The 144,179-nt window shown below is 37.1% G+C and overlaps 7 protein-coding genes and 1 long non-coding RNA gene across 9 annotated transcripts in view; 5 read left to right on the top strand and 3 right to left on the bottom strand.

Annotated features, from left to right (window-relative positions):
• Positions 1-1,749, bottom strand: part of LOC113356287 — a 2,958-nt gene extending 1,209 nt beyond the window's left edge. Inside the window, exon 1 of the long non-coding RNA XR_003362917.1 lies at positions 242-1,749. This is a non-coding gene — a long non-coding RNA (uncharacterized LOC113356287). The remainder of the gene's footprint in view (positions 1-241) is intronic.
• A 16,005-nt stretch (positions 1,750-17,754) lies between these two features.
• Positions 17,755-18,336, top strand: LOC113359497 (ribosomal L1 domain-containing protein CG13096-like). Its single transcript, XM_026603118.1, has one exon. The coding sequence runs from the start codon at positions 17,755-17,757 to the stop codon at positions 18,334-18,336; it is 582 nt and encodes a 193-aa protein (XP_026458903.1).
• Positions 18,337-37,993: 19,657 nt separating this feature from the next.
• Positions 37,994-38,692, top strand: LOC113359496 (ribonuclease H-like). The gene has a single exon (XM_026603117.1). The coding sequence runs from the start codon at positions 37,994-37,996 to the stop codon at positions 38,690-38,692; it is 699 nt and encodes a 232-aa protein (XP_026458902.1).
• Positions 38,693-80,563: 41,871 nt separating this feature from the next.
• On the top strand, positions 80,564-92,841 carry LOC113356286. 2 transcript variants are annotated; one of them, XM_026599384.1, is made up of 19 exons: positions 80,564-82,219; positions 83,011-83,096; positions 83,223-83,627; positions 83,742-83,825; positions 83,927-84,325; positions 85,951-86,017; positions 87,048-87,186; positions 87,286-87,374; positions 87,477-87,725; positions 87,810-88,057; positions 88,140-88,364; positions 88,447-88,668; positions 88,747-88,800; positions 88,909-88,974; positions 89,072-89,218; positions 89,303-89,356; positions 90,535-90,594; positions 91,731-92,141; positions 92,271-92,841. In XM_026599384.1, the coding sequence occupies exons 1-19, from the start codon at positions 80,905-80,907 to the stop codon at positions 92,436-92,438; spliced, it is 4,488 nt and encodes a 1,495-aa protein (XP_026455169.1). In that variant the 5' UTR covers positions 80,564-80,904; the 3' UTR covers positions 92,439-92,841. The 2 variants fall into 2 exon arrangements, with proteins under 2 accessions (XP_026455169.1, XP_026455170.1); XM_026599385.1 differs by having other exon boundaries at positions 82,082-82,219; positions 83,021-83,096.
• A 2,900-nt stretch (positions 92,842-95,741) lies between these two features.
• On the bottom strand, positions 95,742-96,473 carry LOC113359495 (GATA zinc finger domain-containing protein 18-like). Its single transcript, XM_026603116.1, has one exon. It carries the CDS (start codon positions 96,471-96,473, stop codon positions 95,742-95,744), a length of 732 nt encoding a protein of 243 aa, XP_026458901.1.
• Positions 96,474-101,988: 5,515 nt separating this feature from the next.
• Positions 101,989-104,089, top strand: LOC113356285. The gene is made up of 2 exons (XM_026599383.1): positions 101,989-102,109; positions 103,023-104,089. Exons 1-2 carry the CDS (start codon positions 102,081-102,083, stop codon positions 103,771-103,773), a joined length of 780 nt encoding a protein of 259 aa, XP_026455168.1. The 5' UTR covers positions 101,989-102,080; the 3' UTR covers positions 103,774-104,089.
• A 323-nt stretch (positions 104,090-104,412) lies between these two features.
• Positions 104,413-108,324, bottom strand: LOC113356284 (vacuolar protein sorting-associated protein 9A-like). Its single transcript, XM_026599382.1, has 5 exons — positions 107,915-108,324; positions 107,289-107,436; positions 106,795-106,965; positions 106,294-106,473; positions 104,413-105,635 (listed from the first exon to the last, which is right to left on the bottom strand). Exons 1-5 carry the CDS (start codon positions 108,022-108,024, stop codon positions 104,796-104,798), a joined length of 1,449 nt encoding a protein of 482 aa, XP_026455167.1. The 5' UTR covers positions 108,025-108,324; the 3' UTR covers positions 104,413-104,795.
• A 7,277-nt stretch (positions 108,325-115,601) lies between these two features.
• Positions 115,602-119,312, top strand: LOC113356283 (transmembrane protein 50A-like). The gene is made up of 4 exons (XM_026599381.1): positions 115,602-115,901; positions 116,000-116,087; positions 117,935-118,087; positions 118,900-119,312. Exons 1-4 carry the CDS (start codon positions 115,769-115,771, stop codon positions 118,931-118,933), a joined length of 408 nt encoding a protein of 135 aa, XP_026455166.1. The 5' UTR covers positions 115,602-115,768; the 3' UTR covers positions 118,934-119,312.
• The last annotated feature ends 24,867 nt before the right edge of the window (positions 119,313-144,179 follow it).

Below are 144,179 nucleotides of genomic sequence, written 5' to 3'. Positions count from 1 at the left end.
TATCAAGACTGGTCAACGGGTCAAGACTGGGTTAACTCAGTCACTAAGACTGATTCAGAAAAGTCATATTCACAATTGACTCAGTCAGATAGACTGATTCAGAAACACTAGGTCGAGTCAGCTAAGCTGAGAGAACTCAAGCTAAGATTCTTGCACAAAACATGACTCAAATACAACTTCAATTCATAAATTCTTAAACAACTTCACAATCAAATTATAAACAGAGTCACTGTTTAATTACCTGCAGTTGCAGCTCTAAGCTTTTACAAGAGAGATTCAACTCCATATTCACTCATCAACTCGTCATTCCTAAAACTCAGTCTCATAACATCATCTTCATAACAACTCAAAAGCAATTCAATTATTCTTTCGAAATATACTTCATAATTTAATCACTATCGAAAACTCAGCTTACCTGTAACAGCAAGCCTCCACGGATTCTACTCCTAACTGGAACCAAATATTTACCACTCTAACATTTCTTCATATTACCAACTCAAATACACAACCTAATCTCAGCATTACCAGTTCAATTAGACTTCAGCCTCTTTCATCACCATAACAGCTAATTCATTTTACAACTCCACAGACACCATAACCAACTCAACATCACCACATCTACTTCTGTATTACAGTTACAACTCTAGCAATACACATCATTCACCATATATAGAATTTTAATTCAATCCTCATACCACCTACAATTACAGCTCAAGTTAACATCCTTCTATAATTACATTTTCTTCAATCTCTGCTAGTCTGAGTAATAACAGTTCAACATCAAACTAATTCACATAACACAAGACCTCTTTGATTCCTGCGAATCTCATATTTAGTCACTTCTTACTTCAGTTTGCACAATTAATTTACACAACCACTATCAATTCAATTATACCACAGACATAGCTCCATCCGCAATTTCCATCAAACACAAATCATCTTAAACAATAGCTCAAACTCAACAATCCTTTCACTATCAAAACCACTTTTAACTACCTCCGCAGTTTCATTGTTTGGTCACCTCAACCTAAGTTAAAACACAAACATATAAACTCAAATGAATCTTAGCAATTCAACTCCAAATATCAAGGTTAAGAAAATAAAAGCTTACCCAAGCAATAACACCTTCTGAATTGTTGATTCATCGAACAATTCTTCTGAACCCCTAATTCATCTTCTGTTGATCAATCTGGGTTGACTCAACACTCCAGTTAACACTGTCGCCATAACCCATCAATATCTCAACTGATTCTTCAACCTTTTCTGGATATCTTCATTTCAATAACAAACCCTAATTCTCCAATTCTTCCTCAGAACATCCCCAACATCTAATTAACTTCACACCTTTTCTCAATCGACTAAACCCACTTTTAATCATCTATCTATAACATCATATTCACTTTATAAATCTTCTCAGAGCTCTCCTCATGAAATCCTAACGTACAATTCATCATCGAAACATATTCAAAACTTCAATTAAACACTACCCCTTTTGTTATTCATCACCAACTAATCAAATCTCCTTCAATTAATCAATTCTTCTATGGCTTGAACTATCTGGTTTCTCTACAGATCGTCATCTCTTCTTCTTATCATGATCAACCAACATGAACACCACCACCAAACCTTCTTTGATTATATACTAACAACATCATCGATCGATTCCCTCAAATCGATTCTCAGAATCGCCGGAGAAGAAAACAGAAGAAGAACGAGAGAGGAGAAGAAGAAAAATAAGAAAGAAGAATAATCTTCTTGGTTAGGTGTAGATAAGGCCGACCAAGGTTGTTAAAGGAACCCCAGAATCTGATAATGGAAAGCCACAACGTGTCCTTGTTGCATCAAAAGCGTTTTTCATAAATGACGATTTTACCCTTCGTATTGTCTTGATGTTTTCTTCTTCGTCCGATATCCGGTTTACACGTTCGAGTAGTCCATTTCGCATAACTTTTCGAGATCTAACTGATGGTACTAGTTTCGTATCTAGATCGTTGTTAGATTAATTCCTATTAATTATCGTTCGTGTTAAACTAATCGAGTTATTATCGGCTAATTCGACATTTGACCGGTCTAATAGCGTTGACGAGCTCGAGGGTCCTTACAAATTTGAATCCAAAATACTCAATTAAATTAACCACAAGAGAACCCATGATTAATTTAATCGGAAATGCTCAACATAAGTGAACTTATGGAGACTCAAAAATACTCAATTAGATTAATCACAAGAGAACCCATAATTAATCTAATCGGAATACACAACCAAATTAACCACAAAAAGTAATCAATTTAATTGGTCATGCTCGACATAAGAAAACTTACGGAGCAACAACTAAATAACCAAACGAGAATGATTAATTTAGTTGAACATGCTCGACATAAAATACCTCACGGAGCAACAACTAAGAATAACTCAGTCGATTGTCTCAACATAAGACACTTTATGGAACAACACAGTATATGCACAAATATTGTAGACCAGGGGTCGACCAAATATTGTGGAATAATCAAGGATTCATTCTATTTTCCATCACCATTTGCACAATGACATACAATAGACATAATCCTTGTAAACAAAAGATTTTAACCTATCTTCTATCAATAATTGACATAATAGGCTTAACTTTTGTATTTGTCAAAAGTTAATTGATAGACACATTTTTGTGTCTGAATTGTCCTCGGTGTCTCTATTGTTAGAACTCGATTTTTGTACTAATATTGTGTTTTTTTATGTATTTTTAGGTATTTTTGAAAACAAACATTTTCGGAAAAATTGGGCTCGAAAAGTTGTTAAAGGCACCCCCATAAGAATTACTAAAGGCACCCTCAGTTTGGATAAGGGCACCCCAGGACAACCCCAGTTGATAAAGGCACCTGACTTCTGTATCGGGGCACTCCATCTTCAACATTTCAAACTGATGATTTTGGCGGGAATTTTTCTTCTTTCCTGCGTGAATTTTGCAAACGATTCCGGACGAGTTTTTTATGAGATTTTGACTGGATATGATCAGGTAGTACCTTGTTACATCCAAACATGGTAGATAGCCGCGTTTAAATTGGAAAGTAAGAAGACTTTCACGCACTCTCTATAAAACAGAACACTGAGGAATACACGGGATTTTCTTGTGGAAGTTACGTGGGTGTATTAGGTGTACAAGAGTTTGACTCAATCTATGATGCGTACATAACGTGTTTGGAGGGTGTAAAGCACAAGAAAATGCATGAGGAGATAAAACAGGGAAATTATCCCGTGAAGAATAAAAATAATAATGGAGAAGATACGGGAATTATGCCGGAGTTATTACAGAGATTTGAGGCCATGTCGAGTATAAAAGAAGTGCTTGGAGGTCAGAGATGGAGGACGGAGAGTTTGGGAGATTTTAGAACACTACAGAGTCAAAAACAATCGAGTTGCAGAGCTGTCATTTCTGCTGCTGAAGAAGGAACGAAGAACATAAGACGCACAAGGAGCTGTCGTTTTGCTACAATGACAACGACAGTTAGCTTTTATCGTTCTCTGTAACAGTTCGGTTTGTAACAAATATAAGTGTTACAAATCCGGTTTTTAATTATTTTCTCCCATTTTCATCATTTATAAACACTTTGAGTAATGAACTCAACTTTTGAGCATGTTTCCAACATGATGATGTGATAATTCTCCCACAACCAAGGCAATGAGGAAGCTATTTACGCATAAATAATTAGTAATTATTTTATTTTCTCTAATTTATTATTTATAATTCACTCAATCACTGCTTTTGCAGAGTTTTAAATTATTTGCATAATTTTCTTAATTAGTTGTGATTCAATTTGATAGGTTATACTTTGTTTAGTCAATTGATAATTTATGCTTAGGGAATACAATTGATATTTGAGAATATGCCTGATTATTTGTGAATTAATAATTAAGGGACTTAAAAGATAATTAGAGTTTTGGATTATTTGCCATCATTTATTCATGTGTAGTAGTGGAAACAGTGTCTTGGTTATTACTAATATCTTGAAATCAAATTTTGAGTTAAGTTTTGTTTGTTTTTAAATTTCATTAAGTCTAAAATCTTTTGCTTTCACAAGTCTCAACGAACTTTTACTACAACAACTTTAAAATCCAATCATTTTTTGTCGCCGCTGCCGGAGACTTGTCTTTAGGCTAGAGTTTTTAGATTTTTTTTAGGTTTTTATTTATTTTTTTTTAGTTTTGTTTGTTCTACTTTACGTTTTTGGGTTTTTGTCTTTGCATTACAGATTTTGGAATTTGGAGCAAAAAAAAAAGTTTGCCAAAGCTTTTGGTGAATACTTAAAGATTTGGAGTCAAAGACAAAGCGAAAAGAGCGAAAGAAAAGGGGAAAACAAAAAGAGAGTTTATTTTTTTTTTAGATTGTATTAGGATATCTTATATTCTTGTAATTTTCTTTTTCTTTTTCTTTTGCCCTTTATTTTTTGACTTTGGACTTTAAACTTTGGGACATTATTTTTATTTTTTAAACCCTACGGAAGGGTAGTTTTAAATATAAATTGTTTGCAGAGAAGGACGGCGATTACGATATCGTCTCGGGCCCTCGGGTTCGTACATGACATAGGAGTCGTGGCCCGAGTCGACTTCAGCGGTTCATCCCCCGTCTGGAACGGGAGGTAAGTTTATTTAAACACCCGCGAATCCCCTGTCAGCGGGTTTACTATATTCCTTCGTTTGCATATATGTTGAGGAATTAAAAACGGCTGCTTTAATTTCCTAGTAAAGGGAAAGGACTGGCCATACAAGATAGGGGTTCAGATTTCATCATTGTTCTCTTCTTTCCCGCCTTAGGAAAACGATACTTAACGCGAACCTAAGCCTTAAAATTTGGAATATAACGAGACCGACAGAGTAACGAGCTTAATAGGAAAGTCGTTCGAAAAATATTGGTTACTCTTTTAAGTATACTTCGAAGTTCATGATGGTTTCTGTAAGTTGAATGCGCCGCCTTGTAATGTCGGTGAGGCCTTGGGTATCAAAGCTCCACGCAGCTTCCCTCGTCTTTATTCAACTTACTTTAACTCGGATTGATTCAAGAAGGGTTTGCTCAGATTGTAACGAATTTATTTTCGAAAGAATAAAAGCTAGTCTAGAAACAATCTAAGTGGAGCCATCATGCTTTTTGTTTGCTAGAAATCTTTAGGTTTGCTTTGGTGGAGTCAGCCTGTTGTGTGTTTGCTTAGAACCTCCCTTCCATAGGATTTTAATTTTTAATTTTTGTTAGTGTATGCCAAAATCGCTCGAGTCCATTAGGGAGCGTGCTTGGAAAAGAGATACTTTTGGTCGTTTGATTAGTGACGATCCTGGAAGTTCTTCTTGTGGAAGCGGGGAGCTCGAAGACTCTTCTTTTAAGAGCCCCGTTTTTTGAAACTTCAGTTTTGAGACTTTAAGTCTTAGTGAGGAAAGTACCCCTAGTACTTCAGATGTACCAGCAATGGCTACTTTGAAAGATTACATGTACCCAACTAGGACCAACCGAGCTTCGTGCATTAAATTTCCACCCTCTACGACTAATTATGAGTTGAAACCTAGTATTCTTCAGATGATCCCTATATTCCTAGGAAAAGATGACGAGAACCCTTACTTTCACATTAGGGACTTTGAAGAAATTTGTGGAACAATTAAGATTAAAGACCTTACTGATGAAGTCTTGAAACTTAGGATGTTTCCATTTTCCTTGAAAGATAAAGTCAAGACCTGGCTGAATAACCTACCATTTGAATCCATAGAAACATGGCAGGAACTTATTGTTGCTTTCTATTTGAAATTCTACCCTAAGCATAAAACTGCAGCTGTTAGGCAGAAAATTAGTTGCAGCAAGAGGGAGAATCTCTTTATAGGTTTTTAGAGAGATTCAATGATCTCCTATCCGAATGTCCTCACCATGGGTTTGAGAAAATAAAACTAGTATAGATTATTTATGATGGTTTAAACTATTCGACCAAAGTCATGGTCGAGTCTATGTGCGCTGGTGAATTCACTAGTAAAAATGTCGATGATGCTTTTACCTTCTTAGGAGTTGTTGCTGAAAAATCCCAACAGTGGGAGCCTTGTGTTGAACCCCCTAAAAGACTCTTGGTCAATAGAAGTAGCACCAATGTGGTAGATACAAGCTTTGGGTCAGATGCTAAGTTTGTTTCTTTGTCTAGAAGGTTAGAAGCTTTAGAATTGAATCAGTCTAAACATATGTCTCTTGTTGAACCTGATGATAGGATTAGAGCCTCTCAAGTCTCTAGTTGTGGAGTATAACCCAATAACTCTTTTTGGGAAGGTCAGGTTAGTGAAGAACAAGCCCACGCTGTCTATAACAACGCTAGGTTTGAGAACCGTCAGAAGTTTGATCCGTACTCAGAGACCTACAACCCTGGTTGGAGAAACCGTCCTAATTTTTCTTGGTCTAAGGGTCAGAATCAAGGACAGTCTAGTAATTCTCAGCCTCCCCCAGGTTTTGGTTATGCTAAGAACTCTTCAGGTCAACCCCAGTTTGAGAACCCTTCGGATAAAAAGATCACAAGTTTAGAAGAGACTCTCGCCTCGTTTATTAAAAGCTCTGAAAAGATCAACCAAATGGTTGTGCAATGGATAGAAGAAAGTAAGAGTATAGGTTATGCTAACTCTCAGGCTATTTCCGAGTTGAAAACCCATGTTAGTCAGATAAATGAGTCTTTGAGGGAAAAAGGTAAGTTTCCTAGTCAAACTCAACCCAATACTAGAGGAGTTCATCAAGTAGGTGAAAGATCATCAGATCATGTGAATGCTATTAAAACCCTTAGGAGTGGCAGAGTGATAGCCAACAAGGTTTCCATGCCTGGTAGTGAACATGTTGTAGTTCACCCTTCTGAGCCAGAAAATGAAGAGACTGATAAAGTCTCTAAAGAGACCAATGAGGGTCATATTGAGCCAGGCTTTGTTCCCAGAGCCCCATTCCCACAGCTTTTAGTTCCAACTAAGAGGGAATCCACTTTTAATGATATTTTGGAGGTTTTTAAGCAGGTTACTATCAACCTTCCATTATTAGATGCAATTAGGCAGATTCCTCCTTATGCCAAGTTCCTTAAGGACTTGTGTACACGAAAGCGTAAGCTTAGTGTCTAGAAGAAAGCCTTCCTAGATAGTCATGTGAGTTCTATTATTCAGAATACTACTACTCCTAAGTATTAAGACCCAGGGTCCCCTATTATTTCTTGCACAATAGGTAAATATCGTGTCGAGAAAGAATTACTTGATTTAGGAGCCAGTGTGAATTTACTTCCATACCATGTGTACCTTAAGCTAGGACTTGGTGAGATGAAACCTACCCAGATAACACTTCAGTTAACTGATAGGTCCGTTAAAATTCCTTGTGGTGTGATCGAGGATGTTCTTATTGAGGTCGACAAGTTTATATATCCGGTGGATTTTGTTATCCTAGATACCCAACCTGTCCCTGACCCAGAGAACCAGATACCGGTAATTTTAGGTCGCCCGTTTTTAGCCACATCCAATGCGATCATCAATTGTCGAAACGGTATTATGAATTTGTCTTTTGGTAACATGACTATTGAGCTGAACATTGTTAATATTAGTAAGCTACCCTCTGAACTAGATGATTCTAACATAGAAAAGGTGAACATGATAGGAACATTATTCGAGGAGTCATTACAAAACACTTTGTTAGAAGATCCATTAGAGAAACGCCCAGCTCACTTTGGGATTTATTTTGATGATGATGATGTGATTAATGAGGTAAATGCTTTGTTAGATTCAACCCCTTTGTTAGATACTAGTAATGGATGGAAACCTAAGTTCGAGCCGCTATCAGTTCCTAAGTTTACCCTAGTTCCTTCGTTAGAAGAGCCTCCTAAGTTGGACCTTAAACCATTACCAGATACCCTGAAGTATGTGTTTTTAGGCCCATCTAAAACTTTACCTGTGATTATAGCATTCGACTTGGATAGTGATCAGGAGAGTAGGCTAGTAACCGTCCTTCAAAATAACAAGGAAGCTTTAGGGTGGACCATAGCAGACATTAAGGGTATAAGTCCTACTGTTTGTATGCATCAGATTTATTTAGAGGAAGATACCAAACCTTCTAGGGAGATGCAACGTCGACTAAACCCTAATATGAAAGAAGTAGTTCGAACCGAGGTTCTTAAGTTGTTAGATGCAGGCATCATCTATCCTATTTCAGACAGTAAGTGGGTCAGCCCTGTTCAGGTTGTCCCTAAGAAATCCGGTATAATTATAGTTCAGAATGATAACAATGAGTTAATCCCAACCCGGGTGACCACGGGTTGGCGTGTCTGTATTGACTATAGGAAATTGAACAAGGTCACTAGGAAGGACCACTTCCCCCTTCCCTTCATCGATCAAATGCTAGAGAGATTAGATGGACGTAGTCATTATTGCTTTTTAGATGGATGCTCCGGTTATAATCACGTTGTTATTGCCCCAGAAGACCAAGAGAAACCCACTTTTACCTGTCCCTTTGGTACCTTTGCGTATATACGCATGCCTTTCGGGCTATGTAATGCCCCTGCGACTTTTCAGCGTTGTATGATGAGCATATTTTCTGACATGGTAGAACGGTTCTTATAGGTCTTTATGGATGATTTTTCGGTGTTTGGTTCGTCTTTTGATGAGTGATTGCATCATTTTTTATTAGTTTTGGCTAGGTGTAAGGAAAAGAATTTAGTGCTTAATTGGGAGAAATGTCACTTTATGGTTCGTTCAGGAATTGTTCTAGGACATATCGTATCTTCTAAGGGTATAGAGGAAGATAAAGCAAAAGTTGACCTTATTAAGACTTTACAGGTCCCAAAAACCGTAAGAGATATTAGGTCATTCTTAGGGCATGCTTGTTTTTATCGTCGATTCATTAAGGATTTTAGCTTGATTTCTAGACCTCTTTGCAATTTTCTTGCAAAAGATGTTAAGTTTGTCTTTGATGATGCTTGTTTAGAGGCTTTTGAGAAGCTTAATACTTTACTCACTACCGCCCCCAAAGTCCAGGCACCTAACTGGAACCTACACTTTGAGATCATGTGTGATGCTTCAGATTATGCTATTGGTGTTGTGCTAGGTCAACGAGAAAACAAGTTACTTCATGTGATTTACTATGCTATCAAAACTCTGAATGATGCCCAGTTGAACTATACCACTACAGAGAAGGAGCTATTAGCTATTGTGTTTGCCTTAGACAAGTTTAGATCCTACCTCTTAGGATCTAAGGTCATAATATTTACTGATCATGATGCTTTGAAGTATCTTCTTTCCAAGAAGGATACTAAACCTAGATTGATTAGATGGATCCTATTGTTGCATGAATTTTCCTTAGACATTAGAGACAAAAAAGGTGCAGAAAATGTAGTAGCAGACCACTTGTCTAGGCTTGTTGTGGATACCCCTGATGATTCTCTTCCTGTTAGGGATAGTTTTCTCGATGAACAATTGTTCTTTGTTACCCAATTACCTTGGTATGCGAATATAGTGAACTATCTTGTTACTGGTCGAATGCCCCAACATTGGGGTAAACAAAATCGTTCTAGGTTTTTTAGCCGAGGTTAATCACTTCTTTTGGGATGATCCTTATTTGTTTAAGTATTGTCCAGACCAGATTATTAGGAGATGTATACCTGAGAGTGACCAGTCCAGTATTATTTCCTTTTGTCATGATCATGCTTGTGGGGGTCACTTTAGTGCTAAGAAGACTGCTGCTAAGATATTGCAGTGTGGATTATATTGGCCTTCGTTGTTTAAAGACTCCCACAGTTACTGTGTTACTTGTGAACGTTGCCAGAAATTAGGAACCATTTCTCATAGGAACATGATGCCCTTGAACCCTATTTTAGTCATTGAGGTCTTTGATGTGTGGGGTATTGACTTTATGGGTCCGTTTCCTAATTATTTTGGTAACTTATACATCCTTGTCGTTGTAGACTATGTCTCTAAGTGGATTGGGGCGGTTGCGTGTAAGACCAATGACCATAGGGTTGTGATTGGTTTCTTAAAAGATAATATACTTACACGTTTTGGTACACCGCGTGTTATAATTAGTGATGGAGGGTCGCACTTTTGTAATGGACCTTTTAGGCTTTTGATGAAGAAATATGGTATTACACATAAGGTAGCCACCCCGTATCATCCACAGACTAGTGGTCAAGTAGAGGTTTCCATTAGGGAGATAAAACGTATATTAGAAAAAACAGTTAATCCTAATCGGAAAGACTGGTCGTCTAGGCTTACTGATGCCTTATGGGCTTACCGTACTGCGTTTAAGACCCCCATTGGAATGTCACCTTATCGACTTGTGTATGGCAAGTATGTCACTTACCTGTTGAGTTAGAACATAGAGCATATTGGGTTGTTAAGCAGCTAAATTTTTCACTTGACAAGGCAGGAGCCCATAGGAAACTCCAGCTCAATGAGTTGGAAGAGATTCGTAGAGATGCATACGATAGTGCTAAGGAGTATAAGAACAAAATGAAACTTGTGCATGATAAGAATATTTTGAGAAAGTCATTTTCTCCAGGTCAAAAAGTTCTTCTGTATGATACCCGCTTGCATCTTTTCCCTGGGAAGTTACGTTCTCGGTGGACGGGTCCTTTTATTGTTCGCATTGTCTTTCCTCATGGAGCTGTTGAGATCGAGACACCGAATGGTAGTAGTTCTTCGAAGGTTAACGATCAGAGATTGAAACCCTTTTTAGAGCCCTTTCCTATAGGTGATGTTGAGGAGGTCCATCTAGAGGACCCTGTTTACCCTTGATTGACCATTAAGGCGGTTGTATATTAGTTTTTGATTTCTCTCTTCACCCAGGTACTATCTTTCCGACTTCTCTCTTTATTGATTCCTCATGTTACTTTACTTTTTGGTATTGCTCTTTCATTAGAAACATTGAGGACAATGTTAGATTTAAGTTTGGGGGTGGGGAAGAAACTTTTTGTTAGATTTTAGTTGCAATAAATAAACTCCGGAGGCTAGAAATTTATGCTTATTAAGGTTGGCACTAACCTATCTAAGTGGATGGGAACATCTTGGTTGTAGGAGTTGAGGAACCAATATTAGTAGATGGAAACATCTATAGAGTCTATTCATAAAAGCACATAGCTCAGGTGTTAGAAAAAAAACATGGTAGTTTCGCCGTATCTCATTTAATACTTTTCACTTCTGTTTTTATTTTATTTTCTTTTAAATATGTTTCTAAGTGATTTGGTGGAGCACACGATGCAAGTTGTTACCATTGCTAGGGTGAAATAGAGTGATTGAGACCGGACTATTAGACCAACCGGAATAAATTCAATAAAGTCGACCACTGGTGCCCTTGTATATGCCAGTTATTTTGACCTAGAGTTAGGATTATCACCCGCTGGTCCCCTTGTATATGACAGCTGTGTTGATATTAGTCAGACCGGTATTTCAGTCCATTAGGATAGGTTCATCCTAGTAGTGGACTTCAGACAGATATGGGAAACACCGTTCACCTTAGTCAACATCAAAACCATCTACGTTTTTCTCTACATCCATCTTCTTAATCTTTCCATGTGATTGGTTGACTCCGGTTATGATGTCCAGAAACTATCTGAGTAGATCTCTGTCACTTATATATGAATTTTAGTATGCTTGAGTGCAAACTCGTGTACATCAATTGGAATTTCGCATCAGGGTACTTCCTCCTATAGTCAAAGATTGTATGCCAACCAAGGAGATTCTTTAGTGCCTTCCAAGGTTCTGCGCAGATAGCTAGGGTCTGGAGTAATGGTTTTGTGGGTACACCTCTGGTAAACCCTCTCGTGATTATAACCCGGTCACTAGGGCCACCTAGTGAGTTAGGATTAGGATTTTATTTTCTAGATTAGATTTGCTCGAGAACTAGCAAATAATAAGTTTGGGGGTATTTGATAAACACATTTTTGTGTCTGAATTGTCCTCAGTGTCTCTATTGTTAGAACTCGATTTTTGTACTAATATTGTGTTTTTTATGTATTTTTAGGTATTTTTGGAAACAAACATTTTCGGAAAAATTGGGCTCGAAAAGTTGTTAAAGGCACCCCCGGAAGAATTACTAAAGGCACCCTCAGTTTGGATAAGGGCACCCCATGGCAACCCCAGCAGATAAAGGCACCTGACTTCTGGATCGGGGAACTCCATCTTCAACATTTCAAACTGATGATTTTGGGGGGAATTTTTCTTCTTTCATGTGTGAATTTTGCGAGCGATTCCGGACGAGATTTTGATGAGATTTTGACTGGATATGATCAGGTAGTACCTTGTTACATCCAAACATGGTAGATAGCCGCGTTTAAATTGGAAAGTAAGAAGACTTTCACGCACTCTCTATAAAACAGAACACTGAGGAATACACGGGATTTTCTTGTGGAAGTTACGTGGGTGTATTAGGTGTACAAGAGTTTGACTCAATCTATGATGCGTACATAACGTGTTTGGAGGGTGTAAAGCACAAGAAAATGCATGAGGAGATAAAACAGGGAAATTATCCCGTGAAGAATAAAAATAATAATGGAGAAGATACGGGAATTATGTCGGAGTTATTACAGAGATTTGAGGCCCTGTCGAGTATAAAAGAATTTCTTGGAGGTCAGAGATGGAGGACGGAGAGTTTGGGAGATTTTAGAACACTACAGAGTCGAAAACAATCAAGTTGCAGAGCTTCCATTTCTGCTGTTGAAGAAGGAACAAAGAACATAAGACGCACAAGGAACTGTCGTTTTGCTACAGTGACAATGACAGTTAGCTTTTATCGTTCTTTGTAACAGTTTGGTTTGTAACAAATATAAGTGTTACAGTGGATGGGGAAAAACGGCTTGCTGGTTTTTTTAGGAAAGTGAAGAATCGAGCGTGTGGAAAAGACTCCTCAAACGAGCAAACTGCTGAACCTCATACAGATGCACTGCAAAAGGAGTGCTTAGATTTGAGAGATCAATCTGTAGGACTACGGCCTAAACCAAGTCGATGGCCGTTCCAGAGTCAACTCGGTCACAAATAGGGAGATGGGTCGATCTGTAGGAGGGAAGCTGAGAATTGTGTGGGATCAATGATGATCAAGGATTGTGGAATGTTGAAGGTTTCTGCAAATTGATGAACTGCTGAAGTTGAGATCTGTGAATAAGTTCTAATCGAGTTGTTGATGAATGATGATAATCCCTTGTTGTCCTCGATTTGGACTTATGTATATTGCAAGAATGATGAACACACTGATCCCTGTAAGTGTGACGGTTTCTTGAGTGAAAGAGTGAGAGAGTGGAAGATCGTGGTGAAACCAGTTCCAGGTCGTGCGGAGACTTGGTTAACCGTACACCCACTACTTTGCTAACTTCTTCAACCGTTGCACGACTTACTCAAATTCTCATCGTGGATGAATCCACGTGCCGTAAGCCGCCAGACCAAAACCCTAATTGATATCCCCCATGTGACGTGATTGATGTCTCATGAATCGTGGAGTCTGCATGACAGACGTGTATTTGATTAGTCACATTGACTGATTAGACAATGAGTCTAGGTTTTGTTGAGTTGAGCATGAATGACGAATTGCTCAGTAGAACATTCGAGTAACTGAGCAAGTATTGCTCGACGAATTATTGGATATCGATGATTGGATCAATATTCGAGCAATTGAGCAAGTATTGCGAATTACAGAATATTGATAGTTGGGCGATTGAGCAAGTATTGCTCAAGTCGACAAATTACTGAATATTGACAGTTGGATCAATATTCGAGCAATTGAGCAAGTATTGCTCAATTCGACAAATTACTGAATATTGATAGTTGGATCAATATTCAAGCAATTGAGCAAGTATTTCTCAATTCGACGAATTACTGATAAATTACTGAATATTGATAGTTTGATCAATATTCGAGCAATTGAGCAAGTATTACTCAATTCGAGGAATTGCTTATTTATTGGTGACGTGACCCAATAAAATATTAATTAAAATATTGGTAGATTACCGAATATTATATTATTAATCCGCATGTTATTTGCTGTATCAACATAAATTTATTTAGTGTTTGAACTTGCTCAGAATGATGATTTGTTAAGCATTTGTTCGAAACCCTAATTTTTGATCAATGGTCATTAATTGACGAATTGCTGAAAATAGGTCATGAGCGAAGGAGGGACCGACCACATGGGACTACGAACGTCCATGTGATGCCCAATTGCTCGAGTGAGCGTACACCAAGGTCTTCAGTTGGAGGGTGGGTGAAAGAATGATGATTAAATGTTGGTTTCATCATTTATTGAAATATTGCTGGATTCAACATTAAGTGATAAATCCTGAGTATGAAAAATGAGGGACCTACCAAGAGAGCATGAGACCGGCTCTTGGTGGTCAAGGGACCAGGTGTTGGTCGTTTGAGCAATCCCCAGGTTAGTTGTAGAGAATTTGGGCCCAATATGAGCAATTGAGCAAATTAGGTCAGAATTATGAAAACGTGTGGGACCGGCTTTGTGCAAGTCCTACTGATGACCCTGGTCGGTCAAGAAGTCATGCACGTGTTACCATGGTTTCCGTGTTTCCGTACTGAGAGTTTCAGTGTTTTCTGATGTGCGTTCGAGCAACATTGTGGATTTTCAGAAGAGTTTCATCTTGACTGAAATTCTTGATTTTTTGTTGGAATGAGCATGTATGCTCAATTGATTAATATTTTTTAAATATTAAAATAAGAGTATTTTAACATTTAAAATCGTCGTGAGAGGCTAGCCGGTCGTGTGACCATGTTGGCTTTTGGTTTTTCATGATTCGAGCAAAATTTGAGAAATTACGACGAAATCATGATTTTTGCTCAAACCAAGGAGTTTCATGAATTGACGAAAATAATAATTATAAAAAACTAAGGATTGCGAGGTGTGGGACCGTCCATGGATAGGCCATGGCCGGCCGGCTATGGTGCCCAGTCCCACAACACTTTCCTTAATTTTATATTATTATTTTTTATGAAACCATGATATTATGGAGAATCCATGAGTTTTGTTGAAATGGAGGAGTTTCATGAAATTGGGAAATAATAATTATAAAAGGCTAGGGATTATAAGGTGTGGGACCGGCCACGACTTGGGCATGGCTGGCCGGCTAGGTTGCCCTGTCCCGCACACCTTTCCCTATTTTTATGTTATTATTATTTTTCATCAATCCGTGAAAATATAGAGAAACCGTGAGTTTTGCTCAAACAAGGAAAGTTGCTGGGATGGAGGAGTTTTCATGAGTTCATGAAAATAAAAAAATAAGGAAAAATAATGGAGGAAGCATGGGACCGGCCATGGCTAAGGCACGGCCGGCCAGCCGGTGGGCTCGACCCATGGGCTTCTCCATTATTTTAATGTTATTATTTTCTCTCTCCTATTTTATGCGGGATTTCTCATTTGTCCATATTTTCGCATGCTCGTTCGAGCATTTGGGTGCTCGTTCATGCATCATTGCCGAGTACACTTGCATTATTTTACGGGGCTTACTCAGTGGTAGTCCAGATACCCGATTGTTGAGTATTTATTACTAATTTATGAAATTCAGTGGAGAATGATTCATGAAACTGACTAATAAAAGTGAGTAGTTGTTTATTATCAATCCATAGGATCATCCGTGGATTCGACCATGAATTCGGAATAATAAAACGAGCATTACCATTCCATGGAATCGTGGATTCGACCATAGAATCGGAGTAATAAGATTATTACCATTCCATGAGATCAGCCGTGGATTCGATCATGAAATCGGAGTAATAAGATTATCCATTACCATTCTATGAGATCAGACGTGGATTCGATCATGAAATCAGAGTAATGAGATAAAATAGATTTTCTAGGAATTCAGTGGTGAATGTCACGGTAGAATTAATCTATCAGAAGGGATATTATCCAGTTAAAGCGTCATACCCGTTCTGAAAGGTGCATAGTCAGAAAAAAACGAGTGTTGTTGAAGTCCTGAAGGCGTTATTGCTCTCAATCTTACGGAGAACCGCCTGGATCTATACACGATCTCTCTACATTGTCAGGGAACAGTGAGTGTCACCGACATCCTGAAGGCGTTATTGCTCTCAATCTTGCGGAGAACCGCCCAATCGTTATTCTATGTAGAGGGGGGTCTCTCTCATGTAGTCAGGGAACAATGAGTATCACCGACGTCCTGAAGGCGTTAATGCTATCAATCTTACGGAGAACCGCCCAATTATGTTATTCTACATAGAGGGCATAGTGAAATGCGAGGTATCGAACGCTCAGCTAGTGGAGGCCTTTCGAAAACAAATTCACCATGGATCGTAAAATATGAAACATCACATGCCTGAAAGCTGTGTCAGAAACATGCAGTATCATGATTTTACGATTTTGTCCTTTGTTGAAAATCCATCATCTACATTAAGTCCCTTGCTTAGTGAGGGACAGTCATGTTCCGCAGTAAGCATTAAATGGTGATTTTCAATCGACGAGATCAGCGGTTGAACTCTGTCATACAAAGGTATTTTCAGAATCCTCGATTTGATCCAATGGCGTCATGTACGAGCAAATGTTCGGATGAGGACCCTGATAGTATGATAGAGTGTGATTTGGTGAGCACAGAGAGATGAAGCATCGCTGATTTGGCCGGTCAAAAGTCTAGTTTTGGTCGATTTAGGATTTATGGACCCAAGCCCCAAAAAGGAAACACATGTTTTATTAGGTTTTGGAAATAAAATTGATATAAAAGGGAAGTAAACCTAAAAAAACATTTTTTTAAGTGACCGACCATCTCTCATCACCTCACACCCGAGCAGCAGGAGGAGGAAGGAAAAAAAATCACACCGGAATTTCTAGTCGTCGCCGATCGACGACCGTTCGGCCAGTTTCCGGCCGGCACCGACCAGGTGCGTGAATTATTTACTTTTATTTTTTTTCTGTGAGTTTTGGTGTTGTTCGTAACACAAAAATTTCATGCAAGTATGTACACGCAGGTTTTACGAAACTTGTTGCTTTTGAGAATACGTATGCACGTCCGTTTAATACGAGCAAAAATTCCTAATATGAAAGAGATACATATATTATTGAATAAAGATGGTCTAGTTGCAGTAGAGAAAATTTTTTTTATGAGGTTTCATGAAAATCCAAGTTTGTTTTCAAAGCATGAACTTTCACACAAACACTTTTAGGAACATAGGTTCCTTTGTAGAAAATAATGATCCTTAGAGTTAAAGGAATTTTGAAAAGACCTGGAGTTCATGATAAAATTCATTGGTGAATATTCAAAACTTTTTTTGGAACATGTAGACTTTACAAAAATAGTAAAGATCCTTGTTTTATATACAAATGCTCGTATGAGCAAAAAGTTTTTTTTTTATCTAAAGTTCACGTGAGTTATTAACTCACAAAAAAAAATTAATTACGTGACATGTTCATGTTTTTGTTTTAAAAAGAAAAATCAAACTTTGATTTATGGAAATTTTTTGAAAGTAAACAATTCCATGAGTTGATGAATTCGTAACGTATGTATGAGTTTGGTGATTTTATAGTGTATGTACACGTAAACAATCAGCGGATGTTCATATGGAAGGTTATATGAATCATTCATGGTTTAGTAAAGAGTCAGGTGTTTGACTCTTGAATGATAGGTTTTTCTCATCTTTGCAAGTTCGAAGGAGTAAGCAAGTTTTCAGAGTTTTGCGTTGTTATCACTAAGTTCGTGAAACTGAAAATAGGTAAGAGTTGAGGATTACCATTTTGTTGCGAATTCGATATTAGCATATTTGTAATTTTGTGCTCCTGGTTCCATAGAATGGCGACTTCCAGCAACAGTGATTATGATTATGATTATTCCTCTAGCTCTTCTGACGAGTATTCCAAGGTTCCAGAGGTGAAGATTTCTGCAGCAGAATCCCGTGCCAAGATGGACCAATCATTGAAGAAGGCTAAGGAAGTCATAAACGGCATGTCTCTTGATCAGCTGAAGACTGCCTGTGATAGATTCTCGAAGAGGATAGCCGAGGATGAGATAGTAGCTGAGTATCGGGGGAAGAGGCTTCAAATTCAGCGCAGACGGTTAGCCGCCAAGGAGAAGCTTCTATCTCGTCCTGATGGTGTAGCTTCGGATTCAGATGCTGAAGAAGAAGAACCTGTATGGGAGCCAAGGGAACACAAAGTTAAGCCACACCCTCTTACCAGGGAGATTGAACAATTAGTTGAGGCCGATCTTAAAGCTGAACGCGAAAAAGAAGAATACTGGGACGCAATGTACAGCAATCCTGATGAGAAAGAGGACTTTGGTGAAGATTCTAACAGTGATTCTGAGGAAGAGCTTGAAGAGGATCCTATGGAGGACGATGATGGTGATGACGAGTCCGACGAATCTGACGATTAGTCACGAATTTTCTGAGATTATTTACTTTCTGTTGAAGTTGACATTATCTCCTTATTTGAGTAGTTTGACCGTAGAGATATTTGGAGATTATTATTTATTTATTTGTTGAACAATCCTTTATCACATCTCTATCCAGTTCTCTTCATGCCTTCAATTAAACGAATCTATATCCTCGTGTATGAAAATTAGTCATGATCTTCAGAAGTATGACTGTACGAGCAAACTGAGGAAACATGATTTTCACAAACTGTTCTTAGTCAAAGTATGACTAGTTGAACTGTTAGTCCCCAATATTGTTGCTCTTCTAGTTTATCACATAATCCCATTTGAGATCCTCTCAGTAGAAACCGCAACTGATTTGACCATTCGTAGAAGATAAATATCCATCGTCTTAAGTTTTGACTTCGAAAACTTATACAACACATTTCCTCCGGATGTACATTATCAGAAGAAATTTTGATCATAATCATACCTGTCATCATCATGTCTGGTAGCAGTGCTTCTTCTCGAAATGGATCTTTGACGAAGTATGAACCTGGGACGCCTATCCCGGTGAGTATAGCGTGTTTTTCGTCATTTTGATGTAATCAGAAATCCTGATCAAAAAAGGTGATCTGTTGCATGCCAATCAGGAGAATCAATCTTGTTTGAGACCTAAGCGGACTGTCAGGGCTCCCGCGCGTTATAGGTCTGTTCGAGAAGCTGGGACTGGGACATCTGTAAGTATTCGACCGAAGATTTCCCTTGATCGAGCATTGTCCAGATTTTCTGAATGTTTTGTCATTGCAGGTTGACGTTCATGTTGTTGTCGAAGCCATGAAGAAGAAGAATGGAAAATCCGTGGTTGCAGCTAATAGTGATGGCGCCATTCATGCTGAGAACTCGGAAGACTCTGTAGATGCTGATCCCAGGGTTTCTGCTCGTGAATACCCAATGGCTGGACACCCGTTCGATACTCCCATGATCAATGTATGCCCAGATAATCAACTAATTGGTGGTTTCATCGTCCCTAAATGTTATGCATCTCTCTACACCAAAATCCGGAGAAGGTATGGGCATATTGCTACTTCCGAAGTATGGAGAGGTTTTCCGCAGACTCTATTAACCACAGTCGCTGGATTATTGCCCGTCATTGACGAAATGAACAAGATAAAACTGTAGGATGTCAAGAATGAAGAGTTGCACAGATGGGACGATATGATCTCGAACTGTGAGGTTTTGCGATTCAACATAAGCTGGCTCCGTCGTCGACTCGAGATCATTAAGGTTGATAGGGCGATTGTTGCTGCAAAAATGATTTCTGATACGTCTGCCATCATAAAAGAGGAGAAAGCACTTGCTCTGGAGTCGGCAAGGGTTGAGAAAGCTGTCCAGGATTTGAGAGTGAAAAATGAAACTTTCAAAAGATGCTTGAAACAGCCTTCAGTAAGGATTATTTGTTGTTGGATGGTTTGCTCTAATTGAGCGTTTGAGAGAAATTTTTGATGTAGGTTTGAGATTTTTGAATAAAGTAGATGATTGAAAGATTCATTTGAAATTCATAGAATACTTTGAATTTTGAATGAATGAGAATACTGCATATTCTTTTGGACAAAACAGAAATTACATTTAGAAATTTAATATTTTGATGATCGTTCAAGCATAATACGCCTTGAGCCATTTGCCATTGATGATGTTTCCTTCGACTCCTTCATTAATAGCTACGATTTTGTAATATCCCCTAGATACCGCCTTGATGACTACATAAGGCCCTTCCCATTTAGGAGAGAACTTGGGAGCGTACATGTCTTGCTGGATATGTTTTGCTGTTTTCAAAACCAAATCTCCTACTTGAAATGTTCGAGGTCTTACAATTTTGTTGTATGCCTTGGAAATTCTTTGTTTGTAAGTTTCCACATATTTTTCTACCTTGGCCCTTCTCGATTCAAGCATGTCTAATTCAGCAATCCTTGAATTAGATACTTCGGCTTCATCCCACTGCACTCCACTGGCCGCCGCGATTCTTGCAGAGGGAATCTTGATCTCAGCTGGGAGAATAGCATCAGCTCCATAGACAAGAGAATAATGTGAAGTCCCAATTGAACTCCTTGGTGCAGTACGGTAGGCCCATAAAGCCATGGGAAATTCCTCATCCCACGTTTGTGGATTGTCATGAACTGTTCAACTGAGAATCCAGATCAAGGTTTTGTTGGTACTCTCGGCTTGTCCGTTTCCTTGGGGATAGTAGGGTGTGGAGAAAATCTGTTTGATTCCATATTCCTCGAGCAATTCTGCAACATGTTTGTTGACAAAAGGAGTTTCATTATCTGTAATGATATGTTTAGGAACACCGAATTTGCATATGATATATTCTTTGATGAAAGCCACAATTGTGACTCCAGTGGTGCTTCAAAGAGTAATAGCTTCAACCCACTTGGTGAAATACTCAGTTGTTGTAATAATGTATTCATGTTGCTTCGAAGATGTTGGATTGGTTTTCCCGACAATATCCAGTCCCCAGCTGTAGAAGGGTCATGGATTGCTCACAGAATTTAATTGGAGACAAGGGGTGTGCATGAGATTACCATGAATTTGGCATTGATGACATCTCTGAACATAATAAGCTGCATCATCTTCCGTGGTTGGCCAGTAATATTTCTCATGGATTTGGAAAAATAATTTCTTTTTTCCTTGGTGTTCACCTTCATGCATCTCTTTCAAGATCATTGGAATTTCATGTCCGGCTAAGTATCTCAGCAGGTTTCCACCAAAGCTTTTGCGATACAAAAGCTCTTCCAGGTAGACGAACCGTTTGGCCCTTTAGGTAAGTTTGATCGCTTCTTTCTTTTCTGATGGAAAAGCGTTATCATGAAAATATTTGATGTAAGGCTCCCTCTAGTCCCCAGTATGGTGAATTGTGAGGACTTCCAGATGATGAGGTGGTTTCTGAAAATTGGGACAGGATCCTTGTAACATTCTTGATTGAGCTTCCATTGAGGGCCAGTAGTAGCCGAGCCATTGAAGCCTCCTGTAGAGTGTGACTACTAGGGTTTGGCCACATATTTCTTCATGTACATGTTTGAGTTGTTCACTTGCTTCCTCGTCTCCAAGACATCGTGATAATGATCCATCAGGATTGCGATAGTATAATGCTCCATGTAGCAGAAAAAAGTTTTTCAACTCTTTGAGGCTGATTTTACCTTCCGTAGAGAACTGCTCAATTCATGAATGATGGGCGCTCACCAGTCGCTCGATTGAGCATCTTCAACTTGAGTAAGCCAGGTAGATGATACATAACGTCTTTGCACAGTGATGGATTTCTCTGACCCTTCAAATTGCAATTTGGATGCCAAAGTCGCCAGACAATCGGCATGTCTATTGTGGGTGCGTCCAGTATGGACAATTGTTGCATCATAAAAAGGAGCTAACAGTCGTTGTGCCTCGGCTCTGAATGGAGAAAGTGTTACTTATTTGAGGGAGTACACGTCATTCATTTGATTGACTAACAACTTTGAGTCTCCTCTGATTTCCAGGTGCATCGCTCTTGCCTTCTTGGCTAAAGATAGCCCTAGGAGAAAAGCTTCATATTCTTCTGAATTGTTGGTGCAGTGGAAATCTAACTTGAATGAACGTGAGAATACATAGCCGGATGGAGATACTAGCACAATGCCCGCTCCACCAGTATCATTGCTCAGAGTGGCAGATCCATCAAAATATAATAGCCATGTTTCTTCCTGAATGATTGAAATTTCTGAAACTCACCGGGCACTTCTTCATGCAACATCGTGATGTATTCTCCAGGGAAAGCAACAAGTAAGTCTGCAACTGCTTGTCCTTTGATTGCTTTTGGAGGGACACACGCTATATCAAATTCTGACATTTGAAGTAGCTATTTTGCTGGTCTCCTGATCAAAGCAGGTTTCGACAGTAAGAATTTTATGGGATCAGCTTTGGCCACCAGCACGACTCTGTTTGATAGTAGATAATGTCTGAACCTATGAATTGCGTGAACAAATGCTAGACACGCCCTTTCAGCCTTTGGGTATCGGAGTTAGGCATTCCTCATTGTGCGGTTGAAGTAATAAATTGGACGTTCGATACCTTCTTCATCCTCTTGAGCGAGGAGTGCTCCAATGGCGACATCACTGGAGGCTATGTAAAGTATCAGTGGTCGTCCTTGCACTGGAGATTTCATGACAGCGAGTGATAGTAATATTTGCTGTATTTTCTAAAATACTTCTTGTTGAACGGTTGTCCATGCAAAATCTGCTCATTTCTTCAATAGAGGAGTGAACGAAGCAATGAGTTGAGCGAGTCCAGGAATGAAAGGCCGGATATAGTTGACTTTCCCCATGAAACTCTGGAGCTCTTTCACAGTTCGTGGAGGAGGCATGGTAGTAATGGATTTTGTCTTATCTGGATCGACCTTGATTCCTTCTGCAGTGACCAGGAATCCAAGAAACTTTCCAGAAGAAACACCAAAAGCACATTTTAGAGGATTCATCTTTAGTTTGTATTCCCTGCATCTTTCGAAGACTTGTCTCAGGATGTCTAGGTGGGATGCCCGAGTCTTTGATTTTACCACCACATCGTCAACATAGTCCTCTACTTGGTTGTGCATCATGTCATGGAGTATTGCGATCATGGCTCGCTGATAAGTGGATCCTGCATTCTTCAAGCCGAAAGGCATCACTGTGCAGTGGAAGTTTCCAATGGGAGTTCGGAATGCGGTTTTGTTAGCATCATGTTCGTACATCTTGATTTGGTTGTATCCACTGTAACCGTCCATGAATGAGAACATGTCATGACCGCTGGTTGCATCGACGAGCATATCAATGTTTGGCAATGGAAAGTCATCCTTCGGGCAACACTTGTTCAGGTTCCTGAAATCCACACAACATTGGATCTGGCCATTTTTCTTCTTGACTGGGACAATGTTCGCCAGCCACGTTGGATGTTGAATGGGTTTGATGAATCCTGCTGTTAGTAGTTTCTGGATTTCCACCTTGATTTGTTCCTCCACCTCGTGTCTGAATTTCCTGGACGGTTATTTGACAAGTTTGGATCCGGGAGTAATGTGGATATGATGAGTGACCAGTTTTTCATCTAGACCGGGCATCTCTTTGTATGTTCAAGCGAAGATATCTTGATACTCTTTCAATAGACCTACCAATCTTTCTCGTTCCTCATGAGAGATAAGAACTGATTAAAATCGGCCTTGGGTTTTCGTCTGTTTCGATGTTGATAGTCTCAAGATCGTCAGTTGTGGAATCCGTGCCATCTTGCAGCTGTCGTGGTGCGTCTCGAATCTCTTTGTCGGGTGATTGCTCACTCTGGCATGATTCTTCGGGGCGGGGAGACTTTTCATCGACCTCCCCTGTTAATTGCTAATCTTTTTGACGGAGATAGATGACTCTCCCTTCTGCATCATAATCAGTAATAAAATTGGACTTCTTATGAGTTGTACCTTGACCCTGACGACGCTTGAGTGGTGTGGTAGACGGTTGGATGGATTTAGCATCTGTTGATGGTGGTTTGTCAGCTTTCTCAATAGATTTCCAATTTGGGAGTGGAGTACTGCGGGTCTTGCTTGGAGGTTCGGGGATGCTCTTTGGAGGTTCCAAGAACTCAGGATCATAAACCGGAGCATAAGGAGACACTAAGGCTGGGATGCGGACAATTTTGTTGTTGACCAAAGCTTTCATACATTGATGGTACGTCGAAGGAACAACTTTATTGTCATGAAGCCACGGTCTCCCGAGTATCATGTGATAATCAGGGTCTTTCTCGATCACATGAAACTTGACAGTGGATTGAATCGGCCCTACTTTCAGATCCACATAAACATACCCGTATGTGTGACTCTGACTTCCTTCAAAACCCGTCATCAATATGGGATGATGAACGATCTTACTCTGTGGAACTTTGGACTCCTTGAGAGTCTTCATAGTGATGAGATTTGTAGAAGCACCTGTATCTATTAGAACTCTCTTGAATTCGGAGTCCTTCATAGAAGCAGTTACGAACAACGCTCGGTTATGTCCTTCCTCTGCCATTCGGTCTTCCTCAGTGAAGGTGATATTGTTGACCGATGGTTCAGATACCATGGACACTTGTTCAACCATCAGAGATGATGGAACTATTCGCGCGTCAGATGATATTTTGTTTAGTGCAGCAAAAGTGTTCGTACGGTGATCTCTGGAGAAATGCAGGATCTCACACAGATTCTCAATTAAATGTGTGACCTCTTGTTCCACCGGCTTCTCATAAGTGGTGAAGTTTTTGGCTCGCGGATGATCATTGGTTGAAGGATTGGCCAGCGTCGAGATTTCCTGAGCAGGGGCGCCACCCAAATCCGATGTCAGTTTGACGAGGAAATTCAGTATGTTGTTCAGCGTTTCTTTCATCAGGTCCATGTTCCTTGTATGAATCCCTGTACTCGTGCCAACTCGATCAAGGTCTTGATTTCCGGGTCGACAGTTCCATTAGATGGAGTGTTAGAAGGAGGAACATTTCCATTCGAAAAATTCTGACTGGAATTCGAAGTAGTTGAGTTAGACCTAAGACAACCATTTTTTGAAAATGCGAGATTGAAACCGAGAGATTAATCTCCCACTGTGGTCGCCAATCTGTGGATGGGGAAAAACGGCTTGCTGGTTTTTTAGGAAAGTGAAGAATCGAGCGTGTGGACAAGACTCCTCAACCGAGAAAACTGCTGAACCTCATACAGATGCACTGCAAAAGGAGTGCTTAGATTCGAGAGATCAATCTGTAGGACTACGGCCTAAACCAAGTCAATGGCCGTTCCAGAGTCAATTCGGTCACAAAAAGGGAGATGGGTTGATCTGTAGGAGGGAAGCTGAGAATTGTGTGGGATCAATGATGATCAAGGATTGTGGATGTGTTGAAGGTTTCTGCAAATTGATGAACTGCTGAAGTTGAGTTCTGTGAATAAGTTCTAATCGAGTTGTTGACGAATAATGATAATACCTTGTTGTCCTCGATTTGGACTAATTTATATTGCAAGAATGATGAACACATTGATCCCTGTAAGTGTGAAGGTTTCTTGAGTGAAAGAGTGGGAAAGTGGAAGATCGTGGTGAAACCAGTTCCAGGTCGTGCGGAGACTTGGTTAACCGTCCACCCACTACTTTGCTAACTCCTTCAACCATTGCACGACTTACTCACATTCTCATCGTGGATGAATCCACGTGCCGTAAGCCGCCAGACCAAAACCCTATTGATATCCCCCATGTGACGTGATTGATGTCTCACGAATCGTGGAGTCTACATGACAGACGTGTATTTGATTAGTCACATTGACTGATTAGACAATGAGTCTAGGTTTTGTTGAGTTGAGCATGAATGACGAATTGCTCAATAGAACATTCGAGTAACTGAGAAAGTATTGCCCGACGAATTACTGGATATCGATGGTTGGATCAATATTCGAGCAATTGAGCAAGTATTGCGAATTACTGAATATTGATAGTTGGGCTATTGAGCAAGTTTGCTCAATTCAACAAATTATTGAATATTGATAGTTGGATCAATATTCGAGCAATTGAGCAAGTATTGCTCAATTCGACAAATTACTGAATATTGATAGTTGGATCAATATTCAAGCAATTGAGCAAGTATTGCTCAATTCGATGAATCACTGATAAATTACTGAATATTGATAGTTGGATCAATATTCGAGCAATTGAGTAAGTGTTGCTCAATTCGACGAATTACTGATAAATTACTGAATATTGATAGTTGGATCAATATTTGAGCAATTGAGCAAGTATTACTCAATTCGACGAATTACTTGTTTATTGGTGACGTGACCAAATAAAATATTAATTAAAATATTGGTAGATTACCGAATATTATGTAATTAATCCGCATGTTTTTTGTTGGATCAACATAAATTTATTTAGTGTTTGAACTTTCTCAAAATGATGATTTGTTAAGCATTTGTTCGAAACCCTAATTTTTGATCAATTGCTCATTAATTGACGAATTGCTGAAAATAGGTCATGAGCGAAGGAGGGACCGACCACATGGGACTACAGACGTCCATGTGATGTCCAACTGCTCGAGTGAGCGTACACCAGGGTCTTCAGTTGGAGGGTTGGTGAAAGAATGATGATTAAATGACGGTTTCATCATTTATTGAAATATTGCTGGATTCAACATTAAGTGATAAATCATGAGTATGAAAAACGAGGGACCTACCAAGAGAGCATGATACCGGCTCTTGGTGGTCACGGGACCAGCTGTTGGTCGTTCGAGCAATCCCCAGGTTAGTTGTAGAGAATTTGGGCCCAATATGAGCAATTGAGCAAATTAGGTCAGAATTATGAAAACGTGTGGTACCGGCTTTGTGCAAGCCCTAGGTATGATCCTGGTCGGTCAAGAAGGCATACACGTGTTACCATGGTATCCGTGTTTCCGTACTGAGAGTTTCAGTATTTTCTGATGTGCGTTCGAGCAACATTGTGAATTTTCATAAGAGTTTCATCTTGACTGAAATTCTTAATTTTTTGTTGGAATGAGCATGTATGCTCAATTGATTAATATTTTGTAAATATTAAAATAAGAGTATTTTAACATTTAAAATCGCCGTGAGAGGTTAGCCGGTCGTGTGACCCTGTTGGCTTTTGGTTTTTCATGATTCAAGCAAAATTTGAGAAATTACGACGAAATCATGATTTTTGCTCAAACCGAGGAGTTTCATGAATGAGGAAAATAATAATTATAAAAAACTAAGGATTGCAAGGTGTGGGACCGGCCACGGCTAGGGCATGGATGGCCGGCTACGTTGCCCAGTCCCACAACACTTTCCTTAATTTTATATTATTAGTTTTTATGAAACCGTGATATTATGGAGAATCCATGAGTTTTGTTGAAATGGAGGAGTTTCATGAAATTGGGAAATAATAATTATAAAAGGCCAGGGATTATAAGGTGCGGGACCGTCCACGACTTGGGCATGGCCGGCCGGCTAGGTTGCCCGGTCCCTCACACCTTTCTCTATTTTTATGTTATTATTATTTTTCATGAATCCGTGAAAATATGGAGAAACCGTGAGTTTTGCTCAAACAAGGAAAGTTGTTGGGATGGAGGAGTTTTCATGAGTTCATGAAAATAACAAAATAAAGAAAAATAATGGAGGAAGCATGGGACCGGCCATGGCTAAGGCACGACCAGCCGACCAGTGGGCCCGACCCATGGGCTTCTCCATTATTTTAAGGGAAAATTAGGCTCAGGCCCAACCCATGGGTAACCCATAATATGAGGCCCTTAATTAAAAGAAGTTTATATCTAGGCTCCGAAATATTAAAAGACCTTGATACCCTTATGCATCTTGTCAAGCCCATAATTAAATAAAATTTAAATTTAGGTCCAAAATTATTAAAATATTATGTGATGATGTTCCAACCACCTCCGACCACCACCGCCACCGCCAACCACCTCCGACCACCACCGCCACCAACCACCTCCGACCACCACCGCCAACCACCTCCGCCTCTCATCACCACCTCCAACCACCGACCGCCGCGGCCGCCCACCGCCTCCCACCACCACCACCTCCCACCAATATGGAATGTGTAAATTCTCGTGTGGCATGTGTAACTAGGAGTTACACATTTGTATGGCATGTGCACACAAAAGTTACACATTCATACGACATGAAACAGTTGACATGGGCATGTGTAATGAAAAGTTACACATGCATATGACATGTGTATTTTGAAGTTACACATCTATAATAAATGTGTATCTAGAAGTTACACACCTATATTCAGTGATTGAAACAATAATTTCATTTACAAAAATTTCTCTATTTATCAATTGTTGTTGAACACAATAAACGAGCTAAAACACGAAATACGTAAAACGAAATCCTAGAAATAAGCTACGAGATCTTCTAATAAAAATGTTATCTTCCCTTCTTATCTTCATCGATTCCAAAATGCTTACGCATCTGCAACAAAATAAACTTCCACGAGTTAGGTTGGATGAAAAAAATCTATAGAAGCAAAACTATAGAACAATTACAAGGTGAATAACAAAACCATAGAAAAGATACTTAATGACTTATCTAAGCAAGTGTAGTTAGGATTTACACATACTCTATATAGTGTAACTGGGAGTTACACATGCATCTTCTAATAAAATATGACGTGTACTTATCAGTTACACACCAGCTGACTTGTGTAACTAGGAGATACACATGCATATGGAATATGCCATTTATCATGAACTTGCAAGCCTAAGTTACCTAAAGCAAAGTATGTGTAAGTAAAAGTTACACATCTAATTAGCATGTGTAACTAGAAATTACACATCTATTTAGCTTGTGTAACTAGAAGTTACACATCTAATTAGCATGTCTAACTAAATATTACACATCTATTTAGCTTGTGTAACCAAAAATTACACATCCATACCAAAACACCACCACTAAGACAAGCAGAATGTAAAATAAATCCAACTTACAGTGTCTAACACAGCTCTAGCATCCATACCAAACCTCTTATCTTCATACCAAAACACCACCACTAACTCCAAATACAAATTATCCTCCAAATATGATCCAGTACCACCACCACCACCACCACTTCCTCCTCATCATCCTCCAAAACCTGCACCTCCACCATCAACACCACCACAAATTCTTTAATCAAACTGCATATTTGTAGGCCAAGACTCAATATAGGAAAACTAAAATCAAAGTTCATACTTGATTTCAAGTCATATTATCCCAAATTAAAAGTTAAATCTAGATTTGATACACCACCACCACTGCCTCCTCCTCCTCCTCTTCTTCTTCCACTGCAAAGAGTCGCAACAAAAGAAGAAAACATCTTAGTTCCTTTTCTTAAAGAACCAGTCATCCAAACTCAATTTACAATCAAAATAAAGCATAAAATTTACAGTGTGACATAAAACAATGTTTTGTAAATATATCATTAGGAAACAAACGTCTTCAGACACTCAATAAGCATGCATAGACAAGAAAATTACTTATTTGTATAAGCAATAAGCATGTATACAGAACAGGCATGATAATAGCAGTGTTAACAGATACACAGTTCAAATGAATACACAGTTCAGACATGTGACTTCAAAATACAAAAGCACATAAATTGTGAAGACTGTGCAACAGAAAATTGAATTGATCTTCAAGGAGAAGTGATGAAACAACCCCATTAAGTTCAAAGTGAAGAAATATTAAATTAACTTCATCATCTGCACATTTCACTTTGATTTGAATTGACCCGATTCAACTATATTTATAAACCATTAAGAAGACAAGATAAACCTTATCAATTTCGCATACTGCATAGAACAATGCTTACAAGCTAAAATACAAATTCAGATATCATTTAGTGCACCAAAACTAATTGAGAAAGCAAAACACAAGCCTATTAGAATATAGATCTGACTATCGTAATTTAAATGATTCTGTGAAAAAATACACATTCAATCAGTATGTGTAAGTAAAAGTTACACATCTAATTAGCATGTGTAACTAAAAGTTACACATATATTTAGCTTGTGTAACTAGAAGTTATACATCTAGAAGTTACATACCTTTGTGGTAGAAGAACTGAAAACAATAAGAATGTTTTTTTTCCTTATAAGAGTCTCTTTTGTATATTGCTTGAAGATAACGAAAAACTATGATTTCAAGTTTGAATAACCAAAAACCTAGCACAACATACATAGCATCCAACATTACAAGTGAATAGGGCTTCTTTATGACAACCTTTCGCTTCATATAATCAACCTGGAATAGATGTATTACCTTTATAAGGGCTATATATAATCGTTCAGTAACGTTCCATATAAACATAAGGGTCCCTAGTGCCTCCTGCACCATATCTCTTGACTGCTTTACCCTTCAACAACCTACAAACAAAATCATCAGATCATCCAACAAGTCAAAACACAATCACACGACACGTATCATTTCAAAGGTGTACTATATTCTAGTGAATCAAAGAAATTGGCAGTAAATATTCAAAGGTGTGATTGTATGCACATTCTTAGAGCCTTACTGGTGGTAGGGTTGTCACCAAGTACTTGACGAATCTCAGTCTCTGAAGCAGCAGTATTTTCAGAGAGAACCTTGAGTACGGCTTCAGCTCGGCGCACAATTTAAGCTGATGGGATAACTAATAATTCAGGACTAGGTCGGGGACTGGGAGTATAAGCATCAATAACATTACTATCAGGAGATTCACAAGGAGTTGTCATCATAATCCTCTAGAACAATTTCTTACCAAAGGATTGATCTTATTTGAATCACTGTCGAGTTTGTTCATGGCATCTCTCATGCAGGCTAGATCAACCACAGCAGGAACACCACTAAAATCCTAAAACCATTCATAACGCAACATTATTATTCTATTACGCTTTACAAACCAAAATTCATCAAACAAACAATTACATAATATTTTTTTGGAAAAAGTCAAATACACATAATAAATTGGTTACCTGGAGAAGCACACGAGTTGGTTTAAACGGAATATCAACCTGTTTGGGAGATGTATTCTCCCAATCAATAATCTTCTCCTCATCTTTTTGTGTCACTTGAAACTCATCACAGTTCCTAATCGCAGATTCAAGTAGAATCTTGATCGAGTATGGAAGTTTATCTGTAAAAAAATCAACAAACAAAAACCTCAAATATTCACGTCGATTGATCAAACAACTAAATTCCATTCCGATCACGAAATCAACAGAGTTGAAAAATCAAAAATAAAGAGAAGCGAAAGAGTTTTTCAGATCTAAAATTTCGAGTACTAAAATACTGAGAAAAAAAAATGAATTGAATTAAGCTAAAACGTTCATGAGGATATTATTCGTCATTCAGATCTAGTTTTAACAAAAACTCGGAAATTAAGCAAGATGAGATAATGAAACTTATCTACACGTCGATTTGATTCCGTAGATGAATCTTCAAATGCAGGATTAATCTTCTTTGGTTAAATATCGCATTAAACAAATCATCTTCATCTTCGATAAGATCTATCTTTTGATAAGATGCAATCGATCTTTGACATAACTGGAATTACAGAGGAATACAAGGATAATATGCAATCGATCTTTGACATAACTGGAATTACAGAGGAATAGAAGGAGAAGATTGTTGTTGCAGTCGACGAAAAACGAATCTGAAACCCTAGAAACTATTTTTCTACAACAGAGAGAGATAAGGATAAGAGAGAGAAAGAAAATAAAGAAATGAAAATATCTTCTGATATTCCTCTGGTATAAATACAAAAGGGTAGTGTCATCATTATTAAAATTCCTAATAATTAATTATGGGTCAGACCGAAGATAATTTGATTTTTTGGGCCTGGTAATATCATTTTCTTAAAGTATGGAGTTGACAGTGGATGATCCATTTAGTGGGGATTCTATATATTGAACCCATATAGTAGGGGGTTCTAGTGTTTTTCACTTATTTTAATGTTATTATTTATTTTATGCAAGATTCCTCATTTGTCCATATTTTTGCATGCTCGTTCGTGCATTTGGGTGCTCGTTCATGCATCATTGTCGAGTACACTTGCACTATTTTACGGGGCTTACTCGGTGGTAGACCAGATGCCCGATTGTTGAGTATTTATTACTAATTTATGAAATTCAGTGGAGAATGATTCATGAAACTGGGTAATAAAAGTGAGTAGTTGTTTATTATCAATCCATAAGATCAGCCGTGGATTCGACCATGAATTCGGAATAATAAAACGAGCATTACCATTCTGTGGAATCGTGGATTCGACCACAGAATCGGGGTAATAAGATTATTACCATTCCATGAGATCAGCCATGGATTCGATCATGAAATCGGAGTAATAAGATTATTCATTACCATTCCATGAGATCAGTCGTGGATTCGATCATGAAATCGGAGTAATGAGATAAAATAGATTATCTTCTAGGAATTCAGTGGTGAATGTCACGGTATAATTAATCTATCAGAAGGGATATTAGCTAGTTAAAGCGTCATACCCGTTCGGAAAGGTGCATAGTCAGAAAATAGTGAGTGTTACCGAAGTCCTGAAGGCGTTATTGCTCTCAATCTTACGGAGAACCGCCTGGATCTGTACACGATCTCTCTACATAGTCAAGGAACATTGAGTGTCACCGACGTCCTGAAGGCGTTATTGCTCTCAATCTTACGGAGAACCGCCCAATCGTTCTTCTATGTAGAGGGGGGTCTCTCTCATGTAGTCAGGGAACAGTGAGTATCACCGACGTCCTGAAGGCGTTAATGCTCTCAATCTTACGGAGAACCGCCCAATTATGTTATTCTACATAGAGGGCATGATGAAATGCGAGGTATCGTACGCTCAGCTAGTGGAGGCCTTTCGAAAACAAATTCACCATGGATCGTAAAATATGAATCATCACATGCCTGAAAGCCGTGTCAGAAACATGCAGTATCATTTTACGATTTTGTCCTTTGTTGAAAATGCACCATCTACATTTACAAATCCGGTTTTTAATTATTTTTTCCCATTTTCATCATTTGTAAACACTTTGAGCAATGAAATCAACTTTTGAGCGTGTTTCCAACATGATGATGAGCTAATTCTCCCACAACCAAGGCAATGAGGAAGCTATTTACGCATGAATAATTGGTAATTATTTTATTTTCTCTAATTTATTATTTATAATTCACTCAATCACTGCTTTTGCAGAGTTTTAAATTGTTTGCATAATTTTCTTAATTAATTGTGATTCAATTTGATAGGTTACACTTTGTTTAGTCAATTGATAATCTATGCTTAGGGAATACAATTGATATTTGAGAATATGCCTGATTATTTGTGAATTAAGAACTAAGGGACTTAAAAGATAATTAGAGTTTTAGATTATTTACCATCATTTATTCATTCATCTGTAATAGTGAAATCAGTGTCTTGGTTATTACTAATATCTTGAAATCAATTTTTTAGTTAAGTTTTGTTTGTTTTTAAATTTCATTAAGTCTAAAATCTTTTGCTTTCACAAGTCTCAACGAACTTTTACTACAACAACTTTAAAATCCAATCATTCATTCCTTATTTTATCAACACATGTATATCGACATATAAAGGACTTAACTTTTGACAAGGTATGGGACAAACACAGTTCACGGACGCAAAAATTCATATCCCATAACAAATTGCAATATATAAAACCATAAAGATTAATACTGCAAAAATCATCTTCCAAACAATTTCAGAATTTAAACCAATAAATCTAAAAACATGAAGATGAAAATGTTGGACATAGCTATGTGAAATCAAAATGATGGCTATTCCAAACTCTAGTTATTCTTCTAAACAAGAAAAATAGAAGATTTACTAGGCATAAAAAAGAAGAAAATCAGAGTTCATTGAGAACCTCATATCTTTTAATGAATCCATCAAAGAAGGTGTCATTGATTTCCTTTACCCTCTTGACCGTAGATACACCATGTTCATGAGTTAGAACACCAAATTTACGATCAACAACCCTAGCAAGTTGTCTAGCTTTGACATAATCCATGATGAGCTTCTTTTGATTTCGTATCAGAATATTTTGATTAGCAAGGATTCTGGCATGACCATCTAGGAGTTGGTTTATTTGCAATTGAAGATTTGCAAACTCGACCTTTGAATCGTTCTGAAAACGAGATAAATCCTTGACAGAATCATCAATCCAGGAGTTGTGATCCTTTCTTTGAAGCATCTTCTTAAGAACCAGCTCTTGAATTGATTCACGTCCTTGAGCGTCTTCCTCCATATCAAGATGCACAATCTCTTGAGATGTTGCAGAGTTCTCCATATAATTTTTTGTTAGGGATGGAAAGACACAATATAGGTATATATGTGTGCGTAAACATGAGAAGGAAACTCTTTTTTTGGAAACCTTATGAACTCACAAGAGGAGGACACGAACGTTTGAGGACCGGTTAGCACAAAAAAAAACATAGACAGAAAATAATATACAACATACTTGAGCATTTCTCAACCATTATCCTCGCACCTCTCAAGTTAGACAAAGGAGAAGAGTACCTGACATCAGGTGGTAGAGTGAGAGATAATATCACTATTGAGAAAGGAGTTGTACATATTATCTGACAGCTTGATCTTTGTGTTCTTTTCCTTTCTTCGGTTGACACTCATCCCAGAAGGGTACGACACAGCTTGTTCAACATATTCGTCAGAAGGCTTTCTCTGAGGACTAAGTCTAGGACCTCTTGCAATTGGTTCAAGAGGATCAGAATAGAGAGGAATCCATTTTCTAGACTTAGATTTACCAGAATCATCCTTATAGGCACAAGGAATGTGTTCATTGGTGGCACGAGAGTTTATACCATGAGGATGAACTTGTTCCCTGTGATGATTTCTAGAATAAAGATCATTTTTATAAGGTTTCTGGTTTTCTATGGGCACGAGATTCACTGCAGAAGTCGACAGACTATTTACTCCATTGATAGTGGAAATAATCAAATTATGAAGATTCGAAATTTATAACCTTCTGGCAAGGCAATGGATAGCAGAGTGATTCTTTTTCCCACAGAATGTACAGGTTCGTGGAGGAGAAGCAATAACTGGCACCTGTTTTAATTTCATAGCCAAATGAGAGGATTGTAAGTCACGTAAGTCCTTCTTGACACAACCTTCTTCTGGAGAACATTTATTCATACGCTGTAATTCATGGGAATTAGTTGGTACAGAATAATTTCTCCTTAAGACAAAGTTTTCCTTTTCCAAGGATCTACATTATTCATGGTCTAGAACAAGAGATGCACCTAATTTCTCTTTATCGACATGAAGTCTGTTTAAATCTGATGAATGCGTCTCGATCATCCGTTTTTCTCTAATTGAGTCTTCCTTGACAATATCCTCAAGAATACTAATCTTTTCATGTTGTAGAGTAGTTTCTTGGAGAAGTTTTTCAATATTGTTAGAGAAGGACTCAATGATGTTATAGAGTTCACGTTCTCGATTAAGAGACTTTTAAAATTCATCAAAAAGCTGAGAATGATCCTGAAAATCAATAGCCTCAGTGGAATTTTTTGAGATTCTGGTGAGCTCCATTTCATCTTTTGCTATAGTGACACATGCCTCATGGGAGGGAGAGATGTCAACATCTGATGGAACAACCTATCTACCTCGGGATTCGGAAGAATCAACTAAGGAGTAATCCTTTGAGGTATTTCCAAGACGCTTGGTATAATTAAAAGCTTTAGGTGACATCTTGGTATGCGTAAATGATAGAGAAGAGATTCTGTCCTCAGACTCAGATTGCCACAAACACAGACTTGTAAGGTCTTTAAACGTGTTTGCCTGCTCTGATACCAATTGAACAAGTGGGGGTACAACAACTACACCTAATATTTCTCTTAGCAATCTGTATGGACAAACTCCAATATACTTTCAAGAGAATCAACTAGACTCAATCTTAATAAAGTATATCAAAGAGTTATATCTCTCTTTCTTGATTCAATTCTTTCTCAAGAAAATAGAAATCTGCGAGTCTAATTGAATACAAGAGAAATCACTTGAATGGTACCAAAGACCAATGTTCAAGTATCAATTAATTTCAATCAACAAGCAAAGGTCGGATTTCCAATGGATTGATTCAAACGCACAACCTGTGATATTTCAATTATATAACAAAATATAATGCTGAATAGAAATAACACAGACACCAGAATTTTGTTAACGAGGAAACCGCAAATGCAGAAAAACCCCGGGACCTAGTCCAGATTGAACACACATTGTATTAAGCCGCTACAGACACTAGCTTACTACAAACTAACTTCGTTCTGTACTGTAGTTGAACCCCAATCAATCTTACGCTGATCCAAGGTACAGTTATGCTCCTATGTCTCTGATCCCAGCAGGATACTACGCACTTGATTCCCTTAGCTGATCTCACCCACAACTAAGAGTTGCTACGACCCAAAATCGAAGACTTTAATAAACAAATATGTATCTCACAGAAAAGTCTACAGGAATAGATAAATTTGTCTCCCACAGAAATACCTACAAGTTTTTGTTCCGTCTTTTGATAAATCAAGGTGAAAATGAACCAATTGATAAACCGGACTTATATTCCCGAAGAACAACTTAGTATTATCAATCACCTCACAATAATCTTAATCGACGCGGCGAAAGAAGATATTGTGGAATCACAAACGATGAGACGAAGATGTTTGTGATTACTTTTATATCTTTCCTATCGGAGATATAAATCTCAATCCAATCGTTACGATTGTACTCAAAACGATAGAAGATGCAAGATCAGATCACACAACTACGAGAAAGTAGCATCGTTCTGGCTTCACAATCCCAATGAAGTCTTTAAGTCGTTAAACTGGTTTACAAGAAGAAACCCAAGGTTAAAGGAGAGTCAACTCTAGCTAATACAACTAGTATCACACAGGAGGTGTGGGGATTAGGTTTCCCAGTTGCTAGAGTTCTCCCTTGTATAGTCTTTCAAATCAGGGTTTGCAATCAATGTTAGCTTGGTAACAAAGCATTCAATATTCATCGTTAGATGAAAACCTGATTAGATTCAAGCAAATATCTTTCAACCGTTGGATCAAAAACTTAGCTTGTTACACACAAATGAAATGTACGATTTTAGGTTTGTGTAACCGTACCCAAACATGTACATTTGTTGGTTCAACAATAGTTAACCAAATGGTTAGCCATATGAGCACTTTCTAACTTCATGAGGAGTGATAAAAGAATGTGAAAAAATAGTAAGGAACTTCCTATGGTCTGGAGATCCTGCTGTTAAGAAGCTTATTACAGTGAAGTTTGATGAAATCTGTGCTCCAATAACTAAAGGTGGATTAGGAATTAGAAGATTTGAAGTAATAAATAAAGCACTCCTCATGAAGTTACTTTGGAAGATACAAAAACATAGAATGTTGAGTGGACCAATTTCATGAATGCTGAATACAAAGATAGAAATGGTGAATGGGTGACAAGTTATAGAAAATCTTCAATATGAACAAGTTTAAAATGGGTTTTTAATGATGTACAGGAAGGGAGTAGGTGGCTGGTGGGAGATGGAAAAGATATTTCTGTGTGGAAGGACAAATGGATTAAAGAAGGTACTTTAAGTGAATTGTATCCTACTAATTCATTCATCAAACAATGCAATAATATGAAAGTCAGTGAGCTAATTAAAAATGGAGAATGGAAGATACCAGCAAATTTATCTACCTTCTTTCAGCTAGAGGATTTACCAAGTATAGGACATGGAAAAGATAAGCTCATATGGACTAATGATCTGGCTGGAAAGTTTTCAGTGAAGGGCGCAGTGCAGTTAATAAGAAAAAAAATTCCCTTGTATCACATGGGAAAAACAAGTATGGAACTCAACTTTAAATCCTAAGATTTCAACCAATATATGGAAAATTCTTATAGGATCATGTACAATAGAGGAGAACTACAGAAAAAGGGTTTTCATACAGTTTCAAAATGTTATTTATGTGGGAATGGTCAAGATACAATGGACCATATTTTGTGGTATTGTGATTTTAGTGAAAAAAATCTGGCACTGGCTTGGAGGGATGTTCAAATTTTTGGATCCTTGTAAATTTAAAGATGTTTTGGATTGTGCTCAAAAGAAAAGTTCAGCAGTAAGAGAGGTTTGGTTTATAAGTGCTTTCACAGTAATGGTGGAACTTTGGTTTGCCAGAAACAGAGCTTGTTTTGATGAGGAAGTTCCAAATTTGGTGCAATTCAAATTGAGAATGATGCAGTTTCCAAAGGAGAACAGTGTAAGAATGAAGGGTACAATAAATGGATCAATGTATGACATGAGCATTATGACATTGTTTGGCATCAAAGGATTGAAAGCTAAAACAGCAATGGTGAAAGAATGCAGTTTCCAGTTCCCTGAACCTAATCAAGTCCTCATTTGCTGTGATGGAGCATCAAAAGGAAATCCTGGAAAATCTGGTTATGGATTTGTTGGAAGAAGTAATACTGGGAGTTATCTTGGGGCAGAGGCTGGAGGTCTAGGAATAGCCACAAATTATATTGCAGAGGTGATGGCTTTAATCTATGCAGGTGAATGGGCTGTAAGAAGACAATTCTTAAATGTTTGTTTCAGCTTAGATTCAAAAGCAGTGTTGCAGGCATTTAGCTCAGGGAATGTACCTTGGATAGTAAAAAACAGATGGGAAAGAATTCAAAAGAAGCTACAAAGCATATCCTTTAGACATTCCTTTAGAGAAGTTAATTTTTCAGCAGACAAAATGGCAAAGAAAGGTGCATCTTTAAGAAGAGGAAAAGTAATTGTATATGAAGAGAAACCTGCAATTTTGGGAGAACTGGAATGTGAAAACCAGGCTTATTTTAGGTTTTTCTGATTGTTGGGCCTATTGTAAATTGGGCTAAATTTTTTATTTGTACTTCCTTTGGCACTTTTTAGTTAATTCTGTTATGGGCCTGTCTATACAGAATTTGTTTGTGAAAAACCTTCGGTTGTTTTAGCAATAATATACATATGATTTAGAAAAAAAAAAGCAATTTCATACCAACCATATTCTTCTTCACCATAACTAGTTCAAATGACTCAATTGAACTAGTTAGAGAGTTGTTCAATTGCAAGGAAATCTTATGTAACTACACAAGACACAATCGAAGCAAAAACGATTTGATTCACTCGAATCAGTTCATGAACTTTATAGCCACGGTTTGCATTTAACATTCCTTAGTTAATATGAATAAGTTCACAAACAATCGTCTTTAGATATAACCAGCTTAAGTTCGCAGACTTAGTTCGCGGACTTAAGTTCCCGGAAGGAGTTCTCAAACTCCAGCAGATATTCTCGGGTCGAGAACTTCCGCCAGTTCGCGGACTGAGTTCGCGGCTCTTGTTCCGGTTCTCTTGATCAACAAACTTCGCAAACTTCGGTTCAAGGAAAAAGGACTTATACATATATGTGTTGCCACACAATGCTTATATCCAACATTGGTTATATAATCTAAACTCTCATTTCAATCATTGAAACATTCTTAGAGGACGTTATATAGTTGTTATTCACAAACCATTTTTCGTCAAAGCAACTTTCAAAGTGATTGAAACATATCATGACTTTCGTCACTAGGTAAAGATGAACTTGGCCAAAGCAAAAGCTTATCAACACATATTTCGAGAAATAGATAGGCGAGATAAACTCGGCTCGAAATAGCAAATGTGTATAATCAAAGTCTATATAGCAAAACGACTTTTGTCTCAAGATAGGAGATATAGTAGATAGACTTTTGAGTGATAGATAAGTTCAAGTCTCCACATACCTTTTAGTCGATGAAGTTCCACCAGTTCCTTGAGTAGTCCTTCGTCTTGTATGATGATTTCCATGGAGTTCTTGAGCTCAACCACACTTTCTATCCTAGTCCGAGACTTAGCTATAGTAAACTAGAAATCAAGACTTATAGTTTTGATCACTAACATTGACAAGCATGCTTGAGATAGCAACGCATGCGAGTTCGACCGAGCAATGCTCTAACACTTTATATTTGAAATTCTTTATCTTCCATCTTCGCCATTCATTTTTTTGATGTTAAAATGATTTCGTCGTCGGTTTCACCCCTAAGTCGATACCGCCTTACAATACGAAATAAAGCCATAAATTCCACAACTATTTCTCTAATCTTTCCAAATCGAATGAACAAAGCTATATGATCACGGTTATGAGGGTTTGTTGTGTTGGAACAGAATTTCTCATAAATTTTCCCCCAATAACTTTGACTCATAATACCTTTCATTCTCCGTTCTTTACCCCTGTTTGGATATTATAGTATGTAGTTTCTGCAAAGAGAAAGATATTCATCTAGAGTAAATTTAGGACTAGTAGCTGCCATTTTTTTTGGAGATTTTGAAACAAAATGTTAACTATGAGACACACATATATATATATATACCACTGAGGTGTATAACGGCTATAAAAATAGTTTTTACTTGATATTTGTGTCAGATAAGTACATTCTAATTTCAAAATTAACAGTTCGGTTAGCAGATAAAAAGTTGCGAGCAAACCGAACTGCAAAGTTCGGTTACATGGAAAACAATGAGGTAACCGAACTTTTATTGGAAGGCTCATACACAAACTGAACATATATTTGATATACAAACCACTCTAAAACAAACCTAAGAATGGAGTTGTGTGATTTCTGCATCAAGAGAATGACTTTTCCAACTTGTGCAAAAGCAAAATTTTGAGTCTCCAGAGAAGAATTCGGCAACCTAACATATTATACTAAAGTTCGGTTACCAGGTAAAATAAAGATGAAACGAACTTTTATTTGAAGGCTCAAACACAACCTGAACATATAAATGTTACAAAATCCACTCTAAAACAAACTTCGGTGTGTAAATTTGTGATTTCTGCATCAAGAAAATGAGGTTTGCAACTTGTGGACAACTCAAAATTTGAGTCTACAAATATTAGTTCGGTAATGACTAAAAAGTTACGAGAAAACCGAACTTTGGAGTTCGGTTGTCTTGTTAATTTATGTGGGAACCGAACTTTTATTTGAAGGCTCAAACACAACCTGAACATATAAAAGGTACACAAAGAACTCTAAAACAAACTTCAATGTGCAAATTTGTGATTTCTGCATCAAGAACATGAGGTTTGAAACTTGTGGACAACTCAAAATTTGAGTCTACAGATAATAGTTCGGCAATGACTAAAAAGTTGCGAACAAACCGAACTTTGGAGTTCGGTTGTCTTGTTAATTTATGTGGGAACCGAACTTTATGATCGGTTACCTGCTGAACTTTCACAGGTTGCCGAACTAGATGTTCGGTTTTCTGCATAAAATTTCTGACTAACCGAACTTCTCCCTGTAGCCAAAACATTGGAGAGTTGTTGCACTCTACTTGTAAAACAAACATAAAATAAAAAGACAAACCCAATTAAAACAAATATAAAAGTGTTACACATACCAAACTACGAAATTCCTTTAAAACACACAAACATACGAAATTAAACCATACGAAATCCATAACTAAGATGTTTTTTGAATCTACTACCATACGAAATCACTTACGACCACTGCGACGAGGCCTTTTATTTCCTTTTTCACTACGAGTCTTAGATGGAACTTCCTCATCAGTTGGGGTTTCATCTCCTCCACCATTCTTTGAACCTTCTCCTTGTTGTCGACTTGAACCTTCTCCTTGTTGTCGACCCCTCTTCATTTTCTTAGACGGACTTGCCTCTACCATTCTTTGAGATATAAGCTGCTCCCACTGGCTCTGGTACAAGGTTTGTTCCTTTGGCGACATCGACTCTCCACTACGGATTCTAGTCATCCATTTCTTCAACAATTTTGTACCCTTCTTCACCTGATTCCAATTTTTACCACAAGTAAATATATTTTCAACAATTTGTAACAACTTTAAAGATAAAGAGAAGACATGTACTTACCAAATTATCCCATAACTTAATGGCTTCTTCACCACAAATTGGCATCTCCTTTTGAGCTCTCTTAGCCTCCCTCTCCTTTTCCTTCGCCTTCGCCTTATCAGCAATAGCTTGTTGCTGTCTATTTATCACAATAGGATGACTAATTTCTTGATAAAACTCCATATAATCTTCTTCATATGCATTTACATCTTCTCCACAAGGTACTAAATCACCTAAAGGTAAGTTGTATTTGTTTTGTTCATTCCAATGTCTTACCGTAGGAGTTGGTTCATGTTTTGGCACAAAGGAATTCTCGTTGTTCTTTGTTCCTTGAACCATCAAAGTGAAATTTTCATTCTCCTCGTCGGGATCCATTTGGACACAAGAAAGTTGTCTTAGTATTCTCCTTGGATTATAAATTGCATAGCCTTGAGGATGCCAAATTGGTCCATAGTAAGCCGTGACGGAAGAGTAACCATTCAAATCATCTTCATCTACAGGGACATCATCGGGTACGGCGTATGGGTGAAATACCACATCGTTCACCGTTAGATCATCCAATTGTTCCCTCAACGAAGCCAACTGCTCTTCTTTAGACTTCTTTTGTGCGTCCAAAAACACCCATTTTCCTGTTGTAGGTTCGTTATAGGGATAATTTGGAGTTTCCCTCGCCAATACCAATTTAGGGAAGGGGTTGTAGATCCAAACCTATGCGAATAAACAAAAACATTTACCACATATATGAAAATTGAATTGGAAGCAGAAAATTTTAGCGAATAATTTGCTAATTAACAATGTAGAAGCTCACCTGAACAAGAGTTAGGTAACCTCCAATTTGAGTTGTTTTAATTCTCGACCCTTTGCTCATATCTTCTAAAACAAATGCAATCACCCCAGTGGCCCAAGAGTAGTTGTTCATCTCATCGAGATTCTCCAAAACCTGTAGATAATGTGCATTTACCTTATTTCCAGAAGTGTTGAGGAAAATGACAGTTCCTAGCTGATATAACCAATAAGCGGTGACATGGTGCTTAAGCGTCCCTTGTCCATCACCAGCTTTCCCTTCTTCACCTTCTGAGCTGTCCCTTCAAATGATTTCTTCAACTTTACCAACTTAAATTTCTTGACAATCTTCTTCAAGGATCCATTTGCTTCTTTGGGATTATACTCATCGCCACGTTTAGGAGATTTTACAGCACGTCTAAACTCACACTGAGACTTTTTTGCATCCCATATTAGACACTTTGGAGCCAATGCTTCAAGAAATTCATAACGCATCGAGGGTTCGTAGCCTTCTCGAAGACATTTACCTTCCACGAGTAGGCTGGTGATGTTCATGCAATCATCGGGAGTAATTCCCATCTCGCCAAATGGAAGATGCATTGTATATGTCTCGGGATAATGTCTCTCGAGAAATGCGGATACGACAACAACGTCAAAATCCACATGTTGGAGCTCAATAGCTCTCCACAAGACACATTCTTTAACCTTCGCCTGAAACTCGGCACACTCCTTGGAAAGATCCCATTTGGCCGCCTTTTGACGACGAATACTACGAATTGTATCATTATGATCCTACGAAAAGAACATCACACTATTAATACTTGACGAAACATATCCAAAAAAATAAAAGAACTCATTTTGTTAGTTAAGAATACCTTTGTCGCATAGATCTTCGCAGCCCATGAGTGTTTGTAGCCAAACAATGTTGTCCCTCCATCATTCGGAGTACCATAAGTTGGGCTCTTCGGTGATAAACACAAGTTAGCAGGTGGAATGTGTGAGTATCTAGCACAAGGCGGTTTCGGCTTCGATTTCTCTTTAACAAGACAATTTCTTGCTCTTCTTCCCCATCCCCCTCTTCTTCCTCATCCTCCTCTTCGTCCTCTTCTTCCTCTTCCTCTTGTCCTTCTCCTTCTTTGCCCTGTACTTGGTCTTCTTCCTCTACATCTTCAACATGTTCTCTTTCTTCTTCAAACTCTTCATTTCCTTCATCTTCTTCATCATCATTCTTCTTCAACAACATTATCAATTATATTCTCCTTCATCACCTCTTGAATGACATTTTGGATTACGTTACGAACATTCTCTTGGTTCACTTCCTGTAACGATCCCCCTCCATGTTTATCATTTTTAGTACCACGGTTTCGGAGATCCAAATGTATCCTACCACGAGCGGTGGGGGTTCTCAAATCTTCATCTAGGTGGAGATTAGATCTTTTTCCTTTTTTTCCTAATGAATCAAAACCACGTTATTAGCTAAACAAATTTTTTTCTTATCAAATAAAATTGAACATGGGACTACATCAAACACAAAGGTGTTAACAGACTAAAGTTCGGTTATCTAGTATATGAGATTCCAAGTAACCTAACTAGGAGATCGGTTAACTGGTTTAAGTTGCGAGGTAACCGAACTACATAATTGGTGTTGACAGCATGAGTTCGGTTACCCCCTAGAAACTGCGAAGTAACCGAACTATATAATACCAAAGTTCGGTTACCTATATAAATTTATCGACTACACCGAACTCTAATTTCCCATACAAAGAATTATGCAAATTTTTCATGCGAGCTTACCGAACTACGGAGTTCGGTTACCTAAAAATTCATAAAACTTATGACATTGCCGAAGTGTTCTTCGTATTGAAAGTTCGGTTACAAAAAAACTAGGGTTTTTCAAAATTCTCCTAGCCGAAATGTTTATTGTAACTACCATTTCCAATGGGTTTTGATAATTTCTAATCGATTTCTTCAACAAAAAACGAATTAAAAGGAATCGGTATGAAGGAAATTACCCGCGGATTTGCATTTCACTCGAATCAGACTTCTTTTTTGCTGTTGGATGATTGATTTGGCCTCTCAACTTTGCTTCAAGTTGTTTATCAATTTGCAATTATTTTGGGAGATTCAAGATGGATTAATCGACAATGAATTTTTTTCGAATGGACGATTAACGTCGATGTCTACGAAGAAGAGGAAAAGAAAAGAAGAAGAAGAAGAAGAAGAATAAGAAGAAGAAGAAAAAGATGAAGAAGAAAAGGGAGAGTTTTGAAACTGATTAAAATCAGTTTTTTTTTAGGTTTTAATTTAATGGGTTAGATTAGTGGGTAGCGGTTAGATTAGTGGGTTATTAGGATTAGTTATAACCTTAATTAGAATAAGAACAGATTAGTCTTCACTAATCATTTAGGACACCCTTTAAAATATAGGGTGGAATCACAAAGAAGTCCCCCACCAAAATGGGCTAGTGCCCAAAAAATCGTTCTTTAACAAATCTCTTTTGGGTCCTTCAAATTTCCATAAAAAATATATTTAGCCCACCTATAAAATTAGATTAGGCTATTAGCATTAGTGATTAGAAAACCTGCCTAATTTGGGGCCTATCCCATTTATTTGGGCCCTATGGATACAAAACAAAAATTATTAAAAGATGAAACTACTGATTTACCCTCTATCAAATACTAATACTATCAATTTATCCTCAGTAAATCCTAATAACAAAACTAAAAGGTAAAATCAAAATCATATAACTAAAAGCTTAAATCAAAATCAAATTCAAGTTCATTTTCATCTCCTTCTCCACTTCTAACCGATTCTTCTTCTCTTCTTCTCCCCTAAAATGTCACGAATTAAGTACTTTTCTAGCAAACCCGATCCCCTAAATTAGGTTTTAGCAACATGCAATCACTAAAAATTCATTTTATTTTATTTTTAAATCAAAATTTCCTGGGTTTACCAGAATCGGTTTACGCTAGTGTATTTGTGAACCGATTGCATATACAAACGGTTTATGTTCATGCCTACAAAGACCGATTATCTTGGATGTGTTTTCTGTTTCGAGAAAATTGAACCAGAATCGGCTTACGTTAATGCCCACATAGTCCGATTCTGGTATGGAAGAGATAACCTTTGACCCGATTGTACAACCTTTGATTCCTTAACCGCTATGCCCATAATTGGATTATTTAAGGGTCCACATAAATCGATTGTTATTGATGTTCCCCATAATCGATAGATATGGTACACCTACATAAAATGATTCTGGGTTAATGTGAAGAACATCAAGCACAATTTGTTTATACTAATGCACACATCAACCGGTTCATTAACCATGTTTGAATTTTTTCACAAATTTTGAAATTTTTATCTTTATATTATAGAGCATGAAAATATGAATTGAACGCAAAAAGAATGAGATCATTCCGACATCGGACGAAGAAGTTATGAGCAAAACAATTTCATGAAATACCTAGATTTACAATCGGTTTATGTGGGCATTAACATAAACCGATTATGCGGAAACAAATCACAGAAAAACTTTTAAATATTACAATCGGTTTATGTTCTAATCCTTATAAACCGATTCTTAGAATCGGTCTAAGAGGGCATGAACATAAACCGATTCTGGTTTGATTTTAAATAAAATAAAATAATAATAATCATGTTTTGATGATGAATCTAGATTAGTTTATTTCTAGTTTAATTTGACTAAACATCAATAAATCACCCAATTAACACTAATTAATCAGGGGTAAATGAGCCATTATGTTTATGAAACATAGTTGGACAAGGGGTTATCATTTTTACTTTTTAATGGCCCTTTTTGTCCTGTAGTCATAGGCCCCAATTTTACATAATGGCTAATTAAAAAAAAAAACACATTTCAATCCATTTATACATATAAAACCCAATATTCGTGTTTCTTTCTTTTAATAGCTAAAATCATTTGATCAAGCTACCTTTCAAAAGCCAAAAGAAATATCAAGGTTTTGTTGGCCATGCCTCTAATCTTCCACGGTGATGGTGCACAATACTTTTTTTCTTTCTTTTTGTTTTACTTGTCAGTGCAACTATAATACAAGGATAATACAAGATATATTAGTCAAGCGTATTTTCAAGTGTGACAGTGTCATTTAGCTCTAAAAATGACGAAATTCCCAAAATATAGTTAGTGTGTATAATATAAAATTTTCATCATTGAAATTTGCGCCCATTAAGATAAATGTCTGGCTCCATACATGATTTCAGGTACCTTTGTGGATTTACAACACCTATCATTATTACACCTGAGTATTCGTGGAAACTTTTTTTAGCCCACCCATACATAAATCCCTGGCTCCATCGCTGACTTGCTGCATAGTTTTAATCAATTTTTTATCTGTGGTTTTGTTTTGCAGATGCGTACATTACCCTTTTTATGATCAGTCATAATTTTTTTTGATGTTTTCTTTATTATTTAAAGAGATTCATAGATTTTTTTTTCTTTTGAAAATCAGTTTCATTTTATAAAACTCTGTTTCTTTACATTATGAATAACTAATTTTATTTGATTCTAATGCGTTTGCAGTTTGCTTCTTCTCTGATGGCGTTTGTCTTTGTATGTGTTGTGATTCAAGCGTTTGTTGAGTATCTCGTAAAGCTTTTGCTTGCAGGATTTGTCTGTGATGTTATCTATGGTACCTATGATGTTTTGTGGAAGAACAGTCGGATCCGGTTCAACTCGCGGAGTCTATTACTTAAGTTATGACGTATTTAAGATAATTCTAAAAGATTCAAAATTCAAATTGTCAGCAATGCTTGTAAAGTTTGTTATTCAAGGAAAGGTTGTTACCTATTTTTACTCGTGTGTTCAACTATCAGTTGTTATTGTTTCTAAACATACCAATATTCTCATGCAATTTGTTTCCATGATTATAGTCAAAATATATCCAAGCATGCAAGTCCAATATTTTCTTAATACCCCAATCTCTAATCCAAGCAAAAAATATAAAGTTTTCATGACACACAAAACATACGAGCCTTCTCAGTATGTAAATTGAAAACCCTAGCAATCTTGGTGAGTTAGTCAACAAGTTCAAAAAAGCAACACTTGATCTGGGTGATACTAAGGAAGTAGTGTTGTTTCATAAGGATAATAACAATGGTGATGAAGACGATACCAACTGGGAAGCAATTGCCATTGAGAAAGCTATTATATAAGGGAGAATGAATTATCAGACTGTCGAGAAATTCACTAAGCTCACTTGGACTTTCATTGCATCATAAGAATTAAAAATAGTCGAGATTGAGACAAATATTATGATTTTTAAGTTTAGTAACTGGAATATCCTAAATAAAGTCATTGAACCAAGGTCATGGAGTGTTAACAAACATATTCTAGTTGTGCATGATTACATCAAAGATTGGTATATACTGGGAAGCATTGGGGTTTTCAACAGTTTCGGATTCAGTTGAAGTAACTCCTACCAGAACATATGAATGTTTATGTTGTAACCAAAATGAGTGAAGTTACATGAATAGAACCATAAGATGCAATTCCAGTGGGAAGTGATCATGTCAAAGTATATGTTAATATTATTGATCTTTCCATGCTCCAAGGAAAGATGTCAAAGCCATCACTAATGCAAGTGTTACTCGTCTGCAGAAGTTCTTTTATGAGAGACAACCTATCAGCATAAGCCCAAAATGTTATTATTAGAGCACTGCTTGGTCGAACTCGCATGCGTTGCTATCTCAAGCATGTTTTTCAATGTTAGTGATCAAAACTATAAGTCTTGATTTCTAGCCTATTTATAGATGTCTCGGATTAGGACATAGTTTGTGTAGTTGAGCTTAGACTTCAGGGAGCTTATCACTTGAAGACAAAGAACTACTAAGGAGAGCTTGTGGAACTTCATCGACAAAAGGTATGTGGAGACTTAAACTCATCTATCACTTGGAAAGTTTATTTCTACTCTATCTCCTATATTGAGACATAAGTCGTGTTACGATATAGTTTTCTCTATACACATTTGAGATTTCGAGATGAGTATATCTCGCTTACAGATTTCTCGAAATATGTGTTGGTAAGCTTTCGCTTCGACCAAGTTCATCTTATATCATGAGAAAATTGCCGAGTAACATCTTACATGGTTTGTGTGATACAATCATTTGGTGTAAGACTTGGAATGTTTAGATAATGATTATTTCAATATCTTGAAAATTGCTTTGACGCTAATAATGTGTGAAAATAACTATTATCATTATAGAAGGATGTTTCAATGATTGAAATGAAGAGTTGAGATTACATAACCATCTTTGGATATAAGCATATATAGTGTGTTCGCACATTAATGTATAAATCCATAAATCGGGATCCAAGAGTATGCATATGTGTGTATACGAAATTGGTGAAGGAGACGGGTTAAGTATGTGTACCCGTACGCATACTGGCGGAAGTTTTTTAACCGAAAAATTCTGCTGAGTTTGGGAATTAACAAGCTCTTAACTAGTCACCTTAATTATGCGTACTCGTACGCATACTGGCGGAAGTTTTCGAACCAAAAATTTCTACTGAGTTTGGAAACTAAACCAAATCAAATCCGGTTGCTTAAGTATGTATACCCGTACGCATACTTAAGCTGGTTACTTTATCAAATCGGTCAGTTCATGAACTAAAACATTTATCAATAAGGAGTGCAATCTTTGCAAACCGTGGCTATAATGTTCATGTATTGATTCGCGTGAATCAAACCGATTTTTCTTCAATTGTGTTCTTGTATAAATCCATGAGAATATAACAATTGAACAACTCTTTAACTAGTTTCATTTGAGTCATTTGAACTAGTTATAGTTAAGATGAATAAGGTCGATATGAGAGTAATCATATGGATAACCTAGGTTAACTATTTGTGAACCAACATGGTGTACACTTTTAGGTACGGTTACGTAAACCTAAATGAGGGTACATTTCATTTGTGTGTAACAAGCTAAGTTCGATCAAACGGTTGAAAGATATTAGCTTGTCTGAATCAGGTTTTTCATCTAACGGTGATTATTGAATGTTTTGTTACCAAGATAACTTGGATTTCAAACCCTGATTTGAAAACTATATAAAGGAGAACTCTAGCAACTGGGAAACCTAATACCCACACCTCTTGTTTGTTACTAGTTGCATAACTAGAGTCGATTATCCTTTAACCTTAGGTTTCCTCTCGAGACCCTGTAGGTTAACGACTTGAAGACTCATTGGGATTGTGAAGCCAGACCCAACTATTCTCTTTGTAGTTGTGTGATCTGATCTTGCTGTTTCTATCGTGATTGAGTGCAATTGTAAAATTGGCTTGAGATTTATATCTTCGATAGGCAAGATAGAAAGTAATCACAAACACCTTCGTCTCATTGTTTGTGATTCCACAATAACTTGTTTCGCTAGTCGATTAAGTTTATTGTGAGGCGATTAATAATACTAGGCTGTTCTTCGGGAATATAAGTCTGGTTTATCAATTGGTTCCTGTTCACCTTGATTTATCAAAAGACGGAACAAAAACTCTTGGGTATTTCTGTGTGAAACAGATTTATTCAATCCCATAGACTTTTCTGTATGAGAAAGATTTGTTTATCAAGTCTTCGACTTTGGTTCGTAGCAACTCTTAGTTGTGGGTGAGAACGGCTAAGAGAATGAAGTGTGTTATCCTACTGGGATCAGAGACGTAAGGAGCACAACTGTACCTTGAATCAGTGTGAGATTGATTAGGGTTCAACTACAGTCCAGTTCGAAGTTAATTGGTAGTAGGCTAGTGTCTGTAGCGGCTTAATACAGTGTGGTGTTCAATCTGGACTAGGTCCCGCGGTTTTTCTGCATTTGCGGTTTCCTCGTTAACAAAATTCTGGTGTCTGTGTTATTTCTTTTCCGCATTATATTTTGTTATATAATTGAAATATCACAGGTTGTGCGTTAAGATCAATCAATTAGAATATCCAACCTTTGGTTGTTGATTTACATTGATTGACACTTGAACATTGGTCTTTGGTACCGTTCCTCTTATATTCAATCGGGCTCGCAGATTTCTATTTGCGGATTGCGGATTTTAATTAAGAGTTAGAGATATTAAACTCTTTGATATATTTTATTCTAGATTGAGTCTGACTGTCTAGTTGATTCTCTAGAAAGTTTATTAGAGTAAGTCCTCTCAGATTGCCAAACGAATTGTTGAGTGTGGTTGTTAGACCCCCGCATTTTCATTTATGTTATTAAACATTGTAAAGGATATTGTAAGGATGCAGCTGACTATCTAGCTGAAGCCCATGAAAAACCATATTTTTTTGGAAAAGATAACAACATTAGGAAGAACATCTATAACATCACCTCTTGTGTTGCTCCTACTTCTAAAAAGAGTCAAAAAAAAATCTGTCAAGTCTACTACCTTTGTGCCATCAGAAGATGGGATTGTCATGGTTATGGCCTTCTTACTCAAGAAAGATGCTCATGTTGATTCTGAGGATTTGAGGCTTGGAAAAAGAGATAGAATTTCTGATGGAGTAGATAATAATCAGTCGAATGTTGAGTCTTTAATTCCCATTATAGCATCTTGGATAACAACACAAATATCCAAAATACTCACATGGTCACAACTGGAGAGAAGTAAATTTCAGGCGCAAATAAGGAAATTCAGATATCAAAAACTCATCTTAGTTCATTAAAGAAATTTATAATTATTGAATTTTCTTACTACTTGAAGTTTCCACAATTTTTTTGTATATGTGGACAAAATCTATCTCTATTTCTGCATATCATTCTCATCTAGTTGCTTCATTAGGTAAAAACACCTCTCTTCGCATAATTTTATTTTACTAGCTATAATTACTAGTTTTCATTGTTATTCTTCTATCCATATCACTAGTAAATTTTTTAACGGAAATATCTAAGGATCCCAAGTTTGATTCCTGTCTCTTTCATAAACCCATCATTAAGATGGTATATATGTGTAGCCCAAAAATTGAGATCTACGGTTAGTATCAATAGTTTTCTTTTACATTAATAGTTACATATTTTCAGATGGACCAATTTAACCTTGTTAGAGCATTGCTTGGTCGTACTCACAAGTGTTGCTATCTCAAGCTTGTTGTCAAATTTAGTTGTAAAAACTATATCTTAATTTCTAGTATACAAATAGTTAAGTCTCGGACTAGGATAAAAATGTAGTTGAGAAACATTGGATCACGACAGTTATCATTGCTTTCTACCTATTAAAGGCGAAGATCAACCGAAGCTTTTAGAGAACTTCATCAACAAAAGGTAAGTGAAGACTGAACCACCTATTTGTCAAGTTATATTCATCTTTCTATCCATAAGAGGATGTAGCATAATTAATTAGACTATTATGAATATTCAAGAATTTCGAGTCAAGTTTATCTTGGTAATTAGTTCTCGAAATATAATAACTAAGATTAATGAACATTTGTTCATACTTGATGAATTTCGGTTAATGACAATTTATTGTTCGCAATCCAAATTATAATTCAAGTTTTATCGTTTAAAAAAAACCTGGAACGGTGATATGTGTCATTGATGTTATTCGGGAATGTTTCGAATCGATTTTGAGAGAAATATAAAACTACTATTGATTCAGATATGAGACAGTATTATCGGTCTTACAAACTGGGAAAACTGTTATAGGTATGAGTCGTATTACATGTACTCGTACACGTAGCGGAAGTTATATATCGACTTGCATTTTTGGTATGCATATCCTTATGCATATCATGTAAAAATCTATTTGACTCGTGAACCGGATCGGTACGCATACCCGTATGCAAACAGAAAAGGAACCGTGGTCACAAAACCGGTTTGGTATCCATACTGGTACACATACCAAAATAGTTATGCGTTCTGGAACTCAGTTTGTGTGTCCATAGCGGTACGCATACCAAAATAGTTATGCGGACTCCGGAACCGGTTATAATCTTATAAGGTACACATACCGGTATGCATACCTAAATAGTTCTATGAACTCCGGAATTCGGTTTTGGTTAAAATTTCACAAACCGGTATACGTATTGTGACTAATTTGACTCATGAACGTCTATGGTATTTGTATCGTACATATACTAACCATGTCGATCATTCTCAAGTGGGATAAGAATATTTCTACGAGATAATTAGCATTTGATCAAATCTCTAAAAACACTAGACTTATTCAATCACATGATTGCAACTCAAGGTTAGTGTCTTATGTGTTCATGAAAATGGATATCAAGCTTATAAGTTCAAATCGGCTAGTTTCGGCTAACCACCTTGAACATAGTCTTTATACACGGTTCGGTTACGGTTTTACCTAACCAAAGTGTACATTTTGTTTATGTAAATCATAAAAGATTCATCTAATGGTGGATATTGATTGCTTGTTTCCAAAGCTATTTTAGCTTAAACCTAAAGCAACTTATGCGTTGAATGTCTATAAAAGGGGAACTTCAAGCAACTGGGATCTTTGAATCCTAACACTAATTTTTGGTGTGTCTTAGTTGTAACTAGAGTCGTCCTCTTTCTAAAATTTTAGGGTTTAGAGACTACAAAGACTTCATAGGGATTCGTGAAGCCAGGTCTAGTTATCTTTTATTTTGATAACTCGAGTATCCTGATCTTGATCGATAGTTGAGCTGCTCACTCGATCAAGATAGATAAAAATCATCAAAGTTCTCTTCGTCTTAAAAAACTTTGTTGATTCCACAAGTTTTATACTCGTGAGGTGAATAGTAATCTAGGTTGCACTTCGGGTTGCATAAGTCTGGATTTTGAGGTTAGATAGACTTTGTCTATTGCTATCGGTTTCCATCACCTTGATCAAACTTTTTGATCATAAAGGAAATCATATATAGGCTTAATCTTTGGGAGGCAGATTGGTTTAAAGTCTTCAATTGAGTTGAAGCAACTCTTAATTGGTGTGACGTCAGCTAAGGGAATCATTGCGCAGGATCCTGCTGGGACTCAAGAGGCGTAATGAGCGTGAATGTACCTGAATTGGTGTGAGACTGAGTTCGGGATCAACTACATTCTAGTCCGAAGTTAATTGGTAGTAGGCTAGTGTCTGTAGCGTCTTAATAAAGTTTGGTGTTCAATCTGGACTAGGTCCCGAGATTTTTCTACATTTGCGGTTTTCTCGTTAACAAAACTTCTGGTGTCTATGTTATTTCTTTTTCCGCATTATATTGTTTATCTTTATAATTGAAATATCACAGGTTGTGCATTAATCAATCATAGTACATACATCCGACCTTGTTTGTTGGATATGACTTGAATGATTCTTGGACATTGGTCTGTACTATCCAAGTAATCTCTTTGTAATTAGGTTCACGAATTTGATCCTCTAAACATTTTAATTACAAGAGAGACTGAGATATAACTCTATATATTATTCCTTGATTGGGTTGAACTCTCGGAGTTGTATTGAGTTTGTCCATACAGATTGCCTAAGAAAAAGTTGGTGATGTATTTTTGGTACCCCCGCGTTTTCAATTGGTATCAGAGTAGACAAACACGTTAATACCTAATAAAATTGTGTTTGAAGCAGTCTGACTATATGGACAAGAGTTCAATCTTAATAAACACACCGCCAGCATTTGATGGCACAAATTTCTTATGGTGGAAAATTGTTATGCGTTCCTTTTAACAAGCCCGTGATTTTGAGACATGAAAACTTGTAGTTATGGGATACGATGCACCGACAGCTGCTAGATACCGAGCTATTGTTGCGAATCCATTAGGAGAATATAGTGAAACCGAGATAAGTGCTGCAAAGCATAATTTTGATGGATTAAACGCTATTATCTGCCATAAGCCCAGATCTTCAGCACCATGTGACTTCGTACAATAAATCTAAAGATGCTTGGGATATCATAGAAATTGTATTCGAAGGAGATACCTCAGAGAAAGAATCTAGGCTTCAAAACCTAAATTATGACTAAGAAAATCTTCGTATGGATAATGAAGATTCGTTTGATGAGTTTACGCAAAAGGTATCTGGAATTGTTAATGCATATTTTGCGTTAGGGAAAACCATTCCCCAAAAGGACATTGTGATGATAATTCTCCAATTTTTACCAGCAAGATACGAATCTAAGAAACATGCCATCATGGAAGGAAATAGCCTTGGTACACTTTCCAGAAACACATTGGTTGGAAAGTTTAAGATCTTTGATCATGAACTGCAATCCAAAGCCGGAAAGGATATTGCGTTCAAGGCACACTAAAACTCTTAAAACTGAAAGTGTTGACAACTTTGAGAACGATCCTGTTGATCCTGATTTGTCAGATGAAGATCTTGATAAATCAGTTTCACTGATCACAAGTGAGTTTATATAACTTCTTAGCAAAAGAAATAAACGGTTCTCCGGAGAAAAAAGCTCCAAGGTCAGCTAAGCCACATAACCGTAATCCTGTCAAAAACATAGATTCTAATGATACCGACGATGAGGATATGCGACAGTGCTTCAGGTGTAAAGGATTTGATCACTTTGCTAATGAGTGCCCAAATCGTAAGAAATACACTGGCAACAAGAGTCTTGCTGCAAGACTTGATGAAACGTCTGATCATTATGATTCTGAAGAGGATGATGGTTCAAGTGTTGCACTTTTGGGTGAAATTATCAACTTTGAGAATTATATTAATACTCATGTCAATCTTGATAATTTAATTGATGAATCTTTATCAAAATCATTGGAGTATGTTATGGATTTTTCGTATACTAATGAAAATTTTGTTAATGTTTCAGGTACCCTGTGTTTAGCTGTCAACATCGTCCCTGAATCATTCTCCAAACAGACATGTCCTTATTGTACCAGTGAGGGTCACAGACTCACACAGTGTTTCAAACACAAACATAAACTAAGGTATGTCAACAAACTGCAACAAAGGGATGGTCGTTTGGCAAATATGCTTAAACTTGTTCAAAAGTCCAATCCTGAGGTACAAAAAGTTAACTTTTATTCTTCTAAAAGATCGATTGATTCTAAGGAAAAGGTAAAATCTCAAACAAAGAGAAGAGTCTGGACTAAACGCTCCGTATTGAAGGATATTATCATTTCCATGCAAGAATCTGGTGGTGAGCGATCTTTTTCTCACCTCAACACAATCTAATTATGTTGAAATGTGCATCTTGTCTCATGTGACCTTAAAAAAGATAAAAATTGTGCACATCAGGGCTTTGGATCGGAAAAAGTGGGGGTTTAACAACCACACCCAATATTTCGTTTGGCAATCTGAATAGACAAACTCCAATATACTTTCAAGAGATCAACTAGACAGTCAGACTCAATCTATAGAAAGGTATATCAAAGAGCTATATCTCAATTTCTCAATTCAATCTACAATCAAACAAATAGGAATTTGCGAGCTCGATTGAATAAGAGAAATAACTTGTACGGTATCACAAACCAATATGAAAGTATCAATCAATTCAATCAACAACCCAAAGGTCGGATTCAAGAACTAATTGAACTTAATGCACAACCTGAGATATTTCTATTATATAACAAAATATAATGCGGAAAAGAAATAACACAGACACCATAAATTTTGTTAGTAAGGAAACGGCAAATGCAGAAAAACCTCGGAACCTAGTCCAGCTTTGAACACCACATTGTATTAAGCCGATACAGACACTAGCCTACTACCAATGAACTTCAGACTGGAATATAGTTGAGACCTAATCAATCTCACACTGATCAAGGTACGGTTACGCTCCTTACGCCTCTGAACCACAACAAGATTCTACGCACTCGATTTCCTTAGATGATCTCACCCACAACCAAGAGTTGCTACGACCCAAAGTCGAAGACTTGATAAACAAATCTGTCTCACACAGAAAAGTCTATCGGAATAGATAAATTTGTCTCCAACAGAAATACCTATGAGTTTTGTTCCGTCTTTTGATAAATCAAGGTGCACAGGAACCAATTGATAAACCAGACTTATATTCCCGAAGAACAGCCTAGTATTATCAATCACCTCACTATAATCTTAATCGTATGGAAGCGAAACAAGATATTGTGGAATCACAAACAATGAGACGAAGATGTTTGTGACTACTTTTAATCTTACCTATCAGAGATAAATCTCAAGCAAATCTTAGCAAAGATAATACTCAATCACGATAGTAAAAGTAAGATCAAAACACGCAACTACAGAGAAAATAGTTGGGTCTGGCTTCACAATCCCAATGAAGTCTTCAAGTTGTTAACTTACAGGGTTTCGTGAAAAACCTAAGGTTACAGGAGAATCGACTCTAGTCGCAACTAGCATCACACATGAGGTGTGGGGATTAGGTTTCCCAGTTGCTAGATTTCTCCCTTATATAGTTTTCAAATCAGGGTTTGCAATCTAAGTTACCTTGGTAACAAAGCATTCAATATTCACCATTAGATAAAAACCTGATTAGATTCAAGCTAATATATTTCAACCGTTAGATCGAACTTAACTTGTTATACACAAATGAAATGTACCTTCATTTAGGTTTTAGTAACCGTACCTAAAGGTGTACACTAGGTTGGCTCAAAAGTAGTTAACCAAAGTTAGATATATGAACACCCTCATATCAACCTTATTCATCTTTCAAATGACTCAAATGGAACTAGTTATAGAGTTGTTCAATTGTTATATTCTCATAGAAGTATATAATAACACAATTGAAGCAAAATCGGTTTGATTCAGTCGAATCAATTCATGAACATTATAGCCATGATTTTTATAGAATGCGTTCCTTATTATGTAAATGTATTAGTTCATGAACAACCCGATTTTAGAACTTTAACCACTCAAGTATGCAAACGGGTACGCATACTTAAAATAACAGTCTGAGTTTGGGTTCGCCAGTATGCAAATGGGTACGCATACTTCCAAACACAGCAGAAATTCCCGGACCCAAAACCTTCGCCAGTACGCGTACGGGTATGTGTACTTAGGCTTCCAAAATTTCACAACTAACAGGTACGCATACGGGTATGCATACTATAGTTTCGGTCATAGATCACATATACATGCAAGAACACATACTATGTTTATAATCCAATGATGGTTAATTGTTCTAAACTTTATTTCAATTATTGAAACATTCTTAGAGGATGACAATAGCTGTTTTCACGAACTATTAGCATCAAAGTAATTTTCAAGTTATTGAAATAATCATAACGAAACATTCCAAGTCTACACCAAATGATTGTATCACACAAACCATGTAAGATGTTACTCGGAGATTTTCATATGATCATCTTTTGACTTTCGTCAAGAATATAAGATGAAGTTGGTTGAAGCAAAAGCTTACCAGCACATATTTCGAGAAATATGTAAGCGAGTTAAACTCAGCTCGAAATCTCAAATGTGCATAATCGAATACTATATAGTAATAATACTTTTGTCTCAATATAGGATATGGACTAGAAATAAACTTTCCAAGTGATATATGAGTTTTAGTCTCCACATACCTTTTGTTGATGAAGTTCCACAAGCTCTCCTTAGTAGTTACTCGTCTTCAAATGATGAACGTCATGAAGTCTAATGCTCAAATACACAATTTATCCTAGTCCGAGATATCACTATAAGTAAACTAGAAATCAAGACTTATAGTTTTGATCACTAACATTGACAAACAAACTTGAGATAACAACGCTTGTGAGTTTGACCGAGCAGTGCTCCAACAATCTCCCCCTTTGTCAATTTTAGTGACAAAACTATCAATACATATGGATTACAAAATAAATAAACTTTGTAGCTTCTCATCCAAATGCTTGATCTCCTTGGTTCTTCAACATTACTCGGAATCTCGTCACTTCCAAGTACTCCAATGATTCTAAATGTGTTCAACTCATCATCATAGTTGTTGAAGATCCTTATATATAACAATGAAAAAACAATTGCTCTCAATCATTGTTATACAGTGTCATAGTATTATTACACATCATGAATGTCCAATTGTATTACAACTTTGAAAACAATACTATGGTGATATGCATCACTCCCCCTTAGTCAATACTTCATCTCACAATGAAAAGCACTCCTCCTTACATAATGATCCGTAAACCATATGTATTTATAGTGTGAACAACACATTAATTCTCCCCCTTTTTGTCAATATAAATTGGAAAAGGTACGAAAACTAGTGGGATCCTCATGAAATTTTCATAGAGATACTTCATGACCAAAAGAGAACAACATACCAACTTGTTTCGTGATTTCACATAGTCGAAACTTAGTGTATTAATCAAAGAGTTTATAAAGATACAAGAAACTCCTACAATATTCCACAACCGCACTCCGGACAAAGATTTGGCAATTAAGCACAAGTTCAATTAAGAACTCTCCCCCATAAAATGTCATTCCCGAAAGAACAACAAGAGCGACCTTACTTTTACCAGAAAAGAAGGATTTCTTTGGACATTAACACATCACATGAAACATAATTTGTATCCAAAAATCTCAATTGAATTAACCACAAGGAAAATGATCAATTCAATTGGCCATGCTCAACATAAAAGAAACTACGGAGCCGCACAGTACATAGACAAAGATATGGATCATGGAAAGACTAATACTGCGGAATAATTAAAGATTCATTCTATTTTTCATCACTATTTGCACAATGACATATAATAGACTTAATCTTTGTAAACAAAAGTTCATCCTATCTTCCATCAATATTTGCAAAATGACATAATAGGCTTAACTTTTGTAGTCAAAAGTTCATTCTATCTTTTATCAATATTTTCATACCCACATATAATAGAGTTAACTTTTGAGCATATATGGGACAGTCAAGGTTCACAGACGTAAACAACATATCCCATAACAATTCGTAATATATAAAACCATAAAGATTAATACTGCAAAAATCATCTTCCAAATAACTTAGAGTTTAAATAAATAAATCTAAAAACATTGCAAGATGAAAACGTTGGCAATAGCTATGTGTAATCATAATAATGGATATTCCAAACCCTAGTTATCCTTCTTAAAAACACAAGAATAAATTCTCATAAGAAGTTTCCTAGACAAAACTCAAAAACAAAAAAAAAAACAAAAAAAAAACTATCAGAGTCCATGTTCGGAAACTTCATGGGATTCAAAACCTTCAAGCTTATGAATGACAACAATGACAGCTTCTCCGGAGAAGGTATCCTCTTTGAGAAGATCCTTAATGTGTGATTTCATGAGAACAAAGTTAGAATTAACCTTTTCAACTCAGTTCGTAACGTATTAAGATCCTTCATAAAGTTTCCAAGCTTCAGTTTTGCTTTCCCGAGATCATTGAGAAAACCATAAACCACTTCAGCAGAAATCATCTCGGCATTTTCTCGATCTTGATAAGAATATGCATAAAAGCATGATGCACCAGGATGAAGATTGTCAGCTTTAACAATGGTTCTTTTCTTCTTTACTTCGAACTCGAAGTAAATAGAGTTATCAACAAAAACTTCCGACAAATCCCAAGAACACGGAGGAGCAGCCATTCTAAATGGTTTTTCAAGGAAACGAAGTTTAGGGTTTCCAGAGTTGGTTCGTGATAATTAACATGGGTACCCGTACGAACACAAACTTGACCCACAACTGGAAAATACCCAAGTAGAGAAAAACAAAAACAGGAAAACTGTTTGCATACCAATGTTTTGCTATGTGACTAATTTCACAAGTTTTTATCTCAATAAATTTACATTCTCATCTGAGAAAAATTTAGAGCAAAATAGTAGCATAATTAAATAAAAAAGGTTAAACACTCAAGGTTTTGTTAAAACAAACAAATACTTATGCAAACATGTTTGTGAATGATAATCCTACTAGGAACGATAAGAAAATAGCTAGAGAATCAGAAAACACTTTGCCATCAAGTAAACCTGATTATATCTCACTCAACCAGGAATTTTTGTGAGTGAGATTTCAACCTTGTGATTAATTAGCATAAGTATGAGCCTTGAGCTCATCAAATGAAAGTTGTTTTCGGTTAAACCTCTTTTTCCTGATCTTTGGAGGAAAACCCTTTTGATGCGAAGTCGAAGACTTGATAAACAAATCTGTCTCACACAGAAAAGTCTATTGGAATAGATAAATCTGTCTCCCACATAAATACCTATGAGTTTTGTTCTGTCTTTTGATAAATCAAGGTGCATGGGAACATCGATTAAAAATATCTTTTGTCCATAACTGGCGTTGAGATTATTTTTCAGTCGATTTTTCGGATACAAATCTGTGTGATTTGTTAATGTCCGACAAAATCCTTCTTTTTCTTAAAGCAAGGTCACTCATTTTGTTCTCCTGGGAATGAAACTAATGAGGAAGAGTTCTTAAATGAACTTGTGCTTAATTGATATATCTTTGTGGGGTGTGTGGCTTGATAAACGCATTTATGTGTCTATTTTGATCTCAATTTTCTATATTGTTAGTACCCGTTTTGTATTTATTTTGGCATTTTATGTTTTTGTAGGTGTTTTTGGATAAATAAGATTTTGCGGCGAAATTGGCTCGAAAAGTGGTTTTTGCGCTCTTGGGAGAAAACTACTAAAGGAATCCCTCATTTGGATAAGGGGCACCTCACTGCTAAGGGGCACCTCACTGCTAAAGGGAGTCCAACGCTGGATAGGGGCCACCCTCATCTTTATCTTTCAAAAATGGAAAAAGGCAGGAAAAGAATTACAGAGGCCGAACTTCCCTGGTTTGGATTTGAACGAGATTTTCGTGTAGATTTTCACGGGATTTGATTGGGAACAACGTGTGGAGATAAAATAGGGGTGGTAGGACTTGGAGATTCGAAAACATAGGAGGTTCTCACCGGTTTATTAATTTGATTGACTAATGATTGTTGAAACTTTGATTGCACCTAGTTTGATTATTCTTGAGAGCATTCTCTTCTGACATAAGGGTCATTCAAACTATATCAAAGTATTAAAGGTATCTTTAGAACTGTTTTTAAATCTAAATACATCTTGTGATAATCCATTGTTAAGAAAATTCGTTTTGTGTATGATTGATCACAATAGGTTTTAAGTTTGTGGTGTGCATGTACATAAGAAGGCAATTGGAGATTTGAAGACAAAAAGATTTTTCTTATTTGTTTTTGTATCTCGTGATTTGTGCACACATCTTGGTCGGATGGGATCCGACTTGGATTCGACTTATCTTTGATAGATTTGATCATAAAGTCGTGTTGATCGACAACTATCATTTGATGTTTTTCCTCAATCTGATAGTTGTGACTCAAGATCTGATATTTGGATTTGGATTGATCTTACCCGACGAAGGAGTTTACCAGTTTAAACGAAAGATCCTTTGTCAAAACTCAAAATATCTTTTTCTTAAAGAATTATTGGAGTAGATACCAAACAACTTTGTTTCTTTACTGTTTGGAAGACGATTAAAAAAAGTTGGGTGCTTATGACTTTGCATCGGTAAAGTAACTCAAGATTGATTTTTTATCTTGGGATTCACGTGCGTGATTGGTAGGTCGTAGACGCAAGGATATTGAAGGAACTGAGTAACTAAGGGTATTTTACTTGATGTCTACTATACGAAGTTTGCATTGTACTTTGTGCAGTGGCTTAATTCTAAGAGTATTCAAAACTGGACTAGGTCTCGGGTTTTTTTCAGTATTTGTGGTTTCCTCGTTAACAAAATCTTGTTGTGTCACTTACTTTACTTTCACATTATAATTGTCTTATTATAATACGTAAATCCTAATCACTTGACCCTGATCCTATAGTCAATCAGTCTTGTACCGTAACTATTGTCAAGTGAACATCAAGTTGTCGTATTATCTCGACTTTGTCCATAGACGATTACACTTGGTATTAGACTCATAGGTTGAAATAAAAAGATTGCTGTGTATTTGGGTACCCTCGTCTTTTCAGTAATTATGAGACAAAACTCATTAATTTAATCAAACAAACATGTTTTATGAAATCAAAATAATTTTTAACCAATATAAGAAAACTAGCTACACATGTTAAGGGAGTTCAGGACAAGAAGAAAGAGAACAAACATGCATAAACCCTAAAATAAAAGTAGAAGAGATAATAAAATATGAGACCCCCTTTTATGTAGAGAAGGGTTTCTTTTTATAGCACTTCCTTCTTTCTCCAACTTACAAAACTAGGTCAAGTCTTCTTAAACTCCATCTCCAAGTGGTACATTAAGCTAATGTGTGAAAAACACCTATCTGAAATTTCTTTCCAAAATTGGTCGCAAGAAACTTGCCGAAAAATGCTTCTCACCGGAAATGTGACGTCGGTCACTTGAGTCAAAGTAACGGCCAACCGTTATCTTCATACGATCACTGACGTACCTTCATAATGTCACCCCATATGGATCGTTGAGTTAACTCTCCTGGATCAGATGTAGGCCGAATTCTGATTGGTGTATGGGTTACTTCCGGCTGATTCAGGTCATTAGTCCTTCCCTGAAACTTCAAACTCTAAGTCATTCGTTCAATCAGCAACAAAATTATCTCTTCCTTATAGACTCCCATCATCCTTCATTTCTCGGCTAAAAACCCTTGTTGTTTCTTCCATTGATTACCAAAACTCAAATCAAACCATCACCTCAAACAACAACAACAACCGAAATCATTCTTTGTTGTTCTAGACCTATAACAAAATCATTCGACCTCATACCACAACACCCATCTTCTCTTAGTCGTTCTTGACCTCTTAATCCTGTCCAAATCCAACCAAATTCTAAAACCCATTTCTTTCAACCATCAAATCATCACCATTAGCAAATAACCAATATCACAACATTTCAGTTCCTTTGAAGCATCAATTTCTCAATCAAGAACTTCATCTTCTAACGACAGTAGCAACATCATCTTCACTTGCTATATCTCGGTTGCAATGGGCCCAGACAGACCGCCCATAGCTTCAGTCTTCCAATCCATCTCAGTATCTCAAATCTGAAAATATCCCAAGTTAATTCCTTGTATGAACTTCAACAAATGTATACCCATGCTGCCGACTCAAGATAAAATCAAACCTTTAAGGTATGATCAATTTTTATATCGAATCTGATATTACTTTGCAGACTTGTTATTACCTTATTAGATCGAAAATAAAAATACAAATCATTGATATCAGGTTTTTTTTACGATCGTATAAGATTTTTTTTGGGGCATCAAATTTTTAAATAACCATTAATGTTTGGTTATAGTAGACTTCATAGTATATTTGTAATCTGTAGAAGTAGTATATCATTATTATATGTGTACTCTTTAAAGAAATTGGTAGTCGAATTGAATGTCAGTCTGTTTGAATCCTTGATACTTGTTAATTATTTAGAGATGGAAAATACAAGTATTTGGTGTAATCATGTGTATTGTACGATTGTTGGTAGTGGTTGACGTTTAGCGTGTGATTATTTCCATGAAAAGTATATTAAGTTTCAAGTGAAATTCTTATTAACACAACCAAATTGAACATGTATCAAAAGTATTTTGGCTTTTTGAAATTATACATAGACAAAGGTGCTAGTTAATTTAATTTCATAACCCAAATGAATGAAAAAATTTATATTTTTGAAAAATGTAAATAAAATAAATACCCAATGTACCGTGCTTTATTATCCTGTCATTTGCGTGTAACAACCATATCACCAACAAGTCCACCTATGTCAGTTTTTTTGTTTTTCCAGTAGTTATCGATGTTATGACATGTTACCTTGGCACATGACTAATTACGAGCATAACTAGTTGACATCAATTATAATGTTAGAAACTCAAATTAAAATAAAAAAAATATTGTTATGTTAAACTTGCAATTAGTATATCCACGTAGTAATTCAGGTTGTAACATATAGTAAAACACCTTGATCATAATCTATTGTTTATGCCTTATTTATTATTATCTTTTGTAAATTATATATCTTATGTTTGATTTTGAGTTCATTGGGTACTTGAGAGTCATTTGGAGCGAAAAGTGAAAAAATGTCATTTCACAGACGAACACTACTGACGGTCATGCAGACGTTAAAAAACAACCAAATATATCTCTGCTAGGAATTACTAGAGCATCCAAAGTTTATCACTCAGGGCTACCATGTTAGGTTGTTGTTATCTAAAGACCGAGTGCCATCATCGTGTCCCGTTTTAAACCTAAACCTAAGTCATGACATTGCACAATCGATTCTTCTCTTCTATTGCTACAATCTGGGGAACCATTTCTTCTCCAAGTTTCCATTTTGAACTCATCCATTTCTTGTGGATGAGTTCAAAAGGGTTGAGAAAGAATCAAAATGAAACGAATATGGTGGAGATTTTGTTAGCACATGGAAGAGTTTCGAGCGTAGTGGATTCAAACAAGAATGAAAGGGGATCTCGTGTTATTTAAGGGATATAGGTGAAGAGAGGATGCACAGTCAGAGAACAATACGAGCGGATGTGATATTTGGATGTGGACGTGACTTCATATTTGGTTAGAAGGCACAATTGGGGGATACTCTCACAAATTGGGGACATACTCACGGTTATATAGGGATGAATTTTGGCTAAGGGGGCATTTTTAATTTGGTATCCCAATTGTGCACCAAATCAAAAAAAAAAAATCATCATATCACTGAATGCTTGTTAGTTCCGTTGATTAAGAGTTAGGAGTCTGCAAAATAGAAGCGAAAGACTATTTTTTGTTTAAATTAATCAGAGATGAATCTCATATAAAATATGCAACAATCATCACTTCAATCATCTTTTAACATCATAGACTATACTAACATCCAAGAAAACAAATACAAAATTGACAGGAAAAAGATAAACGTTTTCTTCATGATTCTGATATCTGAGTGCAGCATCAAATCAAACATGCAGAAAACATTAATCATCAGAAACTAAATATCTAATCTTTTTTTTTCCAACTGCAATGATAATAAAGATCGTAGCTTTATCTGAACGACAGTCCATCCATGACCCCCCAAACAAAACAAAAAATAATCTAATAGGTATATATGGAAGTAAGAAAAAGTCAAAATTTTGAAGATCTCGAAATGAGACTATCTATCAGTACACAATGAGATAGGGACGAAGCTATGTATTACTCAAAGGTGGCTCCCTCCTCCCCTAAAATCTTGGAATTTTCCTTTACCAACGGTTGATTTGCTTGGTTTTAGGTGGAAAAATGATAACTCGTCACCCCTAAAATATCTCAAATTTTTTGTTATCTGGTTAAAGTACTAGATTTACGTGCGGTGCCGTCAAGGACGGAGCTATGTATTACTCAAGGGTGGTTGTCGCCTCCCTTAAACTTTGGATTTTTCCTTTTACTAACGATTGATTTGCTTAGTTTTAAGGGGAAAAAATCATACCTCGCCATTCCTAAAATATCTCAAATTTGTTGTTAGCTTGTTAAAGTGATAGATTTATGTGGGGTATCGTCGTGTGTTATGAGTCGTGATCGGTTCTTAGTAAGTACGTTCTGTTATCTCACAACAATTAAATTTTCTTATCTTGAACACGTTCTCTTTTATGGTTGTTTTAGTACACGTAATTCGTTATCACACAACTATTTTACCTTTTTGTTTTTGGGATCGTATTACCCGAAAGAATAACGAAATAAAATGTGGAAAGCAAAACAAAATATGCTTCAAAAGAAAAATAAAATAAATCAAAATAGCAACATATACCATCATAACAATTTCATCATCTTCACAGTATGATTAATCCCGGGATTACGATTGAAGGTATTTTTTCCTGCTTCTTTTTATTACTCTAATTATGTATTATAATTTCATAATTACTAAAGAAACTTTAATTATTGAGTTAGAAATTTGACATTGACGTTGTGAAGAAGATTATTTTCTCATATTTGAAATCCCAGGATGCTTTACTTACTATAATTGCTTAGTTGATTGATTGATTATTAAAATATTTTAAATTTATTGATTAAGATTAATATTTTCTTAAATTCTATGAAATATAAGGTCTTTAAAATTATAAAATTGAATGAGAAGTGGTTTAAGGGAAATACTGATTGTCTTTACTACATCATTTAATTGTGTGCTTCAATAGTTTAATGGTAGTGTGAAGCTCTCTATTTCTTCTTCTTTTTTAATTCTGCACGCTCTTTGGATGTGAATATTGAAAAAAAATTCTAAGAAGTTTAGCATACATTCTCTTTGAAATTTTTTCTTTAATTTTTTTGTTGTAATGGTTGATAAGTAGAAAAATAAATTAGCTTTGCCCTTTTACGAAAAAATCTCGGCTCCATCCCTGCAGAGAAACTCAACTGGAGAAGAGAAGATAGAGGGGTTTCAGTTTCAACTTTAGCTTGGTTTTCTTTTGGGTATTGTTTTGTTGAATTGGTTGGTTAAATGCAATTATCTTTTGTTCCCACATTCTAAATAATTCAATAATTCGATAATATGTCTTGATGTTTATACTTTTTTTTATTGTAAGCTAACGCTAAGCAAAGAGCTTGTTGCCCCCCCAGACACCTTTTCATGCTTCTTCATCCAGGCTTGCCTGAGATTTTGAAATCGCAAAGCGAGAAGTAATTCTATTTTCATTTTGAAAAATCGAATCATATATTGGAATGTAAAACAAAATTTTGTTGTTATTTTTATTTTACCTTGGAAATTAAACATGAGGATGTTTATATAGGAACTAGCGCTCAACCCGTTCCCTAACGGCACGTGATTATATACACATTCTAGTCAATCGGGATTATATACGCATTCTAGTCGATCGTTCATATATATAAAAAATACTTTCTGAATTTTCATCGAGTCACCCTATCCAAAGACCCATTTTAGGTTCATGTACATTATTATTCAATGGGAAATTTATTATAGGAAATTCCTATTTATGGGAATCAATTACCACAGATGAACGGTAATCAACCAATATGCAACCCACAAATTTAAGCAAACCGGATCTTTTATCTTCCCATTATATTCACATTTTCACACACTTACCTGGTATTATTTGATACGCTAACACATCACATTAAATGTAACCTTTAGGTTGTTAATTTAAAAATGAAAGGTTGTTATAGATCCGACAAAGCCTTGTACATGCCAATTGAAGTTTCGTCTGTCTTCATATAGGGTCAACTCTCCTCAAAAGATCTATTTGTACCCGTTTCCCCAATTATGGTGTAGGTAGTGCAGGTCCTCGTACCTATCATGGTGTAGGTAGTGTCGGTCCTTTGTACTTCCCTTCATCCTTTGCCTTGGCGCTGGAGTTTTGTTTTTGTTGTATGTGAGTTCCTTCTCGTACTTCTATCTCAATAGGTGACTTCCAATCTCTATTTGGTTTATTTTTTGAAGATGCGCCCTAAAATTCTAGTAACCAATATCAAATTATGAGTGAGGTTGGGACAGTCGTACTTTAAATCTTGATAGTCGCACAATGCCGCCTTCACGTTACATCGATGGACAATTGGTAGAGGGCTTTAGATATACACATATGCAAATTATATTTGCTATAACTTGGTCAACCTCCGGAGCTAACTCACCGGTGAACCAACCAATACATGCTCTTAGCTCCTACATATATTTTCCGTTGAAAGATTGGAGAAGAGAGTTTTTTTGCAAATTCAAATATAATAAGCCGGTATAGTAATAGTTTTTTAAGATTTCTGAAAGGAGATAATAACTTACAGCTCAAGAAACAAATATGACCATTGCATGCTAGATTACATTGCAGGATATATGGCACCATCCATGAATTCTATTTGAAGGTTTCTATGTGCTGAAAACCCTAGAAATTAATATTTGATTGTTTTCCTATTGACTCAATATGCAGTTGGTATTTTTCTAGGTCTGGGACGCATAGGTCGTCGTCTTTCAAACTCGATAATTGAACGCCAAAGCCCTCCAAATCCCAACCAAAACTGCTCAGATGATTGAACGCCACATGCGTGGTGTTTAAGAACACATGCTCCAACTTTAACTTTGAGCTGTTGGATTATATTGAGATAGATTTAATCTAGACCGCTAGTTGTATAGGCTAACTTAGACATGACCTCTTTTATATTGTAGATGACGTCTTTTTTTAAAAGCATATAGAATAAATATTGATGTATATGCAGCATTCAGTGAAATCCAATAAAAAAATGATTTATAGGTTCATATGATGACAAAAAAAGGAGTAAAAATATTATACGTTCAATACCTGACCAAAGAAAGTGTCATGGCTCAGTTGTTAAGATGTTGGCTACCTACAACTACTATAAAAGATATAAAAAAAAAGAACCGGCAGGTCAAGAGTTCGAAACTCACTTTGCGTCACTTTGCGGCTTGTTTTTGACCAGCTGAATACATCTTGTTTGCAGGTACGACTGTGATGGGTCCCATGCAGGGTATCCTCGTTATCGTTTTCCTTATGATAATTGGGTGTGTTGGTTTCCCAAGCGTCTCCCATCAAACATAAATTTGATGCTTTGATGGTGACGGTTGTTGTTGATAAGATTACTTAAAATACAGACTTTCCATACTGTAAAAGTAAGAGATGGGAAGAAAGGTAGAATACCTAATTTGGGTCTTGATTCTTTTGCACTGGGGTTTAGGTTCATGCATTGTTATTTTTGATTGCTTTTACATCACTATTTTGAGGGTCATTGAAACGTTAATTATGTTGCTCCTGCAGGTACACTTAATTTCATATTTCTGATAGTAATGGAGTGTACTATGCCCTCATTGCTTCTACAAAACTCGTCCAATTGGAAGTTTTCATAAAAAGGTAATGTCACTTCCTTCGTATATGTAGTCATGTGTATTATGGTAGTTTATAAGTTTAAATACTTCCATACAATGATTGTCCTCTTTAATTTTCGCCATAAGCAAATATGGTATATCAAGGGTCGACTTGGTTCCTACACGTTCAAGGTCTTGGTTCTTCCTTACAGCTGCTTCAATACAATGACTCATAAGGACGAATAGTATATGACTTTTAGTATTTAGTATTTTGTTAAATTTTTGTGATCACTGATTTTTATAAGATAGTGGCTACATTTTTCTTTAACAAAGAGTTGACGGTTTGCCGGTATGACTGTGATGTAGGGCCAATAATGGAAGCAATTTATTTGCTAGTGATATGCACACGTCCTGCCACGTCAAATTGAATTTCATGTGCAAAAAAGATCAATTTGAAGCATAACTAACAGACAAATTAAACACATCCAAAGACAAAGAGGAAAATGATGTGAAGCAGCAATAAAATCCAGTAGACACAAAATATTACATAAAGTTGTGGAATTAGATAGTAATGATGGTAGTCGTTCTCCCAACATCAATGGCGCCAGTAGTGGTTTACACGTCATATCTTCCGGTTTTTGCTTTACGAATAAGCACATATGCTTATGTACGACTGGGAATAACTTGGTTTACTCTAGTTACTGTGGTAGTAGACTATGTTACGAAGGACAATTGGATAAGTTCAAAGTAAACGGGAACCTACAATAAAACCTCTCCGGAGGAATACTCCAGATAGGAATAAACTCCATATAAGAATACAAATTTATGGTCCCGACTTGGGCCAGTTATATTTAAGAATAAATTTCATATTGAAATAAGTCATAATTGTTTCTGGTCCGCTTTTAAGGAACCTACCTCCATATAAGAATAATTGACATCATAATATAAATATATAACACTTATCAAGACATCAAATTTTAAGATGAAGAGATTCTTGTAACCATATTACAAGTTTGTTTTGCTTCAAAATGGATTTTTTTAATCTTTTGTGCACAACTTAATACGAATATCTTCATACTCATTTGATTTCATTTGTCAATTTTCGATGTGAAAATTGTGATGTATGTGAATTTTTATTACAAATTTTGTATATACATAAATATATAAAAAAAATCCTCATTTTAAATAGTTTTTGTATATACTTGGATATATTTTTGTGTTTCCTATGCATATGCATGAATATGCCCAAATACATATATGAAAATTTTCTTTTGGTCTATTCGAGTTAGACCTCCATATAAGAATAACCTCCATATAATAATATTTTCTTTGTGGTCCCTAAGATATTCTTACACAGAGGTTTTACTGTAGTTGTATGCGAGTCTGGTAGGAACACTGGAGTTGGAAAAGAAAATGCGGTAAGAATTGCTGGTGGAATTGGTACGATTCTCGCGAATACTGCATCAAGTTATGAGCAATTGATTCCTGAGGCATATCAATTTCCAGCTTCTCGAGTGGGCCGAGATTCTGCAGACTTAATCCTGGAGTATGTGCAATCGAACACATCCCCAATAGGTACCATCAAGTTCCGCGGAACGGTGTTTGGATCTTCACCTTCAGCTCCTAAAGTTGTTGTATTTCCAGTCGTGGACGAAATCATTTGACTCAAGAGCTTCTTAAGCCTGATGTCATTTCTCCTGGAGTAAACATCCTAGCTAGTTGGACTGGTGCTACTGATCAACGACAATCCGAGTTCAATATCATCTCAGGCACTTCAATGGCATGCCCACATGTGAGTAGATTGGCCGCATTGCTTCGGAAGGATTTCCCTGAGTGGTCTCCAGTTGCAATCAAGTCTGCACTTATAACTAGTGCTTCCAATCTGGATAATGTTGGCGATAACATTATGGACCTTGCTACTGGGGGTGATTCAACACCTTTCGATCGGGGCGCCGGACATGTTGATCCAAATAGAGCACTAAATCCAGGCTTGGTTTACGACGTTGAAGCTAATGATTACATCAAATTCTTTTGTGCGAGCGGATATATTTCCATATCAGTCTTTGTCAAGGAAAATTTTTCATGCGAATCATATAGCTTGGCCAATCCGGATGATCTGAATTACCCTTCATTCTACGTAATTTTCAGAAACAATACAAAAACAGTTACATACAAAAGAATGGTTACTAATGTCGGAAGCTACACGGAGCTTATCTTATGAGATTACTTTCTCGATCTTGGTTAAAGAAGTAGTAGAATCTAGTAAATCGAAATTTGGGGCGATAAATGGAGAGATTGGATCACATGTAGTACGGAGCCCAATTACATTTAGGTGTGTATTCATTCAGTTTAAACTAGCACGTCTCTTCTGTTTATTGATTTCACATAACTGTTTTGTTTGGTTTGTTAACAATGGTTCTACTTGATTGAGTGACTCCAATTTTGCATAATATTGGCACAACAAGTTTGATTTGAAGGGTTCATAAACACAAAATGATTAGGCCAATAAGTGCAGTTGTTCGAACTTTGTATTACTCCTAATTATGCTACAACAAGAACAACTATAATAAATCTAGAGATATCTTGTTAAAACTTCTTAAAGAATTTATGAGACACCTTATACGAAGTTTTCTTTTTAATCCAGATTTTGTCCAACTAGTGTCGGTATTCGATCTTAGATTGAAATGTATCAAATCTAAGGTTTATGATTAACAATCCTTGAATGGCCTTATATCAGAAGAGAATGACCTTAGAGTAGACAAGAATCATTGAATTAACATAGTAATGTGTTGTAGAAGTGGTAATAAGAAGTTTGATTCTCAAACTTGTCAAGATTTGATTATTTTTAAAGTAAATTTTCAAGGCTAAAAAGAAAAACTCTATCCAAAAACTGATTTCAAGATTTTAAAAACAAAACTAGTCGTAAAAACCCAAGGTGACCAAACTTGTGATACAAAAACCCCACTCAAATGTTGGGATTCGTTAAAACTCCATCTTAAACTAAATTGATACAAAATCTCCAAATTTTAAAAAATGGATACAAAAACCCCAAATTTCAAAATTGGTTTCATCAAATTTTATGATGAAACCAAAAATTGGTTTCGTCAAATTCTATGAGGTTTCATCAAATTTTGGTTTCATCAAAATTTTGTTTTTTGGGGTTTTTGTGTTATTGTGGATGGATAGTGACACCTTTGGGGTTATAACTCGCGGAACGTTTTAAAAATAACCAAGACGCTAGATTCCACTATTACACATGAATGATGTTAAATGTTTCAAAACCCTAATTATCTTTTGAGTCTTGTATTTCTTAAATTCACAAATAATCAGGCGTATTCTCAAATATTAATTGTATTCTCTAGACATAGATTATCAACTGATTAAACAAAGTATAACCTATCAAATTGAATAACAAGTAATTAAGAAAATAATGCAAATATGTTAAAACTCTGCAAAAGCGGTGATTGAGTAAATTATAAAAATTCTGGAAAATAAAATAGTTACCCATTATTCATGCATCCTGGGGGTTTTCTACGTTTGCGGTTTCCTCGTTAAAAAAAATCTTATTATGTGCTTTTGCTTTACTTTGAGCATTATAATTATTATTTTTGTTATAGTAAAGTAATTGCACTTGTACGTTAATTTAGGTTTTGATCTGAAAAGGCGAGGGTACCCAAATATACCTCAATCTAAAACTTTTCCACCTATAAGTCCTTTCTCCGAAAGTGATTGTCTATGGACTGAGTCGAGACAATATAACTAATTGGTTCACACTTTGTGTGATCGTCTATGGATACGAGATCGAGACAATACAACAACGAAGTATGTTTACTTGATAAGAGGTTCGGACTTAACCAAACACAATAAGATTACTATCAAGTAAATATGAATTAACGTTTGTGTATTTTACTTCTAATTATAATAAAAACAATTATAATTGAGGAAATAGAAAAGTAAAAGACACAAAAAGATTTTGTTAACGAGGAAACCGAAAATGCAGAAAAACCCCGGGACCTTGTCCAGAATTGAATACTCTCAGGATTAAGCCGCTATACAAAATCAAACCAACTTCGTATAGTTGAGACCAAGCAACTAAATCTATAGTTCACCTAGTTTCGTCTGTATTCCCACGCCTCCAACTTGTAATAAGTCACGTACTTGGAACAATTCCTTTGGTTTGTATTCCAAACAGTAAAGGAACAACAAATATGTTTGGTATCAACTCTTTTCAACCAAGTGATGTGAGTTCGACAAAAGGCTCTTCCGTTTATCTCAATAAACTCCTTTGTCAGGTCCTTAGATTTATCTACTAACAATTACCGAAGTAATCATCTAGATTTTGCAATCAATACTTTGAATCACAAAGAAACATATTAATGCCGATCTACTCAACTAATCAATCCAATCTACCACAAGGATAAAATGATTATAGTTGGATCCTCTTCAACCTAAACAAGTATTGTGCACACCAAAGGTTATGAACCCAAATCAGAAATCTTCAAAGTTTTCTTTGTCTTCAAATCTTCTTAGATCTTAAATAAACATCTGCACACAATCAACTTGAATATCTTGTGATCAATCATGCACAAAACGAAGTCTGTTAACAATGGATTATCACAAGACGTCTTTATAACTATAAACAGTCTAAAGATCCCCGTCGAAACTTCGATCTAGTTTGAGTGAATCTTATATCAGAAGAGAAGATTCTCAAGCATAAACAAACTAGGTGCAATCAAAGTTCAACAACCGTTAGTCAATCAAATCAATCAAAAACTAATAATAAACCGCAATTATCTAGTTTCCCACCAACGGTACTAATAGATCTTTTCAATCCTAAAGAAGTCTTTAAACTGAGCGGCCGTAAGAGATTTCGCCTAATTAGGTTACTTTCCTCTCCGAACAAGCGGCTCCACCAGTAACAACACAACTAGGTAGTTTTGCTGGCTTTGAGGATTAGTTTGCTAGAAATGCAAACTTTGGTATTTATATACCAAGGAAGTTTGGACACCAAGGAATTTCCAAAACCAAAAATATTCTCAATATATGCAATATATTCCAGATTCGGTTTCCATAATTCCTGGAAATGCTTTGTCCAAACATTGCCCGAAAATCTCTTAAAAAATCTCCAGTTAGTAGATGCATATTACCAATTTTCATTTTCCAAAAGTAAAATTAATAACCTTAATTAAAAGATTCTCAACTTATTTTTCGATTCAGGATTTTCCTTTAGCTATTAAGGAATATCTTTGAACAATAAAAGATAAGCGTTACTGCACATGTTCAAAGTATGTCGACATCTTTACTTTGTAAATCCTCTTTCATACTTACAATCTTGAAACCAATTTTCCATACTTTCAAACGAGTTTAGAATTGGTTCATTTGACTTTCAAAAACTATGTGATTGATTAAGAACACTCAATCACAAATCATGGGTTTCATGGTTCTACCAAAACAAGTTTCGGTTCTACCTCCGTGTGAGTACTGTGCGTAGTCACACTAGCTTTCCAAAAATTCGGTTGACTAGGTACTAGGATCGGTTCCCCACATACTTATGGTAACTACTTGTATTTGCTGCACATGTCAATAGGATCGGTTCCCCTTTCACTAAAAACTTGTTGCACATGTTCATATGATCGGTTCCCCCATCTACTGAAAACGTGTTGCACCTCTTATAAGGATCGATTCCTCTTTTGTGATCGGTTGCACCTCTTCATAGGATCGGTTCCCCTTTGCCTAGAGTTGGTCATACCAATAACATTAATCGATTATACCATCTCATATGATTACTTAAGATCGGTTTCACTAATAAAAGTCATACCAATACAAAAGTCAGGCCCTTGTGAATAGTTTTACCAAGAACATAAACAAGTCATGAGCGGTTGTACTAATCACACATATTGGTAGTTCGAAAGATATGCAATGAATAACAATACTAATAAGCCTAGCGATTTCCTTTTCGATTCACGAAACAAGTTCATGAATTTACTTCCTTTAAACTAATGTAAAACATCGTTTCCTAAGATGAAATCTTCACCTCATACCCATACATAATCACAATAACATTCAAACGATTATGTATGTGTCTTATATACGAAGTTCAAAAGATAAGCATTATACTTCGTATTGTATTCCTTAATACTACGTCTAACTAGAGTGTAATCATTCATGTTTCACAGTTATGTTTTCAATATGCACGACTTGAAAGATACGTTAGGCAATGAAACAGTTCAAGTCAAATATCACTAACCTCAAGTGGAAGGATGATGTTGTCGTTGTATCTCCTTACTTCTTCAAGTTTTCGCAATACTTGTAATGTCTCATATCCTAATACTTTCAAGCTAACTTATACGAAGTTCACTCTAGTACATAATCAAGCGACTCTTTAAATCAGTTTTGGTTCACTAAAATATGACAACCAAACTTGACATACCAACGCTTGGTGGGTTCAACCGAGCTACGCTCTAACATGATCCTAAAAGTTAGGTTCAGTTTAGACACTTATTTTATACCCAGTATTACCTCGTTGAAAAGTAATCTCCTTGACAGTGCTTGTCCGAATCAGATTACACAAGGTTTGTCTTATGTAGGTTGATATCAAAAAGATTGTGGTGTACTTGGTATCGTTGTAATTGTATGTTTTTCCTTATTCTAAAATATATTCATGTCTTTGGAATTAAATGTGGTCCATTGTCTGCTACCAATGCCATAGACATACTAAATCTACAAACGATGCGCTCCCAAATAAATTTTATGAGATATTTCTTAGTGGTTGAAACTACAACTTATGCTACAACCCACTTCAAAAAATAATCAGAAGCCACTAACAAAAAAAATTCTTTCATTTGGAGCCTATTTTATTCAGCTGTGAGCGTAGATGTTTTACTTTTATAAATGGTCCAATGATATCAAGCACCTATTAGACAAATGACCATGGATCTATAACATATTGTGATGTATTTCAATTGGTGCAGGAATTTTATTATCACATATGCACATAAATTTTTCAGTTCTCGACTTTACGAGTCATTGTAGATATTTCAGTTGAGCTCGTATTCATTTTAGATAAGAGTTATGAATACTGTTTTTAGATAAAGATTGATTTCGAGATTATATCTAACATTTTTCACAGGGTATTCTTAATCAGCTTTGTAACTTTATCAATGTTCAACCAGAACTATCCCCGAGTTTATGATGAAAAATCAAAATTATGATGCAGCCTTAATCGGCGCCGATGAAGATGCATATTTTGCAACGATGAAAATAGGTATGTACAAAAGATTGAGATGTGTTAATTGGTCTTAATATATCTCCTGACTTAATCTGATTATCCATCTTCGTTTGTAGATTACTTAGTTTCTAGATCAAATTGGTGATTACCGAGTTATCTCTAGGTCGGTAATCACAATTGAGTTATATAGGAAAGTAGGATAGAGAAACTGAGAAAAGATAATTCTTATTGACTGAATAATATGTCTTGGATTACAAAGTGAGCCTTCTTGGGATTATACATTGTTAGTTACATTGCATATGAATCACACTAAAGATATGTCTAATAGGGACCACTTGTGTATACATAAATGTGATGTAATAATCCACTTAGGCTTTTAATTCGTTAGTAAGTTAATAAATCGACATGTAATCTTCATTATCTCGATTTTCGGGTCTTTACTCTGACGGCCTTGACCTTGTCTTCGCTTTCTGCTCCAGAACTCATGTGTTCCATGCGTCACGATATTAGTTGTCTCGTTCTCATTGTTTGTTGACTTGTTACATTCAGTTCGTACTCGAGCTGAGAACTTGTTATATTTGACTCAACCTGAACTTTTTCTTTGCACCGAGCTCCATGAACTTACAATTGCCAGTTGTTGGTAGAGTTGTGTTTTGTCATCTATATAGATCCTTATTTAAGGAATCAGTTCTATAATATGTACTTTGATTTGTTTCAACTATGAAACAAGTTTCACAAGTCTACTTCCTTAAACTCACGTAGTTAAACATAATTTTTTAGGTATAAAATCAACCTGAAAGTTCAACACTAACTGGTAACAGATTATCAAATAATGTTATGTTGAATTTACGAAATTCAAAAGATAAATGTTATACTTCGTAATCCAATATACCAAAGTTATGTAAAACAACTAGTATATGCTTCATTGACACTTTGACCATAATTGAATGATCAAGTCACTAATATTGTAGACACATAAAAAAACTTTGTACGTTATGTTTTCAATCTAAACGACTTGAAACAAACATAGTTAGGAATCAAACAAGTCAACCAATAAGTATTCTGGTTCTTCAAAGTAACACGAGCAAGTCTCAACATTTCTATTGTTCATAGTCTAACCTAAAGAAGTTGACTCCAATAATCTAATCAGGTAACCTAGAGTTTTAAAAATAAAATATGACAACCAAACTTGATAGACCTACACTTAGTGGGTTCAACTATGCACTGCTCTAAAAGCATGTGTCACGCTTGTTAGAATTCAGTTCTTGTACAATTCAGATACAACTAGCTTGATCTTAGATGTTGATTTTTGAGACCATCAAAGAACTCTTATACACAATCAGGTACGCGGACCTTTGGTCTCTACATATTGATTGTGGAAGAGAAAGAGAAAAAACTCTATATACAATCTTCTTCGAGGGTCTTCATTGTTGAACTACTTGTGATTGTATTAGGCATTATCCATACAGGTTTCCAAACGAAAAAGTTGGGTGGTGTACTTGGTAGTTGGTACCATCTCCTTTTCAGTTATCCCAATCAACATAACAATATCCTTGAAGGATTGCGGTAAACATTTTAGATCATATATATTTCTAGGTTGCGATGCATGTCAAACGCCTCATAAACTTCTCAATATTTTACCAATTTTCATTACTAGGATTGGTAAATCTAAATATGAAACTCTCATTATGTAAGCAATATATTAAACCCTAATTCCCATATATATATATGGTCAATCATTTAGAAAAAAAACATACTAAGGTACCATACTCATGTCTAGTGCAAAATCGTGAACTAAGATTTACTTTTTAAAAGGTGTTGGAGATTTGGTGTACCAAAAAACCTCACTTGTGGAACAAATTTACCATGGAGAAATATGTCTTTCAAATCTCTAATTGAATCCCTAATAAGTCTTGTCACCTTTTGGTGTTTTTTGTTGGAGGACTATTGCTGAAACAAACTTTTTGATATCATCTGACTTCATTTTGTGTAGCATCCAGGGCTTATATCCTTTTGGTAGGATAAGTGGGCTAATAACTCTTGTCTGGTTGACACTTTTTAGTCGCTGCAAAAATTAGGTGGGTCGAAAAATACAAGTGTATCTGATCATAATACTACAAATAGCTCATAAAGATTTGATTTAAGAAGAACCTTGACTTATTTGGAACTAAACCAACTTGCTGCTTCTTTTACTGTCGTTGGTGCTTTACCTCCTGATCTAGACTTGGTACCCGACACTAGAAGATTGTCTCTTCACCCGTCCAGTATCTTTTCAATTAAGCCTCTTTACGCCAACTTAACTTCTGAAAATGGTATTTCTGATTTTCTATATAAGTTATTCTGAAAAGTTGGTATCCCTCCAAAAGATCAACTTTATAATGTGGTGTGTACTCCATGGCAAACTCAATTCTCAAAATATATCTAAGACGCAAAGGTACTGCCATACACAACTCATGAGTTATGTGTGGTTACAACAATGAATCACAAAATCATTTGTTGCTGCTTTACAAACTCATGTATGGTCCTCTCTTACCCTGGGAAAATATGGGCACGGGTCTTTCCAGACTCAATGAGTTGGCTAGCAACGACTTGGTCGCACAATCAACTTTCAAGGTCCGACAAAGTGGTTTGGGATTTCATCCCAATGACGATTGTCTGGGTTTTTCAGAGGGAAAGATATTGCGGACTTTTTGAGGATAAATATCTATTCAAGACATATAAGGATTTAGTAGTGATGTAACATCTTTGGCCTTATAACATGCAACTGCTTCTTATAATAGAGTGCACTTAAATTTTCCAAACACGATTCAGAAATGGGCCGAACCGTGTATTTACCTAATTTTTTTTGGTTTCTTCTACTACTTTATGATAGTTCTTTTGTGTAATCTAATATGCTCTCTCTTTTTATCAAAAAGAAATAACATCAAATTATTCATAATATTAGAGTTTTTTTTTCTTTTTCCAAAAATTATTCAATTATGGTTTGTACAGAAAATTGTTGGTAACCTAGCAACAAGCTGGACACCAACTCCCTTTTGAATAGCAACACCTAACATATTAGAATAGAAATAAATCACTTATTTGATCTACTTTACTTTGTTTTATGTCTCATTTTTGTTTATTTTTCATATTAAAAGAACTAATTTGACTGTACAACAACAAGAACCAAGCCTTTTATCCCAAACGAGTTGGGATAGGTTGAAATGGGAACCCATATCGAAATTACCAATATCAGAAGCAAAAAAATAAAAAAAAAGTTCATAAAATAAAATAGCAAGGCTACGAATGTTGTGAGTGCTAATTTATATATATTAATATAGATGCTAAGGGTCAAAGTCCTAAGCTCCACATCATTGACCCCGAGCTGCTAAAAAAAATCTTAGTTTCTAATATTATTTCTAATTAAATCTTAACCAAATTTTTTAGGTCATGATTTTGGTACGTGGATCACCGATTTTCACATGTTTCTGTCCTAAGCCAACTCGTTGGACTCATTGGTTCCTTTAAGCCTCTTTTCACTACTTACTCCTATGTCAATTTTGGTCCATCTTTCCTTCTTTTACTATTTACAACATGACTTACTTAAAATTATTATCAAGGATAATTAAGAATTTTATGTCAATTTTGGTCCTTCTTTGCTTCTTTTTATGTTTACACCATGATTTATTTAAAATTATTATCAAGGATAATTAAGAAGATGTGTTAATAACACGTTTGGATACATATGTACTTCTGACTTCTACTCAGAAAAAAACTATTTTGCTTTTCAAAAAATCGAATTTTCTGCTTCTAAAAATCGTTTTGAAATATTATTGCGAAACTGACTTTTGACTTTCAGAAGTCGAAAAATAATTTCTGAGTGTGCGTCCAAACGCGCTATAAGTTAATTTGTCCAATCGGTAGGAGATGGTAAACTAGGAGATTTGAGAGGTAAAAAAAAAGTAAAATGGGCCACGGGCAGGACGGGCCAAGTAAGATACAGTACTAGTCATTAATTATACTACGACCCTTTAAACTAAATCTGGACTGTCTCTCCAGGTAAACGGTTCCATAAATCTCGAAGATCCGAAACATATTAATCAAACTGATTTTTTTCTATTTTCCCACCAACAACAAATTCCCCTTCGTTTCATCCCCCCCTGACGAAAACAAAAAAAAAAGAAATTAATTTCTTTTTTAATTTTTACCTTTTTTTTCACTCTCTCTCCTCAAAAAATTTCTTGTTTCTCTCTCATCAAACGCGAACCAAACTGAAGAACGAAAGAAAAGAAAAAATCGGTCTTCGACGGATCCGAGAAAAAACAAAACCAGAAAAAACAGAAACCCTAACCCTAGCCAAGAACACATCATCATCATCATCTTCCCCTCACCGCCTTGCTTTTCTTTTTCCTTTTTTTCCTCCCGCACATCGAAACAATTATAACAAATTAGGGTTAGGGTTTCGTGTGTCATGGACAGTGGAAGAAGAAGAAGAAATCTAATATGACTAGAAGAAGAAGAAGTTATAATAATAGTATGAGCAGATGCAAACGTTTGTGGAAGATATGATGGGTAGAGGTGACGATAGAGGCTGTGGCACCGAAGAAAAACCTTGTAAAATTTCTACTTTTAGAAAAAATCATCATCAATCGTTGTTGGGGTTAGTGGTAGATCCTCCAGAGGACGTCAAAATTGATTACTATAATCAAGCACAGAAAGCTCTTTGTGAGCGTTCCCCTTTTGAAGATGAAGCAGAAGTTTCTAGGGTTTGTAATATTCCTTCTGGGTTAGCTGACTTCTTGTCTAGGTCTACTTATAGTCGTAAGAAGCACAAAAAATCACATTCAGAATCGTCTGCTGGGCAAAAGAAATCTTCTTCTTCTGTTGAGAAATCCAAGGTTAAAAAGAACATTTGGTCAGACACTGAAGATTATTTTAGGCAAGTAACATTTACTGACATTCAGAATTTAGTCAGTCAGTCTTCTTCTGTTACTTCTTCTCAGCCTTACTTTACTATTCCTTCTCTGCCTAAATTTGTAAATGAGAATGTCGATTCTTCTGTTGCTACTGTTAGTGGTTACAATGAGGTGGTAGTTGAAGAAGAAGTAGTGCCCAAAGAGGAGGTGGTGGTGGAAAATAAAGAAAAACAAGTAGAAGAAGATTATTTAGTGGAAAATGAAGTTAGGGAAGCTGAAATTTTGCCCACAGAAGAAAAAGAAGACAATTTAGTGGAAAATGAGCCTTTAAATACTCAATCATCTTCTTCGTCTTCAAATGGGTTAGAATGGCTCTTGGGCGCCAGAAATAAGGTAGTAATCACTTCTGAGAGACCTTCGAAGAAGCGGAAGCTTTTGGGAAGTGAAGCTGGATTAGAGAGACTTAAAGTTGTTTGTCCTTCTGTAGGACAGAGTTTACCTGTTTGCCATTTGTGTTGCTTGGAAGACTCGGGTGAACATATGAATTCTTTACTGGTCTGTGGTTCGTGTAAAGTTTACGTTCATCAGAAGTGTTATGGTGTTCAAGATGTTCCAGTTGGGATATGGTTGTGTTCTTGGTGTTTGTCGAGGGGTAGTTCCGAGGCTGATGGGGATGGTATAGAACTTTCGTCGAGGCCTTGTATTCTTTGTCCCAAATCAGGTGGAGCGTTAAAACCCGTGGTCAGGAATGTTGAATTTAAGGGAGGTGGATCGTCGGAGTTCGCTCATTTGTTCTGTAGTCTGTGGATGCCGGACGCATATGTTGAGGATATAAAGAAGATGGAGCCGATCATGAATATTGGGGAGATAAATGATATGCGAAAGAAATTAGTTTGCAATGTATGCAAGGTGAAATATGGTGCATGCGTACGGTGTAGTCATGGTATGTTTAATTCTTCTCTCCTTTCTTCAGTTCGTGCACTTCTCGTTCACACTTTTAGGCATCTGAGTAGCACACCTTATGGTTAAGTCAGAATGCAGTTTTGGCTTTTATCTTTTTCTTTTTCATCAGTAAAGATGAGGACTTAGTATTTATAAATATGCCTTCCCAGAACATTAAATCATTTATGCCTCCCTCGAAAAAGAGGGAAATAATGACCGAAAGAAAGAGTAGTTTGTCGAAAAGTGTCTATAACTATCGATTCATGCTTGATCTGAAAATGCCCGATCCTTGCGCAACAGCCTTCGGGTTTACTCGGCATCATCTATGCTCTCATTGCCAACTAGATACCTCGCACAGAAAGTTGATGTTATTCTTAACTTGAAACTTCCTAAATCCTTCAGCAGTAGTTTGCGATTTAACTGTTTTTAAGGCATTTCAGTGTATTTAATTGGGTTTCTATACAATAGGAATATGTAGCTAGCTAGTAATAATTTTGTGAGGATGATATTAACATTTTTGTTGGCTCGGTAGGGTTACGATTTATAAGGTAATAGGGAATTCAGAAAATGTTATTTATGGACTGTTACTCTGAACAGAGATCTCAGATTGATTCTGTTAGTACCCAATGTTTGTATTACTTGAGAGCTTCTGAACCGGTATGCCTTATGTAAATCCACTTTAATGCTAATGATACACTCTCACGACCTGTGAATGTCAGTTGTACCCTTGTATGTTAAACTATGTCAGTGATGTTTCTATCATAACGTTTTCTGCTTTTGCTGATCATTCAGGTACTTGCAGGACTGCTTTACATCCAATATGTGCAAGGGAAGCAAAATACAAGATGGAGATCTGGGGAAAGATTGGATGTGATAATGTGCTCCCTTTCTTGCCTTCTCATCTTAGTTTTCCTTTTTCCTTTGTATTTCTTCTCTCTCCTTTTTGCCAGCTGCTCCCAACTTGCTGTTCTCTGATCAAATCGTTGTTGTGCTAATTTCCTCAGGTTGAGTTGAGGGCTTTTTGCGCAAAGCATTCTGGATTGCCAGATGTTTGCAATAGCCAGCAGTCGGTAAATAATACGTATGGAGGGGATGATTGTGGCTCCTCTATATCCAGTCGTCCCACTGTGTTACTGGTGGTTAACAAGTCACAGAAGGTAAAGCTTGGTCAGAGGAGTGACCTGAATGACCAGATAAATGGAGTTCGTGTTACTGCAACAGATACGAACTCTGAAAATCTGGTGAACAATGAGATATCTTTGGGACAAGATTTGTCGACTACCAGGCCAAGCTCTAAACCTAGGTCGGAGTGTGATGAAGGGCTTGATAGCAAGGACACATCTGAAAGGGGCAATGTTGGAGAGACTAACCTTTCTAATTCGTTGGACATTGTCCAAACCCTGAAAAAGGTAACAGTAGATCCTTTGGCCTCATGTTGTGGAAGTTTTACATAATGCAGTGCAGTTCTTGTTCATGCAAATAGTATAAGTGCTCATGATTTTTGTTCCCTTTCTATGGTGCAGTTAGTCGATCGGGGAAAGGTCATTGTTAGCGACGTAGCATCAGATATTGGAATCTCATCTGATACATTGGCAGAAATTCTTGAGGTACTTGAAAATAACTAATCTAGGCTAAACTTATTGTCATTTGTTTATTTCAAAGGTAATTAATAAATCTATAACTGCTTTCTTGGGGGTTTTTATTGCAGGGGGGAAATTCCATCTTTCCTGATTTGAGATGCAAAATCATCAAGTGGATTCGAAATCATGCATACGTGGATAGTCCACAACCAAATCTTAAAGTTGGAGGGCCAGACTGTCCTGATACTGTTTCAGAAGCTGGTCCAGATAGTTCCACCGATGTTCCTTTTAAATCTGTTCCACCAAGAAGGAGAACAAAGAACAACATACGTATTTTGATGGATAATAAAGTAGTATGCTCTTCTGAGGAAAAACTGCTCCTGCAAAATGGCAATGGGATAGTGATAGATGAGGCAGAAGTAAAATTTGATGTTCCTAATGGAGGTGTTAGAGATGACGATGGGGGAAATAGTGTTGTCTCTCACGATGGTGATTGTTGCTTTGAGGATAATGATGTCTTGAAAGAGGTAATCTTGATTGTTTATTTAAATTCTCGATTAAAGGAATAGCTTTATTATCCGTTTCCATAGAATTTAGAATTGGATGAATTGTTCTGCTTTGTTCCTTGTAAGTAGGTTCTTTTGTTGGGAGCAAATTTTCTGAGTTTTTTTCACCCATTAACATAGTGCTGTCTTTGTAACATCTTGTAGTAATAAAGAAAGAACATTGCTTTATCATTTGATTACCAGACTTATGCAAGGAGTGCGCTCATTATCATATGCTACAATTGAATGCATATTTAGTGCAAAAGCGTAGTAGTCATATCGTTCTCTACATTTTTGTTTGTTTGTTTTCTTTTTCTTTTTATTAAAATATTTCTAGTTAGGTTCGTAGCTGAATCTTACTCTGCTAGGGTTTGAAGTCTATTATTCCAGTAGTGATATTGTTTGGTGTCAGAGAGTAGGGCATAGTCTCAAGATGCTATCTGTGAAGTTCGCTGGTAAAAAATATGCGCTAATAGTCCAGACCTAGTTCATATGCAATGTATGATAGTTCATCTAAACTGATATTCAGGATTGAGTTCCAATTTTTGTTCAGGAGGAGTCCGTAAGGCTTTTTTTTTTCCTCTTTCGTGCAAATCATAGAAGTTCTTACCACAGATTTCTAGCCTCATATTGCTTCCTGGTTGATGATTTTTATAACTTCTCACTCTGTTGTGTAACCTCTTTGGTCTTGTACTCCTGCATCTTTTCTTTGCGTACCCCATTTTAATTGGCACCATTTCACCAGTGGGCGACATTTGCTCTCCTTTGATCTCTATCCAGATCCCTCACTCCATTAAGAAACTGGAAAGGTTGCCATGAGACCCGTTTGCTCAGTTTCTCTATCTTTTACTCCCTCCTTTAGGTTGCTATACCGCACCAAGTCGGTGGCAAATAGAGTTATATGATATTACAAGGAAGCCTAGAGATGAAGTAATGACAGCGGATGTAGGAACCCTACCTGGTATTAATCTGCATATGAAATACACTAGGAGTAGTATAAGGAATTGCTGGAAGTATCTTATTACTTGGTATATGTAGGTCTGACAAGGAGTGAGGTAGCAATAAGCAATTACAAAAAATGTCGTTTAGGTAGTATGTGATCAGTGCGAGAAAGTCGTATTAAGCAATTACAAAAAATGTCGTGTAGGTAGTAGCTGAGGGGAAGAGTTGACATTAAGGTAAGATAGTTATAAGAAAAAGATAATTTATATGGTGATAAAGGGATCTTTTTCCTTCTGGAGCAACAAGCCCCTGAACTTTTATCATGTGACCAAAGGTGGCAAAATAGCTAGAGTTGCTTATTGTAATGCGAGCTTGTTCAACGTGTGGTCTCTAGCAGTTGCACATGTGAAAGTAATGTCTTGTATTCAGCACGTGAACAAACATAATGTTTAACTTTAAGTAGCTGAAAGGTTCCTTTGAAGGATCATAAAACTATGCTGGTGTTTTTCATAGATTTACTTAACTTGTCTTAAAATTTGAAAATCTCATTGGCTAATGGAACTTAAAGTCGCGGAAGAGTGACTGGATCTATTTTTCTTTTTTATGTTTTTAATCAGTGTTGGAAACTCTTCCTTTGCATACAAGTTCACTTATCTTTTTGGCAGATTTTGGTCGAGTCTTCTGGACGACATGGCTTGGATTCTTCTATGGGGCAGTCGACTGTACCTGAAGGTATGACTTAAAGAGTTTTTGGTACATGTGTTTCGGTGCTTTGCCGATTTCTGCAGCTTGTTGTTAGGCAGACATTTAATTTTGGTTATTAATATGCCTTAGTTATTATGCAACCATGAAACTTCAACATTGCAAACGCTTTGGTGAGCTTTTCTTTTAGTGATCCTGATTTGAAGTGGGCACGAATTCCATATTCTGAGATTGCCTATTTACTAGTCTCTTCTCTTAGTTAAGTGTGAGCATGTTTGCTGTGGTCGAATTTAAAGCGAAGGTGTTGCTTGTACTAAGAGCTGAGCATAGTTCAGTAGTTATAATTGTTTTTGCAGTCTAATAAAGCTTTCTAGCCAGGGTACTGACTTTTGTATGGTGTCTAAGGCTGCACAGAGTTGTGAATTATAACAAAACAACAGGTTTAGCTTGAGAAATTCAGAATTACTTTTCGCCCAATATCGAGCTTGTGTATGATAACACAGTTGGAGGAGTCATGCTTAAAGAACCAGTGAACTGTCTTTTAAAGTATTTTGCGGTCCTTGGTTACGTCCTATCATTTGTCAGCAGGAAAGCTTGTTATCTGGGCCAGTATTTCGTTGATCTTGTATTAGCTTTTGGAGTTATAGATTGCCCCACTCTGTGTAAAGTAACTGACTGCATTGAGAAAAGCAGTCTTACAGTACTGTATGTTTGAAGGAACCAGTGGGGATTGTGACTTAAGCTGAAATCTTTTTAGACTTCATTTTATAGCTAAATTTTGTTAGCTATTTCAACAAACAAATTCCCGGATTCTGATTTTCCAAGCTGTTTTGAATATTTTATTTTCAGTGCTTGTGGCTTGACTAAACTGAGTTCTTATGAAGCTAAAGGCTGATGTGTTGATTCACTTATCCCACTGTTTCCTTTTCCCCCATTCTAATTTCTGTGTTGAATTTAATTATTTTTACATGTATTGGTTGCTTGTGGGATTTTGCTAGTTGAATACTCTGCATTGTTATCCAGTTTACATGTATTAATTGTTATATTGAATGGAATGCAGGGAAGCCTGTGCACTGTAACATGCCTGTGAATGAACAAGTAGAGAGGGATTCTTCTTTGCAGAGTAGTTTGGTGAATTCTGACGGTGAGCATAATGCAACTTCTGTTGATGTAGGGACTCTGGTCATTCCTGATTTCACGTAAGCTTCTTTCTACAGTCAAAATATCTTACAACCCATGTTCTCTGGTTGACTTTGAAAATCATGGAGAATGATTTTTCTCTCTCATGTTTGATGCAGTGCTGGAGTGCCAACTTCTTGTTCGTACGTTCACCCGTTTATTCGAAATAAGTTGTCCCAGCAGGCCCACACAGTTTCCGGGACTCATGGTAATATATTTTCTTTAGTTTCAAGGATGTGAACTGTAGTCGATCAAAAAAAAAGTATGTTAACTGTAACAAAGCTCAACCACACGATCTTTTCCTGTGCAGAAACAATGGTAAAAGATGTCCCTGTTACAGAGTCACCTTTTCCTGGTACTCATGGCGACGATGACCAAGATGGTAACAGTACCTGTATTACCGCTGATTGTACTTTAGATGGTATCACGTTGAAAAAATTGGAGATGGCTAAAAAGATGGGCGTCTTAGATCTGTCACCTGAAGACGAACTGGAAGGGCAACTTATTTACCTTCAAAATAAGCTCCTCGACAACACCATTGCAAGCAAGCGTCATTGTGGTCTCTGTGCTTGTCCTCTTGTTGATGTTAGTTGTATATTGTTATGTTACTAAATTATCTAATGTGTTTGTATTGTCCTTGCAGATGAACTTGTTTCTCGAGTGGTAAAAAGTCTTCCGAAGGAACTTGATACCGCTTGTAGGCAACGATGGGATTTGGTACTAGTTAGTCAGTATCTTTGTGGGATTAGGGAAGCAAAGAAACAAGGAAGAAAAGAGAGAAGGAACAAAGAAGCTCAGGCTGTGCTGGCTGCTGCAACCGCTGCAGCTGCAGCTTCTTCAAGGATATCATCACTTAGGAAAGACGTACCTGAAGAAACTGCTCATCATGAGGTCTTGTTCTTTACGTGATTACTGATAAGTATTGGATGTGTTCATTTTATTTGCAGTAAATTGATGATTCTTTCTCCTGCAGAGCCAATCGAAAATAAATGCTGTCGGTGGGAGGACTGGGCTTTACTCCCAAATGATGCCACGGGCAAAGGAGACACTTTCAAGACTGGCCGTTGGACGCAATTCTACTGAAAAGCCCTCTGAAACTGTCCAGTTGAACTCTTCAAAGGAACACCCTCATTCATGTGAAATTTGCAGAAGACCTGGGATGTTGTTGAACCCTATATTAGTTTGTCACAACTGCAAGGTTTGCTATCCTTACAATTATTATTTTTAGCAACTGCATTTTTAGTTTATGTCGATGTTCACAAAAACATGTCTGCTTTCAGGTGCCAGTCCATTCGGGTTGTTATCGTAGTGTTAAAGGTTCTTCTGGACCATGGTACTGTGAACTGTGTGAAGATTTGATGGCATCCAGGAGCCTTAGAGTTCCAGTTGTAAACCCTCGTGAGAAGCCTTGTTTTCCTGCACAGTGTTGTTTGTGTGGTGGCAGCAGTGGTGCTTTTAGAAGGTCAACCGACGGACAATGGGTTCATTCCTTCTGTGCCGAGGTAATAAAACATTCTTTCATGCTGTTGCTGTTGAGTCTCTTTGAGGATTTTATTTTATTAATCTCTTTTCCATTCTAGTGGCTGTTGGAATCAACTTTCAAGAGGGGACAGCAGAATCCTGTGGAAGGACTGGTAAGAGATGGAATCATAGACTTTTTGATATTTAATTTGTACATTTTTTTCCCCTTTTTTCTGATGGGTCTTAAGTAACAGCACTTACGTTTTTTTATGGAATGTCAGGATACCCTTCTGAAGGAAAGGGAAGTTTGCAGTATTTGCGGTACTAAACTTGGAGTCTGTGTAAAGGTTAGGATTATTACACATTTTTCTGTTCATGCTACATACAAGATAAGTGGTGGAGGAAGAGTATAATTTTTCATCATTAATCTGTATTTCCATGCAGTGTCACTATGGAAATTGTCAAAGCAACTTTCATCCCTGTTGCGCCAGAAATGCTGGATTTTACATGCTCATGAAGACTGGTGGAGGTGGAAACAAGTCACATCACAAAGCTTACTGTGAAAAGCATAGCTTGGAGCTGAGAGAAAAGGTCAATCATTTGGTTTTCAAAATGAATATTTAAAAATTCAAATTTCTGCAGCATGTCATATATGTTTCTATATTGTTTCTACAGGCTGGGACGCAGCAACATGGTGCCGAGGAGCTTAAAAGCATTAAACAAACAAGGGTTAGTGCTGATATAACCAATAATTTTTGTCTTTTGACTCACCTGCTGTCTTGCTTCTAAGGTTTTTCCACTTCCTGGCTGGTTTTCTCATGCCTGGTTCTTTATCAGTCTCTTTGTTGAGTTTTTGCTAGAGTGCTAACTAATGTTCCACATGATTATGTTTATGGTGGTATTGCTTCACACTTCAGCGGTTAAAAACTATTATTTGCAAACCTTTGATGTACATGGTAAATGCTGCAGCTGCTTGAATTCGTTTATGGGTTATGTTTTGCTCTATTGTCTTGCTTTGCTAGTGAGAAACTGACAATTCCTGCTCGGTGGATAACTTACTCAATGACAGTAGCACACGTGGACTTATGGGGTCAAGTGTGTGTGGTTTTGTGTGAACTGTTATAAGTTATCTTGTTTAACACGCACAGCGTTCTCTATTTATGAACGACTAACTCCACCAGGTAAACTGGGTAATTGATGCCAGGGTATATTGGGTATGTGAGCTTTCTTGGGGAAAGGATTTGTGGTTAAAGGTGTTCTATCTTCTTTTAAATGGTTGACTCCGTGAAACACTATTTCATGTGTAGGTTGAGCTTTCGAACTGCATACTTGCATTGCCATATAGTAATCGTACTTGCATCACCTTGTGTTGCAGTTGCAGCCGAGTTTAAAACCCCTTTTTGAATGTTACTGTTCTTTGAAAATTGAGTATCTGCGGTTACTAGTGATACCAAAACAGAGTAATGGGGACCATTCAAAGTCTTTAGAAGCCTGAACCACTGATTCAAAGAAGTAACTTGGTATTGTGATATACTACATAAATTATCTGTTCTCCTTTAGAATAAGTGATAATTTTGTTGAGTAAATTACATAAATTATATGTTTAACTTCCCTGCATGTTCAGTTACTACGTAATGACATGACATACACTGGCTGCGCATTTTGTAAGAAACTAAGAATTTTATCTTTTCTTTTCTTTCCATCAAAACTCTCTGAACTCAATGGGTTGCTTTACTTTGCTGAATGTCCTTGGTTTTCGTAGATGTCTTGTTCTTGACAAGATTCTACCTGTTTTATCTTCGTGCTGATTTATTTTTTCTCCCCTTTGAAATATATATTTGCACCTCGCTCGACCTCAAACAACTGATAAGCTTGTAATTTTGCTTGCAAATCTTGCGTTCGTACAGGTAGAGCTTGAGAGGGTGCGTCTTCTTTGTGAAAGAATCATCAAAAGAGAGAAATTTAAGGTAATTGGTGTTAACTTATCTTGGCAAATGGCAGAGGTTAAGTTGCTGTTTTATTGTGATTGTACTGTTACACTATTACTTATGGTAAACTTTATTCTTCTCTCTGTAAGAAGAGATATCAGAGTTGAATAGCATGTTTCAATAAATTCGTAAAGACATAGTATACTTATTTTAATCCAGATTATAAACGGGCGTTCTTGTTTATTTCTTTTTTTAGTTTATTGGAGATCTTAAACCTGAAACTAGAACTTGGAGAGACCTGTATGATCACTACTGATGCCAACATGATCATGGTTATCAACTGCAAACATGCTTCTGAAGGTCATGCATGTAGTTAGTGGCTCCTGATGCACTCTTATATATGGAAATTTTTATACATGTTCCAAGAGTTATGCTGACTGGACAGAAATTTTTTTAGGAGTTTTCAAGTTAAAAGCAAGGATTTCATCTTATATATTTATTTGGCATGTTGAGTAGATCTTGGTTATCTGATGCTTAAGTTGATGAAAAGTGGTAACCCTTTTTCTACTTTGCCAACTATTGTTCAAGAGTATTATGGAATGGAGCTTCAATATCTTCTAGTTATTCAATCCTTATATTCTGTCTACGAACATTATCAGTTTTTTTTTTCTGAAAAATGTAAAGTTGGCATGCTACTCTGTTTTCACACTTGTGGGCTAGTGGTGTGACTAAGATCCTCCAGCACATTGGTCCGTAAATCTTCTTAGTTGTTTAAAGAGATGCTGAATTGATAAGGATTGGTAGCTATTCAACTTGTGTAGACTATTGCCTACTACATCACGTTTGCTCATTTAGGCTGGCTATGTAGGCTGTGCTGGAGGCACTGTCAGATTAACCACACTTTGTAGTTTATACAAGTCTCTGTTGCTATTAGGAGTGTGGCTTTTTATCATTGCTTCTTATTCATCATTTGGCGCCAGTGTATCCTTTAAAGTAGTAACTATATGTTGTTGAAATCTCTATTCCAATCTTTTCCTCATTATCTGAGTTTTTATTTCGTTGCTTTTTGGCCAGTGCTTTAACATGTCGCAGTAAAAAAATTCCACACTTTTCATGCAATCATTGATTATTTTCTCCGCAAAATAGCTCTGTACTAACTGATACAATATTTGCAGCGAGAGTTAGTTGTCTGTTCACAAGAAATACTCGCTTCAAAACGGGACTCCATAGCTCTGTCAGTGCTTGTTCGTAGTCCGTTCTTCCTTCCTGATGTCAGTTCAGAATCAGCAACAACCTCCCTGCGAGGGCATGTGGATGACAAAAAATCTTGCAATGAAGCGACGACGCAAAGATCAGATGACATCACCATGGACACTGCTGTTTCTGGTAAGCGCCGGATTATGCTTCCTGTGCCTATGGATATCGACCAAAAGACTGATGATAGCTCCACTTCTCAAGATCAGCTGTGCACCATAAAGACAAATGACAGGGTGCTATTATCTGGGAAGAAGCTCCCCAAGAGACCTGCATCTGTTGCTCTGCGGAATTTGGAGGAGGATGCTGACAAGAGGTCAAAATCAAGAAAGGTGAGATTTCTTACATTATTTGGAACAAGGTGTTAGGGCTTCTTAGATCCCCATGTATATATACTCTGCGTTGTTGCTGTCATTCTCTTTGTGATGGATTTTTCATCACTCTATTGCTCAATGATGCAGCACACTGAAACCTTTCAAAAAGAGCTGGTAATGACATCAGATCAAGCATCTTTTCAGAATCAGCGGTTACCAAAAGGGTTTGCTTATGTTCCTGTGGTGTGCCTTCCTAAGGAGAAGCCTCCTCCCCGTGAAACAGATTTGCAAGACTCGGTGGAGCCTGATGGATAAGACTGAAATATCAAATCTCTTTTGGGTTCTTTGTTTCCTTAATGGCCAGCCACAGCCTATCCAAGAGCTCTGCTGATCTCTGCTCGGAGGTTAATTGTGATTGTTGGTCCCATTTTACAAGTAAAAGGATATATCATTGGGTTAGGGACCTGGCCGTTCGGTCCCATATCAACTGGGACTGCCTCCTACCGTTCGTTCAGATATGAAAGTTTTGTCATCGTTGTTGTATACACATTCTGAGAGCAACTGTACAGAGGATGAGGTTTCTTTCCATTTAATGTATGGCAACAAGCTTGAGGTTGCCTTTCCCCCATAGGGGAGGGTTGTATGCAGGCTGTGCTTTCCTGTAAACTGTATATGAGAAATTAGAAAGGTATTATTATATTGCATCCTCTAAAACTTAGTGTGGATATCGTTAGCATCGCTGTTCTTGGAGTGCAGTTAGCATTTGGAGACGAGTCTTTGCAGTTAGTCATTGTACCACTGTGTACAGTAATTAGAAATCACAGATAGCAATTTTATTGCTTTTTCTTTATTGCCTGTCTCTTGCCTATCTATTTTAATTCTGGAATTGGTTTCTTTGGAGCTAGTCTGTTAATGGATTGCATGGATAGTTTTATTGGGTTTATTTCCATCAACTGTGATGGAGGTTTACTCATTTATTGAAACAGAGACCGTGATATGACTCATACACAAGGCTATTCTGAATCCCAATTGTTGGATCGTCATATCACTTCTTTGAGTGTTGTCTGTTGCAGGAATAACTGACTGGGCTGTAAAGTTTTTTTAACCATTGGATGCGGATGGTGTAGGTTGGCTTGTCAAGGTTGTAGACTTGATACTTGCTGAGCTGCTGGGATATTTAGTCATTGTGGTTTATAAGTACTGATTTTCCATGATCTTCATTATTATTTATATATAATGTTATGCTGTTTTCTTGATGACAAGTGGTTCTGGTATGTGTTTCAGGGATAGCTATTGATGTGAAAGCAATGAATTTTCATTTTAATCTCTTGCAGGAGCGGAAATTTCTGATGTTCAGTTGACATTGATTACTTGATGCATTTCCAGGCTCAGGATGTCTAGGTTCTTGGCTCGGAAAGTTACTTCAAAGAAGGTTAGTATTAGATGCATTTATTTCCTTCAGCATACGGAAGCAATGATAGCAGCAGTTTAAGATTTTAATTTATTTTTTTCCTTTCTGTACTTGGTTCCCAAGTACGATCTGGATAGCAAATGAAAATGTGATTTTATCATCGTAGCTTTTGGCAAGTTAGGTCGTATTGCTATATTGGTTAAACTTTGAAATGATCCTTCTCTTATTGATTTCTTTCCTTGGCTTTTATTCTTAGACTTCATGTGTAGAGCTTCTTTATTGGCTAATTGGTAATTACTTCATATTTTAGATCAAGGGAGACGAGTTACAGTCATAGGGTAAGAGAGTACTTATGATAAATTGACGCCTGTAGGGAACTAGCTTTTGTTGATGTCCGATACTAATTCAAGGATCAAATAAGGGCTTAAGTGACACGTGTAGGAAACGCCACTTAGGTATGCGCGGGATATTTTGTTTCTGATTACTTTTCATGCGATCTCGTTCTTTGCCGCTTAACTCGATGTTTTAGACATCTGGGTTCAGGTTTAAGGACGTCTCAGATGTGGATCTGAATTATACGCAGATTGAACATGCATCGACAAGACTGGTGCAATCATGCACTCTGTTGTATAGGAAGCGCACATAAGCCAGGACTCTACCACATTTGGATCAACTAGATTCATGAATCTTGAACCAATCCTATTAATCATAGTAACCCACTTTGCTCCTACCTCTGTGCTTAGAATCTCAATCACTCATCTGTCCATGACATGTTAATTTAAGAGTATACCTATAAGCCTTTTTTTGCTATTGCTGTTTGTTCACCATGCATGCAATGTGGTCTGGCCCGTCTGGGGGACTCCGAAACAACAAAATGTGCTAGGGACATTATATGCGTGCCTACCATATTTTACTTGTGGTGCCTACATGTGAGTATTCGGTAGCCTAAACATCAAATACAAAGTGACCAACTGGACTAGAGGAATGCTTTGCACTTTAGTCTGAACAAAAGTGTTCTGTAGATGATGTGTTCCCATAAAGTTAACGATTGTATGTTCAAATATAAAGAACCAGTTATGCTCCAGTGGTCAGCCCGAAACTTGTTTGGAGCTAAGAGCAAGCACTATGTAGGCTAAAACATTTCCGATCCAGGCAAATCCCGGTAAAAGCAACTCCTGTGGGGACCTAAATGTCTTGGATCCCAGGAATGTAACTAGAACACCATTCTGACAGATAATGAGTATCTGGATGTAAAGTAAAAGTTATTTTTGTAAAATGGATCCTAAAGATTGCGACTCCTATGTGATATGTCTAAGGCAGCCAAGAGAGATCGGAGATCTTGTTATTCTGATGAGTTGTGTTAGATGAGTGGTGCCACATTTTAGAAAATGAATTTATTTAGGTTATTTTAATATGATGATGACTGCTAGGTTTATACGTTTATCCCACTGCAAAGGTAGCTCAATATCGTCACTGGGCTTGATTTTATAGACACACTTACAGTTCCGAAGGTGGATGATGTCTATTGCCTTAGGGTGACTAGGGCAGGGTTTTGTTCCAGATGAGCAGGGTTAAATGCTGGTTCTTCCCTTTTTTTCATGGGTGCTATTGCTGCGCCACAAGAAATAATTCTTTTTTTTTGTAAGTCACAAGAAATAATTCTATTAACAACAAACATACAATGCGTTGCAGAATTACGATTATCATCAAAACTCAACAGATTCCATAGGGAGGTGTGCACGAGTACTATTCTGTAAAGGTATGGCCGAACTACCTTATCCTTCTGTCGACAGGGGAGGCTTGTTTTGGGGTTTGAAATCCCTACCTGCCTCGTTTTCTGGTTAGGGATTCTTCGTTCAAAATATGTGCGGAGTGTGGTGACTTAGTAAGTGTAGTTTTCACCCCACGGAGGAAAAATCTGGGGTGTTTTCCTTTTGGAAATGTTTTGGGAAGTGTCTTGATTTAGGCTGTGATGTCACTGACAACAGTTACTGGTGATTTTGCGAGGTGTCTCAAATTTTCAAAGTTACTGGTGATTCATCCATGGGATAATCTTTGTTTGATTAAGAATTAATGATCAAAAAATAAGAAATTGAAAGAGTGCGATGTAAAATATTCTTCATTATAATCTAAAATGAGTAAAAGAATCTGGTTTACATTAACAAATCATTCAAAGAGAAGCTAGAGGTTGAGGAATTTTAACAATACTATTTGATAGGTCTCTTAATCGTTGAAGATAGCTGAAGACCTTTCAAAGCCACCTCGCCACCACACCGCCTTTTCCATATGCTACTAACATCACCATTACATGCATTAGTAGTAGTCAGCGACCGCTTAATAACAGGTAGAGGAGGGTCTAAATCACCAACACTAGCTAGAGAAAAAGAAGACGAAGAAGTCGTGGTAGACGACGATGATTCCGACAAAGAACTAGACGAAGATTCCGATGAAGATGCAGCATGTTGTTCCTGTTGATCTTTAGTATTGTGGTTGTGGTGCTGGAGTAATAGCTTAGAATTGTTTGGACCTGTAGTAGTAGTAGTAGTAGTAGCGGTAATCATATGATTGGTTCTTGAGGTGGTTCTAGCGTAACTGAAGCTGTTTGATGAGAACATTTTGTTGAGCTTGAAGTATCTCTTGTTACTTGTTGTATGTTGATTATTTGCTGATAAAAATGTAAGTTGTTGCTGATGAGTATTGTGCTTGACTTGACCCATACATCCTACTTTTGGTGATCCTGGTGCATCTTTATCAATACTACAACTGCTACTACTTCTGTTATGACTCTTCTTGCTCTTGTTCTCCTTATTATCGCCTTGTTGATGAAATTTTGAATTCTCAGTATCCCATTTTGAGAGATGATGATCTTGATAATCTTCTTGGGTAATTGATGGTCTCATACATAACCACATAGGGATCTTGAATGAGCTGCTATTCATTTGATGATACTTGTGTTGTTGTTGTTGTGCTTGATGATGCTGATGCTGCTGCTGCTTGACACACTCAACAGTTGCCATGGTTGATTTAATTTTTAAACGTTGAACCAACAGAAATAGAGATATAGATTTGGATTTGTTGATGAGCAGAAAACAATTAGCTTACAGTGCAGAGTGAGTCGTGGATCCAAAAATTAAGATGAGTTGGTGTTTTCCTAGTAATCTCTCTTTATATACCAAAACAAAAACCTGCAGACAACCAAACACGGTCCAGCCAATATTTTGGACTTTTCTTCTTCATGTGCCTTTTTCTTTTTCTATTTTTATATCCATGGAGGAAGTATCGAAGTGGTCAGTATTTCACAGCCCCTACCGTGTTAAGATAGTGTTCGGATTAGTATTTTTTATTTTATTTTATTTTTACAGACTTGAGATTCAGATATATAAATAAAATTTGTAGTCAAGCTCTATGTTTTGGTTTTAATGTCGACAGCAGCATCTCCATGTGTACATAGTCCTCAACTATTTGGTTTGGTTTGGACTTGATGATTTCCATTTAATAATACTTCTGATCATGACAAACAGTTTGTCGGTAAAGTGAAAATGATGAGTTAATTATTGGTTGAAATATGGATCGAGAATTTTACGCCGGTGTTTAACCGACCAAGAATTCCATCCATGTGATCACATCAGTACTTCCGATGCTTCAACAAAAAAATTAGTACTTCCGGCAGTGGTAATTAAGGTCTCTAAGCAGGCCACCACACCATCGTTTGACAGAATCATCCAGTAAAATCATACATAATAAATGCTACTTATATACAGATAAATTAAACTAAGTTGACCTCTTAATTATAATCTCAGCATCAAATAGAGTTAATATACTGTACTAAAATTTTGAATGCTGATCTTTTCGTATTCCATTTTATCAGAAATTCCAACAAAATCTTTATTTTTGCATATTAAATGTTGCAGCTCATGAAAATTGTTAACATAAAAGAGAGAAAGATTTTATGTCATTACATTTCTTAGGAAGTGTGCAGAATCTGATACACTCTGCTGCATGCGCCACCCCATAATGTTTGAATTTTGGGTGTGTGAACACATAAATCACGAAGGCATCCGAATGTTCACAACCAATCATCGTAATCTAGAGAGATTTGTGATGATGATATCCTAGTGTTGATTCCTTGGCTCAAAACCTTCGGGTTTATCATAGCCTCATCTAACAACTCCATGCGAGGCGTTTGCGCACGAGATATAGGTAAAAACAAAGAAAGCAAAACGTATAAGTAAAGATCCATGGGGTTAGACAAATATAAAGTGCTGAAATGTAAACAAGACCGAGGTTTACGTGGTTCAGCACTAAGGCCTACGTCCACGGGGTTTGTTGTTTTACTATATTCTTCACGGTTACACGAGTAGTCGAATGATTTTTGGGTTTACATGTTTCTCTCTTCTAAAGGATTAACTTACACTTGCAATCTCTCTCTCTCCTTCCCTTCCTGATTTTTCCGATCCCCTTTCCTCTTGGTGGAGAAGGGGTATTTATAAAGTTAGAATGTGGGATCCATCTCTGAAGGCCGTTGAAACCTTATCTTCTTGTGTTCTTGCGTCTATCACGCAGAGGTCTGCGTTTGCCCCTTGATCCCGCAGATATATCCTCGCTCGTTCCACAGGTTGATCGACACGTACACTGCTCAGAGTGTTTAATGCGGGTAGTTGAGAGGTCTGCTCGTGTCAGACAAGTGTCTTCTGCCCCTGTCACGTCCGTGTCAGCTAACTTTCTCTCCACCGTTGATCTTAGCTTCTTTTGGGGATGAGATAAAGTAACTTTTCGGGGTTTATTCGGTGTTTCGCAGCGCATCATGTTTTGATGTCTTGGCCTGCATCCTTTCCACGTATCTTTTTATATACACGTGTCTGATAGTGAGATATATGTGTACACAGGGTGAAAAGGAATATATGATGAAAATCTGTTAGAGCAGTAATTAAAAAATTTCAATTCATGCACAGCTAATGATTTGAATAGCAAAAGAAAACAAAGGTGAAAAGATTGTCAATTAAGGAAGAAAACGTAGCATTTAGGAAAGAACAGGTCAAAATATGGGCACACTTTATGCATGCAGAATACTTAAAAACTAAATCATATAAACACGCATTGATATGGACTAAGCTCATTACGTAGAGTTTTACTCATTATAATATCTTAATCTTTGTTTGACCTTTTAGAAACCATAGTTACCATACTACTACTATAAAGTGTGGCTAAAGTCGACTAACCTGGTTCAAATCAAAGACGTACATGGACCATGAAATGATCAAAGGGGGTTCATTATTTGACTGCCATATGACGCAAAGGTTGCTCATTTATTGTTATCCCCTTTGGTGGCTGGGTAAGTACGAAACAGTAGCTCTGTTGAAACGTCAGCGTCAAGAATAGGTTACATAAAAGTTATGAACGTTTCAAACCCCATCCCAATGTGAGAGGAGGTGGGGCTCAGTCTTACCTCATCCTACCCCAATGTAGAGAGGGTGACCTTTCTGCCACTGGATCCTCTCGGTGAATACACTTCGTCGTGTATGTAGCAAAACCGTATGATCAAACCAGATAGTACCGGTACACACGTTATGCACACTCGGTCACAAGCTGAGGTGTAAAATGTGCCGACACGGCAAGCACATGACGCATCGGAGTGTGCATATCATGTACCTTGCCGGGCCGTAGATCCTCTGTGTTGAGAACCCACGGCCTACTTTGCCGTTCTGTGCCTGAAAATTGTCCCTGCTGTGTCGTATGCACGGCTGCTGCTTTCGTCGTCCTAAATTGAAAATAGAGGCGAGTGTGATACCAATATGTAAGTTCTGTCGGTGAGTAAAAGGCAATAAATAGGCTGGCCACTTTGTTTTGTTTTTCCCATCAACCTTACTCAACAATTTCAAATAGAGTACGTTTTTTTTTTTTGATAAGTAAAAGAATTGGATCCAACCAATGGCAAATCCCATGGAGTCTGGAGATTTCGGGCTAATCCCAATTAAAGAATTGGATCCAACCAATGGCAAATCCCATGGAGTCTGGAGATGTCGGGCTAAAAAATAAAGAAAAATTGAGTGCACCAGCCGGGAACTTAAAGACCATCTTGTCTCACTGTTGTCCACATAACCTTACCGAATCCTCTTTTCTTAGTTTATGTGTTTTATCTTTACTTTACAAAGGCACCGACCAGTGAAAATTAGGAATTTCCCTGCACCTGCATGGATTTATTACAATGCTCTAGCAATTTCACCCGCTAGCAAGCGCTTCTAAAGACCAAACAGTTACAGTGCCAAGCCATGCGTAAAGATATATAACTTGTAGAGATACAGTATAAACAGACGTGATCTCCGACATAATAAATCCACTAATTATTATTTGATAATTTTCTTCCAATAACGCAACATCTTTCACAAACACTAGAAAACCCCTGGCAATAATTTCAATTTTTTTTTTCCATTATGTGAAAGCCAAATGACATGCATGTGCCATGTTGGATCCGTTTCCAAGAATATATTCCAAACAAATATCATGTGGGCCTCTATAAAGTGTGCCAAACATGGGCACACCTGTACACACCATAGCCACATTCCTGATGCACAATTATCTACTGCATTTACTTAGGGTGATCAAATATGAACTATGGATGTTTAGTTTCCATAGGCATCCCAATTTTTAGAAATCAGGAACAAAATTATCTTGCTTCAGTAATCTGCGTGAGACGATACAAAGATGATGCACGCCGCTCAATAAAAAAACAACTACACGTCGTGGAAACAAGAACTATCTCTAATTCGTAGATAAGAGTAAGAAGACTAATTTTTCAATATTGAGTGGGTTACCTATTTTAATGCTTCTAAGGCTGAATTTCTTGTTCCCGAGATTTCTGATCATTCGCCTGTGGTTGTTTCTGTGTATGAAGAAAGGCAACATGGTCCTCCTCCTTTCCGTTTTTTCAACTACTTAACTGAAGACCCTGATTTTATGAATATTGTTAGAGAGGTTTGGAGGGAAAAAGTTAAGGGCAACCCTATGTTTATTCTTGTCTCTAAACTTAAGAAGGTGAAGAGAAGATTAGTTGATTTGAGGAAAGAGAAATTTGCTAATATTCTGAATCAGTGATTGAGGCTAAAAGGATGATGGTTAGTGCTCAAGCTGCAGTTTAGCTTCACCCTTTGGATCAACATGTTGCTTACGTGGAGAAGAGAGTTGTTTCTCATTACGCTAATTTGGCTAGGCATGAAGTTTCTATGCTTAGGAAGAAATCTAGGGTGCAGTGGATGGAATTAGGGGACTCAAATAATCATTTTTTCCACAGTACTTTAAAAGAAAGGAGATGTAGGAATAACATTCTCACTTTGAAGGACGAGCTTGGTCACACTCTTGAAGATGACAAGGAGATTGCTTTCGAGTGTACAAAAATTTATCTTCTTTATTTAAGGGTAATGAACCTAGTGGTACTAATCTGATGGATGTTGATTTCCTGCAGTTTACTAATGTTACCGGTGATGATGAAAAAGCAGGTCTTAGTGCTCCAATTACCAGGGAGGAGATTGTATATGCCTTATCCTGTATTGGTTCTAACAAAGCCCCAGGCCCGGACGGTTTTACGAGTCATTTTTTCAAATCTTGCTGGACTATCATTGAAGGTGATTTTGTTAAGGTTGTCCAAAAAAATTTCATCTTAGGAAGGCTGCTTGGTGAGGTAAACAGTACCTTTTTGACTTTGGTTCCTAAAGTTGAAAATCCTAATACTGTTGCAGACTTTCGCCCTATTTCTTGTTATACTGTCATATATAAATGCATTACAAAGATCTTAGCAGTGAGAATGAAAAAGGTGCTGAAAGATCTAGTTAGCATGAACCAATCTGCGTTTATATCTGGTAGAACTATACAAGATAACATTTTACTTGCACATGAAATCATTAGGAAGTATCATAGAAGTACTGGGTCCCCTAGATGCTCTCTAAAGATCATATTCGGAAAACCTATGACACTGTTAGTTGGGATGCCATTGTTTTGTGCCTTAAAAGAATGGGATTTCCTGATCAATTTACTTCATGGGTGCTTACTTGTATTTCGACTGCAAAGTTTTCTGTCCTTGTTAATGGTTCGCCGTATGGTTATTTCTCGTCCAGTAGGGGCCTTCGACAAGGCTGCCCTCTATCACCCTACTTATTTGTTATTGTTATGGAAATCACGAGTCTTTCTTTACGACATCAAGTGAGTATGGTTAATTTTGAATTTCACCCTAGGTGTAGGTTGACTCAACTTACTCATTTATGTTTCGCCGATGATGTTCTTGTGTTCTTCAAGAGTACTTTTAAAGTTGCTTCCTCTCTTAAATCTGCTTTGGAGGATTTTAGTAAGTTCACATGACTGGAATTAAATATTAATAAGACTTCGCTTTTTTCATCTTCTGTTGATAGTGGAGTAATGGATCAGATTATTCAGTGTTTAGGATGTAGTAGAGGAGAATTACCAGTGAGATATATGGGGGTTCCTCTCGTTTCTTCAAGATTATCTTACCAAGATTGCTTGCCTTTGATCTCTAAGGTCACCAAAAGGGTTAAGTCATGGAAGTACAAGCATCTGTCTTATGCAGGTAGATTATTATTAATTAAAATTGTGTTAGATGGAATGATTTACTTTTGGCTATCCTGTTTTATTCTACCTAAGAGGGCTATAAACGAGCTGAAATCTATTTGCAAGAAATTCCTTTGGGCCGGTGATGAATTGGGGAAAAAATATCATCCCATTAATTGAAATATAGTTTGTAGACCTTATGATGAAGGGGGTTTAGGAGTTAGAGATGTGGAAATTACTAATGCTGCAGCTAACTTAAGACACTTGTGGGACTTGGTTAGTGGTAAGAAGACCATATGGAGAGAGTGGATTCATGCAAATTTGATTAAGAATTGTGATCTTTGGACTCTAACTATTCCTCATGATGCTTCATGGTGTTGGAGGAGGATTCTAGAGCAGCGGGAAGTGGCTAAGAACATGTTCTTACATATTATTGGAAATGGGGAGAACACAAAGTTTCTAACTGACTTATGGCATCCTAATGGTAAATTAGTTGATTGGGTCAGTAAGGATACTATTGATGAACTGTGTTATGGCTCTGACTGTCGTGTGGCTGATTTTCTTGATGATGAGGGTTGGTATTATCCTGATGCTATGGAGGATGAGTTGCATCAAACTATTTTACAGCTCAAGGAGGTGGAATTTGATTTGTCTGTGGAAGATTTGGTTGTCTGGAAGCCTAGCAGTTCTGGGGATTTTACTATAAAAGATACTTATAGAACCTTGGCAGGGGAAAAAGAGGATATCCTTTGGAAAAGTCTTGTGTGGTTTAAATCCCATGTGCTGAGACACTCCTTCATTACTTGGTTATGCTTGCATGGAAGACTGAAAACAAGAGATAAAATGCTGAAATGGGGTTTGTTAACAGTTGCTACTTGTGTTTTATGTGAACAAGGACCTGAAACTGAAGAACATCTCTTTCATTCTTGCAGCTTTGCAGCAGGAATATGGCTGGGTTTACTGCTTAAAATGGGAATCTATAGAAACACTTGTCAGAGCTGGACTGCGGAAATCCTTTGGTATGTTCAAGCTTTTGCTGGCCAGACTATTATTGCTAGAGTGAAGAAAGTGATTCTCAACAGTTTTATCCATCACTTGTGGAGAGAGCGGAATAATAGAGTTTTTGCTAGTAAATTTTCTTCTACTGACCAAGTGGGTTTCGCCATTTTAGAGGATGTCAGAATTAGGGTTAGTTCTATTCAGTGCAAAGCCGACGATAACCCTTTTTCTAGAAGTTTTATGGACAAAATTCGAGTTAGATGTCAGTTTATTCCCCCTTCTGTTATTACTTATTGCTCTTGGCTTTTTCCTGATCAAGATTTAACTATGGTTAACACTGATGGGTCAAAAAAGGATCATTCAGGTGGTTGGGGAGATATTTTAAGGAACTGCTCAGGAAATGTTGTGGCTACTGCAAAAGGAGGTGGTCCTCCTATTTCGGCTAATGCTCATGAACTACATGGAGTGGAGTTGGGTTTAAACCTAGCCATTGTTAAAGGTATTAGAAAGATTCATCTGGCCATGGACTCTATGTATATTTATAATTTGATGGTTCAGAAGATTAGGAAACCTCCTTGGAGTTTAATTCAAATTTGGCGCAGGGTGGAGAAGCTGCTACCTTTCTTTGAGGTCCTTAAGATTTCTCATATTTTCATGAGGCTAATAGAGCTGCTGACACTCTAGCTAGTGATCACCCCTCTGTAAAATGGATTGATGTCAGGATAAAGGAGTTCTCTCCAGAGCTGTGTGAGATAATTAGAGAGGATAGGGAGGGGAAACTGTACGCGCGTTGGTAGTTTCTAGTTTTGTTCTTGTTTTTTGATTTGTTTTCTGTTTTAGGGGATCCCTTTAACCCCAGCTGATTAAAAAAAACAACTAATTTTTCAGTATCACGGGTGAATAAGGTGATTATAACATGCTAATAGATAGGAATCATGAAGTGATAATCAACATTTGTACTTTGTTATTGACCAAATTAAAAAGAGAAAAGTAGACAGAGTACATGAAAATTGAGTGACAAATGACTATACTGAATTACAAATCAAAAGATAATAACTACTACTACTAAATGATAACAATAATTTGAAGTTTGAACATTGACCATAGCAGTTACCTCACATATAAATGCTGAGCTCAACTTTGGCTTTCCAAATGTTGACATCCACAAAAACAAAAGTTTTCTACACTGAGAGTTGAGATTGAATAGCTTTAATTGACAACAATTTAGGCTTTAGCTGTTGGTTGAAAATAAACTCAACTGGATTGAAAATCCTGATTGGTATGTACTAGTTCAATACTAAAACCATTCTCTTGACGATCCTGTTTCCCAAACAAAGTCTTGCACTATTAAGATTGATGATCCATTGAAACGTATATTGCGACGAATACAAGAAACAGAATGCCATAAATTGCAACAAATTCTACTATCGGTCAAGATGGGATACAAGGAAGACCCGTTGCGGATGAGATATTTTCATAAATAAATGCAACCTAGTTGTCGTGGCTGAGCTCCCACACAAACTTACATGGCTAGCCAAATATTACTGGGTTACCCTCCCACATAAACTTATATGGCTAACAAAATTTTACTAGGTTAAGAGGTTTACCATTAGTTCATGGTTTTAGTCAGTCTTTTGGACTGAAACTCTTTCAATAGTAGTCTAATTCAGAAAACTAATCCTTCTTTTCGACCTCACAGTAAACGACTATGTATTTTCCTTTTCAGCATCTTGTTGCCCAGCTGATGATTCATCTTCTGTAATACTGGATTCGGAACTTTCAGCTTGTAAAACTGGACCTTCATCTATAACTTCATCTTTTTTAGCCATGTCTTCATGCTTTTCTTCATCTTTCTCAACTGGTCTACTGTCTTCAGATTGGTAGTCAGTTTCAGTGGAGGTTTGTGTTTGAATTTGTGATGTAGGCAAAGGAGGGAGCGGAGAAGTAACAGACATTCCTTTAGAAAGACAAACATATTTCAGTACGAGTTGTTTGTAACTGTTGAGCAGGCCATCCACGTCATTAATCGTCAAATCCCCAACTTGTGCATAAAGGTAAGGATAATCTTGGAAGGCAGTGCTCATTTGATCCTCCTTCAAAAGCTCAGATGCACCTGTCTGCTCCAAATTTGAAATGGAGGGCTTTTTCACAATTTTGTCTTTAGAATCTTGAGCCTCGAGTTTTACTGGAGATGTCTGGGGTGTAGGACGATAGAGCATTGCAGACAGCAAATTATTCCTTTCCTTATTTGAGGAACTTTGTTTGGAATCCAACGATTCTGTTCTCGATGAACGACTGAAATCTCGGTCACTATGACTTGAAACTTCAGAATCATCCGCAAGGCCTGATAGAACTGCACGAGCAGATTCCATATTATTTTCGAACTCGGCTTCATCCATTGAGATGGCATTGGCATCAATGTTTGATATGAAAGACTCTGCAGAAAGCATGTTTGTGAAAAAGTAAGCTGCTTCTGAGACTAATCGCGATTGAGACCTGTATCTTTGTATATACAGCAAGTTTGAATGCAATTGTGAAGGATTAGCCTGCATACGAAGTAAGAAGTTTCACAAAGGTAATATGACAAAATTGAGACAACGCATGTATACAAAACAGAACAAAATAAGCAGACTGAGCATATACACGCAGCATTGAACTAAGTGTGGCTTTATATTAGAAGATCTTAAAACTATATCAACCAGTAATGTATTTTCATTAATCCTATACTCATTTAAGAGATAAGTTTCAGTAGCTTAGCTTTAAAATTGAGCAGTAATAGAGATTTTTATCTTATTTTTGTATGGGAGAGTGAATAGCTTCTATAGGTGAACTCTCATGTGTGATGTTGCCTTTTTCCTAGATAAATGTCTAAAGGATCCGTTAGCTTCGGAATTTAAAAACCCCTACCAAATTTGTAGGAGCGCAGTTCACGACATAACATGAGATGTGAGTGGTAGATACACAAAATGAGAAGGTATCTCATTCGTCATATTTTTTTCGAACATTCTCTGAACAAAAATGCTTTGATTTACTCGTTACCTGGGTATAACTCTAAGGAGGCTGGGATAGATTGACTTTAATCCCCCAGTGTTAGAAACCCAAACTCTTAGTAATTTCAAATGAGATGGAGCTTTTCAAAAGGAACAACGATACGCAATATTGTACAAGAAAAGTATATGTGGAGTAAAGGATGGCCGTGATTACCTTTATAGTGACAAAAATTAAGACAGGGAGGAACTCATCAGCTCCAGGAGGATTCTCATTTGAAGCAATTGAAGCATTGTGAAGTAAGTTGTTGATGACCTTGCAACAATTGAGGATACAAACCAATTTATCTCTTGGTGCCTTGTACATATTGATCTTCTGTAGCTCTTTTTGAGCAAGCTGAGGAAACAAAAGATTAGCACAATCAGAAATTGACAACGACATAGAAAAACCTCATAAAATACTTTCCGGGTTAGGAGGATTTTAAGCTTTTGAGAGAACATACAGACAGGAAAAGAGCTTTTTCTAAATAAAAACATATCATTCTGTAGTTATAACAACAGTATCCAAAATTCACTAGATATGGAGTGAGGACAAAAATATAGAGAAAATGAAATACCAGTAGCTGTGTTCCACTGACATTTCATAATTTATAAGGAACTACTTCTATGCCCAAGACACTGTAGTTCTTTATGCAGAACAGATAACATCCATACTCACCAGCCATGATGTTTCATTTTGGAACGTTGGCTTTATATCCAAACTCTCCGGCCGAATGAACTGTTGTAGTAAAGCCATCTTCTCAAATAGTTGCTCATCAAACTTTACATCTTCCTCAAGTGATGCGAATACACGAGGAAATAATTTAGTCATGACATACTTCTCCAATCCCTACAGTAGAAAGGAAGAAAATTCCTGAAATAGAAGACAAATACAAAAACAAGAATCTGAACAACACAGCTATCTACAGCCAGCCAAAGTACATGTTGACAATCAAGGAACCCATACAGTGCTAGAGATCCAGTCTCCCAGGTGAAATATAAATACCTCAACATAGCTTATAAAATATCATGTAGAGGAGATTGATTGTTGAGATGGATGCCAACTCCATGCGTGTTATCATTTTGTTCTACTGATACATTTATCTCTAGGCCGTGGAAGGAAACAAAGACCTTGTATATGCAAGTCATGCAAAAACATGTAAGAAAACTTACCTCGCCAGCACTTTCTAGCTCTTCCTCCGTGCAACCAGCCCAAAGAGAATGAGCCCTAAATGCACCTTCCATGTTTGCAAGAAACTCCTGCACAGCAGCACTATCTCTCTCCGGATCCGAAGCATTGTTTGAGAAGGAAACAATGAAGCTGCAACATAGAAAACACACATATACAACCTTGAAAATATGTAATTAGTGAATCATGATTTCCTGTAAAAGACAGTATAAGCTAATGAGTGATGCTAAAATATTTGTACATCCTACACTTCATGTTTAAAAGCAGCAATTTTCACCAAAATGTTCAAACAGTGTCGTCTCCGAAAAAGCTCAGTAAAAACATCTGAGCTAATCCACATTCATGCTTTGGATACAACATGGATCAAATTTAGCACCAGTGCTCACAACACCTCCTTAATACCCTAGTTTATCATCTCTAACCAGTTTGTACAATGCACTCCCCACCCACCCATCCCTTCAGAAAAGCATTCCAATTTGAGCGAATTTGTATCCAGATCAAAGTAGAATAGGGTTTGCCCTAATTTGAGCTTTTAATAATAGATTACGATAATACAATAAAAACAAGAGCTTGAACAATGATGAATAAAAAAGAGGAATAAAGGAAAGACCTTTTAATGGATTTGACAAAATCAGAGGCGGATGGATGCCTCATCCGCTCAAGAAAATCATGCCAAGTAAGGGGAGCCGTCGAAGAACCGAAGACATCCGCGTTCTCCATTTATTCACCAATTTGATTGAATACAGTGGAAGGGATGGAGAGTTGACTAGTGAGAAGGAAATTGAGTATGTGAAACTGAAAATCAAGAGATTATGGATAAGAAACAGTGTCGATTTGAGAAAGTAGATCGAAAGTTTATACAGAATGACGGAGGGAGAAGACAGAAAGATTAGTATATTTTGTTGTTCATTATCATCATCTATCTGTATTGATTGTATTCTTCTTGTTTGTTTGTTTTAACTTTTAACACCTCAGTGTTTTGCTGAATTTTACTCCCAGCGATTTACTCAGTGTGTCTCGAATCTCGGTTGCTGTTTGGTGAATTTTACCCTTCATGCAAAATGGTTTGGGTTGGTGGAAGTGATTTTGCTTTTAAGACCGGGTCGTATGGTGTTTCCCAGGCGCTTCCAAATCACTTTCCACGTCAGCTTAGGAAAGGTCTAGGCACTCGATTTTCTTTGTGAACGGATAATGAGCGTCGGCTTTTGATGAACAAAATGGGCAATGGTTGTCCGTTTTCTAATAAACAGCAGACAATGGTTGTCCGTTTTCTCTATCTTGACATGTTAATGCCACCAGTTTCGGGTAATGATTATCCGTTTTTGGAATAAGTTAGTAGGAGAAACGATTTCTCCTTTTCGAGTATTCTTGCTTGAAGTATTATATTAGTGGAGTGCAATAAAAACGATTCCGTAAAATATAAGCTATGCACTGCTACTTCTTTGAATTCCTTTGTTAGGTTTAATATTGAGAGTTTGAATTGTTAGTTCCAAAAGTTTTTGAAGAGTTACTTAACGATTTTTAATTAATAACATGAATTCAAAGGATGTGCGGTAGTTACTTAATGATTTGTGGTGGTTTGATGAGGAGAAAATTCTTACTTGTGGTGATTTGTTAATTAACATGGAAAAATTTTATTACATGTTCATAGTGATAATGATAGCTATAATCCTAGTGACCGTGGTAGTGATAATGTCTCATATGTTTCTTGCTAATTTACAATTATTGATGATATTGAATGTCTGATTCCTTACTAGTTGATGAATTAGGTTTTTTGTAATGTTGTTAATAGTTGTTTGTTGAGTTATTGTTTCATTGCAATTTTGTTATTGTTTTTGAGAAGATATTTGGAAATTGAGTACGGTGTTCCATCTGGGGATGATTCTGATGATGACGAGACAAATGAGAATTTTATAATTCTTTATCAGGTGATGTAACAAGCGTGTTTCCTAGAGAAGTGCATACATATTATTCATTTGATTCTGTGGAAGATGATTTCCACAACCTCTATCTTCATAAACACTTGAACGGAGCAGTCTTGGGTGGTTTACCTCCTCATGTGTTGAAACTGAAGTTAGAAGCACCCATCATGTTACTAAGGAATGATGACTCCAATAACGGTTTTTGCAATGGTACTCGGATTATAATTAAAAACTTATTTCCAAACTGCATCGATGTAGTGATCCTCAGTAGGAGTTCGGTGGGTAAAAGAGTGTTCATCCATATGATGCCATTGATCCCGGCAGGGAATATTGAGATGTCATATAAGATGATTCACAAGCAGTTTACAGTACATATTGCATTCACCATCAACAAAGCACAAGGACAAATAATTGAAAACACCGGCATTTATCTGCCCGAGTATATCTCAAGTCATGGAAATTGTATGTTGCACTTTCTCGGGGTGTATCTAGCAAGAACACTAAGGTGTTAATCTGTTTATTAAGGAAATTAGATTATTATTACGCGAGCTTCGTAGGACAATGCATGATGAGCTATGTTTACTTCAACTAGAATTTTAACAAAAGTTTCGATTTCAATGTTGATCAAACTGAATATTTTTTAAACTGGGATCTTAGTTCTACAATTTTCATTCCTGATAAGTTTTTTTAAGGCTTGAAAAACACGGTCCCAAAGCATGTTTCATTGATTTTCACCTGCAGACCATAATTTATAAACAAAATCCAGCCTTCAACGACACTCATATCTTTTTCAGTACTAAACCGCGTGATTAATTTCTTACAAAGGTATGCCTTGATCTTACAAGTTATTGAATGAGATTATGCTCACTAGTAGGTATTGGATGAGATTAAACAAAAAAATAAAAGGTGCAGCAACAATTGAGTCTTTTTAAATGACAAAATGCATAAATTTCAGTGATATAAAGCAATGACATGACAAGTCGGAAACAATGGTATGTCGTTCGTACTAGAGGCGTTAAAGAGTGAGTGGAAGAGACGACACACATCAAAAAGAGTGATATGAAAATTCAACAAGATATATCAATGATACTGATTTAACGAGACGAAATGATGCATGAATAACAATGATACAAAATAATGACATGGCACGTCAAAAACAATGTTATACAATTTGGACAACACATATCAGTAAGGAGTGAGTGGAAGGGAGGAGATACATCAGTAGATTGATATACAAATTCAATGAAATACATCCTTAGAAAATTTCATATAAATCGAGTCTTTTTTACCTAAATAACACAAGCCAATTATTGATATATTCTTTATTTTCTACATCTTTTACAGTTATGATTGCTAGATTCACTTATGAGGAAGAAACAACCATCAAAACAGCTTGACCGTTTTTTTGTGTGGAAATTGTTAGATGAAACCTAGCTTCGCTTGTAGAGTTGTGAGATTTGGTTATTCACGATTTATTAGTTAGCTATGAGAATCTTTACCAAATAAGTAAGAATGTTATACGTAATAAGGTTGCAACTACAGAAAGCGAAATGAAATGACACGTTCACATCCAAGTTTCACTTTACCGATACATGCTATCTGGTTTTGCGCTTGCATATATTGTAAGTGACTTTAAGTTAACTAATGTCTTTAAAACACTGTTTATATGAACAACTAAATTAGTTTTTGTTTGCTTCATGTATGAAATACTAGCGGAAAAATAGTTCTCTGAAACATCAAGACATGAATTTAATTTTTTATGAATGCTACTTACTTATGAAGGACAACCTTCCGAATACAATCTGTTAGAGCATTGCTCGGTCGAACTCGCATGCGTTGTTATCTCAAGCATGTTTGTCAACGTTAGTGATCAAAACTATAAGTCTTGATTTCTATCATATATATAGATGTCTCGAACTAGGATATAGAAGTGTAGTTGAGCTTAGATCTCTCGGCGTTCATCTCTTGAAGACGAATAACTACTAAGGGGAGCTTGTGGAACTTTTTCGACAAAATGTATGTGGAGACTTGAACTCGTCTATCACTTGGAAAGTCTGTTTCTACTATCTCCTATATTGAGACATAAGTCGTGTTACGATATAGTTTTCTCTATACACATTTGAGATTTCGATCTGAGTATATCTCGCTTACATATTTATCGAAATATGTGTTGGTAAGCTTTCACTTCGACCAAGTTCATTTTATATCATGAGAAAATTTCCGAGTAACATCTTACATGGTTTGTGTGATACAATCATTTGATGTTGGCTTGGAATATTTCGATAATGATTATTTCAATATCTTAAAAATTGCTTTGATGCTAATAGTGTGTGAAAACGGCTATTGTCATTAGAGAATATTTCAATGATTGAAATAAAGAGTTTATGATGTAACCATCTTTGGATATAAGCATATATAGTGTGTTCGCACATTAGTGTATAAGTCCATAAACCGGGAACCAAGAGTATGCATATGCGTGTATACGAAATTGGTGAAGGAGACAAGATAAGTATGCGTACCCGTACGCATACTGGCGGAAGTTTTCGAACCGAAAATATCCGCTGAGTTTGGGAATTACAAACTCCTAAACTAGTCACCTTAAGTATGCATACCCGTACGCATACTGGCAGAAGTTTTCGAACCGAAAATTTCTGCTGAGTTTGGAAACTTAACAAACTCAAAATCCGGTTGCTTAAGTACGCATACCCGTACGCATACTTAAGCTGGTTACTTTTTCAAATCGTTCAGTTCATGAACTTAAACATTTAAATCATAAGGAATGCAATCTTTGCAAGCCGTGGCTATAATGTTCATGATTGATTCAAGTGAATCAAACCGATTTGGTTTCGATTGTGTTTTCTATGCAATTGAACAACTCTTTAACTAGTTTCATTTGAGTCATTTGAACTAGTTATGGTTAAGATGAATAAGGTTGATATGAGAGTAACCATATGACTAACCTCGATTAACTATTTGTGAACCAACCTGGTGTACACGTTTAGGTACGGTTACATAAACCTAAATGAGGGTACATTTCATTTGTGTGTAATAAGCTAAGTTCGATCTAACGGTTGAAAGATATTAGCTTGGTTGAATCAGGTTTTCATCTAACGGTGAATATTGAATGCTTTGTTACCAAGGTAACTTGGATTGCAAACCCTGATTTGAAAACTATTTAAAGGAGAACTCTAGCAACTGGGAAACCTAATCCCCACACCTCCTGTGTGTTACTAGTTGCATAACTAGAGTCGATTCTCCTTTAACCTTAGGTTTCTTCTCGAGAACCTGTAGGTTAACGACTTGAAGACTTCATTGGGATTGTGAAGCCAAACCCATCTATTATCTTTGTAGTTGCGTGATCTGATCTTCTTATTTTTATCGTGTTGAGTGAAATTGAAATAATTGGCTCGAGATTTTATATCTCCGATAGGCAAGATAGAAAAGTAATCACAAAAATACTTCGTCTCATCGTTTGTGATTCCACAATAACTTGTTTTGCTAGTCGATTAATTTTATTGTGAGGTGATTGACAATTCTAAGCTGTTTTTCGGGAATATAAGTCCGGGTTATCAATTGGTTCTTGTTCACCTTGATTTATCAAAAGACGGAACAAAACTCTTGGGTATTTGTGTGGGAGACAAATTTATTCAATCCTATAGACTTTTATGTGTGAGACATATTTGTCTATCAAGTCTACGACTTTGGGTCGTAACAACTCTTAGTTGTGGGTGAGATCATCTAAGGGAATCAAGTGCGTAGTATCCTGCTGGGATCAGAGACATAAGGAGCGCAACTGTACGTTGAATCAGTGTGAGATTGATTAGGGTTCAACTATAGTCCAGTTCGAAGTTAATTGGTAGTAGGCTAGTGTCTGTAGCGGCTTAATACAGTGTGGTGTTCAATCTGGACTAGGTCCCGGGGTTTTTCTGCATTTGCGGTTTCCTCGTTAACAAAATTCTGGTGTCTATGTTATTTCTTTTTCCGCATTATATTTTGTTATATAATTGAAATATCACAGGTTGTGCGTTAAGATCAATCAATTAGAATATCCAACCTTGGATTGTTGATTTACATTGATTGACACTTGAACATTGGACTTTGGTACCGTTCAAGTTACTCCTCTTATTCAATCGGGCTCGCAGATTTCTATTTGCTGATTGCGGATTAAACTAAGAGTTAGAGATATTAAACTCTTTGATATACTTTATTCTAGGTTGAGTCTGTCTGTCTAGTTGATTCTATAGAAAGTGTATTGGAATAAGTCCTCTCAGATTGCCAAACGAATTTTTGAAAGTGGTTGTTAGACCCCCGCATTTTCACAATATGTGAGAATTAGACCGTGATCTTCCGCAAGATGAAAACGAAGATTAAGAAAATCGCACCAGGATGGCAGATTTTATGGATATATTTCTCTGTAAATCCCCACGAAGCACAACTCTTCCATTAGGGTCGGTTGGTGGTTGAAAAGGCTTGTTGTACATACAAAGTGCAACTGTGATTCCTACGAAAGTGAGTTAGGCTGAAAATTCAAAATAAGAAATTTACTTAAGTATAATAAATTTCAGTCGGTGTACTGTCTTGTGACGTATTTAAGATTAAGAAAATTATTTAAACCCTATTTGAATTCAATGAAATTGACAATGCAATTGATACTCCCCGTTTAAACTTTTATATTTCGATCACAATACGAATTATCAATATCTCGTTTGCGTAAAACACCATTGATGACTCTCTTAACAAATTTTCATGATTATCATGTGTCGCTAGCTTGTTTTCTTGTACATTACAATAAACTCTTTATATCTGAAGAATCATTTTTATACCACCATAACTAGTATAAGTGGAGTGGCATTACGAGTGCTAATGAAGACCAAAATCGAAAACTAATGTAAGTCGAGTGTAACTAATAAAAAAGTCAATAACATATATTGGTTTTCCATTTTTCATTTCCTGAAAACGGACAATGGTTAGCCGTTTGCTAGGAACAGACAACCATTAGCCGTTTTTTGCTTTTGAAAAAATAGACAATGGTTGTCTGTCCACCACCTCTTCCCGCAGTAATTCCCAAGTTATAGCGAACGTGAACAAGAAGAATAACTTTTGGCCATCGTCTTGGGAGTTGGGAAGAGGCTCAGAACATACACTAGACCCATCCTAAGAGGGTGCTTGGATTCTCTTTTAGAAGTTGCTTTCGACTTCTAAAAGCATAATAGTCATAAGTTAAATCGGGAACAAAATTCGAGAATGATATTTCGAAGCAATAAAGTAATTTTTTTTACAAACATTTTTTTTTTTGCTTCTAGTTTTTGGGATTGACTTCTGATTCTTCTGGTTCTGGTATCCGCACATAATTAAGTCGAAAAATTATAATTAGTGTAAAAAATAAATTTTTGAATACATTATAAAGCGAAGAAATATCATTTTTGTAAAGCAGTTTTTTTTTTTGCTTCTGACTTATAAGAATGAATTCTACTTCTGGCTACCAAACATTCTCGTAGTGAGTATGTGCGCCCTTATGATTGAAGTCATCTCAAGTTGTCCATTTTGTGGATGTAGAATGTATATAAATGGCAAGTACACCACCCTCCGTTTCATACTGTTTAATTTCCGAATTTCCAAGTACGGTCGGCCGGTCTATAATTTCGTTTCCGTCCCTAATTAGATGATCTAGTTAAAATTTACTAGTAAATTTAGAAATGATTTATCTCTCAAATTATATAACGGATTTTCGTAAACTTTGTATCATTGGAAAGCATTTTAAAACACCTATCTAATGAATATAAATATGGCTATCAAATTTTACATATTTCTTATAATAATACTAATCTATCACTCCACTTATTTATTGTATAGGTCATCTAATTAGGAACGAAGGGAGTATATCTTTCCTCGACTATCATTTTACCATCGTCTTTTAGAAGCTCTTGACTTAACTCGTTATGTTGAAGCTAGAGTCTGATTTTGTTTACTTCATCTAGAGAATGTTTATGTATTACCACCAAATCGGTAATTATTTAATTAAAAGTGGCATGAGCAGCAAGATTGTTATAGTATGAAGATTACTAAATTCCACGAGAAATTACCTATTCCATATAACATAAAATAATTCTCGCCGCAGATTCGAAGATCCTCACCGCTAGATTTACTAGATAATTTACGGAATTTGGTAATCCCAGTGCAGCAGCCTTGAGGTAACATGCTTTTGGCTTTTGTTAGGTGTAGGAAACGTTTCTAACCACTAAGACGAGACCCAAACACAGTCTACGGAGGAACCTTCCTAGCAATTGCTAGTGATTTTGGCACTAGTGATTTTGGCACTAAACAGTTCCAAGTTGAATCGAAGAGTTTCATCCCATCCGACTCACTTAACGCTTTACAAATAAAAAAGAAAGAAAAAAAGAAGAGTAGTTAGAAGACAACACAGAGAAGCAAAATACATAGTTTTGACCCCTAAAGCCATCGGCGTCATCACCATCGATCATATCTCCCTCTCCAAAACCCTAACAATTTGATTTAATTGTATTTCTAGAGAGAGATAAAGAATGGATCCAGGGGAGTTGTGGGCGATCTTTGGTCCTGGTTTCGCTGGTGCTGTATTTGGTGCTGGTTGGTGGTTTTGGGTTGATGCCGTTGTTTGCAGCGCTGTTGCTGTCTCTTTCGTTCATTACCTCCCTGGTCCTTATCTCTTTCCCTCACTGATTTTGTCTCTTTTTGCCTTTATCCGTCTCCTTAATTTTTGCTGAAATTTTTAGGTTTTGTTGTTGTTGTTGCAGGTATCTTTGCTTCCTTTGCAGCTTTGATGTTCAATTGTGTTAGGAAAGAAGATATTGATTACTCTCCCTATGAAGAAGGAGAGTGGAGGTTAGTTTATTTACTGCTTTACTATTCTTACTTTCTTTAACTATGCTATTTCTTTCTGTTAAGTTTCTGGTTCGTCTAAATATTATTCTACAAGTAATTGGGTGTCCTGGTGGAGTAGTCACTAAGTTCTCATTACTGCTCATATTCCCTTTTTTCCGTTATTCAATTGGAGATTACTTGAAGTGGTTTTGTAATTCAATGGCATATGTCAATAGATTAGTCTCTTAAACAAATTAGTGCGCAATTGTATGATTCATTGACTTCAAGTTTGGATTCGTACTCTTTGATTATTTTGGAGTTGGATGATGCCTTCTTCTTGTGTATTTTGTAAAAAAGTATCACAGCAATTGACACCTCTGCAGCTGTCTAGGTTATTTTATCTCATATCACAATGGTTTGCTCGAGCAATTGCCAGTGTATGTGTCAAACATGAGAATGATAATACCCAAACGAATTCAATTGTAAGTTTATGATATACTTAGCAAAGTCATATAGTGTATCACCTGAATGGAAAAATGCTTTAGTTTTGCTGGTAAGTGCTTCAGGCAGCAGGACAGATGTTTTGTAGACTTGACCAACAAAATTAGTAGTGTTCGTTTCATCTTTTCCTGGGTAAGCAAGATTTACAAAGCCCGTAAGATAGAAACTGGTCAGTAAAATAGGTAATATGAAGGATCTTAGGAGGAGTTTACTTTTTCTCTATGTAATGAGCCCAAGAGACCAACAATACATTGCTGCATAATAGCAGAAGTACACTTCTCCGAGGGAGTAAAGAAACATTACGCATATTTTATTTTTTTCAATCAGTGTTTTTAGGAGAACTCTAACAATACATTTGCTGCATAACTGAAGTACACTTCTGTGAGGGAGTAAAAAAACATTACACGTAATTTAATTTTTTTCAATTAATGTTTTGTGGAGAACTCCAAACTTATATATGCGAGGTAATTCTGGCTGAATTGATCTGATCAAACTTTAAGTTACTGTTTTTTCTTTTGTCATCTGAACTTTAGAGATAAATAGGCAACAAAGGTAAAAAAAACTATAGGTATGGAAGATATAATTGTGAGGTAAGTGAATTTTAGTTGAACCAATTGTCAAAGATTCTCTGCAAAGACTCATAATATGTGCATTCTGGCCGACCCTCTTTAAGAAACTTCTCTGGGTATGTCGCTCCCATCTTTTTTAACCATTGTTTTAAAGCATGAGGTGATAAATTTTTCTTTTTTGGTCCCTTACCTTCATTTGTTATTCTAACAAAATGTATTACACTGAAACCTGATTTCTATGCGTCGATGTTACCTCATACCTAGAAAGAAAATTTGATTAAAATATATGTTGAGTACTTCTCGTTTATCTCAGCAAACGTGAGATGGGTAGGTTACTGTGTTTTGTTTCTCAATGGTTAAGTTTTTTTTCTTTTTCTTTTCCTTAACAAAATATGATGGTTGTGTTTTTACTTATCCTTTAATACATTTTTTCCCTTCTACCTATTTCTCTTGGAAAGCATTCCGAACCCAAATGTTATTTCTCTTTTTAAAACCTGTCATTAGGGTGGAATTGACCAAATCGGTCTTTTCCTTTATTTGGCCGAGTCTTCTTTGTTTGAAAAGGTGGATCTGACATACAAGTCCCAGACGTTGTGCTGAAATTCTCATGTTTAACTTGACTTAAAAATTGTTTAACTGTACATACGTTGTAATGTTTATAGATGTATTATGAGTTTGTCTTTCGATATGCGTTGGTCTCTTGCTTTGGACTTTCTTCCAGAAGGATTTTTTGCTTCCGATAGCCATTTGCTTGCTTGTTTTCAGCTAAAAATAAACATCCCCTACGCTGATGTGCAGATTGAAGCTTTGGCTCTTCTTTGCATACGTTGTTTCCTTCGTATCCCTGGCAGCATCGGTAGGTCTATTGATACAAGATGCGCTTGTGGAAACTGGCCCCTCTGCCTGGACAGGCACGGCTGGTGTCTTGCAGTGTGTTTTCGTCTTGATCAGGTACATATGACATTTCTTTTTTGCTATGAGATACAGTAGTTGGATTATCACAGTGATTTCAAGAAAGTCAGGAAAGGCATACCTTTTTAGTTCAATCTTTACTTTCATAAGTAATCTTTTAATGCTCCACATATTGAGAATTGCCCTTATACCGTGTTAGAGATACTGCCACAAGTCCACAAGCCCTTGTACCGTGTTAGAGATACTGCCACTTGTCCACAACATTCTCATTTGAATATAAGAAAATCTCCACCTTGTTTTACCCCATATATATTTTGTAAGAAGTTGTAGGGTCATTTTGGAACTATTTTTTTTTTTGCCGGCGGTCCATCCCTAGACCAGTTCAGAGTTTTAATGCTAGTCCGTGCCTAAGTCATTATTCTTGAAGTTTCATATACTCTTTCTTTTGTTTTGTTGAGTTAGTCTTGTATCAGTTGTACCAAGTGCGTGGTTCGATTTAAAACTCCAACTGAACATACAAATTGTTTAAAAGCTAAATATTTGGATAGTCTCTGTTGGAACTTAAAACTAGGTCCGGAAGCTATTTAAGGTTAAGTTTTATGCCTAAGAAGTAAGAAGTGCAGAGATGATTGTAACAAAATTAATTCTCAATCTGACTTGATGATAGGTACTACATAACAGATTGCAGTGTTATATATAGGTTATCTCAAAGAAACGTTGAATTATGTAGAAAATACCAATACTTAGTTAAGATTCGTTGTTAGCGTTATTAGTGTCAAGTATTCTAGCATTACTGCTTTGGTGTTTCTTTCCTATTCTAATCAATATATGCTAATGGTGTACCATTTCAGTGGCCTCGTGTACTGGACGTCGCATACAGAGTAACTGGGACGAACTGCAGTAAATTCTGAGAGCAAATTATCATCGTCTATAGTTGTCCAATTCAGCAAGTCCAAAGCAAAAATAGAAAATGCAAAAAGGTTTCATCTATCTTAAGTTGTTTTTCGTTCTGGATGTTGGTGCAATTTATGTAAATGTATGTGTGGAGTTGATTCTATTTCATGCTAACTGGGAGGTCTGGGATGTATTAATTCCACTCTTGATACATATGGTGGTTGTGGGGGTAATGGATGTTCTTCTTCGTGCAAGCTATAAAAAGTTTTCGGGTTAGTATCTTGAGAGTAATTTTGCACGCAGACAACTTTTAAGAGTAAATATAAAATATACTGTAGAAAATTAAGAGTAAGTTGGTATTTAAGTTGAATATATGTGCATTCGTAACTCAGGTTTTACTATTATAGAGATTGTTGTGCCACACTGATACTGCTTCTGCCGCATTTTGATGATCCCTACACCACTCCTGTCCGGACAAGGACCCTAGACATCAAAGCCGATATACACAACCTTGAAGAAGCTGGATACAAAACTTTAAAACTAACAAACAAATAAACTAACAAGTTAACTAATCAATCGATTTTGAGGGGGCAATTTAGAATTCATCCATTTTGAGTCTTACTAGAAAATAGATTTATTGATTTGGAGGCACAAGATCTAAATTGGGCCCAAGCCAGACAACCCCACCCAACATTTAATCCTTGCGAGGAGGAATAGACTGCCAAATGGAATCTGCAAGAGCCCGGCAAAAAAAAAGAATTTTCCAGCTTTTGCGTCAAATAGGAGGTGCCGTTGGGCAAAGCTCTTGTCTGTGATAGCAACTGAAAACTAATCAATCTAAATACAACGAGACAATGACATACAAGTTTCCTAGTTTTTTCATGTCATTTACATCTATATAGTTGTCTGGGGTTGCTATTTATTAATATGGTAAATCCCTTTCTTCAAAGACCTCATCTCGATTTACCTCGTCAGGTTTTGATAATCTCTTCCAATTTTTTATTTTGTTTTTGTATGTGTTTGTTTGGTTTAATGTGAAAAAAATACAATGATCTGCTTCATTTGATTCGATTAAGGATAGTGCATATATATATGTGTATCTTTATCTCCTCAACTCTCATCTCTTCATATCCATGTACGTGCCTAATTAGCTTAGTTTATACTATAGTTTATAGATTGCTAAGTTAAAAGCAATCTATAAACAGGAATAAATCTATAGTTTAGATTTTCACATGTGGTTCTCAACCTGGAATAAAAGCAACAACCATGAATATGATAGCTATGATGATTGGCCTGAGATTCTTGCTACTGTCTTATGGGGAATTTGGAAAGCCAGATGCGATTGGGTTTTTCAAAAGAAAAAGTTACATACAAGTAGAACTGTTGATTTGATTATAACCATGATTAACAGCAATAAGAATACTAAGTATAATTTAGACAATACTCATGACATTGTCATTAGCTCCTCTAGGATCTCAAATAAGCCAAGTATGTTCACCACAAGAATAAATATTGCTATGATTAACTCTAGAAACACCAATTTTGCTGCGGTAGCTTTAATCGACTCTGATCATACATGGGCTTTTCTTGGTGGAGCGACCTTCTCAGCAACAGCAATAGAGGGAGAAGGTATCGAGGAGCAGGCGCCTTATACTACTATCCAGTGGCTTCTTCAGCTGAATCATCCTAATGTGCAGATCGAAAGTGACAATGGGAAAGTTTTGGAAGCAATTTCGCGCCAGATATCTTGCTACAGAAGGGATAGAATTAAGCTGCATGGAGGAAACTCGGAAAACTTCATTTTATGTATCAATAGCATCTGCACTATGAGTTTAATTCCGAATCAGGACAACTCTTAATCTCTCATGCTCGCGGCAAAATGTCTTCATCTTTCTTGTTACTGTCTATGGGACTGCCAGGCCCTGAACTCCTTATTGCCAACTTATGAAACAAGGGCGGGAGATAACATTTTGGTCATGTAACTCAGGGATGACGCCTGTTTCATCTATTAAAAAAAAAAAGAAAAAAAGATTGCTAAGTTAAAGCCTCCATCCTGGCCGGTCAGACTGTTCTTCAATTGTGACTTCAAGAAGATTCTGAAAAAGCAACATATATGTGGGGAGTGATTATTCTCATCGTTTTTTCTTGCTCATTTGTGGGGGTATTGTCATTTGTGCTTCTATGTAAAGCATCCACGGGCACTACTGAGAAACCAACAGAATCCGGTGGCGCACCCAGCAGCCAAACCGTTGCTAACCCTACTATGGCTACTTCTGTAGATACAACAAGTGTAACAATAGGTTGTTGTGGTATTGTTGATAATGGTGGTGGTGATGGTGGTGATTGCGGTGGTGGTTGTGGTGGTGGAGATTGAAATGATTGAACCAGCATTTAATCATTCTTTCACCAACTGGTCCTCAAGAGACTTTGGTGTTTTTGCTCATTCGAGCATCTAGGCGTTATATGGGAACCCGTCATCCCATGTAGCCGGTTTCATGTGATTTGCAATAAATCATTATCTTGGTAAAATTAGGGTTTTGAATCCAGAGCTTTGCAGAAACGGGATTCTGAGCAGATTCGAACACTCTGATAATTTTATGTTGATTCCATGATTATCATTCATATTTATTTTTCTCGACTCAGCAGTCAGTAACTTAAATTAATATTTTATTTGGTTCGGCTACCAACAATTCATCAAAAGAACAATATTTGTTCAAACTAGCAATATTTGCTCGAACTAAAAATATTCGCTCGAACCGGCAATATTTACTCAATTAGAAATATTCGCTCAGACTAGCAATATTTGCTCAAATCAAAGAATATTGGTTCAACTATCAATAGTCATCAATCTAGCAACACAGTTTTGCTCGTCTTAGGTTATAATGATACCTTGTCCCAGCAGACACGTTAAACTCATGAGTTTCAGAACATTTGCTAATCATGTTCGACTCAGCGCTACATGGACTCATCGTCCCATAAAGTCAGCAACTTACTCCACAATCACGAGATTTCAATCGTGTCACATGGGGGGATATTAACTAGGGTTTTAGTCTGGCGGTATACGACACGTGTGTTCACCCACGATGAGAATGTGAGCAAGTCGTGCAATCATTTGGAAGAATCAGCAAAGTAGTGGGTGGAAAGTTAACCAAGTCTCCGCACGATGAGTAATTGGTTTTAACACGATTTCCCCATTTCCCATTCTCTGATTCCAGCAACTGTCACACTTCATAGGATCATGGTGTTTTCAACTCCGGCATTATAAAATGTCTCTGGATCCTGATTGAAAGAACAACAGTTTTCGAACATTCGAACAACATTTCGCCAAAACGAGCAATTTCTCATCAAAGTTCATACAGACAATCTGTCTTCTACACGAAATCACCGAAATTACTCTCAATTGAGCAAAATTCAATCATTCAGAGCATTTTCACGCTGAATTCACAACACACCTACAATGTAAGATCACCATTGATCTCACGCATTTCTCATATTCCCTCCTACAGATCAACCCATCCTCTCTTGTGACCGAATTGACTCTGGAACGACCATTGTTCTTGGTTTAGGCCGGGGTCTTACAGATTGATCTCTCGAACTTAAAGCACTCCCTTCTTGCAGTGCATCTGTGTGAGGTTCAACATTTCGCTCGGTTCAAGGAGTCTCCACACGGTCGACTCTTCAATTCCGTAAAAACCAGCAAATCGTTTTTCCCCATCCACAGATTGGAGACCACAGTGGGAGATTAATCTCTCGGTTGCAATCTCATTTTCACAAGATGGTTGGTCTTAGGACTAATTCAACTGATCCAGACCCAATACAGAATCTTTCAAATGGCAGGATTCCTCATGTTACACCTGACGACACGGAAGGCAGGGGAACCCCGACTCTGGCAGAGCTATCTCAAATTCTGGAAGTCCACACCAGGAATATGGATCTGATGAAAAACACAATAGATCACATACTGGATTTTCTCATCAAGCTGACATATGAGTTGGGCGGTGTCTCGGAAGTCCCAACACTGGGGACTGGCTCAACGCCCGACCCTCAAATCAACAGTTTCACTACTTATGAAAAGCCGGTGGATCAAGAGGTTGCACAATTGATTGAAAATTTATGTGAACTTTTACACTTTTCCAGGGAACAACATACAGACACGTTTGCCGCACTCAACCAGATATCATCTGACGTACAAATAACTTTACCAACCCCAGCAGTTGAAGAAGTATCCTGATATCTGAACATTCAATCGACAACATCACTTTTGGAGAGGAAGATCGCATCGCAGACGAAAGGCACAATCGCGCGTTATACGTGAATGGCTTCATCAAAGGCACCGAATTTAGAAGAGATCTCATCGACACCGGTGCTTCCACCAATTTTTACTATGAAAACTCTTAGAATGGCCATATTCCCACGAGGTAAAATCATTCGCCATCCCATCCTAATGACAGGGTTTGAAGGAAGCCGAAGCCATACATATGGATACACGTACATAGATTTGAGGGTAGGACCAATTCAATCAAAGGTGAAATTCCACGTGATCGAACAAGAACCTGACTACCACATGATACTTGGGCGACCTTGGCTCCATGACAACAAGGTAGTTCCATCAACCTACCACCAATGCATGAAGGCGTTACTCAATAACAAGATCGTCTGTATAGCTGCTTCATCATCTCCGTATGCTCTGTCCTACGATGCGGAATTCATCGAGTCCCAGAGAAGCGCCCCTGAACCTCCTAAGAAAATCTACTACCCCTTCCAAGTTGGAAGGCTATTGAGGCATCCGCATCATCACCATCTTCGGAAGCGGAACCAGTCGAATCGCCTGCTACATCGTTCAAGCGCCGAAAATGAAACTACGATCTCAGGATCCAATTTTATGACCACTCATGACGCAGAAGGAAGGGTCATTTACCGGCGACGCAAAGATTAGCAATTAATAGGGGAGATTGATCAAGAGTCTCCCCGCACTGGTGAATCGTGTCAGAATGAACAACTACCCGAGGATGAAGTTCAGGAAGCTCCACAACAGTTGCAAGATGGCACGAATTCTACCACTGATGATCTTGAGACGGTTAACATCGGCACAGAGGAAGATCCAAGACCGATCTTGGTCAGTTCTGCGCTATCACCGGAAGAGCGTGCAGGTCTGGTAAGCTACTGAAGGAGTATCGGGATATATTTGCTTGGACGTATGAAGAAATGCCTGGCCTGGATGACAAACTGGTCACTCACCGTCTACATATCATTCCCGGCTCCAAGGCTGTCAAACAACCGCCCAGGCAGTTCAGGCATGAGGTCGAGGAACAAATCAAGGCCGAAATTCAAAAATTGCTGGTAGCAGGATTTATCAAGCCTATTCAACATCCAACCTGGCTGGCTAATGTTCCCAGTTAAGAAGAAAAATGGCCAAATCAATGTGTGTAGATTTCAGAAACCTAAATAAATGCTGCCCGAAGGATGACTTTCCTTTACCCAACATTGATATGCTCGTTGATGCGACCAGCGGCCACGGTATGTTCTCATTCATGGATGGTTACAGTGGGTACAACCAAATCAAAATGTTCGAACATGATGCCGCCAAGACCGCGTTTCGCACTCCCATTGGGAATTTTCATTACACTGTGATGCCCTTTGGGTTGAAGAATGCTGGCGCCACCTACCAACGAGCCATGACAGCAATATTTCATGATATGATGCACAAGCAAGTAGAGGATTATGTTGACGATGTCGTGGTGAAATCGAAAGCTCGAACATCCCATCTAGAAGTTCTGAGACAAGTCTTTGAAAGATGCAGAGAATACAAGTTGAAGATGAATCCTCTAAAATGCGCTTTTGGAGTTTCTTCTGGAAAGTTTCTGGGATTCTTGGTCACTGCCGAAGGGATCAAAGTCGATCCGGACAAAGCGAAATCCATCTCCACCATGCCTCCTCCACGCACTGTGAAGGAACTGCAGAGCTTCATGGGTAAGGTGAATTACATCAGACGCTTCATACCAGGATTGGCTCAACTTATTGCTTCGTTCACCCCTCTGCTGAAGAAGGGAGCGAGTTTCACGTGGACGGATGTTCAGCAGGAAGCATTTCAGAAAATACAACAGATACTTTTATCACCTGCAGTCATGAGGTCTCCAGTGCAGGGTCGACCGTTGATATTATACACAGCCTCCAGTGATGTTGCTATTGGAGCACTACTGGCTCAAGAAGACGAAGAAGGTCGAGCATCCGATTTACTATTTCAGCCGAACCATGAAGGATGCTCAACTCAGATACCCGAAAGCTGAAAGAGCATGCCTGGCGTTAGCTCATGCAATGCAAAGATTCAGGCATTATTTACTATCCAACAGAGTTGTGCTTGTATCCAAAGCTGATCCCATAAAGTTTTTACTCTCAAAGCCCGCTCTGATAGGAAGACCTGGAAAGTGGCTGCTTCAGATGTCGGAATTCGACATAGTATGTGTTTCCCCCAAAGCAATCAAAGGTCAAGCAGTAGCAGATTTACTAGCAGCGTTCCCAGGAGAAGATTCGCGACATTACCAGATGATGTACCAGGAGAACTTCCAGGAATCTCAGTCGTTAAAGAAGAAACATGGTTGTTGTACTTTGATGGATCCGCCACTCCTAGTAATGATACTGGAGGAGCGGGCATAGTCTTGGTCTCGCCATCAGGAGAGGTATTCTCACACTCATTCAAGCTGGATTTCCACTGTACAAATAATTCAGCAGAGTATGAGGCCTTCTTGCTAGGATTATCCTTAGCTAAACAAGCAGGAGCAATGCATCTGGAGATCAGAGGAGATTCAAAACTACTAGTCAATCAAGAATGGGGTGTACTCTCTCAAAGAGATAACACTTGCTCCATTCAGGGCTGAAGCACAGCGACTCCTGACTCATTTCGCCGACGCGACCATCACCCATACTGGCCGAACCAACAATAGGCATGCTGATTGCTTAGCACTCTTGCCTCCAAGTTGCAATTCGAAGGATCAGAGAAATCCATCATAGTGCAAAGACGAGTTGTGTCATCCACGTGGCTTAATCAAACTGAAGAAGCTCAAGCAAATGACTGGAGAGCACCTATCATTCATGAACTGAGCAGCTCCATTACAGAAGGGACGATCAGCCTTAAAGAACTGAAGAACTTCTTCTTGCTTCATGGAGCCTTATACCATCGTAACCCGGATGCCTCTCTATCACGATGCCTTGATGAAGAAGCGAAAGAAAAACTCGAAAGTGTGCATCAAGAAGTGTGCGGACAGACGCTGGTGATAACACTTTATAGAAGACTCCAGAGACTCGGGTACTATTGGCCTTCCATGGAAGCACATCGAGGACTTTGCAGGGAGCTTGTCCTAATTGTCAGACACCTCCTCATCATTTGGAGGTGCTAACACTCCTTCACACCGCGGACTGGAGGCAGCCTTACATCGAATATCTTCGAGACAACAAATCGCCACCAGAAAAGAAAGATGCAATCAAACTCATACAGAGAGCTAAGAGATTTGTTTTTTTGACGGAATCTTATACCGCAAAAGCTTTGGAGGAGACTTGTTGAGATGCCTAGCCGAAGATGAAATCCTGACAGTCCTGAAAGAAACTCATGAAGGAGAACATCAGGGGAAAAAAGTTGTTTCTCCAAATCCACGAGAAATACTACTGGCCGACTATGGAAGATGATGCAGCCGCATACGTTCAGAAGTGCCATAAATGCCAGATTCACGGTAATCTCATTCATACTCCTTGTCTTCCATTACATTCTGTGAATAGTCCATGGCCTTTCTATAAATGGGGACTTGATATCATCGGGAAGATCAATCCAGCATCCTCAAAGCAGCATGAATACATCATTACAGCTACTGAGTATTTCACTAAGTGGGTCGAAGCAATCCCGCTTAGAGGTACCATAGGGGTAACTATTGCAGCCTTCATCAAGGAGCATATTATATGTAGATTCGGCGTCCCTAAACATATCATCATGGATAATGGGACTCCTTTCGCCAATCAAGATGTCGAGAAATTACTCTAGGAGTACGGGATTAAACAAATCTTCTCCACACCATACTACCCCCAAGGAAACGGCCAAGCGGAGAGTACCAACAAAACTTTGATTCGGATTATCAGTCGAACAATTCATGACAATCCACGATCGTGGAATGAGTAACTTCCCATGGCTTTGTGGGCTTATAGAACTGCACCAAGGAGCTCAATTGGGACGTCACCGTATTCGCTCGTCTATGGGGATGATGCTATACTCCCAGCCGAGATAAAAATTCCTTCAGCAAGGATTGCAGCGGCTAGCGGAATACAATGGGATGAAGCTGAAGTGTCCAAGTCAAGAGTTGCTGAACTAGACATGCTTGAATCAAGGAGAGCTAAAGTAGAAAAGTACGTGGAGACTTATAAACATAGGGTATCCAGGGCTTACAACAAAATGGTAAAACCCCGAACTTTTCAAGTAGGAGATTTGGTATTAAAGACAGCAAAGCACATTCAACAAGACATGTCTGCTCCCAAATGAGAAGGGCCGTATGTTGTCATCAAAGAGGTGTCTAGTGGATACTACAAAATTTTAGCACTCAATGGAGGAAAGGAAGGAAATATTATCAACGACAAATGTCTCAAAGCCTATTACGCTTGATCAACAGCAGATAATTAACCTTTATTCAAAATACATCTCAAATGTAATTTATTTCCTTCAAAGAGCATGCAAGATGCTCATTCGTTCATCAAATATTCATCAATTGAACAAAAACTCCTCATACTATCAGATTATTCTACCTTGTCAGAAACCAGCATTACAACTCTCCTGAATATTCACTCAGAACAAACCATCCAGCAATGGATAATCCCTATAGGAAACCCTGTCGAGTTTCTTCTGGAAGATCCTAGTCTTTGCCTTCAAATCCTCAACCGCCTTCTCAACCCTCACTGAATCCAAAGCCAGTATCTTTTCCTCCTCCAGTAAAGCAGTGGCCATGGAAATCGCATCAGCAGCTTCCGCCGCCTTATGGATCTTAATTATCTCAAGACGACGACGAAACCAGCTCACGTTGAATCACAATATCTCACAATTGGAAATAATCTCATCCCACTTATGCAGTTCCTGATTCTTGACGTCTCGCATGTGCATTTGGTTCATTTCTTCAATGATCGGTAGCAGCCCTGCAACTGTAGTCAAGAGAGTAGGTAGAAAACCTTTCCATACTTCCGTAGTAGCAATATGCCCATACTTTTTCCAGATCCTGGTATACAGAGGTGCATGTCACTTGGGAATGACAAATCCACCAACCATCTCATTGTCTGGGAAAGTGTTAACCAATGGAGCTTCGAACGAAAGTCCAGTTGTCGGGTATTCACAGGCGTGAACACTTTCTTCTGTTTCCACAGATTCTACAGAATCTTCACATGCTCGATTGCCACTGTCTTCAACCTCGACCACAGTCATGGACTTTCCACTGCTTCTCCTTCTAGCATCAACAACGACACGAACATCCTCCTGTGATGAACGAGAAGTGTTTAATTTCGCCTGAATTAGACATGGTAAAATTTCAAGGATTATAAGATTGCTTACAGATGATCCAGTCTCAGCAGGAGCCGACCTATACCGGGCAGGAGTTCTAGCAGTCCGCTTGGGCCTTGAATTGTGAGAAGAAAGATTCTTCTGGTCATCCTGCAACAAATCATCTTCTACGATCATTAACCTCAACTGAACGAGATGGAAAAGATGTGCAACTTACCAAGATGGGCGCTTCTACTCCATGTTTCGACCGAAGTCCGTTTTGAGAAGAAGTATTATCAACAGACATGATATGAGAGGTATGATGATCGAAATTTCTTTTGTGATGAAACTAACTTAGGAATGGAGTAAATATTGGTGCAAGTGATAAACCCTATATCTACAAATATATATACAAGATACATCAGGCACTTATCTCCAATTCAGTTACGAGTTTTACTGAAACCCTAAGTCTTGAACAAGGTCAAACTGGATATGCGGAAGTAAAATAGTGAACTAGGGACTGACCAAGGTTAATTGTGATCGGCAAGTCACACGACCCCATGTACTATACAGCTTATGTTTGGATATTTTCATAAGATGAAGAACCATAAAGTTTAAGGGAGATTACAATGAGTTCGGCATGAAGAGTGGCTCGGTTTGCTTAATTCAATCAAGAAGAACTTGCATTAATAAAATCTCTCGTTCAAAAGGAATACCTAAATACTTCAATAAAGTTGTTGGAATGAAGACATCTACTACGAAGAATGAGAGTATTCAAATACTAAAAAATAAAAAAAGAGATCGAAAGTAAATCTACTCGTCAGATCCATCTGAGTTATCAGATTCGTCATCACTGTCTTTCTCAGAGTTTTCATCACTATCCTTCTCAGAATCCTCTTCTTCGGAATCACTGTCATGACTATTGGTGACGTCTGGATGAGCATGAAAATCATCATCTGAATCTTCTTCCGCTTCAGCTGCAATGTTCATGGGACTTTCGAACTCTTTGGCACACTGATCAGGCAAACCCCAGGCGGTTTCTTCTTCAGTAGCATCAACATCAGAATCAGAGGGTACCCCGTCCAAGAATTGGCGTTTTTCCTTAACTTTCTGTATTTTGCGCCGGATTCGATCCTTTGTGCGCCGACGAGCATTTTTCTCATCGTCTTCGGATTTTATTTTCATGAGTTCGGCGAAAGTAACTCTCCGCTCATTCGAGGGTACGCTGGGCTTTGTTCCCTCATCGCGAATTACCTTGGCTCTCGGCTTAGCTATGGGAGCTTTGGGATCTTTGTCAGGAGCATGGAGTTATCGACATGCAAATAAATTCATCCACAAAATGGTAATTCTTGAATCTTACCTCTTTCAATTTCACTAACAATAGTGGTTGCAATACAAGAGTTAACACACGAAATCAATTCGTTCCTTGAAACCTGCAATAACGAACAACACTTCATTAGTTCATGGAAAATGATTTTCTCATAAAATCATAGACATAATTTTCATAATATGAACGTTCACACAACTGACCTCATGAAATTTACAACAAGACACTATTTCATCGTAAATAAATTGTCTAGTTTGAAGGTTACTGAAAACCCACGTCTTGATTTTACAAAGCAACAATTAATGCAATTTGTTCATATAAATTTTCAGAATTTATCTAATAAGAAAAAATCCATGTGAATAAAATATGTCATCATGTTTCACATAAAATATGTCACGGCTACATATATATATATATATATATATATAATCTATTTTCCTTCGTATTAGCGTTTTATTAAAAACAAAGGTTTATGCTAGTTTTGTGAAAGCTCACACCTATTGTGATAAAATACTCTCTCATGAAATCTCATAAATAAAGTTTTATCACTGGACATAAGTTCACATACATAAAAGTATATACATATTTTCCTCGAATAAGCATCGTCTTCTAAAAACGGGTTTATTTCGGTTTTGTGAAAGCTCACATCTATTAAGGTAAAATCTTGGTTCACATGAAAGCTCATACACTAAGTTTTATCACTGGACCTAAGTCCACATATAAAAAAATCCCTCATAAATCAGGGTTTTATTTAGTTTTCAAAACTAACGATCGAACGAACATACGTTTGATAAAACAAGGGTTTTCCTACAAAACTCACGCTAATTTATACACATGTATAGAATTTCAACATGATAAAAACATGAAAAACTCATGAAATCAGCAAAAAAAAAAAAAAACGCCGCGTACCTGGTCGGCGCCGGCCGGAAGTTGGGCGGACGGTGCTAGCTCCGTTCGGCGGCTGGTGGTGCGCCGGCGAAACCTCATGTTCTCTGCTGGACGTGAGGAGAGGGAGGAAGAGATGATGGTGGTCGGCCGTGGAAAAAAAAAGAGAGAATTAATCCCTTTTATACCTAATTTTATTTCCAAAACCTAATTCCATAAGGATTTCCCTTTTGGGCCCGATCCGTGAATCCTAAACCAACCAAGGTCCCACCATCGAACCAGCGGTTCTACACGGTTTTATGTTCACTGGATGACGCTCTATTATGCCACAGAGGTTTCCGCTCAAACCATGGTTTGCTCATTCAGTCGAAATCCGGTAATATCTTATCTTATGACCAAGTTCAATTACTTATTTTTATTTATACCTGGAAAATCACCATTCAATGCTTACCGAGGAACATGATTGTTCCTCACTAAGCAGGGGAATTAATGTAGATGGTGGATTTTCGACAAAGGGTAGAATTGTAAAACTATAGTCCATATTCGGCAACCGGATGAGTGTTGAGGCTCATGTCTCTCATTAAAGCGTGAAAGCTCATGCCATAAATCTCTGTCTGAGAAGGCTGTCTCTCAGAGTACGTGTAGATGTGTAGTCTCTCAGCTGAGACCGCGGCATATCTTATGAAAACTGAGCAATTTAAGTAATTACTCCAGATCCGGCAATCGGATGAGTATCGAGACTCATGTCTCTATGAATAAAAGCTCATGCCACCTCTGATGGAGAAAGTCTCTCAGAGAAGATGAAGATGTGTAGTCTCTCAGCTGAGGACACGTCACATCCCATACTGTATAGAATCGAAATATTGGGCGGCTCCTAGACAGCATGTCTGCTAGTATAGAGCGACAACGTCTTCGGGATGTAACCAGGTTTTCCACGACTATGCAAGAGGAATATGACACTCTAGCAAGTTCATATTGCTCAACCCGCAGCTAATTAATGCTCCTAGACAGGAAGCCCTTCTAGTGTAGAGCCAGCAATTAATTATCTCAAATCGTCTGAATATCCAACAATATTCTACGAGTCGTCAATTAATCGCCTGAATATCCAGCAATATTCTACGATTCCTCGTTATATTTCGTTACTTCAATCTGTGGTTCTTCCTAGCAGAATTCCACAGGTTAGTAATAAATATTCGACGAAACGGGCATCTGAGCATCGAATAAGCCCTGAAGAAAATGGTGCAAGTGTAATTAGCAGATAATGCACAAACCAGCATTTTAAAAAATACGAACGAACGAGGAACCTATACAAAATAGGGAGGGAAAATAATAATAATAAAATATTAAGCAAAAGCGCCAGAGGACTAGGCTCACCAGCCGGCCAGTCATATCGTGACCAGTCCCACGCCCAATTTTATATTTTATCATATTTTTATTATTTTCACGATCTCATGAAAATCCTCTCGTTCGAGCAAATTTCCTTTATTTCAAAGAAATTATCTAAATCACATGATTTTATCAAAAAATAATAAAATTAGAGAAAGGTGTCGCGGGACCGAGCACCAGCCGGCCATGTCTTGACCGTGATCGGTCCCACACCTCACGTCTCCATAATTTATTATTTCTCTCAAATTATGAAAATTCCTTGATTTTATGAATTTTCTCTAAAATCATGAAAATTACCTAATTTCATGTATTTTATCTGAATCACATGATTTTATCAAAAATAATAAAATTAGAGAAAGGTGTCGCGGGACCGAGCACCAGCCGGCCATGTCTTGGCCGTGACCGGTCCCACACCTCACACCTCACGTCTCTATTATTTTATTATTTCTCTCAAATTATGGAAATTCCTTGATTTTATGAATTTTCCCTAAAATCATGAAAATTACCTAATTTCATGTATTTATCTAAATCATATGATTTTATCAAAAATAATAAAATTAGGGAAAGGTGTCGCGGGACCGCCGGCCGGCCGCATGCCTTGGCCTTGGCCGATCCCACACCTCACGTCCCATTGTTTTATTATTCTTTCTCAAATTATGAAAATTCCTTGATTTTATGAATTTTCCTTAAAATTACATAGTTTCATGTATTTTCTCTAAAATCATGAAAATATTAAAAAATTAGGAAAACTTGTGGAACCGGGCTCTAGCCGGCCGGCCATGCCCTAGCCGGTCCCACACGCCCACTATTTTATTATTATTTGGTGTTTGGTTTCCTGATTTCATGAAAGCTCCCTGATTTCAACAAAATATTTTGGTTTTCAACAAATCCCTTTGATTTTATGAAAAGTTGTCTAAAATCATCATAATTACATAAAATTGGGAAGAGTGTCTTGGGACCCGCGCCCATTGGCCGGCCGGCCATGCCACGGCATTGCCGGTCCCACACTCTCATTCCTTATTTTATATTTTAATTTATGTTTCTCATCTCATGGAAGTTCCCTAATTTCGCCAAACTCTCCAGTTTCAAGGAATTTCCCTTAAAATCAAAGAAAAATACATGAAATCATATAAAACTGGGGAAAGCATGTGGGACCGCGTGTCAGCCGGCTGGCCATGCCCTAGCCGTGGCCGGTTCCACACCTTGTAATTTCATGTTTATTTATTATTTCCATCATCTCATGTATTTTTGCCGGTTTCAGCAAAACCATGGATTTTGCATATTTTCTCCAAATGTTGCTCAAACGTGCATCAGAAAGTATCAAAATTCTCAGGACTGAAACACGGACATCATGGTGACACGGGAACATCCCCTTGACCGACAAAGGGCGACCCTGAGGCTTGCAAACAGCTGGTCCCGCATGCTTTAATGATTTTAACCTAATTTGCTCAGCTACTCATATTAGGTTCGAACTCTTTCCAAAAAATAGGAAGTTCGCTCAAACGACCATCTACTGGTCTCACGGCCATTATGAGACGGTCTCATGACCTCTTGGCCGGTCCCTCATATTTTTCATAAAACAAGTTTTATGATTTGTCGCTCACACGAGCATTATTTCAGTAAATGATTGAACCAGCATTTAATCATTCTTTCACCAACTGGTCCTCAAGAGACTTTGGTGTTTTTGCTCATTCGAGCATCTAGGAATTATATGGTGAACCCGTCATCCAATGTAGCCGGTTTCATGTGATTTGCAATAAATCATTATCTCGGTAAAATTAGGGTTTTGAATCCAGAGCTTTGCAGAAACGTGATTCTGAGCAGATTCGAACACTCTGATAATTTTATGTTGATTCCATGAATAACATTCATATTTATTTTGCTCGACTCAGCAGTCAGTAACTTAAATTAATATTTTATTTGGTTCAGCTACCAACAATTCATCAAAAGAACAATATTAGTTCAAACTAGCAATATTTGCTCGAACTAGCAATATTCGCTCGAACCGGCAATATTTACTCAATTAGCAATATTCGCTCAGTCTAGCAATATTTGCTCAAATCAAAGAATATTGGTTCAACTATCAATATTCAAAAATCTAGCAACACAGTTTTGCTCGTCTTAGGTTATAATGATACCTTGTCCCAGCAGACACGTTAAACTCATGAGTTTCAGAACATTTTCTAATCATGTTCGACTCAGCGCTACATGGAATCATCGTCCCATAAAGTCAGCAACTGATTCCACAATCACGAGATTTCAATCGTGTCACATGGGGGGATATTAAATAGGGTTTTGGTCTGGCGGTCTACGACACGTGTGTTCACCCACGATGAGAATATGAGCAAGTCGTGCAATCAGTTGGAAGAATCAGCAAAGTAGTGGGTGGAAAGTTAACCAAGTCTCCGCACGATGAGTAATTGGTTTTAACACGATTTCCCTATTTCCCATTCTCTGATTCCAAAAACTGTCACACTTCATGGGATCATGGTGTTTTCAACTCCGGCATTATAAAATGTCTCTGGATCCTGATTGAAAGAACAACAGTTTTCGAACATTCGAACAACATTTCGCCAAAACGAGCAATTTCTCATCAAAGTTCACACAGACAATCTGTCGTCTACACGAACTCACATAAATTACTCTCAATTGAGAAAAATTCAATCATTCAGAGCATTTTCACGCTGAATTCACAACACACCTACAATCTCAGATCACCATTGATCTCACGCATTTTTCAGCTTCCCTCCTACAGATCAACCCATCCTCTCTTGTGACCGAATTGACTCTGGAATGACCATTGTTCTTGGTTTAGGCCGGGGTCTTACAGATTGATCTCTCGAACTTAAAGCACTCCCTTCTTGAAGTACATCTGTGTGAGGTTCAACATTTCGCTCGGTTCAAGGAGTCTCCACACGGTCGATATTCAATTCCGTAAAAACCAACAAATCGTTTTTCCCCATCCACAGTTGTCCTTTTTTTTCGTTTCTTTGTCATTTTGTGACAAAAGGGGGAGAAATATATGGAGTAAAAAAGTGATACTGGTATTGATTTTATATTGATTGGTATCACTAAGGAAAGGAACAATTGTGCTTAATTGTTTATCTAACGAAAGAGTGAAAGCATAGACTAAGGGGGAGTAACATATCATATTGATTGGTATAACAAATACCTGCGGATTGATGCAATCTACCTATCTCACCTTTAGGGGGAGTATTAGCTTTGCTATTATAATTTCAACATCGACATTTAAGGATTGAATGAATGCATGTTATTGTGTTGTTGAATTTGGGAATCAAGCGCATGTTTAATGAATTCTTGTAATTTGTTTATACATGTGATTGCAAGAGTTTTGCTACTAAAATTGACAAAGGGGGAGATTTTTAGAGCATAGCTTGGTTGAACCCACCAAGCGTTGGTATGTCAATTTTGGTTCTCATATTTTAGTGAATCAAAACTCATTTAAGAGTCGCTTGATTATGTACTAGAGTCAACTTCGTATAGGTTAGCTTGAAAGTATTAGGATATGAGATATTACACGTATTGCGAAGACTTGAAGAAGTGAAGAAGTAAGAATCTACAACAACAACATCATCCTTCCACTTGAGGTTAGTGATATTTGACTTGAACTGTTTCATTCCCTAACGTATCTTTCAAGTCGTGCATATTGAAAACAAAACTGCGAAACATGTTTTTACTCTAGATAGACATAGTATTAAGGAATACAATATAAAGTTTATTGCTTAACCATTAAACTTTGTAGATAAGACATCGACATAATCGCTTAAATGATATTTTGATTATGTATGGGTATGAGGTGAGGATTTCATCCTAGGAAACAATGTTTTTACATGCGTTTTAAGGAAGTAAGTTCATAAACCTGTTTATGAATCGAAAAGGAAATCGCCAGGCGTTATTGGGATTGTTATTCATTGCATATATTGTGAACATCCAATATGTGTGATTTAGTATAACCGCTCACGACTTGTTTTTGTTATTGGTAGAACTATTCACAAAAGCCTGACTTATGTATTGGTATGACTTTTATTAGTGAAACCGATCTTAAGTAATCACATGTGAGGTATGATCGAGTTTGTGATTGACTGGACCAAATCTGGGTAAAGGGGAACCGATCCTATGAAGAGGTGCAATACATCACAAAAGGGAATCGATCCTTGTATGAGGTGCATCAAGGTTTATAGCAGAAAGGGGAACCGATCCTATGAACAAGTGCAACACGTTTTTAGGCAAAGGGGAACCCATCCTATGGACATGTGAAACACATATAAGTTAGATACCATATATATGTGGGGAACCGATCCTAGTACCTAGTCAACCGAATTTTGGAAAGCTAGTGTCACTATGCATAATACTCACATGGAGGTAGAACCGAAACTTGTTTTGATAGAACCGTTAAACCCATGATTTGTGATTGAGTGTTTCTTAATCAATCGCATAGTTCTTGAAAGCCAGATGAACCAATTCTAAACTTGTTTGGAAGTGTGGCAAATCGGTTTCAAGGGTGTAAGTATGAAAGAGGACTTACAAAGTAAGGATGTTGACACACTTTAAACACAAGCAGTATTGTTTATCCTTTATTGTTCAAAGTTATTCCTTAATAGCTACAGGAAGAAAACCCTAGGATCGAAATTAAATAAGTTAAGAATATTTTAATTAAGGTTATTAATTTTATATATGGAAAATAATAATTAATAATGTGCATTTACTAGTTGAAGATTTTCCAAGGAGATTTTTGGTCATAATTTTGGACAGAGCATTTCCAGGAATTATGAAAACCGAATTTGGAATGTATGGGATATCTTTGAGAATATTTTCGGTTTTGAAAATTCCTTGGTGTCCAAACTTCCTTGTCTATAAATACTTGAAGTTTGCATTTCTAGCAAACTAATCCTTCGTGACAGCAAACTTCCTCGGTTGTGTTGTTACTGGTGAAGCCGCCTATTCGTAGAGGAGAGTAACCTAATTAGGCGAAATCTCTTACGACCGCTCAGTTTAAAGTCTTCTTTGGGATTGATGACAAGAGATTCAACTTGTTGTGTACAGGTGTTTATTGAAGATCTAAGAATATTTGAAGACAAAGAAGTGATTGAAGATTTCTGACTTGGGTTTATAATCTTTGGTGTGCACAATACTTGTTTCGGTATAAGAGGATCCAACTATAATCGGTTTATCCTTGTGGTAGATTGGATTGATTAGTTGTGTAGATCGGCATCAATACAATTCTTTGTGATTAAAAGTATTGATTGCAAAATCTTAACGGTTACCTTTGGTAATTGAACATAAGATAGATCTAAGAACCCGACGAAGGAGTTTATGTTAAGATAAACAGAAGAGCCTTTGTCCGACTCACATCACTTGGTTGAATAGAGTTGATACAAAACAGATTTGTTGTTCCTTTACTGTTTGGAATACGAACCGAAAGAATTGTTCCAAGTACGTGACTTATTTATAAGTTGGAGGCGTGGGAATATAGACGGAACTAGGTGAAATATAGGTTTAGTTGCTTGGTCTCAACTATACGAAGTTGGTGTAATTTTGTGTAGCGGCTTAATCCTGAGAGTATTCAATTCTGGACAAGGTCCCGGGTTTTTTCTATATTTGCGGTTTCCTCGTTAACAAAATCTTGCTGTGTCATTTACTTTATATTTCCGCATTATAATCGTTTTATTATAATTAAAGTAAATCACACAAACGTTAATTCCTATTTACTTGATAGTAATCCTATTGTGTTTGGTTAAGTCCGAACCTCTTATCAAGTAAACATACTTTGTTGTTATATTGTCTCGATCTCATATCCATAGACGATCACACGAAGTGCGAACCGATTAGTTGCATTGTCTCGATTCAGTCCATAGACAATCACTTTCGGAGAAAGGACTTATAGGTAGGAAAAGTTTTAGCTTGAGGTGTATTTGGGTACCCTCGCCTTTTCACATTGATTTATTAAACACTTAAGTGTTTGAAATCTTGATTAATTTCTTAGGTGTTTGAATGAACATCAAGTAGCTTTTAGTTCTTTGGCTAACTTGCCAAACCGAATAGTCATTATACATGGTTCAGTAACTGAACATATGTGTATAGTATACTATTGTAGTTTGAAGACCTATTTAGTTTGCATAATTCTCAAGTTATCTTAGCTTGGATTCTAAGCTAAATCAATCCCCGACACTTTGTGTCCTAGATGATTCTAGAGTCGCCTCTATTGACATTTTAGGTCTACGAATAAAAATACTTCGCTTGGGGATTCATGAAGCCAAGTACGATTATCTTTACCTTGATAGTTCGTGAATCCTGATCTTGTTTTCTGTTAGTGAGGTCTTCGTAATCCTTTTCAAGCAAGATAGATAGTAATAACAAAGTTCTTTTCGTGTCAGACTTTGTGATACCTCAAGATAGATATCTAAAGACTGATCTTAGTTGATTATTCGACGATTATTCTTGAGAGGTAGTTAAGAATCTAGGCTTCTCTTTGGTATTCCTAAGTTCCGAATTTATGAGGTTTGCTAGCTTGTTATTGCAAACAGATTTCCACACCTTGATCTTTGATCTAAACAAAAATCAAATAGGCTTATCTGCTAGAGGAAGATTGGTATGAAAAGTCTTCACTTTGGCCGAAACAACTTTTAGGCTATAAAGGACGTCAGCTAAGGAATCAAGTGTGTGTAACCTTGCGAGGTTCAAGAGACGCAAGGAGCACGACTGTAATTGAATCGCTTGGAGGGTGGATTCGGTCTCAACTACATTCCAGTTCGAATTCTGATAGAAGTCTAGTGTCTATATCGGCTTAATACAGTATGGTGTTCAATCTGGACGAGGTCCCGGGGTTTTTCTGCTATTGCAGTTTCCTCGTTAACAAAATTCTTGTTTGTGTGATTTTTACTTTTCTATATTTTTTGATTGTTCAAAGTAGTACATACGTTCATACTCCTATCAAAAGGAAAAAGTTTAGTGTATTTGGAATTCCCTGCTGTTAGAGCACTGCTCGGTCAAACTCGCATGCGTTGCTATCTCAAGCATGTTTGTCAATGTTACTGATCAAAACTATAATTCTTGATTTCTAGTCTCTTATAGCTAAGTCTCGGACTAGGATAGTAAGTGTAGTTGAGCTCAAGGACTTCATGGCGATTCATCATACAAGTAGAAGATCTACTCAAGGAACCGGTGGAACTTCTCGACAAAAAGGTACGTGGAGACTTGAACTTATCTGTCACTCAAAAGTCTATCTATTCTATCTACTACTGTTTGAGACAAAAGTCGTATGCTATATATATAGACTAGATCATACACATTTGGTATTTCGATCCGAGTATACCTCGCCTATCTGTATCTCGAAATATGTGTTGGTAAGCTTTTCGCTTCGACCAAGTTTATCTTTACCTAGTGACGAAATTCATGAATGTTTCAATCACTTTGAAAATTGCTTTGATGATAAATAGTGTAACAACTGTATAACGTCCTCTAAGAATGTTTCATTGAGTGGAATGAGAGTTTATATTACATAACCAATGGATTCCTTGAACCGAAGTTTTCGAACTTTGTTGATCAAGAGAACCGGAAGTATGGCATGTACCAAGTCCGCGAACTGCCGAAGTTCTCAAACCCGAGAATTTCTGCTGAAGTTGACAAACTACTTGCGTGAGCCAAGTCCGCGAACCCAGTCCGCGAACCGTCGTAGTTCTCGAACCCGAGAATTTATGCTGGAGTTTGTAAACTCTATCCGGTGTCTTAAGTCCGCGAACCTAGTCTGCGAACTTGAGAAGGTTATATATCTAAAGATGATTTCTGAACTTAATCTTAAAAGACTAAGGAATGCATTTGCAAACCGTGGATATTAAAGTTCATGAACCGATTCGAGTGAATTAAATCATCTTTGCTTCATGTGTCTTGTGTAGTTACATAAGATTTCCTTGCAATTGAACAACTCTCTTAACTAGTTCATTTGAGTCAATTGAACTAGTTATGGTGAAGAAGAACATGGTTAGTATGAAATGCTCATATGGTTAACCTCTTTGGGTAGACTATTGTTGAACCAACAATGTACACGTTTGGGTGCGGTTAACAAACCTAGAAGCGTACAGTCATTTGTGTATGACAAGCTAAGTTTTCGATCTAACGGTTGAGAAATATTAGCTTGAATCTAAATCAGGTTTTCATCTAACAGTGAATATTGATTGCATTGTAACTAAGGAAAAACCCTGATTTGAAAGGCTATACAAAGGAGACATTTGGCATTGAGAACACTAATCCCCACACGGCAGTGTGATACTAGTTTCTATGCTAGAGTCGATTCTCCTTTAACCTTTGGTTTTCTTTTTCTAAAACCAGGTTAACGACTTAAAGACTTCATTGGGATTGTGAAGCCAGACCGATACTACTTTTATCGTAGTTGTGTGATCAGATCTTGCATCTTCTATCGTCACAGTACAATCATATTGATTGGCTAGAGATCGTGAGAGTTATCCAATAGACAAGATATAAAAAGTAATCACAAACACATTAGTATCATCGTTTGTGATTCCACGACATCTTGTTTCGCTACCATACGATTAAGACTGTTGTGAGGTGATTGATTAATCTAGGTTGTTCTTCGGGAATATAATACCGGATTATCAATTGCTTCCTGTTCACCTTGATTATTATCAAAAGACGGAATAAAAACTTTAGGGTTTTTCTGTGGGAGACAGATTGATCCTTTGATAGACTTTTCTGTGTGAGACAGATTTGTTTATTGTTAAAGCCTGCGATTTTGGGTCGTAGCAACTCTTAGTTGTGGGTGAGATCAGCTAAGGGAATCAAGTGCATAGTATCCTGCTGGGATCAGAGGCGTAGGGAGTACAACTGTACCTTGGATCAGTGGGAGACTGATTGGGGTTAAACTATAGTCCAGTCCGAAGTTAGCTTGGAGTAGGCTAGTGTATATAGCGGCTTAATACAGTGTGTATTCAATATGGACTAGGTCCCGGGGTTTTTCTGCATTTGCGGTTTCCTCGTTAACAAAAATTATGGTGTCTGTGTTATTTCCTTTCCGCATTATATTTGTTTATATAATTGAAATAATACAGGTTGTGCGTTTGAATAAATCAATTGGAAATCCGACCTTTGGTTGTTGATTGATATTGATTGATCCTTGGACATTGGTCTTTGGTACCGTCCAAGTTATTCCTTGTGTATGATTAGGACTCGCTGATTTTTATTAGCTTGATTAAATCAAAACAAGAGAGAGATATTAACTCCTTGAGATACTTTTACCTAGATTGAGTCTGACTGTCTAGTTGATTCTCTAGAAAGTGTTTCGGAGTTAGTCCATACAAATTTCTAAGCGAAATATTGGGTGGTGTTGTTAGACCCCCTCTTTTTCAATTGGTATCAGAGCAGACAAACACGTTCAAGACCTTACAAGTCTGTGTTTATAGCGATCTGACTCTATGGACAGAGGTTTTATATCTATTAACGTACCACCAGTCTTCGATGGCTCTAATTAATTATGGTGGAAAATTGCTATGCGAGCTTTTCTTCAAGCACGTGATTTTCAATCATGGGTATATGTTGTTAATGGGTATGATGCTCCCGCTGTGTCAGTTGGAGATGTAAACGTTCCCAAACCTATTGGTGAATACACCCCTGCTGAGATAAATGCTGCAAAGCAAAATTCAGACGGTTTGAATGCTATCATACATGCCATTACCCCAAATCTTCAGCACCATGTATCTAATTGCACTCGGTCTAAAGATGATTGGGATATCTTAGAAATCGTATTTGAAGGTAACTCCAGTGAAAAGGAAGCCAGGATTCAAAACCTTAATTCTGATTGGGAGAACCTTCGTATGGCATATGAAGATACATTTGATGAGTTTAATCACAAAGTGTCTGAAATTGTTAATGCATCTTATGTATTGGGTAAGACTATTCCTGAAAAGGACATTGTGATGAAAATTCTCAGATCGTTGCCGTCTAGATACGAGTCTAAGAAGCATGACATCTTTGAGGGAAATAACCTTGATAATCTTTCCAGAAATACATTGGTTGGAAAGCTAAAGATCTTTGATCATGAGCATACATCCAAAATCGGAAAGGATGTTGCCTTTAAAGCAGAGAAGAACATTAAATTACTTGATAAGAGTAAAAGTGTTTATGTCTCTGAGGATGATCAGTCTGAGGGTGATTTTTCAGATGAAGATCTTGACAAATCAGTCTCCTTGATCACAAGACAATTTAGGAATATTCTATTGAAGATAAGTAAACGGTTTTCAAGAGACAAACCTAGGTCGTCAGATAAATCTCACAATCACGTCCCTCCTAAAAATAGGGATGCCGATGAGGCTGATGACGTGGATATGCCACAGTGCTTCAAGTGTAAAGGTTTTGGTCATTTTTCAAACCAGTGCCCAAATCGTAGAAAATACACTGGGAACAAAGGTCTTGCTGTAACACTTGATGAGATGTCTGAGACCTATGATTCTGATGAAGATAAGAAATCAAGTGTCGGTCTTCTATGTGAAAACATTGATTTTGATAACTGAAAAAATGAGGGTCTAACAACACCACCCAATATTTTGCTTAGAAATATGTATGGACTAACTCTGAAATACTTTGCTAGAGAAGCAACTAGACAGTCAGACTCAATCTACATAAAAGTATCTCAAGGAGTTAATATCTCTCTCTTGATTTGATTTTTACTTAAGCTAAAAACAATAGCGAGTCTTTATCAAATACAAGGAATACTTAGACCGTACCAAAGACCAATGTCCAAGGATCAATCAATATCAATCAACAACCAAAGGTTGGATTTCCAATTGATGATCACGAACGCACAACCTGTATTATTTCAATTTTATAAAACATAATGTGGAAAAGAAATAACACAGACACCAGAAATTTTGTTAACGAGGAAACCGCAAATGCAGAAAAACCATGGGACCTAGTCCAGATTGAATACACTCTGTATTAAGCCGCTACAGACACTAGCCTACTGCAAACTAACTTCGGACTGGACTATAATTGAACCCCAATCAGTCTCCCACCGATCCAAGGTACAGTTGTACTCCTACGCCTCTGATCCCAGCATGATACTGCGCACTTGATTCCCTTAGTTGATCTCACCCACAACCAAGAGTTACTGTAACCCAAAATCACAGACTTGATAATAAACAGATCTGTCTCACACAGAAAAGTCTATAAAAGGATAAATTTGTCTCCCACAGATAAACCCTAGGTTTTGTTCCGTCTTTTGATATGAAATCAAGGTGAACAGGAACCAATTGATAATCCGGTCTTATATTCCCGAAGAACAACCTAGATTAATCAATCACCTCTCTACAATCCTTCCTCACTACACAAGCGGATTGTCGGGGAATCACAACACAAACAGTGAGACGAAGATGTTTGTGACTTCTTTATCTTGCCTATCTGAGAACTCTCACGATCTCAAGCCAATCAATCGATTGTACTCGTACGATAGAAGATGTAAAATCAGATCACACAACTACGATAAAGTAGTTTCGGTCTGGCTTCACAATCCCAATGAAGTCTTTAAGTCGTTAACCTGATTTTAGAGAAGAAAATCAAAGGTTAATGGAGATCGACTCTAGAGGGCGCACTAGTAGCACACAAACGTGTGGGGATTAGTTTTGTACAATGCTAGATGTCTCCTTTATATAGCCTTTAAATTAGGGTTTTGCCTTAGTTACAAAGCAATCCTTATTCACTGTTAGATGAAAACCTGATTTAGATTCAAGCTAATATTTTTCAACCGTTAGATCGAAAACTTAGCTTGTCACACACACTTGGGTAGACGTTTACTGGGTTCATGAAAACCATGCCCAAACGTGTACGTGTATGTTGGTTCAACATAGTAACCCAAAAGGTTAACCATATGAGCATTTCATATTAACCTTGTTCTTCTTCACCATAACTAGTTCAATTGACTCAAATGAACTAGTTAAAGAGTTGTTCAGTTGCTATGAGATCATATGTAACTACACAAGACACAATTGAAACAAAGATGATTCGATTCGATTGAATCGGCTCATGAACATTATAGCCACAATTTGCATAAAGCATTCCTTAGTAATTTAATGTTTCATGTTCAGAGCACATCTTTAGATCATAACCTCTTA

The sequence above is a fragment of the Papaver somniferum genome, chromosome 3, assembly GCF_003573695.1.
Source record: "Papaver somniferum cultivar HN1 chromosome 3, ASM357369v1, whole genome shotgun sequence".
NCBI classification, from domain to species: domain Eukaryota; kingdom Viridiplantae; phylum Streptophyta; class Magnoliopsida; order Ranunculales; family Papaveraceae; genus Papaver; species Papaver somniferum.
This window is presented reverse-complemented; position numbering and strand designations above follow the sequence as displayed.

Excerpts from the sequence above, each read along its gene's own strand:
- LOC113359497 (XM_026603118.1), top strand. The coding sequence starts at position 17,755 with ATGGCGACTTCCAGCAACAGTGATTATGATTATGATTATTCCTCTAGC.
- LOC113359496 (XM_026603117.1), top strand. The coding sequence starts at position 37,994 with ATGGTGGAACTTTGGTTTGCCAGAAACAGAGCTTGTTTTGATGAGGAA.
- LOC113356286 (XM_026599384.1), top strand. The coding sequence starts at position 80,905 with ATGCAAACGTTTGTGGAAGATATGATGGGTAGAGGTGACGATAGAGGC. Across the intron at positions 86,018-87,047 it reads GCAGTCGACTGTACCTGAAG|GGAAGCCTGTGCACTGTAAC; the intron begins GTATGACTTAAA and ends AATGGAATGCAG. Across the intron at positions 88,975-89,071 it reads AACTTGGAGTCTGTGTAAAG|TGTCACTATGGAAATTGTCA; the intron begins GTTAGGATTATT and ends ATTTCCATGCAG.
- LOC113359495 (XM_026603116.1), bottom strand. The coding sequence starts at position 96,473 with ATGAATAGCAGCTCATTCAAGATCCCTATGTGGTTATGTATGAGACCA.
- LOC113356285 (XM_026599383.1), top strand. The coding sequence starts at position 102,081 with ATGGAAGTACAAGCATCTGTCTTATGCAG. Across the intron at positions 102,110-103,022 it reads CAAGCATCTGTCTTATGCAG|CTTTGCAGCAGGAATATGGC; the intron begins GTAGATTATTAT and ends TCATTCTTGCAG.
- LOC113356284 (XM_026599382.1), bottom strand. The coding sequence starts at position 108,024 with ATGGAGAACGCGGATGTCTTCGGTTCTTCGACGGCTCCCCTTACTTGG. Across the intron at positions 106,966-107,288 it reads AGCTAGAAAGTGCTGGCGAG|GGATTGGAGAAGTATGTCAT; the intron begins GTAAGTTTTCTT and ends TTTCTACTGTAG. Across the intron at positions 105,636-106,293 it reads TAATTTTTGTCACTATAAAG|GCTAATCCTTCACAATTGCA; the intron begins GTAATCACGGCC and ends CTTCGTATGCAG.
- LOC113356283 (XM_026599381.1), top strand. The coding sequence starts at position 115,769 with ATGGATCCAGGGGAGTTGTGGGCGATCTTTGGTCCTGGTTTCGCTGGT. Across the intron at positions 116,088-117,934 it reads TATGAAGAAGGAGAGTGGAG|ATTGAAGCTTTGGCTCTTCT; the intron begins GTTAGTTTATTT and ends GCTGATGTGCAG. Across the intron at positions 118,088-118,899 it reads TGTGTTTTCGTCTTGATCAG|TGGCCTCGTGTACTGGACGT; the intron begins GTACATATGACA and ends GTACCATTTCAG.